The sequence below is a fragment of the Poecile atricapillus genome, chromosome 1, assembly GCF_030490865.1.
Source record: "Poecile atricapillus isolate bPoeAtr1 chromosome 1, bPoeAtr1.hap1, whole genome shotgun sequence".
In the NCBI taxonomy this organism is placed as follows: Eukaryota; Metazoa; Chordata; class Aves; order Passeriformes; family Paridae; genus Poecile; species Poecile atricapillus.
In genome coordinates, this window is record NC_081249.1 from 13,521,031 (window position 1) to 13,663,612 (window position 142,582).

At 40.2% G+C, this 142,582-nt stretch overlaps 5 protein-coding genes across 26 annotated transcripts; 3 read left to right on the forward strand and 2 right to left on the reverse strand.

The window, feature by feature from the left end:
- Positions 1 to 12,978: 12,978 nt before the first annotated feature.
- On the reverse strand, positions 12,979 to 26,544 carry EIF2S3 (eukaryotic translation initiation factor 2 subunit gamma). The gene is made up of 12 exons (XM_058837264.1): positions 26,353 to 26,544; positions 24,046 to 24,109; positions 23,448 to 23,575; positions 23,241 to 23,362; positions 21,838 to 21,932; positions 20,448 to 20,606; positions 19,384 to 19,518; positions 18,362 to 18,456; positions 17,314 to 17,458; positions 16,717 to 16,886; positions 15,596 to 15,768; positions 12,979 to 13,726 (listed from the first exon to the last, which is right to left on the reverse strand). Exons 1-12 carry the CDS (start codon positions 26,419 to 26,421, stop codon positions 13,663 to 13,665), a joined length of 1,419 nt encoding a protein of 472 aa, XP_058693247.1. The 5' UTR covers positions 26,422 to 26,544; the 3' UTR covers positions 12,979 to 13,662.
- A 116-nt stretch (positions 26,545 to 26,660) lies between these two features.
- On the forward strand, positions 26,661 to 57,021 carry KLHL15 (kelch like family member 15). 15 transcript variants are annotated; one of them, XM_058837252.1, is made up of 7 exons: positions 26,803 to 26,992; positions 27,223 to 27,306; positions 29,340 to 29,434; positions 39,068 to 39,779; positions 48,146 to 48,319; positions 48,438 to 48,576; positions 54,812 to 54,930. In XM_058837252.1, the coding sequence occupies exons 4-6, from the start codon at positions 39,075 to 39,077 to the stop codon at positions 48,567 to 48,569; spliced, it is 1,011 nt and encodes a 336-aa protein (XP_058693235.1). In that variant the 5' UTR covers positions 26,803 to 26,992; positions 27,223 to 27,306; positions 29,340 to 29,434; positions 39,068 to 39,074; the 3' UTR covers positions 48,570 to 48,576; positions 54,812 to 54,930. The 15 variants fall into 15 exon arrangements, 14 of the variants coding, with proteins under 14 accessions (XP_058693151.1, XP_058693235.1, XP_058693161.1 ...); XM_058837178.1 differs by adding exons at positions 31,126 to 31,236; positions 37,070 to 37,178 and having other exon boundaries at positions 48,146 to 54,924; XR_009277499.1 differs by having other exon boundaries at positions 48,146 to 49,479; positions 54,812 to 54,915.
- A 6,630-nt stretch (positions 57,022 to 63,651) lies between these two features.
- Positions 63,652 to 92,514, forward strand: APOO (apolipoprotein O). Of its 2 annotated transcripts, none has more exons than XM_058837338.1 (9): positions 63,652 to 63,800; positions 67,637 to 67,744; positions 70,069 to 70,188; positions 72,828 to 72,882; positions 73,954 to 74,049; positions 75,991 to 76,082; positions 81,063 to 81,170; positions 89,242 to 89,337; positions 92,194 to 92,514. In XM_058837338.1, exons 1-8 carry the CDS (start codon positions 63,792 to 63,794, stop codon positions 89,308 to 89,310), a joined length of 657 nt encoding a protein of 218 aa, XP_058693321.1. In that variant the 5' UTR covers positions 63,652 to 63,791; the 3' UTR covers positions 89,311 to 89,337; positions 92,194 to 92,514. The 2 variants fall into 2 exon arrangements, with proteins under 2 accessions (XP_058693321.1, XP_058693330.1); XM_058837347.1 differs by lacking the exon at positions 92,194 to 92,514 and adding an exon at positions 89,831 to 90,178.
- Positions 92,515 to 110,648: 18,134 nt separating this feature from the next.
- SAT1 (spermidine/spermine N1-acetyltransferase 1) lies at positions 110,649 to 113,485 on the reverse strand. 2 transcript variants are annotated; one of them, XM_058837371.1, is made up of 6 exons: positions 113,218 to 113,481; positions 113,033 to 113,084; positions 112,865 to 112,948; positions 111,596 to 111,697; positions 111,469 to 111,509; positions 110,649 to 111,249 (listed from the first exon to the last, which is right to left on the reverse strand). In XM_058837371.1, the coding sequence occupies exons 1-6, from the start codon at positions 113,281 to 113,283 to the stop codon at positions 111,079 to 111,081; spliced, it is 516 nt and encodes a 171-aa protein (XP_058693354.1). In that variant the 5' UTR covers positions 113,284 to 113,481; the 3' UTR covers positions 110,649 to 111,078. The 2 variants fall into 2 exon arrangements, with proteins under 2 accessions (XP_058693354.1, XP_058693344.1); XM_058837361.1 differs by having other exon boundaries at positions 112,865 to 113,084; positions 113,218 to 113,485.
- A 5,271-nt stretch (positions 113,486 to 118,756) lies between these two features.
- Positions 118,757 to 142,420, forward strand: ACOT9 (acyl-CoA thioesterase 9). 6 transcript variants are annotated; one of them, XM_058837276.1, is made up of 16 exons: positions 118,758 to 119,133; positions 120,461 to 120,552; positions 122,122 to 122,148; positions 125,350 to 125,395; positions 129,005 to 129,175; positions 129,268 to 129,305; positions 131,352 to 131,435; positions 132,018 to 132,121; positions 132,970 to 133,043; positions 135,072 to 135,139; positions 136,080 to 136,191; positions 137,250 to 137,340; positions 138,119 to 138,204; positions 138,981 to 139,068; positions 139,256 to 139,406; positions 139,664 to 142,420. In XM_058837276.1, exons 1-16 carry the CDS (start codon positions 119,120 to 119,122, stop codon positions 139,720 to 139,722), a joined length of 1,305 nt encoding a protein of 434 aa, XP_058693259.1. In that variant the 5' UTR covers positions 118,758 to 119,119; the 3' UTR covers positions 139,723 to 142,420. The 6 variants fall into 6 exon arrangements, with proteins under 6 accessions (XP_058693300.1, XP_058693259.1, XP_058693280.1 ...); XM_058837286.1 differs by lacking the exon at positions 118,758 to 119,133 and adding an exon at positions 119,228 to 119,468; XM_058837317.1 differs by lacking the exon at positions 131,352 to 131,435 and having other exon boundaries at positions 118,757 to 119,133.
- Positions 142,421 to 142,582: the final 162 nt, after the last annotated feature.

The following is a 142,582-nucleotide window of genomic DNA, read 5'->3' on the forward strand; positions in this document are numbered from 1 at the left end:
CTTAACACACAGGCATGAAAGTAAGTAGGGTGATGCTTGGAGTTTATTTCAATACAGTGTTTGATAAACACTCACCCTGCAAACTTTAACTGCGTGTAGTGGGTTGACCCTGGTGCCAGGCACCCACCGAAGCTGATCTGTCATTTGCCTTTTCAGCTGGACAGGGAAGAGAAAAGACAACAAAGGTTCATGAGTTTAGATAAGGACCGAGGGAGATCACTCAACAAATACCTAAGGGCAAATATTGGCTCGCATTGGGGATATGAATTTATTACCAACAAAATCAGAGGATAATGAGAAGTAAAATAAATCTTAAAAAATACATTCCCCCCACCTCTTCTTCTTCCGAAGCTCTACCTCCTTTCCCCCAGCAGTGCAGGGAGATGGGAATGGGGGTTATGATCAGTTCATCACAGGTTTTTCCTGCTGCTGCTCAGGGAGAGGAGTTCATCCCACTGACAACAGTTTTCCACAAACTGCTGCAAGGTGGGTCACGCTGTACATGGGGTGTAGTTCTTCAGGCACTACGTGCTCCAGTGTGGGTCCCCCAGAGGGTCACAAGTGCTGCCAAGAAACCTGCTCCAGCATGGGCTCCTCTTGCCATGGGTGTGCAGGTCCCTGCCAGGAGCCTGGTCCAGCATGGGCCTCCCATGGACTTGCAGCCTCCTCTCAGGCATCCACCAGCTCCACCGTGGGTCTCCTCCATGGGCTGCAGGGGAATCTTGGCTTTGGTGCCTGGAGCACCTCTTTGCCCCTCCTTCTCCACTGACCTTGGTGTCAGAATTGTTCCTCTTACATATTCTCACCCTGCTATTCTCTGACCACAATTACACCTGCACAAAAAACTTTTTTTCTTTCCTTCTCAAATATGTTGTCACTGAGGTGTTCCCACCATTCCTGATGGGTTCAGCCTTGGCCAGCAGTGGGTCTGTCCTGGAGCTGGCTGGCATTGGCTCTGCTGGACGTGGAGGAAGCTTCCAGCAGCTTCTCACAAAAGCCACTCCTGTAGCACCCCTGCTGCCAAGACCTACCTGCATAAACGCAACACACCATGATACTGAGAACAGAATGGGAACAATAATACTTCAAAAATTTATTTATTTTATTTAATTCCATGAAGGTTATAGTAAAGCTTTTGTAGATTCAGCCCAGACCTGGGTTTCAGGAAGGGGTCCTAAAATACTGACCTTCACAAGGTTTTCTGAGCTTTACCATACATGTGATATTAATGTAAAGTAGTCTTAAGTAGATATTTTTGCCAGGATGGAAGAGGCTTAGGGAAAGAACAGAGAAATATGATGGTTAGTTCATAATCAGCAGCAAGGTAACTCTTAAAAAATTGGAATTTATTTCTTTGTCGTTATGTTTGAATTTAAGACTGTGAATTTCTTTGAAACAGTGAAACATGTTTCCCATAGAGATTGTGAAGCCTCTGGATTTGGCGATACTCAAAACCTAACGGGACACAGCTTTAAGCAGTCTGCTGTAGGTGACCCTCCTCTGAGCAGGAGGGTTGGGGAAGACAATCTGTAGAACTACCTTCCAGCTTGAACAATTCTACAGCTTCTAAGCCAGTTTTCCAACAAATGTAAAGTGCATAGAAAATTCCAGTGAAGAGTACAATATCCTGTAAGGCCTTTGGTTTCAAGGACTTTTTGTTCAATTTTTTGTTCACATAGGAAATGGAAATCCAGAATTCAGGGCATGTTGCCTTCAAAGAGTCAGCATAGCCAGTTGCCATGTTATTACAAGGGAAGAGAAAACTATAATGCCATTAAAAGGCAAATGGCTGGATGTTTTGCAAGACCTGAATCCTAACTTCTTGCCTGGCTGGCCATTCATATAGCTGTATATAACTGTTTCACATTTACCCCGTGTTCTTCACCACTTGGTAGCAAGATACCAGCATATTTTTAGTCTTTTGTGTAATTTTTTTCTTGATGGAGTCGTTTACCTCAATGTTTTCCCCAGCCACTCTGGTTTCCAACAGGCCACAGACACCCTGGTGTGATCAGAAACAGGGTAACTCCCATGGGTGCAGCTGTCAGGAAGGAAGCAGTGTTTGCAGCTGATACAGCCCTTTCTGCTCCCACAGCCAACAGAGGTATCCAAGGGCAGAACACACTTGGAAACAGCAGGTACCTTAGGTGTGCTGGCACCACTTTCAGTCCAACTCTAATTTTACCTGTGATACACTGTTCCTTTGTATTTTTCCCTAGAGTTTGTTTTGGTGTCACCTGGGAGTAGGTACTGTGCTATATCTTTTTCCTCACAAAAGCAAAAGAAGTCAGTGACTTTTGCTGAGTGTCCTCTTAAAGTCATACTTGAGCTTAGCAGTCATTGAGTAAGTTCTGGAGATTCCTGCTGCTAATTTCACACTTGGACATTTATTTATCACAATGGCTATTACAATTTTGTGATCAGATTCCATCTTGGTAATCTTAAAAGGAGTTAAGTCATGAAAAATGGGTTACAGGTTCAAGTCAGTATGGGTGATGTTTTCAGTGATCTTACTGATAATTTGCTTCTCAATAAATTATAAAAATTTGTAATGAGCCATTTTCAGTCACAGTTTCTTCCTTTTTATCTTGTGTGTTAATTAGATTCTTTTCCAGGTACTGGCAACATGCGTAGCAAACACCATTGTGCCGAGTAACATTCCCAGGTTTCTGAAGGTGTAGCTCCTCTATTGCCAAGCCCCAGGTTATAAGGGAGTAACTTGAGTTTTGTCAGCTTTCTGGTGACTTGTTTGAAGGTCTTTAAGTAGACATGTGTTTGCTTCTTCATCTGTGAAACAGATGAAATAGAGCTATTTTACCATCCAGTTACCTGATCATGTTTCAGTAACCATTTTTTGACCTTGACAAACCCCTCAGCTGGCGATGAGGGTTCATTGTGAGTTGGCTATGTCACTGTACAGTAAACATCAGCCTGCTGAAGTCATCTTTTCATGTTTTTCCTATGCAACCACAGTGATGGAGGTTGGGTACGAAAGAAAGTGAAAGGGGTTTTTCTAATTTCTCCCAGAATAGTCCTCTGTTAATATATTCTCATGGAAATTCTGGAATAATTTTTCTCTCTTCTATCTTTTATTTGAAACTTGTCTATAAAAAGGAAATTCTGCCATTTTACCCAAGGATCTAATGTTCCATAATGTTCTCTTTTGATTGTTAATAATATTGCAAGTGAACCAGTAAATATTGCATATTTACCTGCAGTCATTGGACTAAAAAGGAAGAAGTAAGGAGGATAAACAAGATTCTTCTTAGTGGTTGTATAAAGGTCTACTTCATGACTGTAGTAGCTGCTGGCTTTCATGCACTGTGTATTCAGGACAGTTACACTCAAAAGGAATCCTTGTAAAAATATGTTCCAAAATGAAGGAAGTATGAGGGATAAGCAGTCTTTCTACTGATAGTTTAATCTGCAGGTCCAGATAACCACAGAGTCTTAAAATTGAGTGCAACAAAGGAGCAGCTATTTGACCAAAAGTCTGTAGGACCACATAAGGTGTTTCTAGGTGAACATAAGGTGATCATAAGGTCACTAGTCAGTAGGAAATGCCTAGGGAAATGTAGTTACGTGCTTTGAAATGCACTCCTGCCTGCCTTTGTCAGCAGAGGAGGTAGCTGGTTCATTTATAACAATAAATCTCAAAAGGCTTGGGCCACTTCAGAAAGGGTGATATCAGCCAGTGCCCATTTGTCTGAGTTGGTTAATGAGCTAGCAGTCATGTTAAAGTCAGTTCTTTCAAAATAATAGAAAATAAAACATATGATTTCTTTCATAAAGAATAAAAGGGTGGAAATGTAACTAGTACCACTAAGTGTGGCTTACGGAAAAATGATCTCGGCAGACACACAAAACTTCATTACTTGAGTAGGTGAGAAGCTTCAGCACAACATTAATTGTGTAGATGCAGCAGACTTGGGCAAGGTGCTTCGTACTACACACACCAAGTCTCCCTTACTTTCAGTATCATACATTAAATAGCTTAAAAGCTGATGGATTGACAGTTGTGAAGAAATACATAACATTGCAGAAATAACCAAACTATTGGATTGTTCAAAGAGGTGGAACCTTAGTTATGGCCCAACACTTCCATTGTGGTCTAGAAGTCATCATAGAGTCATTCCTGTTTTTATTTGTGGCTGTGACAAAGTTGCTGGAATAAGTACATACAGATGGTGAGGAAAAGATGATAATGCAGAAACATTGGACAGACTGGATTACTTTGTAAATTGAACCACTTAAATAAGTTATGTCTTAATCTGTCCAAGTGAAAAATTAAGTGTTTAGGATTAATGAATTCAAGTTATGTACCTAGAGAGTATTTCTGAATCCTGGAAAGCAGAAAAGATTCAAGGAATGCAGTCACAAGACACCTCAATAAGAGCCTCATATACATGTGGGACAAAAAGGCCTGGTGCTATTTGGGGATGTTCACAGTGGAGTAGGTAATAGAAATAAGATGAGTTTGTGTCTGCTGGGTTGTGTTTTTTAAATAGACCAAAATTTGGAGAGGCCACAAAGAATTATTAAAAGAATTTGGATGCATAAAAAGTCTTAACTGTTTAATACCAACAGGAACAAAAAAAGTAGACATGAATTATATAGTGCTTTCCTGGTAATGGGAATTCAGTCTAAAGAGAGACATAGATAGCTGGAGTTTAAACAAGATAGATTTGAACAGAAAAAAGTCTTGGCTTCCTAAATGGTAAATGGTGATCAACCACAAGCAAAACATAATGGATGGAATGGGTCTTCCTCTCTTCAATGCCTTCACCTCCAGATTGGATGGCACTTCCTGGCATTTCTGCCCAAGTCCTTTGGTTCACAAAGAAGTGAATTAATGACTTATGCCATAGAGAAATTGATATTAGGCCATCTTTTACAGTTCTTCCCTGCCCTATCACAAGTGGAAGCAGGTAGAGGTATCTAGAAGAATATTTCTTGGAGTCCTGTTTTTTAGTAGACTGATGTTTTCTGTCTAAGAATAGTTTTAAATAATTTTTTTTTGTTCTGTCAGGACATGCCCAGGCCTAGCTACTCTTAATAGACAATAGATTTTCTTGTCCATTTTGTAGTCTTTGAGGTGCTGTTTAGAATTTCTGAAAAATTGTCCAGACATTAATTTGTGTTTGTAACTTAAATTACAAAGTAATTGTCCAATAGGAACCTGTGGAGACAGTGAATTCTGCAGAGTCCTCTAGTGCCTATGCTGAGGTGCATGCTCTCAGACAGCAATGCCTGTTTCTCCCCTCTCTTTTCATTCTCAGATATTACAGAATTGATATTTCCAGATATTGCCAAGCCTTTAATGGCAACCTATTCCCAGTTGTTTTTGCTGCAGTTTAGGAAGGGGTCTTTCTATGGCTGCCAAAAGCACATATTGCCATCACTAGTCCTTCATTTTCTCTTAGCAACCATTTGGTCCTTCACAAAAAGATGTCCCAGGCTAGATGAAATGGTTTCAAGAGTTTCCATGCAAGACCAATGAAGAATGGGCTGTGACCCACAGAACGAAATGTAGCAGGAATTATTGAATCACAACCTCTGCTCCTAAAATGGCTTTGAAAATAAGGTTCCTTAACTCCCCTCATCTGGGGCAAAAATCATGGAGAGAAAAGAGTTGCTGGAACCTCCCAAAGTAGCACTGATTATTGCTGTCTGCTGTGACAGAGGCATGTGGCCATGCACAAAATCTCAGTGGATGAAGCAGAACTCCTTGAAATTCCCTACTGAAAACTGAAGACAGGCCAAGTCATCTGGAATTCACAGAGTGTTTATCTGTAATAAATGTTGCACCATGTTATGGCCAAGGAACCAACATCATGGAATTAAGCAAAATCACAACAAAGAAGAGGCACAGACCAAAAGAACATGAGGTGCTCCAAGCTGTGAAGAAATGTTTTGAGGAGTTGGGGTTTGGCATTCATGCTCGACAGGGGAACGAGAGGCCTATGGGCGTAACCTTTCTGGTGGGTAGAAAGTCCCAAGACTATAAAACTGCCCAGGTCTCAATCAGTGTATGTGATCCATAGGCACCAAGTGGCAAGTGCTTTATAACCTTTGCATTACTCTCCAAAGGCACGGTTCACAGTATGGTTTGGGTTGGAAAAACCCTTAAAGATCATCTAGATACAACCTCCTGCCAGGCAGAGAATCTTTCCCTACATGGGTAGCTTATCATTATTGGTGGCAAGCTGCTCACAAGTAGAGCTTCCCATTCCCCAGCCTTCTCTGTTAATTATCTGCCTCATTGAAGGCAGAAATCCAGGGCAGTCACCTGCCGTGTCCCCTGGCTTCAGCAACTGCCAGTTCTGGGTTTGCTGCAAGTCCTGCTCCCACCAGGCAGTATCCTCACCACAGAGCTCGAGCATGAGACTGCTGCAGCTTGGTGTGCTGCCCGTCACCTTCCCCTGGGAGCCTGTGAAGGGGCTTTGACCCATCCATCTGCACTTCTCCAATTACTGCTGGTGTTCAGGGTGCTCCCTGAGAGAGCTGAAGAAAGAACTGGCTTGGTGTTGGCAGGAAGCTTCATACAGTTTCTGGGAAGCTAGGCTTGGAAAGGGGCCCAGGCTGTCACTGTGCCTGTGTTTTGGGTAGCATCTGGCCTGATGTCTGTCAGAACAAATGGCTGGCCACTGAGACAGGCACGTTACAGCCAACACTACACATGCAGACAAAGCCACCAACTCGCTTCAGCCCATGATCCTGGGGGACAAAAGTGCCATACATGTCTCCAATTCTAAGGTGAATTTAGACAACCAGAGTTGGGACGTGCACTGAACTGCCTGTGCATACAGACAGCCACCATCCTTGGGAGTCAAAGGCTTGAGGGCCAAGAAAGATGAATGAAGCTGTAAGAAATACTTTCTTTGGTGAGAAAACTAGTTGCAGTGAATGAAGTAATGAAACAAAGATTGACCTTTACAATTGTGTGCTAGTACACAAAATTATTTTGAAGAAATTGACATTGAAAATGCTCATTAAATAAAGCAGAAAATCTTTCAAAGCAGGTTTTCATGGCTTTATAAGACAATTTTACCAAGCCTCAACACAGATATTGCTGGGATTTGTGTAGCCCTGAAAAATAAGGAACAATTCCTATTAGAGGAATATCTGTGAAACAAGTATGTTTCATACTTTTTTCACATACTTCATACTCCAGTGTTCATTTGGAGAAATTTCTTCATGATAAGGCTGACATATTGGATAGCAAAGGAGTGGAAAATACACAAACTGAACAGTGAAACATGATCAGAGAATCTTATTTGTTGCTTGGGGTCTGAAAACTGTATTTGAACTTAAACTTTCTAATGGTTCCTACCTATAAAAAAAGAGTATTTAAAGAATGTGTTCAGGTACACCAGGCTGATGACCGACTGACATGCTTTTTATTCCAATATTAGCATGTATCTTAGAGAACTGTGTCCAATGTAAAGAATCCCATGGGTTTGGGACCCAGAAGAGAAATGCAAGGCTCTTGTGTTTGGTCTGTCTGTGCTGTGCTACACAGGATAGTTGTAGAGAAAGATCAGAAAAGGGTCCAGATCCTCAGACTGTATTTTCTTGTTCAGTTATATGAAGTCAGTAGATTGGAACTGACCTAATAGGTTTAAATCAGTGAAAATATTGTAAAGCCAGTATGAAATCTCTACAGCTGCATATATCTCAGATAACCTCTCTACTTAAAAATACCAGCAATGTGCAGCATAGTGTCAATTACTTTGAAGCTGTCTAACATTTTGCATTGCACAGGTTTTCAGTTGCTCGTAAAACTTTGCCAGCTTTCACAAGTCTGAAATTTTCCCTAAGGGGTATTGGCCTCAAACTGAATTTTTTGTGAAGACTCCAGAACCATTTTTTTCAGCTGCCTCAGATCAAAATGCAGATTATTTGCCCTTGTAGAGAAAAGAAAAAGAAGAAAATAAGGAAATGAAAGAAAAATAAGAAAAAGGAAAAAGGAGAAAAGAAAACAAGGAAAAATGTAAGAGTTTTTGTTTGTTTTTTTAATTGAAAAGCTAAATAAAAAAAGTTGAAAACAGATCTTACATTTAAACAGCAGGGTGGTCCTTGTGTTGAGCAGGAGTCCCTTGCATCTTGTGGAGAACTGGTAAGTTATTTGTCTGCATTAAAATCCCCGACATGTCTTGGTTTACAAATATTCAGTATACTTAATATTTAGTTGTAGTTAGTTGTTAAAGGAAGGCTTTCACAGGCAATTTTATTTCTAGTGCTTCCTGATTAAGTGCTGTGCAAGCTTAAAGGAATTTTTAATTAGATAGGACAGTTAATTATTTATTCTGCAATTTCAAATAACATCTCTTAGTTTGACCTTTCATTGGTTGTGGGGGCAGGGAGGGGGATGGATGTAAAAAATCCATGATTTCCTCCATAATTCTGTAAGCTCACATTTAATTTGCCTTATTTGCCCATGAATCAAAGATACAGCCTAGAGTTGTTGGTGAGTACATGTAACAAAGGTAAAAGGACTGGTAAATGTTCAACCTGATACATTGTTAGAAGTCAGCACTGATGGTCTTGAAAAAGGGTAGAGAAGATTTGGAGTGTTAAAAGAGTTCCTTTTCTCCACTGATAGAATTGTAGATGGCCCTGAGGGTTATCTGCTTCCTGACTATATAAGCATAGTGTTTTGAAAGAGAAACAGCCCCTCCCTGCTTCTCTAGTAAATCGTTTAACAAGAGAGAAGGACATTACAAACCAAACCATTACACATAAATCTTCTTTTTGGGAACACTTTAATGGGACAACACTGATTTTTAGCGTTTCTAAGTTCAAAGCTGTATTATTTGGTCTCTTTCCAGCAACACTCTTCTGTAGCTACATTAACTGTACTCCCCTTGAATGGATGGGAGCTTCTACCTGGAGCAGCTTTCACCAGTCCATAAAGTGGCCAGGTTACTCTGGAATGTACCAAGAGTCTACTTTCCTGTGATGTGTCAAAACAGACACCTTCTCGTAAGGCTCAAAATGCTTTCAACGACAAAATGTCAGGTTTCAACTGCAAAAATAAATTCCCAGCATGAACACACTGGTTGGTAGAACAGCAACAGTGTGAAGTAGCAAGGAATTTAAAGGAGGAATTAAGCTTTCAGAAAAATTGAAGTAATTTAAGATCCCAGTTTCCAAAACACTTGAAGCGTAAGCTCACCTGCAAGTGCACAATGGTCCCAGCAGTGTTAACAGGACAATTTGTGTGTGTGAAGCACACAAGTACAGGGTTTGCAGGGCTGTACCAGTGTCTGCTGGCTTGGCGTGATTAATGCGTGCTAACAGACAACGAGGCAGGAGGCAAGGAGCCAAAACCATATGGAGAATATGTGAATGTGATTGCTGTAGAAGGACTAATTATACCCCCATACCTCTTTCTGGTGTGAAGTATGACTCCATGTTAGATTTTTAAAGGATTAAGTTGCATACAATTACTGCCAACACAATAAATGGGAGACAATTTAAAGAAATAAAAATAATTGTTGCTAAACTTTGTTATCAACAGCTTTTTGGCTGTAGCCAAGAAAAACTACAAAAAATTATTCTATTTCTGTATGCCCAGTGCTAGTCACCAAGGTTAAAAAAAAAGCTGCTGTAATGAAAACTTGCAAAAGCTGAGACTTAACTTGTGCGGTAGTTAGGATGATGTTGCAAATGAAGTATTTTGAGATACATAATAGATTACCTAATCAAATAGATGATTAAGCAAAACCAGGAAGAGAAATGAGTTCAGAAAACCTTAAGGCACATTTGTAGGAGAAAACACTTCGCAGGTCTTCATTGAACACCAAGTAAATGAAAATAATTGAACACAGAAAAGTGTAATGTTTGGCAAGGGAAGGGGCTTTCTAAATAACATAACTAATCCAGTCTAGTATGTTGGATTTCTTTACAAATGCCCACACAGGCAAAAAGGGGAGAACTGGTGCCCTGATTAATTTGAATCCTTAGGATTGTGTAACATGAGACTTAAGTGAATCTTGATTTTTTTGTTTCCCCAACTGTTCTGAAATATTCAAAAAAGTATACTAGGCTTTAGAAAGAAACTGTTTGAACTGGAAAGTTTGTGTTTTATAAATGTGTAGCCTGCAATTTCTTAATAAAGCCTTCCTCAACACAAGTAAATATCACATACATTAGCATTACTTCAACTAAAATATTTCAACAGTTTTCATATGTGTTTGAGCACACTGTTCTCATTCCTTTATAAAAGCTTTGTAAGAGACACTGAAGAATATATATGTTTATTTAAATATTTGAGGTAATTCCTTGAACAAAATGCCTGTTCCTTGGTAACAAAATTCTATTGCTAATTTTTTCTTTCTTCATTGCATATATAGTGTCCATGTTAGGAGACTTGTTTGGTTGCTTTATTATACTTTTGAGATAAGAAAGGAGAATTTATTTACATACTTGCATCACAGTTTTTGACTGTTACAGCTGCTATGTTATTCACCATAAATGATAAATTCTGTAAAAATGGTTATTCTGGCTGGGTTTTTAGTCTGGAAAAGTATGAAACATGCACTTTTACTACACCACTGGGATGCACTGGAGATGAATGGAACATTTGATGAGCATGTACAGATGGAGCTTTGCAGAAACAAAAGCAGCAACATGAAGCCAGAGCACATTAGTGATTTTAGGAGTATGGTAAGTGAACATCAGCCATTGAGCTAACTGTGCCAAGAGAGTTGTGGCACTGGAAGAACCGATGAATAAGGAGCAGTGCCCACAGGGTCTGGTGATGTCAGTAAAAGGCAGCTGGATGTTGTCAATGTCCATGGGCCGTGCCACGGCCAGGAGGGGACAGGAGCTGGGAACCGCCAGTCGGTGCTTTGGGGGGGTGGTTAAGGGAGGACAGGTGTTTGAAACTTTATAAATGTTTAGCCCCAGCCTGGCAGCAAGAAGTGACCCAGAACGGCAGGGGCAGTGGAGCTGGGACTTCACATGGCAGAAGCACTGATGGGAATCGGGGCCAGGACATAAGTTTAAACCTTTCCTGCAGGCAGTCTGGAGGCTCATCCACATGACTCAGCATGGCAAAACAGCAAGATCCCTTTCTGCAGCATTGAGCTAGAAGGAAGCACTTTCAGAAGTGCTACAAAACTAATGCAATAAAAACAAATTTTAAAATGTTTTTGGATTTCGTGTATACTAGGACCAAATCAGCAAAAGTGTTACCTGAAAGTTTTTTCTTCACTGTCAGAGCAAAATCTGGTATTTGGCTGGAAATGGCATTTCCCAAATACACATTGAAGTCTCAGAAATAACTACTGACACAACACTTCAAATTTGTACCACTGCACAAGATCTCTATGTATTTGTGTACCCAACCTATTTGAAATGCAAATGCACACCTCTGTTCAGGCAGCTAAATATGACATAAAAAGGGTTAAAAAATAAAATCACCCTGAAGCAAATCCTTGGTAAAGTGAGAAAGCTCACAATGAATCCGTCATTATTTTCATCCTGGCCAAGATCAAAATAATTTTCAACTTCCTTAGCTGTACATGATATTGCTTTCTCTTGTCATTCAACATCTCAGCATCACAGTTCAGTGACTGAGGAGCAGTTGGTATACACATCAGCACACAGTGTATTTGCACTTACACTCTTCACACTTGGCTCTCCAACGCTGCAGATGTTCCATGTATTCAGCAGTCTCAAAACCCCATTACTCATCATTCATGTCAGGAGTCAAAGCTTTCCATTAGAGGAGGTTTAACATTTTGGTGGCAGCAAAAGAACTCTGTATGTGATCTACCCTGCAGGCCCTCATCCTGATGTGACAGGATATAGAGCACAGTGTGAGAGCCTCACCCTGCCTGGAAAAGCCACTGGGAAATCAGGTTGATGCACAACTTTGGCAAAATTATGGCGCTGGTGTTCTTTAAATTGCAGATCAAGAGAGACACAATCTTCAGAATATCTGAATGTCTAAAAATGTCTTTGGGTGCTTAACCAGTTTCTCAGAAGCTTTTCCACATAGGTTTCATTAGACCAACAGTTGCTGTGCACTGAGAAAGGACTCTGCATGAAATTTCACCCTGGAGCTGGTCTCATCCAAACATTCTGCAGGAGCTTGCATTCTTTTTTATGCTCACCTTCACACCACCAGACTAGGTAAGGCTTAAGTTTATCCAAGTTCCTAGAATTCACAGTTACAGAAAGGAGGTGCCAAAGCACACAAGATGCAATCCTTGAAACAGACACATTTAAGAATGTGGATTAGTCAAGTACTTGGAGAGTCAGAGAGAACTACAGCTGACTCTTGCTTTTTAAATGGAAAAGCACTATTCAAAAATTAATATATTTACTCTCAACACCATGTGAGGTAGTAGTTTACAAATGGAAAAACTGAGTACAAGAATGTAGACATAAGGGAACACAATACAGTGCAAAATCAGGAACAAAATGCAAGCTGTTTCATCAAAGTCCAATCTGATGAGTGAAATTGTATTTACCTTTAGAAAGCCCTTAAAGATATTGAATAAAACCAAAACCAAGCTTTGAAAACACAGTACTTTGTACCAAAATATGTTAAGTAACATGACTTGCTAAATAGTATATAAAACAGCTAGAACTATGTATATTAGTACAAATGAAGCAGTGAAATCTAAATGGATTAAAGTATTAGCACCCTACAGTAAGTTTATTACATTACGTTTTATCCTGAGGCATGTGATTCAGAGTAGCTAAACAAAAGTGGTTTTACACCTATTTTCCTCATCCTATTCACAATTCCACCACCATTACTCTGCCCCCACCCCAAATAATTCCTTTCTCACAGCCTCTTCCCAATATTTTATATTTGCTCAAGATAATTTTGAAGTAGTTTACTCCTACTGTATAAAGAACTCCCAGGTCACCCCCACAGAGTTCCATGATGACAAAGTTATGTTCTGATTAATCACATTCTTTTCATAAATCCATACTAAAATAGGCCAAAACCAGTACTGCCAGTTCATATCCAGTTTACTTGTGGTTTTTCTTTGGGGATTTAAGAAAACATGTAGTAATATCAGAAATGACAAATTCAAGTCAGTCAATATTGCCATCCTAATTACAAAGTATAATACTTTAGAATCCTAAAATCAGAACCATAGAAACAAAGGAATAAAGTTTTTTGTTGGTAACAGTTGTCTAAACAAAACAAATTGTACAGAAAAGGTACTAGTCTTCCAAGAAGAGTTTGGTTGCTTGCTTTTAATTCTTGTACTAGAACAATCACTGCAGTCTTTTGTTACTCAAAAAAACTGTATGAATTAATGAAAATAAGCAATATTTTATTTCAATACCAGATTTATGGTTTGTGTGTTACACTGGGGCTGGTTTGACTGATATTAAACAGATATGTCTGAAACACAGAGTAACATAAATTAGACATGCCATGAGACATGTACAATTAATTTCTACTAAAACGTGGATAATGAAACCCACTTCTATGCCAATTCTTTTACACTTTTAATGGTGATAGTGACTAGTATTTTAGTAAGAGGGTAAAATTCAATAAAATGTACGAGGACAGCCATACAACTCAATGATACTGTTTGCACAGCTTCCAATTCCACTGTGAAAATACACCCCCTCCAAAATAGAAATAGGCACTTCATCTTTAAAAATGAAGCACTCTTTTGTTCTTCAGTCATCATCAACAGTTGGCTTGATTGTCACTCCTCTTCTGATCTGACCCCAACCAATTAAACTGAAAAAAAAAAAAAAAAGTTTTATATTACTTTTACTAGTAGTGAGAAATACCCTGTATAAGTCAACATCCTTCTGTCCTTCTTATGCCTTCAGTTCTCACATTTTGAATTTTCTACACTTGTCTCCCACCCAAAACATTCTACAAGAACTAAACCTGCTTAGTGGAAACATGGAATAGAGAAGGGTGAAGGACATTTGTAACCAGCTAAGGGTGTACTCCTGAAAAGAAGCTGAAAATCTGAAAATATTGTAACTTATGTTATACTGTTGGATGGTAAATCTATTCACAGCTTGATCTCTTTCATCTGTGTCTGAAATGCTGCATTGCTTTCAAAAAGAAATGAAAATTCAGTAAGAGTACAAACAGCTGTAACTCTCAATGAACAAGTAGCCTGTGATGGTAACTCAGCTCTCAGGTAAGTGCTACTATTTATATTCAGAAAAATGAAGGCCTTTATTATAGGCCACTATCGCCTCAGAAAAATATGCTTATAAAAAGAAATTCAGAATAGATCAATTTCCATAGTCAGCAGGTATTTCATATTATTAGTAAGACTGTGTTCAAAACCTTTCCAATTTCTGGTGAGAAACCACACATGCATCTCAATTTCCCTTGCTAAGCAGTAAAGCCTGTCTTGGGACACCAGAAAAGGAACTGAAGTTTATCAGAGCAGCACTTCCCACTTTTTAGTACCACACCCATAGCTCGTAACTTGACCATCTTTGAATTCACTGATCTTTGGAATCACTGGTGTATGCCATTTGCTGTTTAACCTCTCTCTATGCCTCTGTATATTTCCTTTCTATTTTATACCTTTTTTCAGTCTTGCTTTATGAACTTTCCTCTGTAATTTCAGTACTCCATTGTCTCAGGCTGCAAGTTCCTTTTCACAGTACCAACTGTACATTATCTTTACTCCAATTAGATTTTACTATGCTAGTTTTCCCAGTTTGTCTTCTTTCCCTTTCCTCAACTTTCAGTTTCCTTGCATTGTTTTTATCTTTTTAATGCAGCATAGGAGCTATCTTTTCAATAACTATCTTTAAAGCAGGTGGCCACTATTTGCCCATCTCATAATCCAGAGATAGGTGGTGGGCTTTTGGGCAAAATTTGGTCATGTTTTTTAACTGGGAAGGAATCTACAGCAGCAACAAAAGACACGTTACAATTTGCACAGGCTATCAGTCTACAGCTTAATAAAAGAAAAAAAAAAAAAAAAAAGCATAATTTCTAATATAGTTTCTCATCTTCCTTCTGCTTTACCTGACTTAATTTGGGTCCTGCCTTTTTTTTCCTCCTGTTCAAGACATGTTATCTTTTGCCTTGTGTTTTTTTTTCAGAGAATAATCTCTTCCCTAATTTGTCATCTTGCTTGCAGACAGCAAGCACTAAATTCCTGTCTATATTTTCTTGTCATCTGAAAAAGAAACATGCATCCATGGGTATTTAAAGCTTGGTTCCTTTTCCATACGGTACAGACTTCTTGTCAAAATGGCTGTGCTCTCTCATACTACAAGAGCTGTGCAGAGCCAACAAATCTAAATACTCTTATCTTCTTATCAATCTAGTCTTATGAAACATGTGACAGGTACAGTATGTGTAATCACCTAAAGAGTGGCATTGCGATAAAATGAATCATCAGCCAATTCTGTTCATCATTTTCAGCCTCCAGATGCTTTTGTGCAGTCAGATATTTTATATTTGTAATTTGAATGGGTCAATCCAGTTGATACTTTTTTCTTTCTTATGTGCTCGTAGTACATAAATCACACAAACACTTACCTATTTTAGTACAAAATCATATCCATGTATTTTTTTGTTAACAATTTAGCAACCTGGTACTCTACCAATTTCGCACCAACTTACCGCCAGTGTTTCTCAACTCTTCGACTCAGAGCAATTTTTTCTCCCACTTCTGTGCATACAGGGTTAGTTAGCACAATCTTTCCCAAATCAGCCTTTACAGCACTGACTCTCCCTCCAGTAGACAAGGATCCTATGTTTACCATTAGAACTTCATTCTTTGATAATTTTTGCACCTGCAGACAGACATACAAAACTCTGAAACATAAGCTTTAGTACTAAAAAACAAATAGCACAGAAAGTACCAAGTATCTTCTGTTACCTTCTTGCCACAAAAAAAGATACAGCTGAGAAATCCTATAAATATACACACACGAACTATGGGCAGCAGTGTCAGTAGATAAAAGTTTTATATGCAAAAGGACAAATATATAAATATGCTACACATGTAGTTCTGAGGTTCTTGGTATGATGCATGTTCTTGGGATTTATTTGCATTTTCTATAAACTATACTGATGATTTCATATAATGTATTATAAACAGTGACAGATATTGTTACAAAATGTGATGTTATACAGACTATTTACTAGGATGAAGTATTCTCATTTCCCTTATGCCTACATAAAAAAAATCAAAAATAATCTCACAGGATAAGAGAGCACTGAAGCACTTTACTCACTGTTACATGTAGCAGTTTAGATTTAAATGCTAACAGAGGAAATTATGATCTTTTAATTGATTTGTGTAAAACAGACTGTGTTACACAAGTTTGTGCTGTGCCTCAAGTTCAGGTTTTTTTCAGAGTATTTAAAAAATACTTAAAATTTAAAAAAATTCTTCAGTGAAAAAAACCTACAAAAAGCATGTCAGTAGGAAGTAGATCAGTACCACTGTAAAACTAATTGTTGCACAAACGAATAGGATGATAGCAAAAGAAAACAAGTACTAGCATGTTAGAAAAATACATAATATGACACATAAATACTTTATGCTGCTTTAAACTACTGTTATGAATTTCTACTCCTCAGAAAACCATTCTACAGCACTAAACAAGCAGATAAGTTTTGTGACAAGCTTGTATCAACACTGAGACAAAATTTCTACATATGATCAAAAAAATATATTCATTAATGAAAATTAGCACAGGAGCAAAATCAGGAAAAACAAAAGAAGGGGCACAGACCTTTGCAGCTTTCTTGTCTCCTTCAGTGCGTACACCTAAGAGTCGTCTTAGCAAGAAGTAGGAAATTTCTAGCTCTGTAAATATTTCTGGCAGTGCCCCAACTGCACCAAGAACTTGGCCCACCATGCGGTCAGCCCGGCACAAAGTGGGATCAATCTTAGTGCCAACACCTACAACACAACAAGGGAAGTTACAAAGAGTAACTGAAAGGTAGCTGTCATTTTCATGTGCTAATATATTTGATGATGATCTAAAAAAACAGAGAATGTACTGGGAATTGCTTATTACCCGGACAGTACTTTCAGAATGTCAGCAAGACTGTGAGCTCTGTCTGAACAGATGAAGAAATATTCTGCTGTTAAAGCTGGTACAATTAACAGTGCAAGCTGATTTGCCTTGGCTGGTGACATTCAGGAAAATTATTTAATTCCTAAATATCCATTTTTCACACCAACCCTTGTCTCTCTCTACATATATGAACCATCTAAAAATGCTCATGGTATTTTTGTTAATTAAACTGAAATTCATTGTTGAATGAAACCAAGTGTTTTCAATAAGCATGAAGAAATTAATCTTTTCTTAAGAGAATATTCTTACCTATAAGGCCTCCTGGAGCAGCATATTGTAGATCATTGTGCTCAGCAAAGAGTGAAACAATTTTGGAAAAGATTGGCTTGCACATGAGTTTGCCTTCACTGTCCTTGGACACAATACCAGGCCGCACCTCAATTTCCTGGCCCACCTAATGACAAAAGTGAAAAAGTGTTCAACTGGTTATTTCACAGGAACACAAAGCTGACTAGTCACAGATAAGATTTATATAACCCAACATCTACTTTTTATACAAGTCCTTGGTTCTGGGCTACTGTAGAACTTGTAGGATTTCTGTTGCACCATTTGCTGCAAATTGAACAATACTTACAGCAAATGTAACAACTGGTTTTCAATACAATTTGTAAAACTGCTTTAGCAAAGGATCTTTATCAGCAGTAATTTCAACAATTAAATTTCAGTAATTTTTAAACATGGTATTTAATTTAGGAATATTTCAGCACTCAGAAGAATTGAGTTAATTCAATCGGTGTAACTGATTGACGTCAATACACTGCAAACCAGAGAAAGTACAAGCTGTATAAATGTTCAAAGACATAGTTTGCTCTCCAGCAAGGCAACAGTTTAAAGTTTCTGTCTATTGCTGGCAAGCAAGCAAAACAAAAAAAATCAAAATATACAGAACACTTAAATGGGGAAGTGGGACCTGTAAGAACCTATTCAGACTTCCAATATGCTTTTAAAGTTCTATTGCTCTCCTCTTCCCCACAATAATTCAGCAAGTGGAAGTAGTAGAACAGGAAAAAAAATAGCTCCTTCCATTTTTGTGAGGAATTAAATCTGTTATAATTATTAGCAAAAATTAAGACTACAGTAATATATTTTAAAAAATTAAAAACAGTGCTTCTTGGTCTGGTATTTAAAAACTGTAAAGTGAAAATGAGGTACAGACAGAAAGGATAAGTGCCATGTAACTGTATTCACGTTAAAAAAAAAAAACAAACATCAATTGTATAGATACATTTTGTAGCAAGCATGGAAAAACTCTACTCATTGTCATTACAAATTTCAGTCAAGGAAGAGAAAGGGTTACCTTTAAAACACCCTTTAGAATACTCCCACCGGCAACACCTCCCTTAAGGTCATCAACTTCACAGCCAGGCTTGTTGACATCAAAAGATCTAATTACTGAAAAGATCATAACCAGGATTATATTTACTGTCAGATTTTGAAACAGTGTCTTTAGCAACTTAGACGACTTCTCTGTTCTTATGAAAGGATACACATATTTACAAATATTACAAAACCAGAACTATCAATATTTTATTCCAAATTTTTAGGCAGACAATTTTATTCTCAAAACCATTTGAACTGCTCATATATATAAATGTTTCATAAGACTTGTTCTACATAGCAGAAAGTAACTTAAAGATCTGAAAAAAAAAGCAATGATTAACCATTTTACAAAACCTCTTCAATATTCACAATGTTAATTGTGAATACCAGATCTTTGTTTTAATGTACTCATAGTTGGACACTGTAACATTGATGTAACATGGTCAATTTTTATGCATTTATGCAATGTAGGACTCCCTTGGATCATTTGATAAAGAAGGCAAGCAAATGAATTCCTTGTAGGAACTGCATTTCATAGTATGCTGGACAAGAATTGAAACTTTGACAATGATAACCAGGAAAAAGGAGATCAACACAAAAGATTTAACCCAGCTACCCAAAATATTTCCACGGAAATAATTTAGTTATCAAATTCATCAGTTTGCCAATATTTTGTTAAATCAAAACTAAATTCATAGCAACTAAAGAGATGTTTTTAAGATACAGACAAATTTCTCACTTCTATTGCATTTTAGTCATATGCCATATGTCATATGCCCAGAATATACACAAAACCAACAGCAATTACAATTGTTTATTGTGCACAACAATAAACAAACAATACAGATCTCAGAAGACATGCAAGTTTTAAAATAAGAGGGTCCTAAATACTCCTTTTAAACCCACCTCTGTTTAGGGCATTCAGCATGCACTATTCTAAGTATAAACACGTGCAGAAAATGTTTGGCCACAGACACCCAGGCCTGAACATTTACATACCAATGAGCCTTGGTTCAGAAGTGAAGTCTCGCAAAGGGACTGGGATTTTCTTCACTATGTACTCACAAACCACCTCAATGTTGTACTTCAGCTGTGCTGAGATTGGAATTATTGGAGCTCCTTCTGCAACTGTACCTAAAACAAAAGCAAGTTTAACATTAAGCCTTACTATGACCAAGTGTTCTGTCCTTGTTAAAAATATTAAAGAATTTTGTGGCATGTTCTATGCGTATTTCCCAAAGCAACATCAGAGCATCTATCCTCCCCTTCAACATTTTAGCCCACATCAGCCACACCTATTTTTTGAGGCATTTTGAAAATGTGCAAGATAATCTTAGTTTTAATATGTCTATATTCCCTGTGATAACTCCAGTTTTCAAACTCCAAATTTACAGATTGAGCCACTCTGACAGAGTTACAAACAGCTTCTGCAAGGCAACAATTATGAAAAAGAAAAACCCACTGGCAACGTCTGATGGTGACAATCTAGCTCTGCAGCTTGTCACATACCCCACCTACCACAGATAAACAGAGAAAACACTGAAAGCTCTAGGGAAAGATAAAACACTATGAAGGTGAGCAGACCTTTACAGAGTATGATAACACTGCTTAAACTGGATTTACACAGACAGATGAAAGAGCAATCTTTTGTCATTAGATAACAAAAATTAATATATTTTAAAAATTAATATATTTAAACCCACTTGTTAGGTGTCCCTAACAAGTACAGCTTCCTTCTCTCCTGCACTGCAGTAAAATCACAGCAAAAGCTCTACCAAAGCATTCCAGGAAGAAATCACAAATCCACTGAAAGCTACTACGTAAGAGCGATTGATATTAGCTTTACATCTAGAGCTCTAACCCAGTGCCATAACACTATTGCATGCAAGCAAGCTGAAACAGGAAAGAAGCACAACTCCCAGGGTCTAATTTTCATATTTACAGACCATGTACACCAGCACTGTCTAAGAGAAACTTTTCTATGAATAGACAGAAAACCACTGTGTCAATGTCTCAACACTGAATTTCTATCACTAACTGGATTTCTGCTCTTGAAAACTTACCTTGTACAAATGCAAGAATCTGTTCATACTGCTCTTTAGCCTGGCTCTCTTTCACCAAGTCAATCTTATTCTGTAGAATTAAAATGTGCTTCAGTTTCATGATTTCTATAGCAGCTAGATGTTCTGAGGTCTGAGGTTGAGGGCATGACTCGTTACCAGCTGAAAGAAGAGAAGTGACTGGAATTTAGAAACTATAAAGATAGACAAAATTCCTACAGTCAGGACATCTACTTCCATCTACTATCACTATGTAAAAAAGACAGTTTTCTCTCAGTAATCTACATGTGAAGCAACCACATCAACAAGCACCCATTCTCCCCTATAGCTGCTGGCTGTAGCCTCCACACAATGCAGGACAGATACGCGGCTGACAGAGAGGCTCCCCCATTCCACCTGCTCCCACTAGGAACATGCACCTAAAATATCCAAAGATACCAACACCTAACTTGGTTTACTCCATCCTTTAGCTCTTCAGATATCCCAGTGTTGACTGTAGCATAATCAACAAATTACCTTTCAAGAAATACCTTAACATTTTCTTATCAGTAAAGTCATAAAAATACCAAGATCCCCAAACTCTGTAATAATTCTATCAAGTATATGAATAGGGCAACCATCAGTATGGTTTAGACTTCAGCTAAGAAGCCAGCATTGGCTGATGTGCCATTATGGTGGTTAATCTTGCCTATCTCTAGAAAGTGTGATAGACCTGAAGTTTGGTCTATCACACTTTCTAGAGATAAACAGGCAGAAGAAATGATAGCTCATTGTTTATCTCAGACTTTAAATTACAATATCTGAAGCTGTTTCTAGCTTTTGTTGACATGTCCTATCATGGTAAGATAATTGCTGTGTATCACTACAGAACACTAGAATGCTCTACAGACAGAGAAAAAACAGTTTTACTCACTTTCTGTTGCTTGCAAATCAGAACAAAACTTGTCTGGATTAGATTAAAACTCCTCTACTTAATTTTTGCCTATATTTATCTGGGTTTACTGTTTATACTGTTTTTTGTGAACTCTACTGTTATGGCAAAGCCTACGTGCATATTTAAAGGCTGAACCTTCAGAGAAACTCAAAATGCAGCTAATTTGTTTCCATAAAGTGATAAAAATGTTGCAGTACTACACTATTACAAGGTTTTATATTACCTATCTTCTATCAGTGGGGCCAGCTACCAGACTAGTGAGTATGGATAGCTGTGTTTAAAGCAAACCAGCTTGTTAGAGTGCATTGCCATTGTAGCAGCACTTTAATCTCTTTAATAAATCTCAAAAGCATTCACTTGTTTAAATTGCTCACCATATCCCAGGAGGTTTTAAAGCCCATATAAAGTTGCTTCATGCTACTATAGAATGGGGCTATGCTTTTGGGTAGCAATTGTTACCTATCAACAGTAAAGCTGCATCCATTACTGCTGCACCGTTCAACATGGTAGCCATCAAAATATCGTGGCCAGGACAATCCACAAAAGAGACATGCCTGTTGTAGGAGAAGGTGAAAGAGAAATCCAAAAGCCCATTATCAACAACTCCTCTGACTGATTTATGTCAGTGATTAGGCAGACACAGAAGTTAAAAGTATCCTTAAAATAGTATTTTCAAAAAAGTTCTAAAAGAACACGAACACTACTGAACAGCTACTGAATACTTTTTCTGAGTTTTAAGATTTAATACCATATATCCACATTAAGTACCTCTTTAATATTTCACCAATTTACTCGTAAGTTAGAGTTAAATGCACCAGGATAAAAGCCTGGAATCAAACCAACTCATCACCACTAACCCAAAATGGGATTTCTCTTATCTCTTTTAAAAGGCATCTCCCATTTTTCAATTTTAGGAAAATATGCATCTTTAATTACATGATTATAACTGCACTTCAAAGATTTGTCTACAGACATGATGTTACATTTCCAACCTTACGATTTTATTGTGCAGACCAAGATACTTGATTCACTATATTCTTTCCTGAACCTATCTAGTGAAGAATCCTTGTTCTTAGTAGCAAGCCACCAAAAAGCAAGGGACTAATTTGGTGCTTTGCTGATGATAGAAATCTACTACAAGCAAATAACCAGTAGGATAGAGAATGCAAAGCTTTTAACCAGTTGTTTCACAATGGCTGCCTGAATAGAAGTTAATCTTAGTACAAGTGCTCTGCTGGGAATCTGAGAAAAGGAAAGACACACAGTTACAGCCCCACATGAATTTTATCACAAACACGAATTAAGAATCTTGTACAACAGTCTTCATGACTGCTCTCATTTGAGCAATCATTGTGCAGACCCATGTAACCACTGCATAAAGACTGTGCTATACTTTATCAGAAATCAAATAAGTAAACTCTTGGCCTCCAGTGAGAGACCTGATCTCATATGTCCTGCATCATCAGGCTTTTGTATATTCATTTTAAAAATTTTGAGAACTCTGCCCCTAGGAAGAAACTATTTAACAAAAGTCACCCTTCCGAAAGGGATTTTAGAGATGTGTTTGTGAGGTCCACATTAGTTCTCAATCTAGCTGGTTTAAAATGTACTTATATTAATAGCAGAAATATTTCACTTCAAAGTCCTGCAAGTAGCTGAGGACAGCAGACACAGCTGTGTCACAGCTGTAAGCATGAAGTGCTCATCATCAATGAATTCAGGACAGTTTAGACAATGCCTTAGCCCAGGGGTGCCCCATCTAAGAATGTGTAGTCTGCTAGAACCCATTCAGCTCACAGCTCAATCCTGTTTTCATACAAAGGGAAGTAAACACAATTTGTCCAGTAATTTAAAGTAGTTACCTGACTAGTTTAAAGTTCCCTTTGGTGCCAGGAATATCTGTTGGGAACTCATCTGGGGTGCTACTTCCACAGGATCGGTAACACTCTGGTCGAGAGCAGCTTGGGTCATCCAGCTTGTAAATCTGTGATGTTTTAAAATTGAAAAAATTACAACCCCCTCTAAAATATATTAGCAACATAGCTGCTACATTTACCGTGATGACTCACCTTTGCATTAGCATAACCCAGCTTGATTGTAATATTTCTTTCCAGTTCATTTTTAAATCTGACAGTATGAACTCCAGATATAGCTTTGACTACTGTCGACTTTCCATGGGCTACATGACCAATTGTACCTATGTTTTAAAAGGAAATATTTGTCAATAAAACACAGTTTAATTTTGTGCAATGTTCCACTACAATCAATACACAATTACCCCAAATTCCCAGCCAGTAAATCCAGAATCCCCATCAAAGGTACATATGGAATTTGTAATCATTTTTGTTTAAACAAACAAGACCTGAAATTGCACACCCAGTGGACAGATCTTTGCATTTAAATTGAATTAATGTCAATGCTTTATTTCAAGGTAAAACAAAGTTTGCTTTAGCAACTTTAGCAATTCCCCACACTATTCAATGGTGTTCCTGAAGTAAAATTGGTGCTTTTCAAGTCAAAAGGGCTTGACAAATCCCTAAAATTACTATGTAATTGTTTCTGTAAAAATTTTTTGAAAGTGTTACCACACAGGCACCACGTGCTACTGCATGCGCTCCAGAGTCACCTTAACACACCCCTCTTTTTTATAAGGATTTTTTTTTTTACCTATATTAATTGTTGCTTGTCTGCTGATGACTTCTGGTGAAAGAGGCGTCAACTTGGTAACATCCTGTATAAGGGAGATTTTAGAATTTATTCATCCTGCATACAGATGTTTAGAAAGTTAAAAATTTAGAAACTTGAAAATTAACTGATAGTTCTATTCAGCAAATCCAGGTAGATTACGTGCATTCCAGTCTTTTAAGTGTGTGAAATATTACCAAAAGTGAACCAAGTCCTGGTTGTGAATCAGTACAGGCTACAATTCAAAACCCTGACTGTAAATCAGTCTTGGCTGCAAAGTGTTAATGATGGGAGTAAAAAGAAACTTCAAAAGAAGCTTATAACAAAACACCCCAAGCCTTTACCTACCCCTGAACCTAAATTACACATAACAGGGAAATTCATTTTCACCAGTCTATATGATGAACAGCACTAACATTTTAAAAACAAAGCTTTGTCAATAAACAGTTGTTTAATTGGTGTAAGGCTCCACTACAGCCAATATGTAATTAGAACTAATACTTTTGAGTCAGTGAGTCCAGAGGTTTCATTAGCACCATGGCTTTTTATTCTTTTAATAGCTACTTTTTTCCTCAGATACTGTTATTGCTGCTTCAGGTACCAGACAAAAATTCTGCTGTCCTAAATAGTCTGTTGTGTGAACTTATTGGTAGCTACTGGCAAAACAAAAACCTCACAAATACACTCTACAGAGGTAAGGAAACAACTCTGAAAGAGTTGATTAGGTTTTTTTTAAAGCTGTTTGTCCAAATAATGGACAAATGTTGAAATCCACTGAAATGTTCCTCTATAAAGCTAATATCTACCTTGCAACAAATTCACATGGATTAGCCACTCAGTTCAAGCAAAGGTTCATGATGCCAGAGGAGTCCTCAGTGCAGGACAAAATTTAAGATACAAATAATACAAACATAAAATCACATATTGTTTATGCTGTTACATGAAGGTTCTGTGCAAAATGATCAAGCATCTGTGTAAAAACGTAAGCTCACTCATTCTGTTCTCAAGTACGACATGAAATAAAATGCTCACCTTCAATACAAATCAAGTTTTGAACACTTAAGACACACAATTACATGTATATTTCTCATACATCGAACTTAAAATGACTTCCCAGCAATGGGAATGCGACCTGCAGATGGCACCATGTGGCCAGGCGACCAGAACTTCAGCGTGATGCAATTCCTGCCACCAGAATTCTTCCTGGTGCACACAATCATGCACGCATGGAGTTTTTTCCTCAAGACTGCTATAAGGCTATTGTTCAGCAAGAAGCTCCACTCAGCTGTAAGCACTCAAGGGCCGGCAGAATAGGCCTTAAAGGTAATACCTGCTGACCTTCCAGCTAGCCTCTATATGTGCCTTTTCTGACTAGGGCATGCCATGGTCAACAATGACAGGAAGCAAAGAAACTATCTGAAATAACTGACACTCGCTGTAACACAAGGGAATTCCTGTGCTCAAGCCCGAGGAACATCAAACATTATTACTACAAAGACAAATAAGCTGTTCCAGTTTAAACATCGGGGACACAGCAACAGGACTTTTGACTATGTACATTATAATATACTTCAATTTGAAATATACATTACATATACACTTAGACTAGCATATAAACGTAATAAGTGAGGCAGCCCAGGCGAGATATTTAATAGGCAAGGCTGCCATAGCAGGAGACCACTGCAACTGGTTGCAATGGTAAGAAGAACTGGTATTCTGGTAGAGGTAGAACTGGCATATGTTAACAGTCAAGAAAATTTTCTTGGCAAACCAACAAAGACAGGGCTGGTAGCCAACCCCTCGAGCTTGTTGGAGAAACACAGTTCAAATTTATGGTTCTACTTCGAATGAGTCTTTAATACCACAGAACACGGCAAATCTTACACGAGGAAAACTGCATCCACCAGTGAGCCATTAAAGCCTCAGCCGCACCGGCGGGACACGGACCCACTGAGCCTCGCACTCATCGGGAGGAGAAGCGCCTCGCCCGGGCGCCCCACACCCACCACGACCGGCTGGACCTGCTCCCTGCGCCGCCGCTCTGCCCCGCGCCCGCGTCCCCCTGCCCCCAGCGTGCTGAGCTCAGCTCCCCGAGGCGTCACCGCCTCCTGCGCCCCCTCGGATCGCATCGGCGGCGGTGGGGCCCAGCAGAAGGCTCGGAGCCCCCTCGGGCCGCACCCCCCACCCCCTCGCCCACAACAGCCCGCCCGCACCCTCCGCTCCCAGGAAGCCCCCGCCGAGCCCCGGGAGCTCGATTTCGCTCCTGGGCGCTCCGCGGGCGGCGCTCACCAAGGTGCCGAGATCCTGCCGGCTGAGGTGCGGCTGCCCCAGAGTCACTCCCGCCTCGTCCCCCGCCATCTTGGCCCGAGTAGGAAGTGAGTAGTCCCGCGCGGCCGCCTGACCGCCGGCTTCTCCTCCCCTCGGCACCGCCGCTGCCGGCCCGCAGCCTCCGACACACAGCGCGGCACCGGCCGGCCCGGGAGACGGCACCGAGCTCAAGGAAAAACCGCGATCAGCGCCGGAGGGCTGCCGCCGGCCCCGCGGCGGGGCGGCCACGAGTCAGGCGCGCTTCCGGGCAGCCCTGTAAAGGACCCCCGGTCGCCCTCACGCCGGGTGATGCAACCGGGGCCTGCGGCGGGGCCGCGCAGCGCGCGCGGGCGGGGGAGCGTGCGCGTGCACGGGGCGGGAGCGCGTGCGGCGGGTAACGGGCGCGGGAGCGCGGGGAGAGCCCGGGGCGGGCGCGCGCAGCTCGGCCGGTGCCGGGAGCCCGCCAGGACGGACGGCCCGAGAAGCCCGCCACAGAGCGCCGGGAAGCCAGCACAGGCCGCGCTGGTGCCGTGCGGCGCGGGTGTGAAACAGCGCCGTGGCTGCGGCAGGGCACCGGGCTCGGTGAAAGACACACGGAAGGCGGGGGACTCGTGTGCTCAGGGTTGGTTGCTGTGAGGATTTATGTGGGGTGCGGAGGGGGTGCGATCCAGAAAGACAGCTGCGGGGAGGACTGAAGCACGATGTCCGTGTATGTACTGAAACGAGCACATCGGCCGCGGTGTCTGCTTGAAGATGAACGTGTCACTGTACATGTGTTATAACCTCTGCTGGCCATCGGCATGAGAATATTTTTCTAATTTCAACCTTTTTTCTTGCTACTGTCTCTTGTAGACTGGGCGCTTTTTGTTAGGGAGACCATGTGGATGTGAGAGCTGCCCCAACATAGGAACAACCTGAGTGTTCTGTACGAAACAGGTAAAAACCCCACCAAACACTTGCTATTTCCAGAGTTGGGTATGACATAATTGCGTTAAAAATTGAGTAAAATCCCTAATCCAGTGATGAGAGCCAGTTTAGAGGTTCGCCGAGAGTAAAGGTCAAACTCCCAATCCTTCCCTGTGGGGGAATCAAACTGACTTCTTCATGGGAACTTCTTAAAGGCATAGAGAATGTTGCTGATAGGATTTCCTCCGTGGTCAGGGAAACAGGTTTCAATGCAGGTAACCAGTTATCTCAAATATGTGTGTATTGTGCCAACAACAGCGGCTTTGTCTGTTAGAAAACACGTTTTTTTCTCAGACTTTGCCTGGCTTTGCAGGTCAAAAAAAAGCAGGTTTGGGGCAGACAACCCCGTGATTGAAATAATGATGATGGAAATCTGTGTGAAACTGGTATGCCTGGTTTAACAATGGTTGTAACCTCCCACTTTCCCAAATGCTACTATTTCCATGCTTTCCTGATACAAGAGCTAGGAGTGAGTTCTGCTCACTTTTTACCTAGAGCAAATACATTGCCAGTGGTCTTGATCTGAAGAAATTAACAGAAACACATTTAAGAAACTTACCAGTATCTATGATGGTGTTGCCAGTGACAAAATGTATTTTTTTTGGCAACCCAATCACGTACATTGATCTGGAAAATAAATGTTCATATCTAATCTTTTATCAGACCACATGGTGTTTTCAATTTTGTGTTAAATATCTCACTTCTGGGAAAAACAACTGAGATATATAAGGTGTAGTGGGAATATGATGCAATACTTGGTTGTAGTTGCCTCCATGTTCATGCATGTATAATTCCTCTTTTATGAAAATGAACAGAGAATACTGGACTTTGTAGTTACTTAGCTGTTTAAATTATGCAATAAATACAGTACAGTATAAAAGCATATAAATAGTTTTTGCCACATTTGAAACAGACTTTAAAAATCACTTAATCCTTGCCAAACTCTCTGTCAGGAATATGAAAAAAATACACAAACTGTTGTTTCTATTTTAACAATGAGATTGTACATTTTACATATCCGGAGGTGCTCTTGCTATTTTGATTCACATATTTAGAAATGTCTGTAGTACAGAGAAAACCCAAAAAAGTCTAAAGTCTGCAAATGTCTAATTATTGTAGGATCGTAGGGTGGTTTAGGTTGGAAGATCTCAAAGATCTTCAAAAGATCTCAAAGATCATTGAATTCAAATCTTCCTGCTGTGGGCAGAAACACCTTCCCCCAGACCAGGTTGCTCAGAGCCCCATCCAGCCTGGCCTTGAACACTTCCAGGGATGGGGCATCCACAGCTTCTCTGAGCAGCCTGTGCCAGGGCCTCACTGCCCTCCCACTAAAGAATTTCTTCCTAGTACCTAATTTAACCTGCCCTCTTTCAGTTTAAAGCCTTTCGCCCTTGTTTGGTTACTACATGCCCGTGTGAAAAGTTCATTTTCTAGCCTTCTTTTGGGCTCCCTTTAAGCACTGAAAGCTTCTGTAAGGTTTCCTCAGTCTTCTCTTGTCCAGGCTGAACAATCCCAACTAAAATGAAACTAAAATTTCTAGGAGTTGATATTATATCGTATGTCGATATACGTGTATTGTACATGTATGTATGAATAAATAAAGTTTAAAAATATTAGAACTAAATTTTAGCTAGTGTATTAATATAGCTCAAAAACTATATCCAGAATTTTATTCATTGCAATAGTCTCATTTAAGCTAGTGGTAACTACTTAGCCACTGACTTTGTACATATGCCTAAATCAGAGGGGTCAACCCAAATCTCAGTTTAAATTAATATTCAGTAGGGTAATGTTGGTACTAATGGTCATTGTCAGAGGCCTAAATTTAATTATTTAATTTTATTTAGGAGACTAGAACTGAAGCATTATTAACATATTTTGATTTTTTTGGTAGAAGCAAATTGTTCAATGTGAAGGAGAAGGGGATGGGAGGAGGTTTTTGTGCTTTGAAATGTTGAGCTGTTTTAAATGTCAAAGCTGTTGTGGTTTTATTTTGTGGCTAGGTTTGAGGTCCCCTTCTGTGACAGTGTGTAGGAGACCTGAAGATCATCTTGTGCCTCAGCTTGCCACAAACTGCAGACAGCAAAATGACAGACAGGTAAAACATAAAAGTCTTGCTTAGCTTTTTCCACCCTTGCTGACCTACAAAAGTCAAAAGTCTGAGGAGTGCAGAAGGATGCATGAAGTTTTGGTTGTGTCATTTCTGTATATTAGAAACTTAATTTCTACTCATTTTTCTTCCTTGAATTATTAGATATGGGTATACACATTCTTGCTGCAGCAGGAGATGTACCTTATGCGAAAGGGTGGGAATGTCTTTCCTTTGAGACATAGGGGGCTGGAACACCTGCTCTCTTGGCAGGGTCAGTCTGTAAAGGCCAGTTTTTTCACCATAAGCGCACAAATAACAGGTTATAAAACAGTCACTGGGGAGATGGGGCAAATTTACTGCATGGGTGAATGAGATGGAATACTAAGGAGTTGCGAAGCCAGAGGTCTGGCCATTGGGATGAAAGAGTGAATGGGAGGTTGATTGTAGTAGAGGGAGCTGTAGGTGGGCAGTTGAACAGAGTGGGAATAGCATTGGGAAGTCTTTGTGAAGCACCACATGGAATAGCTAGTTCATTATGTGGAGCTGTGGAAAGTGGGAAAGACATTCAGCTTGGGGGTGGCAGCTATAGAGAATGTAACTTGTTTTATAAATCAAGAATGGGGAGGGGGTGGTAATGAGAGATTGAAAATAGGCTGTGAAGGGGATGGGAACAGCAGTAAACAGGGAGAGGATGGCCTGCTATTTAAAGCAATAAGTGACATAGAAGGGTAGCAAATGGTTTGGGGGTGGTAGTGGCAAACCAAAGGTCCGCGTAGGTTAGTTCATCTCTCACAATAAAATCAGAGTTTGCCAGGCAAAAGCAAAATAGCGAAAGCAAAGGGGTGATGTTTGTACTAAGGCAGAGCCCTGCTCACCCCGCTCAGGGATGTGCTCCCTGTGTGCAGTTTGTTCGCTGCTCAAGGGCTGCCGGCCCTGGCCCCTGGGGCTCTGTTCTCCCGGTTCCCACGCCAGCTGGCAAGGCGGAAAGCAGGGAGCTGGGATCAGCCCGCAGCACCTGCGGCTGGCCCGTGTCCGGGAAGGAGCTCAGCTGGCACCGAGCAGGGGTTGCTGTAGCCCGGGGCAGGATGCAGCGCTACACCGGGCAGCTGCCAGAGAAAACTTGAGAGCTGCCGCAGCCTCGGAGAAATTGGCCGCAGTCTGGAGGCAGCGGGGTGGGAGAGAGCAGCGCAACATCGACCCTCCGAAAGCGGACGCGTGTGGATGCGCGTCCTTGCGGGCCGGACGCAGATGATGCTTCTCGGTGTCACTTTCTCCAGCCGTGCTTCTCGGGGCGTGCCGGGGCCCCGGGGTCCGGCTGAGCCCGCGCGGGGCGGGGGCTGGCGAGCGGGGCCGGCCCGGGGCGGTGCCGGTGCCGGAGCTGTTCCTCGCCCCGGGCCCGCCCGCGCGGCCGCAGGTGCGGCGGAAGTGACGGCCGGCGCGGTGCTGCCGGGGGAACATGGCGCCCGCGGCCGCGCGGGGCAGCGCGGAAGGTAAACAAGCGTGAGGGCGGCGGGGACCCCGGGGGCGAGGCCGGGCCGGGCCGGGAGCGCCGGTGCCCGGGCGGCGCGGCGGGGGCGGCTCCCACCTCCCCCCGAGCGCGGACGGCGGGGAGGAGGGAGCCCAGGATCCCCCCTTCTTCCTCCGCCTCCTTCTCCTCCTCCTCCCGGCTTCGCCTCAGCCATTGCCCCTCTCCGCAGCCCCCCGGCGCCTCCCTCCGCCGCCCCCGGCTGTATGGTACACGGAGCCAGGGCCCCTCTCCGCCGCTCCAGCGGGAGGAGCCGCGTCCTCAGCGCCGCCGCTGCCGAGAGGTGGGTGAAGGATCCCCCGGGCCCTCCCGCCGCCGCCCGCCCCATCGAGGGCGCCCTCCTGGCCCTCAGGGACCCTCCTCTCCGGGCTGGGGGGCGGCGGGCCGGCTGCCCGCGGGCGGCAGGCGGGGAGCAGGCGGGCTGGAGCGGGGATCGGGCACGGCCGCGCCGGGCGGGGGCAGCGAATGCCCGGCGGGTCCGGGTCGGCCGCAGCCCCGCTGGGCCCCTCGGGTTCCCGAGGCCGCACGTCGCGGATCCCGGGCCTGCCGGCCCCGCTTGCCGGGGAGCTCGGCCCGTGGGCTCCGCTCACAGCGGAGCGGGGCTGAGCGTGCGAGCAGACAGGGTGAAGTAGGTCATCTGAGTTCCTGCCCCGAAAATGGCCACTTCTCCCCTCACCTCCTCGATCGCAGCTGATCGTGAAAAAGGTATCCGTGATCTGAACGAGTAGAGCTACCCAGGGTTGGTACTAGAGCTTTGACCTATTTGGTGAATACTGGAACATCACTTAAAAATGTAAAGTTCTTGCCTTTTTATTGTTTGGGGTTTGGGGTTTTTTTCCTCCCATTTAGAACAGGAATAGGAGAATCATAAAGCTATTAGTGGATAAAAGGACAAAATTACTAAAGTCTGGCTTCCTGTGGACTTGTTATATAAACTTGCCTGTAGAATAACCCAGCACTTGCACCACCATTGCCCCAGTTCACATTCAGATCCCCTGAGCATACCACCATGCACCAACACACTTCCTGTCTTTTCCCTGCTGTCACCTAGTAAACGTGTGTAATTTCTACCACATGTCCTATAAACTTTCCCACTGACACTCATCTCCTTTCACTTTCCTTAATTATACCCTGTGTCTGGTTTGGATCTACACATGTGTTGATTTGCCTTTCAGCAATCAGAGCACAGCAGATAACTATTGAGCTCACACTGGAGACACCAGACCTTTTTCATTCATCTAGCTGCCAGTATGAGGGAAAATTAAATATGTTTGAGGATTTCTGTGTTTCTGACAAGCGAGTTTGACATTTGGCAGTGAGGTCAAAACCTGTGTGTCTTGAGCAAAGATCACAGTAAATGTTATTTTTCAGAAGGTGCTAGGAGTACTTACTAAGTTATCAATAAACATACAGATAACAAAAAGACAAATGGAGGGGGTAGTTTAGCAATCTTAATTTAGATTTAAAATATTTTTACTAATATACTTTAAATACTGCTTGTAGCTCATTTCCATCTTATGCTAGAAATTTGTGATAAGTTAAAATAGGATTTTTTTTTGTCGCTAACAGTTAGCTTGTTACTTTTCTGTATAAAATACACTATAATTTTCTTAATAAGTCTTCACAGTGAGAGAATCATACTTCATTCATACCTTTTTCTTACATTTGAGAAGATGAATAATTCTATAAGACACAAATAAATATATATATATATATATATATATACACACATATATCTGTGAGGACTGATATTCAGCATAGAGCAGTCCTGTCCACTTTGAGAGCAGTGGCAAATCTTTAATTTTCAACACTCATCATTTAACTTTTAGGTATTAGTAATAGAAGTATTTCCAGTTAAAGACAGTTCTCATTTTTGTGGATGTATCAGCTGTTTTATACAGGTCACACATTCTGACATCAGTAAATGCAATTGGAAGAGTGTTAGGCTGAACTTGCTTTGTGGTTGGGAGCAGGTTTTTTTGTGCAGGTGTTGTGATGCAGTGACCTTTCAGACAGATGGTTCAAGCTATCTTAGTGTCTGTGAAGAACAGTTACAGGTTCTGGCACACTTAGAATAGAAAAACCTGGGCTGAGGCACAATCCATGCTGAGTTTTAGTAGATTTGGTTGTAACTAGATCTGATGCTTCTGACACAGCCATAATGACTGTAATGATGAAAAGTACCACTGCTGCTAGGATCTGATTAAGATTGCTCATAGCAGCAGGGGCAGAGATTGTCAGGGGAGCTGTCCTAGTCAGCTCTGTGCCCCTAAGAAATGGAGTGTGGGCAACTTTCAAGAGTAGCCAATTTTTAATTTCTGGAGTTTTGGCAGTCTTGTTCCTCTGATTGGTGGTGATTGGTAAGCTCCTAACTTCTCCCTTCTCAAGTAATCCAGTGCTTTTGGAATTCTCAAGATGGATTGGGTGAAGTCTTCAGCATGAGCATATCAATGTGTTTAAGATAAATTGTTTCCCAAATTTAATTTACTAATTACAAAGGATTTTAGATAAAAGACATGGAAATAGGATATATTTCTTTGTTCTCTATTTTTGCAATTGTTGTAGCAATGGAAAGTGTTGATAGCCACTGGTTGTTGATCTATACCACATGACACCACTCCTTCTGTTGCTGTTAGTGGGGGATTATGATGAAAAATGGTGGACAAAATTTAATGGTTTTAGTTTTAAACCATGTAAATAAAGGTTTAATTTGGTGGATAAATTATTTATACTGTGTATGTTGTAACTGCATTCTTACTCAATACAGTACACTGCATTCAGCAGCCCAGCTTTCAGCCATGTGTGCAGTTGTGAATGTTTGGTGGTAGTGTGTTCAAATACTTGTATTGTATTTTCATACGTGTGTATAACATTTGACTATGGAGAAATGTCCTCTTCCTGCAGAAAAGCATGTTAAAAAAACTAGGGTCAAAGAATTCTGCTCTAGGCAGCCTTTACTGTGCACCTCACCAAATAAAGCATGCATAATGGCTTTGAAATTTACATTTAAATGAATGCATTTGGTGGATGGAAGAGATTATTGCATTTTAAGCTCTATTTTATGGTTCTGTGTGTCTGGTGAAGTATCTTTATGGTGTAACTCATAGATAATAGTGTTTTATTATGTGAAAACTTGTTCAGCTTGACAACAAAAGTGATTTTGTAGAATATCTATGGGATGGGTAAAATGAACAAGTACTCCATAATCAGTAAACAAAACAAATCTTGCTGGTTCTGTCTCAGCATCCTAAATGAGTTACTAAGGAACAGCAGTAAAGGAAAGCAGAAATTTTCCTTTGAGCTGCTGTGCTAGACTTGGCATTGTCAATACCTTCCTAGAACAATACATTTGTCCCTAGAAAATGCCTATAAGCTTATTACATAAAGACACATATTTGAAGGGGCCTTTTTTAGGTAGTACTGCTTTTGGAGAGATTTTTAAATCCAGGAGGGCATGATTCAAAAGCCAGTATTCTGTAACTTGCTTCTCAATAACCAGTGCATTTAGACTCCATTTCTTCTGCTTGTGACTAAGAGCCTCAGACACCCTGAGGAAAGAAGGTTCTCCTTGTTTAGCAAGAAAAAGCAGTCTGGAGTAGGGTTTTCAGACTTTTATTACAGCTGCAGAGTAAAGCTGAGAAATCAGTGTTCCAAGTAAGTGGTTTTACAGTCACAGCACTGTAGAATCTAATGCATTATGTGCTAAAAGAGATAAAAATGTAAGGAACAGCGAATAAGGTTAAATGTATTTCTCTTATGGATTTTCAGCAGTCTTACTTCCTGTGCTGCATTACCCTGATCAGCTCTAATATGTGCAGAACAATAACGAATGTCAATGCACGTTGCTCCCCACCTCGCCTTCATTGTTTATACATAGGATTTTTTTTGTTTCAGTTTTCCTATAGACCACTGCAGGCTCCATGTCTTCTTTTGGATTAAGTGTGCTGCTGTGATTTGCATGCATGAAGAAAACCTAACTGAATTTTCCATTTTTATTGAAAATATGAAAAAAAAATCGTTATGTATTGTCCTCTGGGAAATAACTGCAGCATTTGAATAGCGCTTAGAATTACATCAAAGATTGCAAGTGTGTGTGGGAGGAATGGTATAGCTATGCTTTAGAAAAATTACTTGGTTTGAGTGTATTTTGTATTGCTTTTTTAAATGTTTGAACTACCACATTGTTATTTGCTTTTGACGGAGGATGTTAGCTTTAGAAATGAAGATTTTTACCAGTTAAGCATAATATGCATTTAATTATCTACTTTCCCAGTTTTTGTACTATTTTAACCCTTTTGTGTATTTGCACTGGCAATACATTTTTTTGTTTTAAAGAAATATTTATCTGCTGATAATGTATGTGGCTTTATGCCAAGAAAAGGATATTTACTCCTTTTATTTAATGCAGGAAAACAAGTAGTCCTTTTGCTTTTCACTCATAGAATTCTGAAGCTTCTTTAGATGGCGTAAGAAGAGGTCTTACTGGTTTTGTGCCTACTCAAGTAATCCATTAAATGCTTGCTGTTGTTTAGTAGAAAAAATATGTTGATGTTGAAAGCTGTAGATTTACTAAAAGTAAAATCAGCAGGAATGTGAAAAGGATTAAGTGATTTAAACACCCACATTTTTAAAACGTTCAGAAATAATAATTTCCAAGTGTTGACCCCTTTGTTACTATTATGGAAATTTGTGGCTGACTCAGAGCTTTAAATATTTTTTATGGAATAGCCAGTTGTAGGGAGATATAATAATTGGAACCCTAAAGGCTGTTCCCAGGTGCATTTTATTTCTCAATATTTCAGTGGTTGCTGCCTTGATAGATTTAAAATTCAAAGGATAATAACGTATACATGACATTTTGTGTGTCCGTGTATTTATCTTACTGCTATTTATTCAGAATTAAAGGAAGGTCGCAAAAAAATCCCCACATCTTTGCAGTGTGTGCAAAAGCAACATGATCAGGGATTCACAGACTAGTTAAGGTTGTAAGGAACCTCTGGAGGTCATCTGGGCCACCTGCAGGGTTACCTAGAGCCAGTTGCCCAGGACTCTCTGATCCTGGTTTGGTTGGGGGTTTTTCATTTGTGTTTGTTTGGTTTGGGTTTGGGGTTTTTGTTTGGTTGTGTTGTGTACTATTTACTTGTTTTGATCCTTAAAAGCAGCATTGGAGGTGCATCTACCATGTCTCTCTGCTTAACTTCACTTCCAGCATTTCCTTTTTGCTCCTCTGAGGGTGATGAAAGAGGCCTTCCTTTTAGGGCCATCTTGTGTACAAGTTAATTCATCTCCTTTTGTTTGTAGAGTACCCATAATGTCATTACCTTTCTCAGGGTAAGGGCAGAGATCCTACTGTGTGTTTGGAGCTTGCTGCTGTGGTTTTTCAGTGTTGTTCAGGTACATAGTGATGCACATACTCTTTTGAAGAAATTCCTTCAGTAGGATTACCTGTGTGATGGGAGATCCCATTATTTCCAGATGAATATATACTGCTTCTGTGTTTTGGGGAGTGTTGCTTCGTTTTTCACTTTTTCTTCCCTTATACATTGTTGTGTTATTCTGTTCTCATTCTCGGATTTGCAAATTCCAACTGTCCTTTCCCATTTTTAACCCTGATGATGGAACTGACACTGAGCCAAGTCTTAGTTGGTCTCCTAAAGCGCTGTAACTTGCACAGTTGTACTGTGTGAGAGTCCTGGTAACCAGGGAACTTCTTGGCTGATTTCAGACAGCAGTGATAGTTGTTTTAAGTCTCTGTGTGTTTTATGAAAATGAGTGGCCCATTTAAAGGCAAGCGATCGTTAAATCTCTTGAACAGGAAGGACTGAAGTATGAGCTCAGCTATTATTAAACATCAGAGAGATGGGGATGGGAGAACAGGAGTTACAAGTGCTCTGATGAAAGAAGGGATAAGCTAATATTGGTGCTTACCTTTTTATTTGATACCAGAAATTCAGTTAGAAAAAATCCTGTAAAGTCAGGCTTTATGCTTCCTCTTCAGTTGGTTGCTTCTATTTGAGTGGTGAGAAGTAGTGAAGTGGTTCTTTCCTCGTCTGCTTTTTTGTAAGAATTGGCAACAACTAAGAAAAATGTCTGATGGTAATTTTTCTTTCTGGTAGGCATTTGATGTTGAGGAATAAGAGACTCGCAATACGTGGTTCCAGAGCAATTTGCATGTTTCTCTTTGTCTTTAGTGACATTGAAGGAAAAATGCTATCATGGATATTGGTGAGAAAGTGATTGTATTGTTATCTTTGTTCTTTTGCTCCTGCTCTTACTTTGAGGAATTTGAATTCTGTGAGAAGGCCTTAATTGTAATGAACACTCCCAGCACTGACTTTATTGTGCACAGAGCCCATCATCAGACTTCAACAGTGAGTGATGCTAATTCCATGAGGTGTGGTTACAAACACCCACTCATCAGTTTAGTTTTGCACAGACAAAGGGTATCTCCAGTTTGGTTTTCCAGGATGTGTGCCGAGGAGTGAAGGAGAGGAGATGATTAGCCATTGATGAGTCTAATAAAATGCATTTCTGTTACAATGGCAGCAGCCAGAATGTGGTGCTTGAGGAAGTGGGATAAGTGGTAACTGCTTTCTGAGGCTCTGAAACACATTGCCAGCCTAGAGTCACTTCTGAGGCCATATACTTGTGTGGAGTTTATGACCTTGAGAATCTGCAGGTTTTTCTAATCTTGTTGACATTTTTTAGCTTTTCCTGTGGATTATCAGTACCAAAACATTATTAGCTTTATTTGTTATAGAAAATGCAAAGTTAAATGCAACAAATATCTGAAGGAAAGTTGAAGTGTAATTTAAGGTGGGATGAAGTGGAACAAAAGTAGCTGAACCAATTCTAATAGTAAATGAATGCCAAATAGGGAAGTTGTTGCTCTTTCTCTCTCTTCCTGTGCAAATATGTGTCCTGCCCTCTGCATCAGGTTGGTTCTTGTGCCGAACCCCACAGTGTCAAGTCAGAAGTTGGCTCATTGGAAAGCAGAAAGATTTCTAGTTTTGAGGTTCTGTGTGTGCTGGGTAGTGGGGGTGGTCATGTTTGCATTATGTGTCTTTCTCATATTTGTCCCTCCCTGCACTTAGTTTATTTTTCGGTTGTGTTTATGAATTGAATTGACTTTCTGGAGAAGCAAAATGAACCCCAGCTCTAAGTAGGCAGCAGGAGCTCAAGTCCCAGAATGTGACAGAGGAGAATGCTGTGTGCTATGGTCCTTTGATAAATTGTTAATTGGTTCAAGCTGTGTTGTACAACTTCACCCTACCTAAACCCAAGGATATTGAGCAACATTTTGAGAAATTTACGGATTTTGATTGCTGAATTGACTTTGGCAGGGCAGGATCCTGCTACTCTTAGATTTTTTTTTTGTTTATTTGCAGTTTAATTATAGCTTGCATATAAGTAACACTATATCTGCAAATGCTTAATGAGAAATTAAGCGTCACTAAACCCACTATACAGAATATTAATTTGTGTGACCTATTATCAGTGCTTCTTGTTGCCCTGGTATTTTGCATTTCATAGATCTCATAACTTAATCACTATAGTAAGAAGTGGGGGGAACATGATGGGACTGTGTTTTTACAGGAGAAGTGAAGCACACAATCTCAAATAATAGCTCTGAAAATGTTAATTTTCCTATGAATAACTTTTTAGTAAATTGATTTAGATTTTAAAACATAATACATTTTTTTGTTTTTTTAGATCATACAATGTACAGATCTACTGAAGCTTGTTTCTGAAGTTAAGGAAGTTTGGCTTCCTTTTTGAGACCTCTGATATTCAAGAGTGGGTGTTTTATTGCTCCCCTGAGATAAATTCTTTAGAAAGATTGATGGGGGAGAGGAAAAAAAACCATGACAACCTTTTTAGTTCATTATATGACCATGAATTAACTTGGAGTAAGGAATCATTTTGGCAGTATTGCATAGTTATTTTTGTTCATTACCCTGTCTTTAAAATGAGAATATTTGGTTTGGGGAGAAATATAAGTCCTAATCAAAGCAATCTCAGTTAGGATTTATCTGGTCAAGAAGGGCTTGTAATATGTTATTAGACATTCTGATTTGGTTTTATTTTTATTTATTTTTTTTTCTTCCCCCCAGGTGATTCATGGCAGGGGACGTGGAAGGGTTTAGCTCCTCCATCCATGACACCAGTGTCTCTGCAGGATTCAGAGCACTGTATGAGGAGGGATTGCTTCTTGATGTCACACTTGTCATTGAAGACCACCAATTTCAGGCCCATAAAGCACTGCTTGCCACCCAGAGTGATTACTTCAGGATTATGTTCACAGCAGACATGCGAGAACGAGATCAGGACAAAATCCATTTGAAAGGTCTGACAGCTACAGGCTTCAGTCATGTCCTCCAATTCATGTACTATGGAACTATTGAACTGAGTATGAACACTGTTCATGAAATCCTTCAGGCTGCCATGTATGTCCAGCTTATAGAGGTGGTAAAGTTTTGCTGCTCTTTTCTCTTAGCTAAAATCTGCTTAGAAAACTGTGCAGAAATTATGAGACTACTGGATGATTTTGGTGTAAACATCGAAGGAGTCAGGGAAAAATTGGATTCCTTTCTGCTAGAGAATTTTGTGCCACTCATGTCCAGACCTGACTTTCTTTCATATCTTAGCTTTGAGAAGCTCATGTCTTACTTGGATAATGATCATCTGAGCAGGTTTCCAGAGATAGAGCTGTATGAAGCTGTTCAGGCCTGGCTACGCCATGATAGAAGACGCTGGAGACATACGGACACCATCATTCAGAACATCAGGTTTTGTTTGATGACACCATCCAGTGTTTTTGAGAAGGTTGGTGCATTTGAAAAGCAATAGGCAGGATTCATCATTTAGCTAGGGCAGCATGCCATTAAATAGGTAAGATTCTGGAAGCTATGAGAAGGAACAAAATTATAGCATTTATTTTTCTAATAAAGAAAAGCATAGAAGGCAAACAACTAGAAGCGTTGTCTTTGGTTATTAGACAATAATACCTACAGTGGCTGGAGAACAGGTATGTTTGTGGTACATGTTTATACACGACTTGGTATGGAAAAGACCTTTTGAAATAAGTCACTTGTATCTAGTTTGATTTCAAACATTCTTAACTGTTTTCCACAAGTTGCTTCTTGCTTTCCAGAGGCCTTAGACCTGCACATACTATACAGGGTGTATGTTACAATGATTTTTATCAATATAGTCAAAAATAGTGACTGTAGATCTTGTGGCTTAAGTACAGGGGAGGGTTATTTACAAATGAAAAATAGCATCTGGTCTTAAATCTGCAGTGTTGTTGTATCTTCAGTGCTTGTGCTATTACACAGCAGTTAGAAGTAGGCCGTGATCCTGCAAAGTTACACATACGCTTGGTTGTACACAAGACATAACGCAATCAAAAGTTATTGATGGTATCAAATGTAATGATTTACTTTAAATATCAGAGGACTCTTTGTAACAGGTGATCTTATAGTTAATTTTTATTGTATGTAGTCAGAGTTGAAAGAGAACTTGTCTTTTCTACTCTTCTATTGACGAACGGACAAAAAAATTGTTTTCTAGTTCTTGAGAAATTCTCTGAATATTTGTTAACAGTAAAGGATTACAATACTTTGTAAGCAGTTCTCTTACAGGCCAGTAACAGTATTCAGGTTAGGAATTACTTTATCTGTGCTGTTGTAACAATGTTAATTTTATGTTATAATATACAACTTCAACTTCTGTATTTTTCGCCTCTCAGCAAATTAATAGGAGTTCAGACACCGTGTTTTTATTGTGCTTCTTAGAAATTAATCTCCCGTATATTTTTACTTTAGTGAATATACAGACAAGGTTGCATTGGTTTTGGTGGTTTCAAGGGCCACTGGATCATCCAAGCAGTAATTCTTATACTTATTTGTATTTCAGATTATAAGAGATATGAATTGCTTCAGACTAGTGAATTTTTACACATTGGATTTTTTTTCTCTGTGTGTGAACTGAGTATAGGAAGTTATAATACAAAAAATATATTTATGATGGTATATTGGACTATAGACATAAACAAAATAAATATGTAAACATATTTCAGAACACTAATGTAATGTTTATATTGGGTTCAAACATTAGTTAGAGCTGAACTCTGCAGGATACTGTGTAGTGTCATGTTTTAAATAGCACTTCTACCATATTATTACATCATTTAAGCCCTTCAGTAATAAAACCTACAGAATTCACAACGTATTTTTTTGAGGTTAATCTAATAAGGCAGGATTTGTGTGAGTCCGCTTCAGCTGTATGGGTTTTGGGGACACAAGCATCAAGCTGTTTTCAGTTAAATTTCTGTTAGTACAAGTGAAAGTGCATATTGGTCTTCAGGATTATATTTAGGTATAACTTCTGGAGTTGGTTTTGATATATTGTTGGTATAAATCATGCATACTGTCCTTCTGGTTTATTTTAACAGCTACCAAATGGCCCAATAGGGACAACTTCAAGAGAGAAGTTGTTTTCAGCATGCCAGGTTATATACCTACATGTAAAGTTTTATCTGGTAATACCCTTTCTGTTAATTGTATGTGGGAGCAGAGAAAAGCCAGTGCAGATTATGGAGTGAGACAGCTCAGCAGAGGGAAGCAGAGCTAATTATGTCATTTGTTACTGCAGCTAGGAATGCATTTGTGTTCTGCCCTGGCTAGAGAGTATTAAGTTATCCAGCAGGACAAGTGACAAAGGACAGCTGCAGTTGGAGCCAATATCAGATTTTAGAACATTTAATTTTTTTAATAAAAGAGTGTATCTGTTCACTGTTCTGGCAGTAACTCAGGGAGAGCCTCTTTCTGTGTAGAATGGGGAAATAGTGGTAAAACTCCCTTTTTTGGAGATCCACAGTCAGAAACCACCGTTTTCCTGAACCCAGCACATACTGAATGCCTGAATGTACCAAATGCAGTCTGAGGTTGACTCTTCCAGTTCACCAAACTCTGTATTGGCTATACACTGGCCAGCTTGTCATGTACTTTTGTGTAATCTTTCTAATACACATTCCTCAGATGCCTGTCACTATAGGATATAAATAACTTATATAACTCTGCAAGTCATGGTAAGGGTACTTCTGCCCTCTTGAGCCATTCTGTTCCTTACATAATTGTTTTGGAGAGGTGTGCAATTTAAAAATTAAATCAGTGAGTCTAGATTAATACCTGGAGGCTGATGTGCATTTAGAGTGCACAAGTAAAGGTACAGCATGTTTGCTTACTGCAAACTGTCCTGGAAGAATGGCTTCTGAACTATGAGTGGGTACTCCTTTTGTTCCTCAGCCCTTAAAGTACATGCAGATGTATGGGAAAAAATTGAAAAATAAATCAAGTAAGGATTTAGGGAGTAGTTAGAAAGTAAAGGCAAAGTGTTTGGGGGAAAGCACAAGTTTCACTATCCATGTTGTGCTTTCCTTTTTTATGAAACATATCCATGGCTCTGTAAGTCTTGAGGAAGTTTGGAGATAGAAGTTGGAGTGCCTTTCACCTGCATCACTGAGTATTTCCATGGTACTGGAGGCAGCCATGTCATGATTTCCCTGAAATATACTATATAAGGTCTGTTTAGTTTCTGTGTACTAGTCAGGTTGAAATGTTTTTTCAAAATCTCTCCTTAAAACCCAGGGTTTTTTAATGTCCAGTTTGTGAGGTTTGTTATGACTAGCCCATGCTGATTTATTGATTGCTAGCTTAAGTCAGAAATTTACTAATCACTAGGTTCATTAGCTTCTGCTGTAGAGGTAGGATGAATAGCACATTATTTTCGAATATCTAATGTCCTGTTCCTAGAAAATAGTAATTTTTGCGAAGATGTCATTGTAATTTTATGTTACTGTGACTTTTCATAAATGTGTTGAATTTCTTTTTTTTCCAATTTACCTCCCTGTCTAGTAGTACATATGTATCTACTTACAGAACTTTTTTTGCTGAAGTGTAGAATAAGAGGTGTGGGTGAAGTTAGGGGCCCCTCTTATTGTAAATATGTGCTGTGCTTAATATTTTTGGGTGTTAAGATTACTGTTGATTTGAATAGATTTGCTTGCAGTATTTATTACATGCTGAGCTTCTTAATTGTGGCATATAGTTAGACTCCACTCTGATTTAAGATAATAGATTGAATTAGACTCCAGCTTGACTTTGACAATTTCTCTTTCCAGTTTTTAAAAAGGAACAGCTGAGTTATCAATTTGAGGACATTGTCCTTGCTGCACAGAGGCTCTGCCTTTCTATGGCTAGGCTGAAAAGACTTAAGTGATTTATATTCTTGCAGAATAGTCCTTCAAAGCCCTTCACTGTTACTGAGCAGTTCTCATACCAGCTTATAATTGTGATTAGACTATGTCCAGAGATAAGTAGATGTGAAAATAATAAGGATCTTTGTTAGTGGAGTTGATGGATCTTTAGTTTTGATTCAGGTCAATCTCTAGTAAAGTTTGTTGTTTTTTTTTCAAGTAAGAATTTGGTCTTCGAAGTGTGATACAGACACCATCATTGTTTGTTGGAAAGGTGGAGCATTGCTTCTGACTCCTAGTAGCTGACTTTGAGTTGCATCACATCTTCAGAATTGACAGGCTTAGAAAGCTTGAGCACAATAAGTTAGAATCTTTAGAACACTCCTCTATTTAAATTACTAGAGATGATAAAGGGACATTATGATCCATCAAGATTTTTCTGTGCTTTTGCTTTTGTTTGTCTTTGGGGTTTTTTTACCAGTTCTACAGAAGGAAGCAAGTTAGTATCCAACCCATGTAATAACATACTAAAATCTAGTTATCAGGTGCACAAATAATAGCTATTTAGTTTGGGCAGTTCAAAAGAAGCCTTTCTTTCTGATTTTGAAAGCTTTTTTTTATAAACCTAAATAACAAGAATACAAATAGAGCAGTAGCTGTAAATGGTTGTATGAGGAAATTTTTTTTAAAAAGGCTACATACTGAAGTCAAATGTGTTACAGAACATTCACCTTGCATTTCATTGCTCTTTCTGAAGCTTATAAATTAGTGTAATTGTTTTTGGGGAGGGGAAAAGTTGAACATAATGTGGGGCACAGCTGGTCTTTTGTGGGGATAACTTTTCAAATTAGAAATTTATGGCTTAATTTTTTGTTTTACTTCTTCATATAATATAAATGGAAGATTTGGAGACTTCCAAAGCTGCTACAACTAGAAAAGTATGCATTCAGTACAGCAGAAAAATAGGCAATGATTAATCACTGCATTAATTTGGAAAGCCAGCACTTTTTTTTGGAGTGTTTCACTGATTTAAAAAGAAGAGAAAAATGCATTAAAGCTCAAATTTACTGTGACTGGAGGGATGCCGTGGAGGACAAGTAGAGGGGTGGATGTTTTAATTATTTTTACATCTTTTATTATGGAATAACACATTTGATTTTGTTTATGTAGTTCTCAGTGTGCGTAGCTGGAAGTCTGACTGTGAACCAGTAGTAGCTCATACATGGAGTCAGTTCCCATTCTCCATCTCTGGAGATCTTGCAGAAACACTACATTAGGCTGTGTCCCAGCATAACCTCTTCAAGAAGGTTTTCTCCAGAAAATTAAAGAAAGAATGGAAAAAACGTGAAGAGTGTAAAATAGATCACATGAGCAAAGCTTTAGCACTTGGATGAAATTCCTTTTTTGACAGTATGACTGGCATTGATAAGGAAGTCCAACTTAAAATGCTCTTGAGACCCTTCAGCAAAATAACAGAACAGTTTAAAGAAAAACTTCAAAAATGCTTTGAAGCATTTATATATTTTTAGCAGTTCAGTTGATGATGTACTCTTTAGGAATGCACATTTGTTTTACTTCAGGGTTCATGACAGCGGTACATTTCCATCTGTTTTGCCGAAATCCATGTGTTCTGTTTGAGTGTTGGTGATTATGAACACATTCCTTCCAGAGCTTCTCCATTTGAACTTAACAGGAAAACTGGTCTGTTGATAAGCACTTTGATATTTGCTGATCTACTTCTTGTTGCTGCTTACAAGCAGTGGCAGAGGTGAGAGCTTTCCTTCTGCATGTTTTGGATGTCAGATAGAAATTCCAGCAAAAGGCCATGGGCTTTCATCTGCTGACATCCACAATTTACAGTTGTTTTAATTACCAAACTACCTAAGTTTTAATGCTTCTCTTTTTTGATTATATACAGAAGTAGAGAAAATTACTGTAAAATTATTTTGAAGTGTAGACAGAGAGTTTTTCTTCCTAGGGGCTGAACAGGGGTTTCAAATAGTTCTGGAACATTTTAAAATGTGTGACTGAAAGTGGTCCGAATGACCTACCTTTGCTTTGTTTTCATTTGCATCAAGCAAATGTGAGCAGTCTGTACTTTCCTATAGGCATATCTTAACATTCATCTTAGACCATCATTTGAGCCTCAGGAGAGGTACTGCTCCTGTATGGCAGAGGTTATGCTGGTGAAAGGTGGATGGTTAAAAACAGGAATATTTTTCCTCAACAGCCAAGTCTAGGAATGCTCCAATTACCTTTTATCTCCAGAAGTGAGGTAGTAGATTAGTTTTGTTTTGTGGGTTGTTTTTTTTCTGCACATTTTAAGAATTGTTAGTGCTTGTGTATTTTCATGTTCAGCTCTTCAAACTTGTGCTTCTTGAAGCTTCCCCATGAACTTCAGTCACAGAGGGATGTTAATAACTGGGAGTTGCATTTGTTCCTTGATGTCTTTTTCATTTACGGTAAGAGCTTGCTTGAGGCTTTGCTTTGACATGAATGCCTTTGTCAAAATAAGCAGTAGTAAACTAGTAGATTGATTCCCTGGTCTGGAGGGTCTCTCTCTGGAATTAGAGATATTCCTTGTTTCCTTTGGTGTGCTCTCACAGGGTGGGATTTAGGCTATTGAAGGAGTAGAGTGATGAGGTTGTAGGCTTATTTTAATTCTAGTTTCTGGCTGGCATTCAAATTTCTAGATCTAATAACAGAGTTGTAAATGTTGAGGGAGAAGGAAAAACATTTTCCATCTCTGCCAGGCTTTTCTGGTATTCTTCACATTGTAAGCATGTTGATCCTGTTGTCTTCCGTAATTATCCAAGAAAACCTGAACTGCATATAGGTGGAACAAAGATAATTTATATTTTTATTTAATTCCAAAGAGGATAGCTCCAATTTGGGAATACCTGAAGTAGTCCTGCTGGTTTAGAATTTATCCTTTCAAGGATAAAAAGCCATGATTCTTTGTTATTTTAACTTCCTTTTTCATTTTTTGTAACCTTTATATGTTACCATTTTTCTGTGCTGTAGTTCTCCCTGCCAGCCTGTTTTCTGTAATTTATGCTCAGTCTTTTCAGTCAGGCAAGGTATATAGTTTATTCTAACAAATACCATATGAGCAGATCTGTCTTTGTATGATATATTCTTTATTTGCAATGAGAAAATAGAGCCGTTGTTCCCAGAAAAGTTGGGCTTACTGTGGGTTTTCTGTAAGTAGCATACTTGAGTAAACCTTTTTGCTCCAAAATCACTTCTAGTAAAAACATTAAAAAGAAACTGGAGATTGCTGCAGGAATAATATATATGATCTGCATGTGACCATCCTCCTTTTTTTTTTTCAAACAAAGATAAGTTGATCTTGTCAAAATTCGAAGGGGAGGAAAGAAAAACTGTAAATACATCAAGTCACTGTCACTTTTGAGTTACACATTGCTTTACAATAGTAGGTTAGTATTGAGCTTTTTTTTTTTTTAAATCTGGTGTCTCAAACTCTCAAAACCTGCAAATTGTGTCCAATAAGAACAGTTCAAAAGATTTTTTAAAATCATTCATTGACAGCAGAATGTCTTAATTACTACACAAGGAAGAGATGATTAACAGATGGCTAACAAAATTTTAATGGTATGTATTTATGGAACAAGCAGCTATTTTATTCACAAGGTATAACGAACATTAATTTCCACATTGCCTTCCATATATGTCAAAATTCATTCCACCACCTCTGAGGCATTTGTTCTTCAGGACAGAGGCTAGGAGGAGGTGGGGTAAAAATAGTAGCTTCTGGTGTTACCTTGTGGTCACTTGAAATTTCAGAGTGGCCTCAGATTTTTTTCAGAGCATTGCTTCTTATTTAGAGCTGGTAGGTACTAAAGGCTTTCAGACTGTTTGAAAGCAGTCCAATTTTATGTGAAAGAAACTGGGATTTAGGATCAAATTGATGGAGGATTTGTGGATTTGGCAACGTCTAGCAGGTTTTATTTGTTTCAGAAGTGTGATTCAGAATGCTGTGTTACACCAGACTGTACAGGAAGAGTGAGGCCTCTGAAGAGATTCTCATGGTGAGCTGAGGACTGCCTTGAGCTAGATTAATTAGAATGTTCAAGACAGGGATGTGTTTTGGAATGGTCTCAGGACCAGCCTCAGGTACTTAAAGTGGCTTAGATAGTAGGAAGGGTCCCAGAAAGGAATTCTTCTTTTCTCCTGTGCCTCCAACGCCAATAAAACTGAGCAGGAGTGGCTCTTAGGTTATAACTCTCACCTGGGAAGTGGAAGTTCAAACCTACCTCTGCAATTTGCCAAAGAAATGCACAACCAAAGGATTATAGGTGGAGATGTTTCCTTGTTGTGTTAAAGGCATGTTTTAACATGTGGAGACTCACAGAGGGAAAACCATAATGTTGTCATCAGGATGAGTGGTTGGTTACCTTCCCTTCCCACCCCATGGCAATTTAATAGCCCTGTAAGCAGAGCCTGGCATTTGAGAGCTCAGGCTTCATTTGTGAGAATTCAGAGAAAAAACAGACTAGAGTAGACCTTGGTAACCACAGAATGGGTGTGTAGAGTGTCTTTAAAGCCCAGGAAAAGATGGAATTTTTAATTTGGGTACTTTATGGATTAAGCAGAAGATGAACAAGAGCTTTTTTCAGGAGAAGGAATAATGATTTTTAGACTTGGGGATTTTAGTTGTGCCTAATTCCAGCATAAATTCTGCATATGATTATTCTGCTGAAAATGTTAGTCACTGGTCTTAATCACTAAATTGCCTTCTGGATTTTGGATAACAATACATGAGTTTAAACCTTCATGCATAAATGCAATTGCTCTCAAGATTGCCTGAATGAAACAAAGTAAAATAATCTTCTAATGACACATAGTGATTTAGGTTTTCTGGGTTGTTTCTCTTGGTCAGAATTTTAATATCTTTTAAATGTATTCATAGGTAAAAACATCAGAGTTTTATCGATACTCCCGGCAGCTGCGACATGAGGTTGACCAAGCCATGAATTACTTTCATAGCGTTCACCAACAGCCTTTGATGGAAATGAAATCGAACAAAATTCGTTCCGCCAAACCCCAGACTGCAGTATTTAGAGGAATGATAGGACACAGTATGGTAAACAGTAAAATTCTTCTCTTGCACAAACCAAGGGTCTGGTGGGAACTAGAGGGTCCTCAAGTACCTTTACGACCAGACTGCCTTGCCATTGTAAATAACTTCGTGTTCTTATTAGGTGGGGAAGAACTGGGGCCAGATGGTGAGTTCCATGCTTCATCCAAAGTGTTTAGATATGACCCAAGACAGAACACCTGGTTACGAATGGCAGACATGTCTGTGCCACGTTCTGAGTTTGCTGTTGGAGTGATTGGCAGGTATGTTTATGCAGTGGCTGGGAGAACAAGGGATGAAACGTTTTACTCAACTGAACGGTATGATATTACTGAAGATAAATGGGAATTTGTGGATCCCTATCCAGTCAATAAGTATGGACATGAAGGGACTGTGCTTGGTAACAAGTTGTATATCACTGGTGGAATTACATCATCTTCAACTTCAAAGCAAGTGTGTGTGTTTGATCCCAGTAAAGAAGGGACGGTAGAGCAGCGAACACGGAGAACTCAAGTGGTCACTAACTGTTGGGAGAACAAATGCAAAATGAATTATGCAAGATGCTTTCACAAAATGATTTCTTACAATGGTAAGCTTTATGTCTTTGGTGGTGTCTGTGTGATCTTGAGAGCCTCCTTTGAATCTCAAGGATGTCCATCCACAGAGGTTTATGACCCTGATACCGATCAATGGACTATATTAGCTTCTATGCCAATAGGTAGGAGTGGTCATGGTGTAGCTGTTCTGGACAAACAGATAATGGTTCTTGGAGGCCTTTGTTACAATGGTCATTACAGCGATTCGATTCTCACTTTTGATCCAGAGGAAAACAAATGGAAAGAAGATGAATATCCAAGGATGCCATGCAAGCTGGATGGCTTACAGGTCTGCAGCCTGCACTTTCCTGAGTATGTTTTGGAGCATGTTAGACGTTGCAGCTAAAACAGAATGAACAACCCAATCTAATACAAAAGAGCTATACTAATTTGTTGAAATAAATTACAAACCAGTTGAATTCCTGCAGAGACATCTCCTTGTGTTTAAGAACAACGGCTAAATGCTCAAGAGAAACAGGTTGTACAGGGAGTGTACTTACCAGGTTTATTAGAAAAGGTGATAGTTGGTCTGACCTTGTGAAAGCTTTGTTGTGTTTTCTTTTAACAAACGTAAGTATGAGAAATATATTTTTGAGTCTGCTTTTTTTTATGGTAACATTTTATGTCTACAATGTGTTCTCTTTTTTTTTAATGGCCATTATATCACTATGCTCTTCAAATAAGTTGAGTTTGACAAAATATTTGTGAAAGGAAGAGAAGAAAGATGTTATTTTCATTTTTTATTGAGCATCAAAATGCAGCTCATCAACTGTACCTGGGTACAAGCAGGTATAAAGTAACAAAACCAAACTATTTCTGTATTCTATGTTGTCTTTTAGATGCTTTTCCCATTAACTGCAAAGTACTCTCAAATCTACTAGGTATTTTTGTTTTCCCTTATTTACTTTGGAGAAGAATTTTAACCCTTTTGCATGACCCTTTTCCTGGTTTTGTATAGTTGTACCAGTAAGTCTGCCAAAATGCAAATTACACATTTTCTACTAAATTGAAAACAAAACATTTTTATATTTAAAACACTATTTCTATGCTGCCTTCTATTGTCTGTGTTGTGTTTGTTGGTGAGTAAAAAATGTATACACACATGTGCATACACTGTAGAAACTGTATATAAATGCATCTTTTTATGTGCAGTTACAATATTATATTTTAACTAGTGCACAGATTCAGCCATATCTGTTGAATTTAATGTATTTCATGAGCTAAATAATTCAAAGTTCTTAAGTGAAACTGGAAGCCTCATTTGGTATCAAAATATCTTATCTTTAGTACATACTGATTGATTCAGTAACCTTAAACTCTTTATATTGTTGCAACATAATGAACTGTTGGTTATTTGTTATTTTATAAATTATTTTTTAAAAAGTAAGCTGATTTTACCTGAGTTTCTTTTTGGTTTCAATGTGCTGCCCAGTTATCTTTTTTTGTTGAAATAGAAAATGTCAATAAGCAAATGCTCAACTGCTGCAGCCCACACTTATTTTTGGAACTGAATACTGGATATGCTACAGTTTATTGTCAATACTTTGCTTATACTCGCACTTCAATATGAGTACTCATATTGAAGTGGTGTAATTTTTTAATTATTATTATTTAATTATTAACAGTTAAGAACTACTGTGTTTTGAAAATGTGGAGTTAGGTGATTGGTTTGTTATTATAATTTCTTTTATAAAAACCTACACAACTATGGCTACTGACCTTGGAGTGCCTGAATAGAGATGGCCGGTCCAAGAGGGCTTTGACTATTCCATTGTGTTAACTTGCAGGTATAAATGGCAGCAGATTGGTAAGAATTATCTGCCAAGACATTAATAATAACAGTAACTGCATTTTGACTGTCTTTGTGGATGTAAACTAGCCACATCTAGAACCCAAAGGAAAGAGCTGGGGAAGCTGAAGGCTCACATGTAGTTCAGATGCTGAAACATGAGCTGCATATTTTGTAAAATCTTGTGCTGCTGTGTTTCATTTTGAGTAATAGACTTTACTTTATATGCAGCAATGCAAAACCACTTTATTCAGCATCTTCCAGTCAGAATTCACTGTAGAAAAGGAATGTACAGTACTCAGGGAGTTCAAAAGAATGCACTTACAAAGGGACCAAAATCACCCTAAATTTTACATGTTAAAAATAACACCTACTTCTGTAAATGAAGTTTGAAATAATAGAAGTTAAAACAATGTGTAAAACTTATACTGTGTTCCGATATCTTTGTAGGAATTATGTTCTGGGTTGAAATGTGGGTATTTGGAGCTATGTGGCAAGTCAGCAGATTTTTAGGGTTTGTTTATTGTTAGAAATGATTTATTAATTGAGTATTTTCATATGTTTTAAAAGAAAGAGGGAATGTTTGCCATCATAGCTGTAGTGGTGAGTTATTTACACCAGAAGAGACTGGACCAAATATTTATATTCAGCCTTCTGATGCAGACTAGTTTGCAGCTAAGTTTGTCTTTTTTAATAAGAATTGAGTTTACTGAATTAGAAATCTCATTTACTTTCTTAGTAGCCTGACTTAAAGCAAATGTGGCTTACACTAAAACCTCAGTTTCACTGTGAGACTTGTGTGTACATCACCCTACATGGGGAGAGATAAACTGATTCTTGTAGGTGCTGGCTGTGTGCTAACTGTACATAGTTCATGGAATATTGGGGCACAAGAGAAAAAAAAAACAGGGTTGGGTGGTGGTTTTTTTTTGGTTGGTTTTTTGTTGTTGTTTTGATTTGGGTTTGTTTGTTTTTGTTATTATTTCTTTTTGTCACCAACTCATTTCTCAGTAAGTTAATGGGGCAGCAAGCTGATCCTGTGTGAGGCGGCTGTCAAGGGCACATTAGATTGAGCACTTCACTTTATGCGGGGCGCCAGTGCCAATTTAGGGAGCAGCCCTGGCTCTGGAAATCTGGTGGTCAGGAGTCAGCTATCTTACAGACATGGCCAAGACTTTATTATAGTGGTAAGGATAGGGGTGTCTCAAGTTACATTTTTAAGTCTGCATTTAAGCGCCTTCTGAAGGTCTGTGTGCTCAGCAACTGCCACTAAAGTCATTTGTGAGTGCTGACACTTGAAAAATGAAGAACCAGATCAGTTTTGGTGCTCTGCTTTTAAGCTCATATTTATCTTCAGGTGCACAGTTCTGAAAGATCTTGTTCAGGATTGTAGTAGTAATTGTTCTGTGAAATTATAATTGAACTGTTGGTTTCAGCTTCCCTGAAGTTGTGTCTCCATTGAAAGGCTGGCTGTAACCTTTCCAGCTTTAGAGATGGTTGGAATTCACTTGGGATTAGAATCATGGGGATATGTGAGAATGTGTTGTCAATTTACGTATCTGCCATGCTTTCATTGTTTCAGATCTGAAATACAAAACTTAGCTTCTGTTCTTTTTTATACTGCAATGAAACTTTTGAGACAGTTTGATTGCTTGGAGGATTTTTTTATTTTTTTTTTTTTTTTAAATGTTTGCTCTTAGTATTTAGCTCCAGATAATTTATTTCCTTAACAGGGACAAACCTAAGATGGCTAATGAGAATTGCCTATTACTATCAAAGTTAGCATTATGGTCAGATTAAGATGGGTTTTTAAAAACATTTAAATGCCTCTCATTTGTCAAGGAAAAGGTAAGTTATGATCTTTGGTTCTTAGATTTGGGGAGGTTCTCCTATTCCCATCCCATAATGGAATAAATACCAGCAAATCTAATGTTACCCACATATTTAAAATTCAACATATGACTTGCTTTGAAAAGCAAGTATGCTTGCCTTTTTCTAGAAAGGTGGACATAATGAGTTACAATCCAGGTTGTTTTTTTTTCACATCTATAGAAAAAAATATATCAGCTTCATTTCTTAATTTAGCAACCAACTTCAGGAGGAAATTTTCTTTTCAAATGAGACAATTGACAAAAGCAAAGTGTTCCTGTTAAGGAGCTGGGTACTGCCAGTTCCCATTTCACATCTCCAAGTCTGTTTTTAAGGGGCAAATTTTTTTTTTTTTATAGGTACTGCATAAGGAAAAAATAGCTTACTTTCTGCCACAAAGTGTTGGTAGTTTCATTGTGGGAGGCATCAGCTGGCAAAAATAAACTTTAGGATTTTTTTTCCCTATGAATTTAGCTGGAAGAAGGCAGACCTTGATTTTACAGAGGTCCTGCCGTTTCAGAAAGCACCGCTAGCAAGTCACAGCATATGAGCTACCTGGAAGCCTGCTTTTATATTACTTGTTTTTGAAAAATGTGGATGCCCTATTTCCTGCAGTATGATAGCAGTCCTGTTAGTCAAACCTCGGAGGGTTTGACTGCAATATTTCCCTGGTTCCTGATATTTGCACCTGTTTATTCTTGAGGCCCTCCTGCCATAGAATCCCAAGTGCTGCATTTCCTCATGCTGATAATACTTGTGTCAGGGATGAAGCTTCACTTGACACTCTGGAAATAAAGATAAAATTCAGCAGGTGCAAATTCAAACTGAACTAAAAAATCCCATTGCTTAACTCATTATGTCCATTCTTTAGCAGAGGGAGGGTAAGCATTGTGGGGAGATGCAGTTCTTTAAAATAAACTTCTAGTTTGTCAGCCTGCATATGTCAGAGTCTTTTTAGAAGTAGTCACATTTGTATAGGTATTTTGCCTTTTTAATATACTTTTTCTTAAAAAAGTAAATACTGATTTGGGCCCCAGATTCTTTTAACACTTCAGATGTGGACTTCACATATGTGAATAGTCCAATACAAAGAAACAGAAAACTGTAAGGTACTTAAAGGAGAACATGTAAGCACAGGTGTTACTAAGCCTGTGCTTAAGAGTTTACAGGTTTGGGACCATTAGAGAAAACACCCCTCCCACTCTTCTGCTAATAAATATATATATATAGGTGGTAAAGTTACTTGAATAAGCATTTGTCACATGTGGCGGGGTTTACTGAAGGAGAGTGGAAAGAACATAACTGGAAAACACATCATCTATTTAAACAGAGCTTGCTGATGTCCTGTAGCTAACATTCTGAGATTTTCATGTTTGTTAAACAACTTAAAGCTGCTTAAAATAAATACTAATGACTACTTTTGCATCTGTATTCTATTTTTGAAAGTTGGTTAGTAACTTGAAAATTTCCATTTGTGTGGGTAAACTTCATAAAACACAGTTGTATGTGGCAGGTGACAGAAAAACTAATTTGTCTTCAGCACAGCTCTCCTATGTGTCCCTGTACTAATTTTTTTACACTTCACTAAGTTCAATTTATGTAATATTTTAAAAATAACTTTCAAAAATCAATTTTAAATATCTTTGGATTAATATTAAGTTGGTAGCTAGGGGAAAATAATTTCTATTTGCAGATAGTTTTTATTTATGACTGATAGAAAAAAATCTTACTGTAAGCCTAGGAAGTGAAGTGCTCTGTAAGACTGTAAAGTTAGCTGTATTTAGGGGGGATTTTATTACCTCAGTGGGACCCACCTAACTTTTATGTCAGTGTTGGAGCAGGTGAAGGGAAGAGTGAATTATGTTTTTATTTTAAATATTTTTCCCTATATATTGTTATTTTTGTAGATCTTCTTAAAATAAATTAATTATATGCTGGAGATTGCAATTCCACTATAATATCCCACAATTGCAGTGTACAATATCAGATTGTTTGTATTGAAAAGAATGTATTTGATAAGTTAACAGGAAAAGTTATTTTCAAACTGTATTGTGTTTGTGTCTAGCTATTGGAAATGCTTTTCCTATAGAAAATTATATGTATATGACCTCATATATACATTTGGATTACCTGTCTAATGATTACCCTAGGGCTGCTATAAAGTTCTCTAAATAATTTAAGAATTGCCTCTTTTTAACTGTTTTAAAGCATTTTTCTTGTCTCTTTTTTTTTTTTTTTTGGCAGAAAGTAGTTTTACCTTGCTATGGATACAGTATGCTCCGACTTGCATATGTGCTCTGTTTGGGTTTTCAAGCTGAAAAAAATGTATAAAATGTGTATAAAGAAAAGTGTAAATAAAATATTTTTAATCTTTAAACACTCTTGTGTAAACTTTCTAATACTCAAAAATGTAGTGGACCTGCATTCTTTTCCTCAGGACTTCAGAGATGACTGAGTTAAACAGCTCTTCAAAACTGTCTTATTTCAATGTGTGTGTAAGATTTTGTTCAGGTTATCCTCTCAAGTCGGATGTGCTTATATAAGCAACTTCAAGCTCTTCTTTTTAGCTTTATTTTACAGTCTTCCCAGTCTTAATTACTGTAGTGTTTTTATCTGTATACTCTGCATTTCAAGCTTGAACAAATGTTTGGGGTTGACTTGGTTGTTCCCTTTGTCCCTGGGTGTGAAGTTATGAATTTAAACTGCCAAGGCTGAACACCAGGGTAGCCTTTGGTGTTGGTCAGCAGCCAGGAGAGATCATTCCCTGCTGTTGAATGCATGGAATCAAAGGCTCCCAGACAACGTGTGTTCACTGGCCAGAAGGCCAGGATATACTTCTTAACATTTCCTGTAACAGGAAGGGGAAACTTCATTTCAGGATTCAAGTGTCAGATCAGCATTCAATACCAGGGAGGGGGAGCAGGGTGGGAGGGCAGGTAAAACAGGTTATAATCCTATTTTCTCAAGCAGTCTGATGAAAGCCTTCCTTTTCAGTCCATTGCCACACTTTTCCTTTCTCTGTCACTGTTTTGTCAGGTCTCTCAGATCAAAGCCCCTGGTTTAAAAGTCTGCTGTCAAGAATGTTTGAAAATAACTGTGGTGACTTTATTTATTTATTTATTTTTAATATTGAGTTCTAAAATGGCATTTTAATTTTATTTTAATAATTCAAATTACTTTAAACTTCATTTGCATAAAGTAACTTTCTCCCTTCCCCCCACCCCTTCCTCTCCTTTTTTGGTAACTTCTTCATCCTACGCTATACTGTTTAATGGGAGAATGCTGTGGATGAATTAAAGGGAGGAAGGGCCACTTTAATTATTAGATGTCCCCATTTTGAGTTGAAAAGGAGACCAAATGCATTAGACTGATACAGTGGAAGAGAACACGACAATATTTTCACACTGTAAATACTACTTACATTTCTTTTTATTTGCTTTTTTAATCTCCCTTCTCAGTGAGCCAGGTTGAATTTTTGGCAATACCTTTTTTCCAAGATGTCAGGCAATGAATGCCTGACTTTACTTGTTACCACCTTTTCATCAGGCATCGCCAACAAAGTTCCTATTGTTTCACTAAGAGCTCTCATACTTTGACTGATCCATACCAAATTCTTCACTTTTTTTTTTAATATGTGGCCTTATTTTTGTCTAGTTAGTAATCTGTGTTCACTTGATTTGTACAGTATGAAATTAACATTATTTTTGCAAAGGGCTTATTTGGTGAATGCCTTCTATGTTCTTTGCTATAAATTATCCTTGACATGAAATTCTTAATTTCAACAGCCATTCCCCCTTTGTTACAGATTGGGGTTTTGTGGTTCTGGTTTTTGTGTTTGTGTTTGGTTTTTTGTTTATTTGTTTCTTTTTTGAGTCCATTAGCTTCATAATATGGAAAGGCATAGCGTTGCTTTGGGTTAGGCACAGATTCTGTATCAGCTCTGTACCTTTTGAGTTTATAACACTCATGGATACGAACCCCTACCCAACCTCTAGCCCGTCAGATCTTGCTGATGGTTCAGTGTCATCCTTTAACTGAAGTACCACCTGGCCCAAGGCAACTTTCTTGGCATGTGCAAAACTTTTATTCAAGGAAGAGGGTAGGGAATATGCATAAACGCAGCTTCAAGTTCTTGTTTTCATTAACACTTTCCACTTCTACATTCAATTCTATAGTTGTGCTGATAGATGCCTTGGGCAATGTTTACAGGTAAAAATAAACCTCATCATGATGTCTGTTTAAGCCCACAGTGACTGGTCAGTCATCTATCCATTGGAATGGACTTCAGCATTAAGCATCATATGCTGAGCACCAAACATTCTTGATTGATAGTATTGGTATTTAAAGAAACTAAAAAAATCATCTTTGCTGTGTATCTGATGTCTTCAAATGTCTCCTGGTGGTGTCACCATTGGTAGCATTTCTCCTGTATTATAAATAAATGTTGTTCAATAAGTGGTGCTGAATAAAATATCTGTTTTCTAATGAGGTAACAGGCTTTAATGGTTAACCCTTTTATTGTACTATTTAATTTTACCAGACAGCTATCTGTCTTTGGCTTAAACTGGAAGCCTCCTTTCCCACAGCATTTTCAGTATGTCCTCAGGCATGTTCTAAACATTGGTTTGTTTGGAGTTTGTTGTGTGTTTCATCTCACAAGTTTGAGTTACACCATGTAATTATTTTTTCTGTGTGAGAATCTTTTCTTTCCTGTGGTGAATTGTGCATGTGGTATGGGTCTGTTTATATGTACTTGAGTCCTATTGATGAGACTTTCTGACTTTACCATCCTTTCTTTGTCAAAGGAATTGCATAAAAAAACGGTGATAATAACTGAACTGTAGCTTTTAGTTTAATGACTTTTCATGGTCTTAAAGTTGGGAGCTGATCCAATTAACAAACTTCTTGGAAGTATTTTAGCTGTTTTCTGAAAGAGGTGGATTTTGCCGTAGTGCTGTTTTCTGAAAACAAGGTGAGTGGCACTGACCTCTATATAAGTTAAATAAACTAAATACCTTAGCCAAGGAAATCTCAGTACAAAATTGTTAACACCCAAATAATAACCAACTATACTCTGCAGAACTTATGCTCCTTAAAAAATGATCAGTCTCTCATTTCCAGTTCTGTCCTAGCTTTGCTGTGCAGAGATTTTTATTTATCCCATGGTAAAAATTAATTACAAGAATGTATTTTTTGCTAAACTTGTTAAACTGGGGTAGAAAGCCACAGTGAGATCTGCTCTCAGATCTGCAGCCTTCTTCAAAGTAGGGCAGAACACATTAAAGTGACTGGGTGGGTTAGCAATTTTCCAGTACTTTACTTTTGATGATTTATGCATCTGCTGTGGATGGAAATCATCCAATATCCTCCAGAGATAATGTCTGGAACCAGACATACAATTTACCTGTTTCATATTCCCATTTTCTTTAACAATGGATTGATCCCTCAGGCATTTCAGTTCATGAAATTGCCACTCTTGATGTTCAGCAAAGTTGTTCCTGTTTGTAACACCCAGTTTCTGGGCCCGTGTAATACCCTGCAGATAGATACATGCAGAGAGGAGTGAGAACCTGTTTGATCACACTTGAGAAATGTGACATTTTTCTCATCTATACAACAGCCAAAGCAAGCTAAGGCATTGTTTTTTTAGCTGTGCCAGCATTATATTGTACTAATTTATAAGCCTGAGGAGGTAATTTCAAATGCTGTGCTTGATGCACTTAAAAGTAAAGACACTGTCAGGCTCTGCCCCACTACCCTGTGCCCTCTGCTCATGTACACCATGAGCTGCAATCATCCAGCAATAGCCCTTCTCCAGAGGGAATGGGGGATAGACATCAATAGTGCCACATTAGGAGAAGCAGCTGGGGAGAACTGTGTTAAACAGATAAGGGATCGTTGGGGGAATCTGTCTAAATTACTGTTTTCATTCTTGATTGTGAGAGACCCCTGGAACGTGTCCTAGAGTTTCCTAAACGCACTTCAGGATTAAGCTTGTGTAAGGTTGGGCGTTGCTCCTTTGTGGCAAATGCTCCCAGAAAGGAAGCTGTACTGGAAGGTCCCAGATCTGGTGGGTTCTAATGAATATGAGGCAAAGGAATCCAAGGTGCAAACCCAGGCTGAACAAATGTGATGGTACCACAGAGCAAGGAACTGCAGAAGGACTTCCTGACTAATGAGTGCTCTGCACAGAACCTAGATTGTGTACCAAAAAGGGAATTTTGCTTCCAGAAGGAATGTGTACCCTTAATTGAACATTATTTGGTAGACCTAGAAACTCGTTTAGGTAAATAATGTACTACATTTAATGTACATGCATATTTATGAAGATATGTAAATCAATAAATTTACAGGCAAATGAAGTAAAGCTGTTCACATCACCTTCCTAAGAAAATAGGGACTACTGTGAAACTAATTTTTTAAGGTAAAAAAAAATGCACAAAATACATAAAGACTGGCAAAAGATGCAGGACCTTTCATCTTTTAATCTTAATTGATCTCCAGAATGTATCCTGTTCAGCTGAAATCTGAGGTGAATTTGAATTTTGAAAGGAGTTGGGCTTTGTTGTGATGGGTACTTAAGGGCATCAAAAAGCTGTTTTTGAGTTATCTGTGTTTGACTAGACAATCCACACATCTCTGTTGGTGGTATCAACAACTTGTTGATAGAAGAATTATTCATTTTGACTGGAAGAAGCTGAAAAATGTGGAACCAGAGCTACTGGTGGCTGCAGTGAGAAGCCAAGGATTTGAATTAGGGAAGGAACATTTGGGTTTATTAACCATGGTAGTATCAAAAGCGAAACAGATGCAGTTGAATTACACTGGAGTTTCTGCATTATATATATGTCTCTCCTACCTGTCCCTTGTCTTATATTATAGAATCTTTATTTGGAAAGCACAGAGTGTATTTTGGAGGCTGTCAAAATGTGACAAAGCTGGTGAGACAACAGGTGCTGAAATTCAAGTCCTGGTTTACCTCAGATGTGAATGCAGTAAAGACTTTGCTGCAATTAAAGGTAGGTCGGTGGGAAAGCACAAACAGCTCTGCAATGGCATCTGTTCTCGACACCCAATTTACTTTCTGAATGTGTGACTTCAGACCTCGTAGCTGCCAATAAAGTGCCTCTGACAAACGTCAAAAAACGACCCACCTTAACTATGAAAAGAAGAAGCACAAGGTAAGTTTTACTCCAAATAAGACAGTATCATTCAAACAGATCAAAAATCTGTTCAATTTCAGCTTATTTTTATTTAGGAAGTGAATAAAGTAGAAAGGATGAAGGAATATTCTTATGGACATGCAAACTACTCCCGCTTCACAAACACATTGTGAAAATCTGTCACCATGCACCCAATAAAAGCCAGTTCAATTAGCTACCTAACAAATATGTGCTAAAAGTGACAGGAACCTGAGAAATTGATCATGTGCTTTGCAGACCCGCCCAGCAAAGCTGTGTGCCTGACATGCCCCCTCCCACTATTCCTTGTGTGGGCATTTAGAGCACCAGGCTCACAGCATTGGGTGAAGCTGCTTAACAACTGAAGGTTAAGTTTACTGGAGCTCTTGTGGATGTGTATTTCATATTAACTATATATTTTTCAATGAACTTGAGGAGAGATCTGGCAAACAGCATTCTTTCCACTTAAAACACAACACAAAGCTCTAAGAGGCGGAATAGCAGTTTATTTTATAAAGACATCAAAACCTAATTCTAAATAGCTTGGCAAAACAGTAGTAACAAGTCATGGTGTTTTAAAAAATAATCTGTTTTATTGAGAAAAGGTGCATGGAAAAACATGGGGGTTGTTGGGGTTGTTTGTTTGTTTTAATATACAAGAAGATTTATCATGAAGGAGAACATCAAAGTAAAGCAGCCTTCCAGAATTACAATGTTTTCCAGTGATCAGTGTGAGTAGGTAACTTCATTGGTATTTGATGGACAGATGCTACACACTCATATTTTAACATTAATGTGGAACAAATCAATTTTTTCCTACAATTATAAATCTGTGGCAAAGAACTGTAATTTTATTAATAGTAAAGGACTGATCTTATTTTCCTGACTCAAAAATAAACTGTAAACAAGCAAACTAATACAACAGTATGAAAGCTCAGACCATAATGGCTAAGGCAGAGGATTAGAGATCAAGTTTCTTAAACTGTATTTCTGCCTGTGTTGACATAGTTTCTGAACTATGGCAGCATTTTTTCTCTGAGCTGCAGTTTTCTGAAGGAAATATGTCTTTTGCAAGTGTTTAGAAAAGCCAATTACCAAAGAAAGAGAAAAATACTGGCATGCAAAATCAAACTGAACTTTACTAGAGGTTCTTACATTAGAAACAGCCAGGAGTCAATCATGCCAAACCTCTTTATTCTGTGGCCTCAGCAACAGAAACTTCAGCTCCTTTTTAAGCCTGTCTGACAGTGTTTTGGACTGCATAATCCATTATGGCATGTATTATCCTTGTCCCAAGGAAATTTTGCAGGGATAACCTCCTCCAGCATAAAAGAAGAATACATCTACATGAAAACAAATACATTTGTATTGTTCTGTACAAAGATTTTCCCATTTATTTAAATTAGTCATATCAATAGTTTCAAAGATTAAATTCCACATTAACGAAAAAAGTCTACTGAAGATGCTTGAGCTAATAAAATTATTTGGATTAAAGTTTTTTTAAAACAACCATCTGTTCTTCAGATATTTATATCTGTGTTATGTAATTGTATTAATAATTATAATATAAAATTAATAATATATAATTAATAATAAGTATATAATTATTAATAATTGTATTAATAATTGTATAGCCACTACATATAAATTGATGACAAAAATACATATTTGTAACATTTACACCATTTTACGTCCAGAAAGAATTGGAATTTTTTTTACTGTTCATGCACCAAACTTAAAAAGACAGTCTATTCTTATGTCTGCCCCCTGCAAAAATTGAGGAACAGTTGATCCTACCCATGGCATGGGACTAGTTGAGAACTAACCAGAGCAGGTGCCATTATTCACCTTGATGCCATCACTCCTCTTGTGGCTTACCTGTAATTCTGAGCTTTGAAACATTTCCTTCCTCAAGCTCCTTGAGAATTATTACTAAAATACATCAAGAAATGCAACTGCTTTGCAAACTACACCATCACTCCACATCCTGACAAAACCTCCACAAAATGCTGCTAAATCAGTTTTCCATAAACATTTGCCTCAGTCTGGCCGCTTATATTGTGTAAATGTAACTGATTGTGCAAAGCATGGTGCAATGGAGAAAGAGGACAATTAGTGTCCCTCACTGATTGGTCATGTAGGTACATTTTAGGTTTAACTCTTCCATGCTGAAATCCTTATAACCAAATCTATAAAAGAATATCAGTATTGTCCATGGGTACTGGAGCTCATCTTGTGCCATTTGTTCATGGTATTTCTGCTGTCCTATTAATTTGCCTGTTAAGGAGCATTGCCCAGTTCTGCAATGCAATGTTTGAACTTCTTCCTGCTATAGCTGCTTCTGTTAGGTCTATAAAGAATCTGCAGTAAAGAAATGTAGGAATTTTGAGAGGGAATATCAAAAATTATCATCAGAAAGAAAATCATACAAGGGTGCATACCTTGCCTGTCTTTCCACAGTACTGTTCCTGATGAACTGTTTGCTACCGTATTCTTCAGGTGATTCCACCTTTTGCATTAAAATTCTTCTAATAAAATTTTCTCGCACTAACACGGTGCTATTAATATTCTAAAATCAATATTAGATTTTTTCAAGAAACTATGTTTCTTGAACACCTCCAGGGATGGTGACTCTACCACCTCCCTGGGCAGTCTGTTCCAAGTCAATTTTCTGACAGAAATTTAGTACTTCTCATTTCTGATATTCATCTCCCACTGAGTTACAAGTCAGTCACTGTGGGATGTACACAAGACCTTCCCTTGCTGCAGATGTGAACAGAAAAAATTTGTACCTGTCCAACTCACTCAAGTGAGCTGGGAGATGCCACAGGGGATGCAAAAAGTGTGAAGAAACTGAGAAAAGGGTGTTTAATTTTTTTTTTCTTTTTGGTAATGTAATGAGATTAGAAAGGCACAGAACCCTACCCATACATTTGCCCTATTGTGCTAGTTTTGGCTGGGGTAGAGTTAATTATCTAATTCTCTTCACATTGGCTGGTGTGGGGCTGTGTACTGGATTAATGCTGAACACAGGGTTGATAATACAGATATGTTTTTGTTATTGCTGAGCAGGGCTTACAGAGAGCCAAGGCTTTTTCTGCTTTTCATAGGGCCGTGCCCTGTATGAGGGGCTGTTAGTGTGTGGGAGGAGATACATCTGGGACAGGTAACCTCAAGTGACGAAAGGGATATTCTGTCTTCAACACGAGTAACAGAAACATTTCTGTATTATGTCATTATGCTGTATATGTTCAGCACTAGATACACAGCCCCTTACCAGCCTCTGTGAAGAGAATTAACTCTTCCCCAAGCAAAACCGGCACACCCATCCAAATTATACTGGCAGTGAGACAGAAGAGCAATGAAGCTCTTCAATGGAGCTGGTGAAGGGTCTAGGGCACAAGTCCTCTGAGGAGCAGCTGAGGGAGCTGGGGATATTCAGCCGGGTGAAAAACAGGCTCAGGAGTGACTTTATCAATCTCTACAACCCCCTGACAGGAGGGTGCAGCCAGGTGGGGCTCGGTCTCTTCTGCCAGGCAGCCTGCGACACAGTCTTAATCTGTGCCAGGGAAGTTTTAGGTTGGATATTAGGAAGAATTTCTTCACAGAAAGGGTGAGTCAACATTGAAATAGACGGCTGGTGGAGTCACCGTCACTAGAAGTGTTTAAGGAAAGACTGGACGTGGCACTCAGTGCCACGGTGTAGTTGACCAGGCGGTGTTCGGTCACAGGTTGGATTCGACCTCAGCGGTCTTTTCCAACCTAATTGATTCCGTGATCCCGTGACTGATCTCTGAACAGCCGAACCTTCTTTATAAAGGCTGCAGGGTAACACACCGAGCCATGCCGCGGTGCTGAGGGCTGGTGTGTGAGCTCAGCTCCCCGCGGCCCTGAGGCGCAGTTCCCGCATGGCGGATCACGCACGTTGGAGCCTCTCCGCCTCCCGAGCGGCGCCGGCGGCGCGCGGCCGCTGGGCGGGGCCACCCGCGTGACGTCACGGCGCGGTGACGCCATCGCTCCGTCGCCGCGCGCCCGGCGCCGCCATGTTCAAGGTGAGGAAGGGTCCCCGCGGCCGGGCCGGGCCCGCGGCGCCGGCAGCGCCCGGGGCTCCCCCGCTCCGCCCGCGCCCTTCTGCCTTCTAACTCTTCGCAGGGTCTTGGTTCTTGGTTCCACTCTCCTTGCAGCTGCTTAATCCCTCCTTTTAGCGCTTCAGAACCGCGTGCCCTCCGTATTGCATGAAAAGAGACACATTCCTTACTTAAAATTGCTTCTGGGGTACATCCGCGCAGCTGTGTTGCCGCGGAGTTTGGATTCGTGCGTGCAGATCCTATTCCTTCTTCACAGGAATTGTGAAGTTACTTCTTACTTTGAAATTGCTTCCAGCAGCGCGGAGCTGAGTTACCGCAGACTTTGGGTTCGTGCAGTTGTCGCTTGAAACTGTCAATTCGATCTTGAAAAGTCTCCCTTTTAGTGCGTGAAGGTTGTAAAGCACGGTCCGGCTCTCGCTAGCTCAAAGGTCTTTGCCTCTGATTAGAGGAGCCCCAGATCCCATCAGGCGAAAAGCAAGCGCTCTATGCCGGTCAGATCGTTGTTACCGCTGTTCGTTTAAAAAAAAAAAACCACCAAAACTTGGTGATGCTCGATTCTTGGTATTCATTTCCCTTGGTACCATTTTCTGTATGAAATATTGATAATGTATCTAGATATCATTACACTGAGTATACTAAATACTAATTTATAATTGAAGCACTAAGGAGTGCCATCTCAACATGTGGAAGAACTTCTTTATGTTGAGGGTAGCAGAGCACTGGAGCAGCTGCCCAGGTCGTGGAGTCGTTCTGGAGACATTCAAAGTCCACCTACCTGGACATGTTCCTGTGTCACCTGCTCCAGGTGACCGTGTCTTGGCAGGGGGGTTGGACTGGATGATCTCCAGAGCTCCCTTCCAACCCTGGCAGTTCTGAGAGTCTTTGATACTGATGTGCTGAGCCGTCATTTGCTCTCCTCTTGTCACAAATTCTTTTTTCTTTTTGTGCTTTCCTGTTGGAATTCTGTGCTTGGAATCATTGAGAATTCCATAATTGAGGCTGAATTGTCATTAGAGGGGTTATATGTGAACCTGTGCTTTTAGGCACTATGCGTAATATTAGTACTTCTATACAGCCATTGAGGATTTAGGTGCTTCAGGCCGACCTGATGTTATGCCTCCAAGAGCCAAAGGAGAAAGTGGCTTTTTGTACAGGATATTTGTGCTTCAGGGACAGGAGTGTTGAAGAGTTCGGATTTTGGTTTTATGTTTTTATAGTTTGGGTTGAGAAATAGGAGGAAGAATAGAAAAAGAAGGAAAAAATTACTTGGTTTCATACATTAGGACCAGTATCAGCCTTCTTAAAAGTATGCTTAAGCTTTTCCTATTTGGTGTCTAGATATTAAAGTTGGATTCTGGGCTAGAGAGGAGTAAATGTATCTTTTTTGCTTAAAATAACTGCAGAGCATTGCCAATGAAAAGAATGTCGGCTCTGCTTTTCTGATACTGAGTGGCTGTAAGTCTGGCATGCTGAAGGCACAGCTCAATCAGTCAAAATGTTTTACTAAAGCAGTTGTTTTAGTAGTATGTTGTTAGTATGGAATTCAAAAATGAGATTCTAAAGGGATTTTTGGAAACAAAAAGTACAGCAGTTGATCTTTCATATTCACAAATATTTCCATGGGTGTAAAATACAGTATTTCAGCAGCAGTTCTGTCTGTCCCATAAGGTAGCTGATGTAGGGGACCTTTGTAGTATGACTTGAACAGCACATTTAAGAAGAAATTCAACTTGCACTTTCAGAGGTTAGTTTCATTTTGTTAAAAAGTAAAACCAATGGAAAATGTCTGCAATTCAATATCTTGATAATATACACAGTTGACATTTTCAGTCTGAGTAGTTCTGTGATCACTCAGAGTGTTTTGTGAAACCCAGGTGCTTCCAGTCTTGTGCTCTGCTGTTTGTGTCTTTGTATAAAAATCTCAAATATTTAAAACTTCTGGTTTTACTGTTTCTCCTGGTGACACTTAGCACCATTTACACTGTTTGAAAACATTTCAGAATGAAAATGCATTTAGATTTTTGCCTTTTCAGTGACAGCACAATTTTGCAGTGAAAAAAGAAAAGATTGAGGAAATGAACTCTACAGCTATTAATGGTTGGTAGCGTTTGTTTTTGTCCTGGCTAACGGAAGTATGTGAAAAGTGTTTAAGCAAACACTGTTAAAGATTATCCTTGTCTTTCCTTGGCTGTGAAACAGCTCATCCAGTCATTGTGGTGTTTCATTTTTAGTGCTTTAGTAATGAGTCCATAAATTCATACAAGGAAAAACTTCCACTTTAAGCAAGTTTTTCAATACCTTTTGACCCATCAGATCCCTTACATCTTCCAGAAAAGCAATCCTGTGACCTACTTCTTGTGTGCTGTTTCTGTACACTTGAACGAACATTTTCAGGAAGTTTGACAACAAGAAATTTAAGCTGCAAATGCTTGACTTCCTACAATAAGCTGATTTGGTCTGGATAATTTTAAAGCTATTTTTAACAGTTCTGCAGCAGACAGAGCAATTGTGTCGTGGCTGGGCCAGTTACCACCATCACAGCACGAAGGACGTGTGGTTTGACCTCGGCTTCAGCCTCACAAGCAGCTAGGTCAATGCAACAAACCCTACTGCTTGTGAAAAGGAAGAGGCCTTGCTGCCTTCTCCTTCCTCATCCCCTGTCCCCTGGCCCACATAGTTCCTCTGGTGTTTGTCAAGCTGTTTCATGGAAGGGTTCAATTTGTGAAGCCCGCACAAAGCTCTCCGCTTCTCTTTCAGGATTAATCTTTTGCCAAATTGGCGAGGTGAATTGCCTCACGGTGGAAGCATCCGGCCACTAAAGCTAGGGCAAGGTGAGCAGCAGGACTTCTGGGAGCCAGTGCTGGAGAGAAGCCAGGTGTCTCCAGTTTGGTGTTAGATCCACTTGTGCACCTGATGCAGCAAAACACAGGCTGTTGTAACTGCGCGTTTCCCTGAGCAGTAACAGGACTATGAGGCACTGAAAGCTTTCCCATTTCAGCTGACATTTCTGGAGTTATGCTTTGCTGTCAATAAAGGTGTGCATTTTCTAGAAAATGCTCTCTGGACGTTCTTGATTTACTGTGCAGCTAGGATTTTTTTTCTTCTGTTTTTAAGGCAGCCTTTCCCATTAAGAGATTCAGTTTAGCATAGGTCCTGAGTATTGGAAGAATTATATCCATCTTACTTATGGTGGTTGTGTTGTGTGATTGGATTGAATTTAAAGTATTCAAAAAACAGTAAAGTAATTCATGTTTCTCACAGAAAAGTAGGAGACATTCCTAATATTCTTAGAAAGCATTGACTTTGTTCTGGTATTTATAGCTGTAGGTCTCATTGTTTTCCTAAATCTAGATGCAGATATTAAATAGAAGTAAAACACCAAGCTTCTTGGTATTAACTATGGAAAAATTGAGGTATTATGGTCATTCACAAACTTGTTCAAAGTATTATATAATCTTGATATTTAAACTGAGAAAGTTAATTCAAAAATTACTTTAAATGAGAGAAAACAATATTTTTTTTTTAGATGAAAACTGATTAGATTAGCATTTATTTCTACTACCTCCTTTAGCTTTAGGCTTTTCCAATTACCATTTGAGTGATTTAGATGTTACCATTTGAGTTTCTGAGAGCATTAGATTGTGTACTGCTGGCCCTTCTTTCTCCTAATTTCCAAGCATCCTAATATATCACTTTTTACCACGTAGAGGGACATAAACATTGTCTACCTGGATATGTTCAAACACATTGCCATTTTGTTTGCACATAATGATGTGCGTGTCTTCCTATAATATTTCCAGGTAATTCGGCTGGGGGCCACCCCTGTAAGCCTGAGCTTGCTCTCTGTCCAGGTTTATGCTGCTTCTTCAGAGAAGACTTCCAAAAAGGAGTTGCTGAAAATTGAGGAGGTAAGTGTGGTTAGAGTCTTAGTGCTCTTCTATCTAAATAATCCTGAAAACATTGTGTTTTGATGTATGAAAGCATTTAGGTACATCTTGTCACCTTTTGTATTCATGCCTTTAAATTTGCTTCTCAGTTTTCCACAACAGAGGTATCTATATCGTTTTGCTTTTACCTGGGCATTGCATTTGATGTTCTTCATTTGATAGTGCCAGGCTTGCTTGTGTGTAAGATCTTTTTCCTACATTAAAGCTTCCTATTCTTCATTCAGAAATTAGATTTTCATGTTTGTTAGATTTACTTATGGTTATATTTCAAATCCCCAGGAATATTTTCTTTGCTTTTTATCCAGATAATTCCACTTACTTTTTACTGCAAGTACTGTTGATAAATTCTAATAAAAATTCACTTATGTTCTCCAGTAAAACAGCAAATCAGAATGTTTTATTTCTAAAAGTATTTTCTTTTTTATGATCAAAATTCTTGTCTGGCAATACTTTAAATCCACCATAGTAGCCTACAGAATGTTATCAGTTTTCCTTTCTTCACAGTATTCAGACCTAAAGAACAACAAATACAATAAATAGTGGTAATAAATACCTGTTACGTTTTCATTTCTTTAAGATATTACAAATGTCTCGGTTATAAGTAGAGCCTTAAAATACTCTGGCAAACTGTAGGCTCACCAGCATTGTTGCACAGGCTTTTAAAAATCTCCAATACTAAAAAAATTACAAGAAGTAATTCATAACTAAATCTAGCTTTATGTGCATAACAGCATGCAGTTGTTTAAAAATTTTGAGTACTTCAACCCAAGCTGAAATGTTGTACCATGAGCACTGGAGCTAAATGAGACTGGTGTTTGTGCATAATTAGGTGTTGGGCTGGGCAGTTCCCATGTACAGAGTGAGAGGAGCTGTAGTTGCAGTGGGCTCCAGGTCCTCCCTGGCCCGGGAGCCTCAGCCTGGGCCATCGCGTGCCCAGCCTCCACCAGCCTGAGTCAGTCCTCAGGCAGCAGCGTGGAGTTCATGTGAGCTGAGTAATGGGCTTGCCATCAACTCCAGCACAGCAGAATGTGCAAGCCATGGAGTTTTGGCTGCCTTTCTTGCCATTCACAGGGTGTTAGTTTGGATCTCTACTGTGTCAGCTGTCTAGTTTCATTAAATATATGGGAATTTCCTTATCTCCGAGGCTTCTGTCCTTGTGCCAGGCATTGCTGTTAGGTTGTCCAGCAGGATCAAAGTTCGGCTTGTGCCTGTGATTGCCAGGGGTGACCAGGTTTCCCAGGGAAGGGAGGCTGAAAATCCTTATCTTCCAAAGTATTATGGGAAATCCAGCTCAAGTTACCAAATTATTGGATACATTTGATGTAATTTTATATTATGTTATGGCTAACATCTTTTTTGTTTATGACAGAGAGACGGTCCTTTTCCAGCTGATTGTGATAACAGAGCTAGCTACATTTTAATGCATCAATACTTGTAATCATCAGTTTATAATAAACTACTAAATGGAGTATAAATATGATGTAAAACATAAGCTCTTTATACTAAACATCTCTGTAGTATATAAACTACTAGAAATTTTAATAGGTTTTGCTTTGATCTGAACTTTGCTGTACATCTTCAACAGTACAAACTTAGGTATTTTTTTTTTTTAATGGAATACAGTTTCAAATATGCTTAGGTAGTTGTAGTAAATGTTGTGATTCTAAACCCTAAACAGGGTGGTTTAGCTTTTATTATATGAAGATGCCCGTTGCTTGTCACAGTTCCTCTTTGCTCAGTGCCAGGGTTCCATTAATGCTGTCAGTTGCTGATGTGGTTAATTACCAGAGGTTGGGATGTTGTACCATTTTCCTGCTCAGTAACAAACAGGCACATTTGTATTGGATGTTTCCTTTGCTAGAAGCTGCTTAGGCTCTTTAATGATGGCCTGTGCAAATATAGAAAATGATTGATTGTGATTTCTAGTACATTCAGTATGTTAACTGGGAACCAGAAGTGCTGATTAAGGTGAGAAACATTTTTCACAATTATGTTGTGTGTTCTTATTAAACTAGTTTAATATTAATTTATAACTTGTGACTTGGATCATATAGCAGCTATGAATGAATTGTATAGCAGTTAGAAGTCATCTTCATCATAATTATGTGCTGTGTAATTAAACTTTGCTCATAATGGTTGTCTCAGAGCTGTGTGAATTTTTATTATGCATTGTTTATGTAGTAAGCACAGTGTTAGGTGTTCTCTGCTTAGACTGTTCGTGCCCTGAACACCTACTTGCACAATTGCACCTTTGTTTTTAACATCTTGTTTGCTAATATTCACAGCTGTCACTGTACTCCTCCCCAGCTCGTGAGACTAAATATGTGGAGAATCCCAAAACTGACTTGGAAGAGGGGGTTTCCCGTTTACGGCATGTTATGGAGCCATATACAGCCTGGTGTCAGGTATAATGGTTTGTATTGCAGCAGGTGGTGGTTCAAGAATATAGCCCCGGCTGGGGTTGTGGTTTGTTTTTTCTGAGTTGGAATTAACAGGCAGCAGCAAAGTAAAAGTTGATAGCTGTACAAGCATTTTCCAAAAATGTGGCATCACTGAAGGTTTTCTGCATTGCTTAAAATTTTCCACAATTCAGGTCATAATGTTTACCCCCTTCTCACACCGAACCAGTTGTGTCTTTATACTAATTTGCTGAACTAACCCTGGATTTAGGGTTTCTCCTTCCAAAAGAATTAAAATTAACTAAAGCATAGAATTGTTTTCTGAAGTGTACTTTAGGCTTAAATATACCTACAGATATCTGGATTTGGCACTGCTCTGTGGCTGAGGAAGATAGGTATTTGCAGTTTTCATGCTCAAGGAGGCCCTAAATTATCAAGCAGTGTGTTTTGGAGCAGCAAAACCAAGTTGCCCTTGCTGCAACTGTGATAAAATACAACTTAGCAAAAATAAATCAGTATTTGCTGAACTGGAATGTTGAGGGAAGGAATGCAGCTCTCTGGAAGAAAGACAATCCCAGGCCACTAAGTAGTGGTAAACCCAATCCCCAGACTTTTCCCCCAAAACTTTCTGATACATATTGTATTAGGTAGTACGTTTAGAGTCTGTAGTCATTAAATACAAAAATAGGCTCTGGAGCAGAGAGAAAAAACAAGATTTTTGTAATCAAGGTCTAAATTGTTGGTATCAGATTGCAAAGCCCCAGGATAGCTTTCTTGCTCTTTCCTGCCCAGGAAATGTTGAGGCTTTTGGAGTGAAGGCATCCTTGCCCTGTGGTTGTCTGTTGGAAACTGTAGGCGATTCTCTGCTTTGCCCTCTGCCTGTTGTGAATCCCCTTAATCTGCTAGCTGTTAGCCCAGCTCTCCATTGAAAGCCAAGCCGTTTGGATCAGAATGTCCTTTCTGCCTGGAAGTTCTGTGTGGTGCGACCTTTAACAGGACTGAAACATTTTTCCAGAGTTACTCAGTCTAGTGTTTCTGAAGTGCCACCAGCAGGAGCACTGGCTGCAGCTTGGAAGGGAAAAGGGGGGGTTTTCCACAGGGTAGTCTGAGCTCTGGCCTCCTGAACACATGGGTGTTGTTTGGTTGCCTGTGGTAACCCTAACTGGGGAGTGAGATTGGAGAGGTTAGCCTTTAACCTTGCTTGATGTCTCACTGACCTGTTGTCATCCTATTTGTTTCATTTTTTTTTTGTCTGTCTGGTGATCATTGACATAAGATGTGCTCTTCTGCTCACACACAACAAGCCATTTCCTGGCAGTGGTTTACTGACTCATTTTATGAAGCAGGCCTGTAACCTTTATGGGTTTGGGGCAATCTTGCTTAACTGTAGTCAGAGGCAGCTTTGGTTTTTTACCCCCTGCCCATCTCTGCTATGTTGAAGAAAATAATATTTAGGTGTGTCTCAGTTGTCTTTAAAATCAAAGAGATAATCAGAATGAAATAGGTTTGTATATCCATTTTACTTTTCCAAAATTACTTAACTGTAGTGGAAATGCAGCTCAAAACTCAGATGGAGAAATGAGAAAGTTACATTTCAGTTGTGGCAGAAGATCAGACTTAGTCTCTGGGGTCTTCAGAGCAGGTTCTTCTTAAATTAGCTTTCTATAAAACCAGCATGCATTTAAAGTTATGTTGTGTGTCACATGCTAACACTTTTTTTATTTTCATGAGAGATAGATTTCTGAAGTTCTAAAGATATACCCATACAGTATCCTAAATAAGTGCTTTCACTTCTGCACAGATGCATCTCAGGTAGAATTGCAAGACTATTCTCTGCTTTAGCTTTGGGTATATATGTTTATGAATTTTCCCCCTAATTTATAGACAGCTTTACATCATCTCTCTGAAGCATTAGTAGTGTAAATAACAATTATCAGGGTTCTTTTTATTGAGATTTTTTTTTTTATTTTGATAAAAAGGCAATCTGCATTCTTTTACTTCCTGTATATTCTCAGTCTGAAAGAAATCTAGAACTGTTCTAAATGGTGTGGAGTTGATGTAGTGTCATTGATTTACTTTGGACATCTATGGACATCTAATTTTCCAAGTCACTTCAAAATGTAGTCTTGTTAGCCTAAGACAGTCTCCTGGGAAATGGAATTTATCACCTTGCAGAATGAGTCACATACCCCTGCAAAGTGTGAGGAAGGAGTTCATTGCAGTATTGTACTTCTTTGCATCACCTCAAGTGTTTTTGCAGTAGCTGCATACACTGAGAAATAAATAGATAATTCTGGAGATAATATCTGAAGATAATTCTGGGTTTCAGTAGCCTGATTTCAATAAAATACTGAGATTGACATCTGTGTTTCAAAGTATTGTCTGTATTTGTCCAAAGACTCCTTTGAGAAAAATCTGTAAGTTATGCTAAATGTAACATTGAGCAAGCATAGCCCTGTAAGTGAAGGGTGGAAGTGGGAATAAAAGTAAGTTATTTTAGGGACCCATCACTTTTTTCTTTCTTGTTTTTGGTTTTTTATTTTCTCCTTTCTTTGTCAGGTCCATTACAGTCTATTAGTCAACATTTTACTTACTTGATATCTATTTACCCTTGTTCTCTTTTTTTTTTTTTTTTTTTTTTTTAGGATCTTTATGCCAAAGCTATGCCCACGTTAGAAAAAGCTGTTGAGCATGGTAGAGGTAAATCAGCTTAGTTTTCTTAACTAGCAGTTTAAAATGCAGGACTGTACTATATCTTCAGTTTAAAAGGAATTCCATTAAGCATCATTGTATGTATAATTTCTAATGCATTTATGACTACTTTATTTCTACTGTGTATCTGTTTGAATTTCCTTTGTGGGTCACTTACGACACTACATTTCTAAACAATTGAAATCTGAGACCAGCATTTATGTTTATCAATGTCACTAAAAATTAGTTATGAAGGGAGAGAAAGGGAAAAACCCTCACAATTTATTCCCAGCTGGCAATATTTGCGTGACCTAGCTTAGTAGCTGAAACCTCCTGTAAAGTTTATTACTTTAATAAGTAAGTTGCAAGCATTAGGTGTTTTGTTTGTAATGTTTAGCTGTTTCATTTTGCTTTGCGTCTATGGATCTCCTAAGAATTTTGAATTAATCCAAAATAATTTAAATTTGTTTTCATTTTTCTGAGCATACTTTCATACTGAGGCTTGCCAGGACTGAGCATGGATTCTGTGTAGAGCTCATTTCAGATACTGCACCTCTTTTTTTTTTTTTAACTTAACGGTTTCAGTCTTTTGAACTTGTTATCATGGAAGACTTTACATAGTTTTCCATTCCCCCACCAGACTCCCATCATAGAGTAAACTTTGCTTCTGCTGTGTCTTTCCATTGTTCTGTGATTTGCTTTTTTGTACAGTATTTTACTGAAACTAGTTCTTGTTAATGTGTAACTGTAAAATTCCATTTTGCAAAGGTTTTTATCACTAACTTACAAGATATGATTGAGATGCAAAAGAACAAAACAAAACAGATGGCCCAGGAGCAAAGGCAAAGCTCCTATGAAAGTTGGTGAATACAATACAATACTCAGTTTCATTCATGTGTCACTAGAGAAGATCTCAAAGGCTTTGAATTTTTTGCCAGCATATCTAAAATGCGCATGATAGTTAAACGTGTTTTGATAACTCTTTGTGTTTTGTAACAATTGCTAGCGAGTATTGACGATTCCTTATCACAAAAACACTTTCACATTACATTAAAGCACTTTGTTCTGGCTTCTTTTCAGAGGGCTATGAATTTCTCCAAAAACCCCCTGCTGGATTTTATCCAAGACTTGGTGTGATAAGTTTTGCTGGAATTATTGGATTGTTTCTTGCTAGAGGTAAGTGGGAACCATTTGAACTGGTTATGTTATGATTTTGAATAAGTAATTTTTTTGTGGGTTTTAGGGTACTAATTTTCAATTGTGACAAGGAGATCTGAATTAACTGTACAAGCGTGTTTCCACACTGTTCCTCCAGTTATAAAGAAACTTCAGGGAAAAGATGTTTAATAATCAACAGTTATTTTTTTATCATTGCTGGATTTGTTACTAGTCTCCCATATTTCCCAGAAGTATCTTAGTAGAGCAGAAATGGCAAAGGACTGGTTTAGTATCTTTTAGCCTAAAAATACTTTTAATTACTGAAGTTCTTGATCTCTTATGTTACCGTAGAAAACAACAGAGGAATGAATTATGGTGAAATACAGATGTTCCTGAACTATGTGTCCAATTAGGTATATATTTGAGTTTTTTCAAAGTATTGTGTGTCCACGTGCAGAGCTGCTCCAGATGGTGATTCAGCAAATAGACTTGTGAACTCTGGATGTACTATAAATACCTGCACATTTTGTACTATGAAAAACAATACAGTTAATTTCATCACACTTATTGAAGAAATGTTCATACTTTCATAAAAAGAAGCATTAGTCTAAGAAATGTTAAGTGTGAAGAAGTATTTTGTGCTTAAGTTGAGATATTCTTAATGCAGTGAAATGTAGGTAACAGAACTTTAAAGTTGTACAATATAAATACCAGTAAGGACATGGTTTTGGCAAAAAATAAACCTTGATGGGGCCTGAAGGAGTTGAACTGGAAGTGTGTGCTCGGCTGTGTAGAAATAAGAAGTGCACCTCAAAATATTTAATTTTCCAGTGAAGCTGGTGAAAGCAGTACTTCACTTTTTCCTAGTGTACTTTTTTTTAATGAAATCAAGGTAACTTCCCTGTTTGAAGTTCTTTTTCTTCAAATTCCCATTTCTCAAGTAGTGTGATCATGAATGAGATCAGCTTCCATCATTTATGACTCTAGCAAAGTGAGGGGAGAAGGGGAAGTGCAATCTTGGGACTGGAATTGAAAGAGGATCCTAAGTTTAATAAAAAGGAAAATACCTCATGCTAAAAATGTTAAATTTGTGAATCTTTTAGGATGGGAACCATAATTTTAGAACTTTTTTTTTTTTTTTTCCTGGTAGTAGTTAAAAATATGACTCTAATTTACAGAAAGTATTCAAACCATAAAAAGAAGTGCCCCTTAATTTTGATGCTACCGAAAGTCCTCTTTATTTTATTCCTCCTCCCTTGATCCTTGTGGAGAAATTGCCCTCTTGGAAGGTACAAATAAAATCCTTCAGGTCTAACCATAACATTTGAATATGCACAGCTGCTCACTAAGTAGAGAATATGGTATTCTAAGTTTAATCATGTGAATATTGTGCAGTCATTCAGCTTGGTTTAAAATGTCATTAGAGATAATTAGTTTTAACTCATGTTGCAGATGAAGTGATGCACTTCACTTGTAAGAGAGCAGCAGCAATGTGTTTATTGATATAAAGCAATGATTTGAAAGGATTTGATGGGAAGGTGCACTTGATCAGTTACTGCATAGAGGACAGGGTCAGACAGACCTGTCTGGGGAGGATCCTCCTCTTCAGTCACAGGATTCAGAGACAGCCTCCTTCCTATCTAGACTCCTACTCAGAGGAGCCTAGATGTGTCCGATCCTAGGCTCCTAGGTCAGCAGTTTATGTCCAAAGGATTTTATGTGCACAGTTAATCTAAGATATGATCTTAGTGAAGCTTACAAAGTTTAGCAAACTATTAGGGGGCCCCTGCTAATCAGAGTGGTTATGTTTCTTAAGAAACTGGTAGGATGGAAGAGAAAATATACTAAAATGTATTTAAGAAAATAGTTTATAAATAAAATAGTAGGGCCATTCAGCTGACTTGGTTAACATATACTCTAACAATGGTTTGTGGTTTTTGATTTTTTGTTACAAAACAGGCTCAAAAATAAAGAAATTGGTGTATCCTGTAGCTCTGATGGGTATTGGTACCTCCATGTATTACCCTCAGCAGGCGGCTGCTATTGCAAAGGTCAGTGATGATACCTTTCTTTGGAGAAGTGTCTTTTACTTTGATTGTTGTATCCTAGCTTCATATTAACTGGTTATCTGAGTTTTAAAGCCACATCAGTGGCAATTAACAAAATTATGGTTATTTTGTCAAAGCAGATGCAGTCTGGGCTGGAAGACAATCAGACATGTTCCTTTTATTGACATTTTTTTCCTAACATCTGCAGTAGTGTCTTCAGTTACACAAACATAATTTTCAGAATCTCTAACCTCATGTAATGCTAAATTAACATAAATACGGTGAGTGTAGTTTGTGTGTTTACGTACAATACTAAGGAAACATGAAATACCTTGTGAGTAAATGAAAGCAGTATTTGCAAGAAAAAAAAAGAGTTTTTATAGACAAGTCATCATAACATTTTGAGATAAATGTTATTACATTTTCTGCTTTTTTTTTTGTTTGGGGCTTTAAGAAAGCATGCATATTCTGGAATGGGGTAAGAATTCTGCTGCAAACTTACTGGATACCTTCCCTATTTATGGGGAAGTTTGTTGTTTCAGGCACACAAGAAGCATGTTAACTTGCAGTTGCTTAAATGAGTTTCCTGTGAGAGAAAGAACTGAGGAGACCACAGAATTGCTTACTGCCCTTACTGATGTTAGATCATGTGCCTTGCTGTCCACACTTAGTGGTACTGGCAGATTCTTAGTTCTCCACCACACTGTGTTTCAAATCCAGCTTTTAACCACTCACAGTGCACATACTCGCATCTTTCAGAAATTCTTTATATTTCAGCCTTTGGTAAATTTGCTATCCAGTTACTGGCCACTTATGAATGACCCTGAGATGTCAGCATGGTAATATGATATTCTCAAGAACATAGAATGTTCTTTGAAAACTGAAAGGTCATTGACTTAGGGAAAGTGAAAACTGCTGAGCTTGAACTCTGCCAGCATGGTGGTATTCTGATTTTTGATGGAATCTTTTTTTACCGCTTCCAGGATTCAGATGCTCTGAATGCAGATAATTCTGTTGATTTATTCTCAGAGGGTGAAAATTATGCAAGTGGCAGGAAAAAAGCCCATAAAAATTTAAGAAGCTTAGACATTTCTGTTGGAAACTGTGTATTAAAATTCTACTTGCCTTCTGAACAGTGAAGTGGGAAGCGATTGAACGCCATTCAAACTGATGTTACTGTTTTTAAAGAAGCTCAGTTCAGGCTTAACTATAGATTTGGTGTTAACAGCTTCACAATACTTTGTTTATTTTATGAGAACTTTGAAGTGCATGATTGCTCTTTGATTAATTCACAGTTCTTAGTTTGACTGTAATGAAAAATCTGTCAGAAGATTGGAATGGGTTTAGCTTTGTTGACTTGGTGAGGACAGTAGACGTATGAATTTGGAAACTTCTGTGGGGAGAGTAATATCCTAGATACTGTTTTGGTTCCTCTAATCTTATCTTGTTCCTTTCTTTTCTTAAAAAAGCAAAATTTTAAGCATATCATATCTTACCATCCATAATTTTTAGGCTTTAATCTGAAATTAGAAACACTTTCCTCTCTATTAGATATTTTTAAATGCTTCATAAGCCTTTCAAAAAGTGTAGACCTGGAAAGGAATGCCTGCAGTACAAAGCTCACTTGCCAAGTTAATGAAACAATATGGAAAATATTCTGGAACATAAACTTAAATTATTTTATTTTTATATTATGTTCTTTTTATTTTTCTTCCACACTTAAGTACTTCAGCACTACTTTTTCTTTTACAGTTCTATAATTCCCTTCACTGGGTGTTGTGTTGTTTTTGTTTTTTTTAGTTTGGGGGGGGGGGGGAGGTTTGTTTCTGTCTCACTTGTATTTAAGACTTCACAATGGAGAGTTGGAAATAAACACAGCAGAATTTGTGATTGTATTTGTAGTTGAGGTCCAACATTTTATTAATCTGGAAGTAAAAATTTTTATTTCATTAAGATGTATGAATTCCTAAGTGAAGTTGTAGCAACAGAGTTAATCATTGATAGTTTTCAGACAAAAATGATCTAACTGAAGATGGAAGAAATTTATTGACTATTGTTTTTTTCCCCTGGTTTAGTAAAATAATCTAATAAATAAGAGATCACAAATTCTAATAAATCACAAATTTGTAAGGGATTTATTTCCTCACTGCTATTATTACTATACTTTTAATAACTTTCAACAGAAGGTCAGACTGTATATGTAGTAGGGGAACTGAATTTAATACTAATACTTCTTCTAGTCTGGTGGAACCCTACTTAGTGTTTGGAAATGGCATTGCTTTCCAGCTAATCATAATATACTCAAAATATATTTACTGTGGCTCATCTTCCATATGGAAAGAACTTTCCATTATGTAGTTATTTAAATCACACTAGCATTAGAATTAAATTTTGTCCTTTGTTATTAGAACCTTTCAAATTTACTAAAGTACCGTGTGTTATGCTTTCATTCTTCTTGAAAGAAAAAAAGCTTCCTGATGTGCCAGTTTTGTTGGTTTGACAGCAAATCACATTACTTCTGTCTTTTGAACCTATACCTTGTCCCTTGCTCAGTTCAGTCTGTAAGGCATAAACAGCTGTGCTGGCACAGCTGAGAGCAGGATTTCAGGAGCTGTTTGTTGGAAAGCAGGAGTCAGGGTCACTTGGTCCATGTTCACTGACGAATGCGTGTGAAATGGCACTTTGACTGCTTTGTGAATAGTGTAAATGTAGACAAACCAGTGGATTCTCAGTTTAGTTTCTAGAACGTAGATGAAGAATTGCTAATTAATATTCTATATGCGTGTAATTCTGTGTAACATCCAGTATAGTCAGTAATGTGTGCTCATGGTGCTGTGTGGTACATTAGGCCTCGGAGACCACGGGTGCACCCCAGTAGTGCCCAGTATGGGTGTTGGTGGCCCATAGTCACCTCAAACTTTCAGAATCCCTGTTGAGAGCCACTCAATCTGACTTTTAAACTTGTTAGTTCAAACTTTTGCATACAGACCTGCTTACAGTGCATTCAACAGCGATCATATTTTAGCATGGTCACCTTGTAGCTTGCACTTCCAGTCTGCCTAGAACTGTATTTTTCAGCTGTGAAAGTGTCTGTGGGTCCTGGCTCTTGGGAGGTTTGTGCTCTGGTGAAACATTGGTTTTGGCAGACTGAGCTGTCTGGGTTGCTGTACCTTGTGATGTAGCCACTTAGTCCAGCGACATGAATGACCAGTTTCTCTTGTAATGCAATTCATAGATCACTTGGTCATATGACTCCTATAATAAGAATATTTTTAAGTTTGTGCTGTTAGGCATTTAGTGTGGTTTTAAATATTTTAATGGCGTATTTTTAAGCAGAAACAAAAAAACAGCTTAAGGAAAGTTGTTTTTTCTCATGTTGATAGCCGTGTCTTCAGTAATATTGCAGTCAAAACCAGCATTTTGTTTATTGTGATTATTTTTCAGTCCTGGTAGGTTCGTACTGTTTGCACAAGGGACCTTCTCAGATGAGGTAGCTGGTTTGTTGAAGTCCTAGAGAATGAGCACTTCTGATACTGAAAAACAAAATAACTGTCTATACCTGTAATATTTAAATTGTGCAGTTTTGGAGATTTAACTGGTTCACTTGATTTGCTTTTTTCTGATGATGCTTTTCAGTTTCAGCTATAGAGAAAACTGAGTGCATCCAACAGACTTGTTTGAACCAAAGCAATTGGTCAGATATGGTGACAAAAAAGATACTTTGTATTTAAGACAGCCTACATTTTGGATTTAGTTGTGATTTGGAAGTGTAGGTCCTGATTTGGGTTTGTTTTTCTAGTTTTAATTCTAGTTATTCAATAGCCTCTTTTATAAGGTAGGAAGCACATGGTATCTGCCCAGAAGCACATCCTTGTACCATTGTGTAGTAACTGGTGTAATCAGTCTTGCTGATTACAGATCAGACAAACAAGGGGAAGTGGCTCTTCACACCATGTGTACCCCACAGTGGCACCACTTGGCACGGGGATGCTAAAAATTTGTACATCCCCTTGAACTCCATGCCAAAAATTCATAGAAGGGAAATTCCTTGGGCCTCTTTGCATGCATAAAAATCACCTCTGGCTCAGGAAATCTCTGAACAGTGAATTGATGGAGACTGGAAGAGACTTCAAGATATAGTTCAGAAACTTTTTCAGAAACACCAGAAAACTGTTTTATAAACATTTATGCTTGCCCTGTTCTCAGAGTTCGCATTTTGTGGCTTTGCCTGCTATAGAAGATAGGGAAATACCTTCTTAATTCTTGATTTCATAAGTTTTTTTAGTTTAATTGCTGTTTAGTTGGACTAATTGTCCTTTTTGGTGTTCATCATATAGAAACAGATAGTGATAATGAAAGTCAGTATAGACCTGAGCCTGGCTGTAAAAACCTAACACTCTTTAGTTTTAAAGGGTGCTATGGATATTACAATTACATGTCACATAAGGGACAAGGGATACTGTTTCATTAGACTTAGGGCCTTTTCCTGTCATAAAATAGCTGTTGGTGCAATATAGCAAGTACAGTCTTTCCTAGCTGTGTTGCATTTTGGGAGTTGACAGCTGGTTATTCATTACATTCTTCTATGAGCAAGTTCTAAAAAACACATAAGAAGAAAATCTAAAATTGCAAAATAGTGACAACCCTAAGTGGGGTCTTTGAAATAGGTATGGTCAAATTAAGAAATACTTTGCATATGTTAATTATGTTGAATGCCAAATACTAAGAAAACCAGTATTGTTTCCACACAGTGTCATTCCACTTCTGTTTGTATATTCAGGTAGTCTTCAGACAGCTTTTTAACACATTATATTTTCTTATTTCTCATGTGACATTATTTTCCAAGATGTCTATTAATGCTGTACATCGTGAGCTTGAACAGGAAGAGTTAAACATCTCGTTTTTCCACTTGAATAAGAAACAAGGCAATATTCCCCAGGTTATTTATTGAGTTCATGCTTTCTAAAAACTTATGTTTCAAAGGTTGCTGGCACACAGCTGTATGACTGGAGTCTTCAAGGATATATTGCTGTAGAAGCTCTTTGGAAGGATAATCCTAAGAAGAAGAAATCAGGGGAAAAAGATGATAAGGTAAGAACTCTGAGGAAATTGATTTCTTAATTTACCACTGCCTTTTCAGACAAAAAATGATTATGAACAGCAGTGGTTTTGTTCAACAATTTGCAATTTGGCCTTTAGTTTTGAAAAGAAATTCTTCATTCTCTCTTTCTAAGCTGTGGAAAAGCAGTAGGCTTACTTCCAGATAAACTTTCAGAAATGCTGTTTGGAAGTTTTGTTTGATATAATCGGATACAGATAAGCAAACAGAGTTCTAGTAAATATATGTAGATGGCTTAGTGAAGCATAGTGTGAGAGACTGGAGAAGCAAGTTGATTAAATGTGTGCCAGGGAAAGCCTGGAAAGTAAGGTTTTAAGGGTTTTTTTTTTTGCTGCTGCTTAAAGAAATAAAAGTTCAAGTGTGTAACATAAAGCTTAAGTGGTTTTAAATTCACTTCTAAACTCACTGTGACTGGGAGAGAGGTGTTTTGGAGACAAAATTGCGCTTGGATAGACTTTGGGGATGGGACCAAGTTCTCTTGTTAGGGCTGGGTAGTTCCAAACAAGCTGGGCTGGGGAAATGTTCATGTCCTGTCAGTTGCTGCATCTTCTGAGAGTGAAGACTTTCATCAGTGGACACTCATCCTGTATTGGCCCAAGGCACTTAAGTAAATGAACTTGAATAAACAAAGGTTAGTAAATCGTTCTCTACCTTCCTTAAAACCTAGCCTGTCAAAAAGAAACTCAAAAAAAGAGGCAATGTTAAAATATTTCAGGAAAACAAACTGATAACATTAATAAAAAATAGCTGAAGTTTTTCTTTTGTTGTATCTCAGGCTTTCAAAAGGGAACACGTGGTAGTTATTGGAAGGCAAGAACTTTCAACACTTTCATCTTATTATAAAGCTTATTCAAACCCTTGCTATCTCAGCAGAAAAACAAACAGCATGCAGAATTGCAGAGACCACTAAGTAAACACTTACTTCTTTCTCTTCCTCCTTGCAGAATCTTTAAATCACACCCCTTAGTTGCCAAAACATGTTACTTGCACAGAGGAGCAAAATGCCCATTGATGGGTGTTCTTCAAAAGTTCATCTCATTGTTCAGATACTGTCAGTGTGAACTGTTGCTGGGTAACTTGGTAGATTAGACAAGGTACAAAATCCTGGTTACTACAGTGAAGAAACAGTATTTGATCTCTTGATGAAATTGCCTTCATTGCCCATGTTCATTGATCTCTTACCACTGAGGCAAGCAGCCTTACTTTGTCCTCTGAAGTTCCTAAAGAGGGTCTTGTCTCCCTGCTGGGCAGAGAAGCTAAACAGCAGCTGTAAGAAGTCACGTGCTTTTGTCTAGAATGGGGACTGAGAAGTGATTCTAATGGAAAAAGTTTGCTTGAAGCTTCCTTTGGCCTGGATTGGTGAAACCATACAAAATACATAATTGAGAATTCCGGTGGGTAGAAATGGGTTTGTTTTAGGTTTGTTTCATATGGAAATAATCATACAGATTGTTAGTGCCACCAAATCAGTATCAGCTTTTCAAGCAGAACAATTTCTGTTAAAGTTCCATTTTTTTATTGGAGGCTTTTACTCATATAGAAGTGTCATGGAAGAAAATGCTTTTAACTATCATATACTGAAATTGGCAAAGCATTCTAGGATGGATTCTGTGACTCCTGTCTTAATTTGACAACCTTGTGAAAGAACTTGGTTGCTTTTGTATACATATTTCTTATTGTTGTTCTAGGCAGCTAGATTCCTGAACTAGTGAAGACAGGTCTAAATGTTACTCTTGAATTGTTTTTGCAGCAGATGTAACCCATTTCATGAAACTATGCCAGAGCAAAAGATGTTATTTTTGTTTTTGTGACATTTACTCCAGCATTTTCCTGTTGCTACACAAAGGATTCTTGCAAATAGTCAAACAATATATGGGTGGCTCTTCTTGGCTTCTGTTAATTTGTTACATTGCTCATAATTTGTTTGATAGTCATAGGTGCCACAGCTGTGCATAACTTCATGTTTGTGCAGCAGTAGGTCATTAAAATAAATGTGGTATGTTAATTTTCTGAAGGTTTTATGAAACAAAAACTTGTGCCAAATTGAGGTCATATCAACTGAATTCTGAGTTCTGCCAAGAAAGATGAATTCTGGAACCTTCAGTGCCTACATTTCAGAACACTGGCTGCAGCCCCTCCATACAGCAAAGTCAGTCAGATAAATGTTTTTAATATGCTGTTGAAGGATGCAGCTCTTCAGGATGTCAGGCTAAAATCCCTCTGCTAAAATTGAAGCATATAGAAAAACAATTTCCTTCTCTTAGTTCTCACTCTATTTTGTCTCTATGCCACTAAAAGACTTTTGCTGTATTTTTAACAATTTTGGGTTCTCTCTCCCAGCAACACTGAATTGGGCACCCCTCGTTTTTACTGAAGTGACCAAATTGTGTAAAACTAGAGTAGCACTACAGCTCTAAATACACTCAGCCCTTGTTCCTTTCTTCTTGTGTTTGCTCTTTCCAACTTTGCCCCAACTAGTAATGAGATCTCACAGAAAAACTAATTTCCCTCTCAACTTCAGAGTCTGAGAGAAACTTTTATGGCATATTACTTGGTTTTCATTTGTGTCTGGTGTGCTGATGGACACCACCAGTGACTTAACCATACTAATATATGATATATAGAATTTTTAAACACCTATGTTTTTATTACACATATATTATTACACCTATATATATTTTAAATATATTTTAAATCTGTCTCTATGGCAATCTCTGGGTATTATCTAAATGCTAGCTGATTACAGAAAATCTCCAGGTGCAAAGAGGGATCAGCTTTGGATGATTTTCTGTACTTGCTCAGAACAAGTGTCAAGGAAATTGTAGACCAGAACTTTCCACACCTGAAATCTCTGTTGAAAATTGTGTTGTCAGTGTTTTGACTGGGGAGCCTCACCATCAGCATCACAGATTGTGACCATAACAAACCTTAAATTGTGTTTTAAGAGAGTTCTAAAGTCACACATATTTTGGTCATCTTTTAAAATGCAGCATAAGCAGCTGAGAGAGCTTCTTTCTCTAGAAAAAACTTGTCAGGCTTGGCTTTGGTAGGTTCTGAATAGGCAGGCAAAAATTTGGTCATCTCATCTAAAAGATAAACATCTACTTCTGGCAGAAAATGCTGTTTCCTGTCACACGCTCTCCTTTTATTGTTTGGTAGTAAGAACAAAAACAGTATGAAACTTGTAAGAAATATTACTTCTTTTGGCATGGATCCTTAGTATGGGCAGTGGGGAATTTAGATGTGCTAGAAGTGGAATGGACAGAAAGAATGTACTCTGCAAAAAGTTGATCTCTCTAAGGGCAGTTTAGAGCAATATTTTTGAAAGTACTTCATATTTCTGTGAGAAGTTCAAGGTCAACTTAAAAGAATAAGAAGTTACTGATTGACTGAGGGAGGATGAATATGGTAAGACAGTGATGTCTCTTTATTCCAAGCAATACATTGCAAACAAAAGGGGACAGAAGGTAAATCATTAATATGTGAGCCCAGGTGAGCCTTTGTGTTTCTTTTGCAATTTTTTTTTTTTTCTGGTGGCCAGTCTTTCCTTTTCAAGAGTTTCCATAGCATAAAAGATACATACCTGTCTTATGTACTTTTGAAGTTATCATTTCTAAGAATAGCGTAAAAGGGTCTGGCCATCTGCAAGATTTCTGAGGCAGCAACAGAAACTTCTGCACCTGGCTTGGCTGTAACGTAAGGGAAAGAGGCACCGCACATTTGGGGGTTTGACATTTAGCTAGTTTGCTTTGGGGTGTTTTTCTTTGTATGGAAGAAAATTTCCAGGGTAATCATGGTGGGTTTTTTGCAAAGTTTGCTGTTTAAAGTTCAGGTCTCAATGTATCTCTGTTAGATACTGCATGAGCTAAGTTGGGTGGTTTTTAATCACTCATGTACTGAAACAGTACAGTTCCCTTGGTTCCTGTGCTGTTTTTAATTCCAAATAATGATTTTATTTTTTTTTTTTAATCCCAAGGAATCCCAATGTATTGAATATTTTATAATGAGACCTTTCACTTGAAACAATCAGATACTCAAGAATGCAAAGTATTTTCTCTTCTGCTATGGGATAGAGCTCTGATGTGTGAACTTTTCTGGCCACCCAGATTAGTTATGGAGTGGTTGTGTTGAGCCAGAAAGTAGAGAGACTGTCTTGAATATGTGCCTGCTTCTGATTATGAGAGGGCACCCTGGCACAAAGGAAGTCTGTCTTCTGAGTCATTGATCTAAACAGATTTTTTGCTTCTGACTTGGATTTGAGAATGCTGGAGGACTTTGGCACTTTTTTTGTCAAATTATGTGCCTGTGCTACAGGAAGTCCTTTTCTGGCTAGCTCACATTACTGCTTGAGCTGTCTTACTTGGGCTCACTATTTACACAGTGGGCATATAAAGTACATGGAGTTAAAACCTTCTTAATTGCCAGTTCAGCAAATGACTTTGTGTGAGGAATGGTAGTCTATGAGTGGATTGACTTGTATTAAGTAACTCAGGCTGAATAGTTTTCCTGAAGGCAAGCCCTGTGATGAGATCTCGTGAGCTCATAGAAACAAAGGAATTTGTCAAGACCCCTCTTCTCTTGTGTATGTGTGTGTGCTGCTTTAGATTGCTTTCCTCTTTCAGGATATTAAAAAAAAAAAAAAAAAAAGCTTACCTAGACGATAATTGCTTTTTACAAGTTAAAACAAGAAACTGGAAAAACACAGGCTTCTCTGTGAGTAGCTTATTTTTAGTTCATTTGTTCAGGATTGAGTAAACTCTGAGATGAGGCATCATTAGTCAGATTATTCATTGTAAATTTTAGTAAAATGTTGTAACTTAAAAGTTCCTGTACAGGCAAATGAGAGAGTAGATTATTATTTTGAAATGGGTGTGGTTAGTGGATTTGATTTCCTCTACTATGAAATATCCAGGGTAGTAATCAAAACAAAATGGGTTTTTGAAAGAATTACCTTTTAAAGGTCTTGCTAGCCCTTTTTTTTTAATAAGACATTTAAGAAGTGTCTTCATAATTGAATCTTGATATAATGAATCTGTATCTCCAGCACAGCATATGCAGCATCACACAGACTTGATGCCTTTATTGTGTTTAATTGATAATATATAAATTTGACCCATTCTTTGACATATTTTCCAGTCTCTCTTAGCTTCTTTTGCTACATTTTCCATTTCACATTTAGCATTATAGAATCACAGAATGATTTGGGATGGAAGGAATCTTAAAGATAATCTAGTTCCATCTCCTTGCAGGAACAACTTCCACTAGACCTGCTTGCTCCGAGCCCCATCCATCCTGGCCTTGAACACTTCCAGGGATGGGGCATCAACAACTTCTCTGGACAACCTGTGCCAGTGCCTCACTACCCTCACAGCAAAGAATTTCTTCCCAATATCTAATCTAAGTCTGCCCTCTTTCAGTCTGAAGCCATTCCTACTTGTTTTGTTGCTACAGGCCCTTCTGAAAAGTCCCTCTCCAGCTCCCTTGTAGCCTGCCTGGAAAGCTGCTAAAAGTTTTCCCAAAGCCTGCTCTTCTCCAGGCTGAACAATCCCAACTCTCTTAGCCTGTCTTTGTAGTGAATTGTTAAAAACCGATATGATCACAGACAAAGACTCTCTAATTAATTGAAGTTAGAAAGTAGTATGATTATTATTCACTGGTGGGTGGCATGAGGGTCCTCCCCAAAAGGCATGACTGCACCGAACAAGGTTCTCTTCCCTCTAGTTATTTCCCAAAATCTTACGTACAATACACATGCATAACCCCAGCACCTGCCATCCCCATTCAGTATTAAAGTGAGGATATTAGTCCTTCACGTGTGTGCAGTTCTTCTCTTGAATTGGGTCAGTCATCTTCAAAGGATGAAATCAGGAAAGTCTTCATCGGGTCTCTGTGACCCTCTGGCACAATCCAAGGCCCCCTGCTTTGTGATTGATAGAGAGTCCAAGTGCTGGCCATTGTTCTCACTGGTTTCAATCCGTTCTTATAATGCTTCACTTACTCCACGTTCTTCTGTAAACAAGCTCATAATAGCAAACAATATGACAATTAGCTCTGGCTTAAGCATCTAATAATCATTAACCTACCATTTGCTTATCTGACTGACGTCTTGATCATTATAAGTTGCTTCTGACTCTTATCTAAAATCCTAACTCTTCAAAAATCATGATTCAGTAGAAGTGGTGCTCCAGCCCTCTTCATCTCCCAGGATCATCTCCCTGGCCTCCTCTGGACTTGCTCTGACAAGTCCACATCCTTTGTGTGTCACTGGCCCTAGAGCTGGACACAGCACTCCTGGTGGGTCTTCCAAGAGCAAAGCTGACCTGCTGCCCACACTGCTTTTGAAGCAGCCCAGGATGTGGTTGGTTTCTGGGCTGCAGGGGCACATTGCTGCGTCACGTTGAGTTTTTCATCAACCAGCATCGGCAAGTCCTTCCCCCCAGGGCTGTTCTCAATCCATTCTCTGCCCAGCCTGTGTTTATGCTTGGGATTGTCCTGACCCAGGTGCAGAATTTTACACTTGGCCTTGCTGAACTTTATGAGGTTGGCATGGGCCCACCTCTCAAGCCTGTCACGGTGCCTCTGGATGACATTCCTCTCTGCAGCATGCTGACTGCACCTCACAACTTGGTGTTGTTGGCAGACTTGCTGTGGGTGCCCTCGATCCCACTGTCCTTGCTGCTGACAGAGATGTCAGTGCCGGTCCCAGCACTGAGCCCTGAGGGCACCACTCATCACTGGTCTCCACTCGGACATCAGACTGTTGACTACAACTCTGAGTGTGACCGTACAGCCAATTCCTTATCCACCAAGTGGTCTCTCCATCAGGTCAATGTCTCCAGTTTAGAGGCAAGGATGTTCTGCAGGACAGTGTCAAGTGCTTTGCACAAGCCATAGATGACATCAGTTACTCTTCCCTGTCTACCACTGCTGTAACCCTGTTGTAAAAGGCCACCAAATTTATCAGGCACACTTTGCCATTAGTGAAGCCATGTTGGCTGTCACAAATCATCTCTTTATTTAAGTCATACTGGTTAAAATAGCCTTCTAGAGTAAAGAGGAAATGACATTTAATTTCCATGTGTAGAATTTAAGAACAATTGAGGGTGGGTGCCACCTCTGATTATTTTACCCAACCCCCTGTTCAAAGCAGAGACAGTTTCAAAAGTTAAATTTGGTGGTTCAAGCCTTATGTGGTCATGTCCTGAATATTTCCAGGGTTGGAGATTTAGAAAGTTCTCTGGAAAACCTGCTCCAGCGATTCGTGGTGTGACACATTTATAATTTTTTTGGTCTTTGTTCTAAGAGAAATTTTCCATGGTCCTCTGTCCTTTTATCCCTGTCCTTTGGATGTGAACCTCCGAGAAGAACCTGGCTCTTCCAAATATGTCAGTGCCCATTAAGAAATTGTGGATAGGAATTAGGTTCCCCCTTTTTCTGGTCCTCACAAGTCTGAACAGATCCTCATCTCAGCTTGTCCTTGTGTGTGCTTCAGTCCCCAAGCCATGTGTGTGGCCCTTTAAGTATTTTTTATTTGATATCTATTTAAAGCTGTAATTAAATTCATGTTTGTTATAGCATCTTGGCGAATAGATAGACCAGACCCTGTAACAAGCTTCTCTTCATTCTTTGATTCTGTCACTGATGTTGGGGAAAGTGTGAGAACACCCTCTAAAAGGATATGTGCTAAAAGAGGCCTATTGTATAAATCCACACAGAATTCAGAGAATGCAAAATAGCAACTACTTTGTGGGTATTCATCCTCTGTTATTAATACAGGCAAAGTGATTAAATTAAAGCACTTCTGTTGGAAATACTTGCTCTTTCAAATCCTTTAATTGTTTGGCTAACTACAGGAAGCCTAAAGTTTAGAAAGAGTTTGATAGAAGATCATATTTCAGTGTATTATACTGAATTAATCTCATGAACCACTTGGTTTTGTGAGATATTTATTTTTCAGCTTTTGAAGAGGGTTTCTGTTCTGGTAAAAACATTAATCATGGATAGTCTCAATTGAAATGTTGTGCACATTTTTTCTTCCTCAAGGGTGATGCAGTGGGTGACAAGCCCCTGGAAGTCCATGCTGCTTCAAATAAAGAGCAAACCAAGAAGTAGAATGCTACATCACCTGGCATCAAACAGGTAAAGGATAAAGACTGGTAATAGTTTGTGGCTAAGCAGCAGATTAACTTGGAGGAGTGGAACATTTTCAAGTTTGACTTGTAGTTTTCTTCATAATGATTAGGAGAGTGTGGACAGACAATTTTATTTGTCCTAAAATTTGTCAAGAATATATGTACCCCCTAACACTATTTAAGTTAAGAAATCTAAACTCTTCATCTTTAGAGCATAACAAGTAAATATGTCTGCTTGAAGTGTTCTGAATTAATTGAGGAAAGCCTTGTGATTGTGGTGTTGGTCGGTTTTTGCCTTTAATTTTCTTCTCTTTAATTTCTGCCTCCCATACCAAAAACCTCTTTGCCTTCTTTGTCATGCTTGTACAAGTATTAGGGTAGGCAAAGAAACATCTTCCCTGCTGATAAGTTTTCTCTAAGGATTTGTGAGTGCCAGGGTACAGCACTGCCTTACAGGCTGTAAAAGTCCGTGATGTGCCTGACCTTTCATGTTAATGCAGCTTCCACGTGAGTCCTGTTGGGAACAAAAGATGGAGAAAATGAAGGCAGCGTTTTCTGGGCTCTCCAAGGCAGAAACTCCAGTTGAGATACCAGTTCTGGCTTGGCCTCAGGGCTGTGTTCTAAACTCCTATAGTTACAGTTTCTAGAAAAACAAAACAAAAACATCCTCTTGACTTTTTAATGATGGTTTGGTTTCATTGGATAGAAATTGCTCTGTATTTGAGGATTATTACAAATAATTATAATGTAATTTGACATAATTTAGGGCAAAATGTCAGATGTCTGCTCTGTTATCAGTTGATAAAGAATGTCTCTTCTGAACATGTTTTCTACTTGCTTCTCTTTGTCCTGTATTATTTTTGCATTATATTAAAAACTTACTTTTTATCAGAAAGTGATCCTGTCATTATGGGGACTGTCATCATTTTTGTATACAGTATTCCATTTACCGGAATTTTTTTTTTTTTTCCTTACTGCCAGTTGTGTAAATAGAGTCCAGGTCTGGCCAACTGGCATCAATTTTTTTCCACGCATCAGCATCAGTCACATATGTTTGCAGATGTGGTAGAGGGCACCCACCTGCTGGGCAGCAGCGTTCCACTGTTACATGGGCAGCTTTAAAAGAAAACCTAGTTTTTAATGCTGGCTCCCTTAAAGTGTTTTTAATTGCTATTGCTAATTCTTACAGCAGCAATGTGAGCTTGTTGACTGGCTGATGTACTGAGTACCTTAGCTTTCCCTTTAGAGCTATGAATATAGTCTTTAAGAATACATGTTTTACAAGTAGTTTGTAAGATAGTAATGTAAAATAAAAATTTAAAAAATAATAGGAGGATTTTTTAGAATTTTGGGATTTTTTTTCGGTAAAGAATCCTAAGAGAACTGAGAGGAAGAAAAGCCGCTCTGAAATTCACTTAAATATTGTTATCCTTATTGTTGACTAGGACAGAGCTACTAAATTATAAAAAAACAGGAAAACTGAACTTTTGTTTGTGACACTGTACAAATATCAAGGTTCATTACAGACAGAAATCCATAAATGGGTTATATTTTCTTTTAGAATTTCTTGCTATGAATATAATTTCTATTAGGACTTTATTCACTTTTTTAAATGTCAGCCTTTTGCTTCAGGCACATTTTCTTTGTTTGGGGAAGGTTTTAAGAGAGTGAAGATAAATTGCCCAGGAGTTTGAAGTGCCTGGGTGCTCTTGGTTTGAAACCTACGTGCTTCACCTCATGTTGTTTCTGGAGGAGGCACATGAAGGGAACTGCTGTATTTTTGACCTGGGGCAACCAGATGGTGAAAGTTCAGTTCGGTATCAAGTTCAGCTGTTCTGCGGGGGTGGCAGTTTGTTACTTGTGCTTGAAATCAAATCCAGTCATTTAACTCCATACCCAAGTCCAGATGTTATGTTGGGTTTCTGATCCCAGAGATTGGAGAACATTGCTGTGATCTTTGAAAAGACATATTTTTTAAAATTCTGGATGAGATCAGTCCTGAAAGTCTCACTGCATTTTCAGCTGTTGGTAATATTCCTAGCTGAATGTGGTTGCTAAAATAAAGACAGTCTCATTTCCTTAATGATTTGCTACAACATGGGTCTCTGAACTGTGAATGGTCAGCCAAGGACAAAATCATATTGGGTTGAAGACAACAACATATTTCTCTATTCCAAAAACCAGCAGCATTGCACCTCCTTTATTTTCGTTTGTTTGTCATCAAAAATTATATGCAAACTTCAACTCAAACCACATCCCAGTGTAGAAGAACCAAGCTTTAATTTTATCCAGCTGTTGTGTTTCGGAGTTGCATGGAAGTGACAGAGTTTTGTGTTTTTCCATGAAGGTAGCATATCTCATTTTCACTGTGTTCCAGATCTATATTTATGTAATTCCGTTTCTTTGAGTTCAACTGCCCTAGTCTTACACCAGAGTAAATAAGATTAAGAAAACATGCATTTGATGGGAATTTAAAAGATTTCTTTTTGAGAAAGTTGGTTTATTATACAAGATTCCAGTTGGCGTTTGGTTGTTTGAAGTGTTCTCTTCATCTTTCCATTTAGTTCAACTACGGGAATCGAGTTCCCTAGAACAGACATCAACATTAGTGCTCTAATGTCATTAATATTAAGAGTTAAATGTCTCTACTGCAAAATGTCAGTAATGTGAAGAGTTAAATATCTCTACTGCAAACAAATTAGTATTGAGAATGTTCCTCAAACAGATTTTGATCAACTTGCCACATCAAAGAAAAGAAGTTTTGATTGCACTTTAAAAATGAAAAGGCCTGTGATAAATTTAATTCTGCTTTCTCCCTCCTTCCCTCTCCCCCTTAATCTCTGTCCCCTTTCTTTGGTTGTAGGTGAATAAAACTATAGATATGAGCAACAATTTCCCAAGAAAAAGATGAAAACCATCTGAATCCATTTTGAATGTGACTAATCTGCCTTTGCCTCAGGACAGTCTGGTGATCTGCTGCTCGGGCTTCTGGTATGGCTTCTGTGAAAGGACACTACATGTTTTGGGTCAGTCTTGAGACTTCATCCTCTGTTCTGCAGTGGGACTCAAGTCTGTCCATGCTTGTCCCATTGCAGGATCAACATTTCAAGTAGCAAGTCTCAAAAACCCTTCGGTCTCTTTATTATTTATATATAAAATAAAATTCCAGTTGCAGAGAATGGTCCATTTTTTCCCCTCTTCCTGTCTTCTTTAAACTCACAGATGTGATGTTTGCACAATCTGAGACGTTCTTGAGGTGGTGTTGACAGTGCCTGTATTTTCCACCAGCAAGGAAAGCTGACAGTAGTAGGATGTTTTGGCTAACATGAGCTCACAGAATTGGGAATGGGAACAATTACAATGACTCTTGTGTTTTGTCTAAGTCCCCCCCCCCTCCTTTCTATACAAGTCCTCTGCCTCATCAGTGCCAGCAGGAGGTGTGTAATGAAGCATCTGTGAGTTCCTGTCTGGTGGATGGATGGGAATGGAGCTGTTAATGCTTGTTCTTGTTTTTGCTTGAATGCACAGCACAGTGGGAACCAGAACGCTACCGTGGTGGGAACCAGCTACAGAGTAATTGGCTGTTTCCTTATTCCCAGCCAGGGGAGGGGAGGAAAATGTGATGTGGAGGGAAATACAAAAGGATTTCTAGCATTTTGAAATCTTTGCACAATAAAGCCCTTTCATCATTTCTCATTTCCATGATCTCTCTTTTGGGGCTTGATGCATTACAAGTTACTGTAATCCAAGTAGCTCAGAGCATTTAAAGCTGTGTTGGTGAGCCTTAAATTGATGCTCCTTAATTAATCAGTGAATATGAGGAATTGGGGAAGGATAAGATGAAATACATTTTTGCATGATAGATTAACTTTCTAAAAAGAGCAGGAAACAAAATGCAAAGTAAATCAGATTCAAAATGCTTGTAAACATCTTTGTTATTCCATGGTTAGGTATTCCTGTTATTGCATGGTTAGGTATTCCAGCTGAGCATATTCCACAGGCTTTTTTAGAGAAAAACAAACAGACCTTGGCAGTGTGAATGCCAGTCTGTGTGGGCATTGTAAAACAGGCCAAGTCTTTTTTAGAACAGGCAATAAGGCATGTGGTTGCCTCAGGCAGAAAAACAATATCTCCCAACATGTTCAGTGCATGTTTTTATGATTTAGACTGGTAAAGATGTATGTTGATATAGGGAGCAGAGTTCTTGCATGGGGTTTGGGAGGTGTGTGTGTGAGGTTTTGTTTATACTTTAAACTTGCCAACATTGTTTAAGCAGGCTTGGGAGGATCAAAGTAATGTTTTTGTCAGTGGTGGAAAGGAAACTTGGGAAATAGAGCTGTAACTGCTCTGTTACACCACTCCTGTGGTACAAGCATAGATTTGTTTCTGCCCTTAAAAATAGGTCTTCACTTACACATTCTCATATCACGTAGAGAATAATCACCATAGAACTAGGAATGCAGCTTTAGATGCCTGGGGTTTTTTTTCAGTTTCATATTATTTCAATATTTGGCATATGTCATATTGGCATTTAAGGACATGATTACTTGTTAATTCAGTTATTTGTTTATATATACACGTGTGCATGTTTAAAAAGCCTGAGTTAAATGCTCTCCTAAATGCTATTCACTTGATCAGATCTTCATTCAGCATATTTACACTACTGCTTCAAAATGTCCCAAGTGATTGACATCAAACCGGAATGCTTTTATCTAGCAGGAAATGACGGCTTTCAAGCACCTGCATACACACATGACAAGGAGATGGTTCCAAAGTGTGAGCAAGACAGCCTTAGCTGGAATCCTTTCCTTATGTCTTCTGGTTTTTATAACTACAGGAAATAAAGAAAAAGTGTTGTGCTGGTAAGAGCCCAAGAGTTTGTAAACATTGAACTCGCTTGGCAAAGACCTTCCTAATGAGGAACAGGAGAGGAGCTGACCACTGTTGATGTCCACATATCTGTATATGTGTGTGCACACACACGGAACTAAATTGTGCATGCATGTGTTATCTTTTGCCAGATTTTGCCTGTGGGTATTACAGTGTAGGCTAAAAATGGTATATTCCCCACCCAAGCATGGTGTTTGGTCATCCTTCCACTTGAAGTTTTTGCCTTGGTAACTGGACTGCGTGCAGCTGAAACAGTGTTCTCATCTCAGCATCCTCAGCTACACTGGCTGCAGCAGGGCTTGGGGCCAGGTTGCAGTGCTCTCGTAAAAACACCATCTTTAATCTGCAGCATGTGAAAATTGTAGAACTGGAGGTCATCAGGATGGCCCTGTGTTGGGATGAGGATTCTTGTAGGCAGCATGTCACGTGTGAAGAGTGACAGTGAAGTCTCTTGTTTGCTAGAAGGAGCATCACCAGCCTGGATTAATCCAGTTAGCCTAGGTAAATGTGCCCAGTCTTGCAGCCTTCAATAAACACACAGGATTTTGCCACAAATGTCCATTGCAAAAGTCTGGTTTAGACTCAGTGCTCTGACTGCAGGAGGCCCCAGACACAGACTTCTCAGCAGTCATAATTCAAATATTTTGGAGCATTTCTTATTGCATCTGTCACTTTCAAGGAGAGCGGTAAAGACCAAGATTGATGTGGAGGGAATTGCATTTTACCCCTTGAGAAAACAGTGCCCTGGGAGTTGAAGGGACTTGTTACTGCTGTTTATTGGCAGAAAAACCTCAGTGTGAGCACATGTACTTCCAGACAAATAGAAACGGCTGCATTTGTTTCTTTTTTCCTTTTCTTTTTTTTTTTGGTTGTTTGTTTGTTATTTGTTGTTTTTATTATTTTTGTACCTTCCTATGAATTCTGAGCTAATTCTAAAGCCAGTTTCATCCCAATAAACTGCTATTCACAAAGAGCATTTGGGCTGTTCAGGCATACTGGGAAGGCCTGCATGGCTTCCCACTGAACCTTCCCGAATGCAGCCTCTCACAGCAGTGTTGGCTATTGCACCTGGGTGGCCTGGCAGCTGCCTGGGTTAACCCCCTTCCAGAGGGGTTTTGACAGTACAAAAGATTCTTGCTTATAAGGAAAACATTTGATAACACTATCTAAACCACAAAACAGGAGTTGTTTCAGAAAAAAAAAAAAAGTTTATAATTGTGCAACAACCCCCTGTCCTCGTAAGTCTGTACCATTAGCTGATTCTGGTATTTTTTGACTGGACATAGTTCTTAGGTTGACTGGAGCTGGCAGCTTTCTTAGGGTCCCTCTGGAGAAAATGGTAGTGTATTGATGCAATTTCTTGTATTTTGTGTCAGTGAAATTCATCACTGGCTATCTCTGCTTAGAGATGAAAGTCTGAGCTGGACTTGAAGTTCATGGATTCCTCCAGAGTGCCACTCTCACAGCCGTGTTTTCAAGCTATTGTTCTAGTAGCCATTGCACTGATGTTGAAAGTTGGCAAAATCAAAGGTGGGCTGAGGATGTCACAGCTGGTTACAAGTCTGCTCCCTCAGAAAGGTTTCTCCCTTCCTCTGCTCCACTGGAAATGGACCTGCAATGCCTGCACTAGACTAAGCTCTCTTGACTCCTCCTTACCCTTTTTCTTCATGTGTATGTTTGTGTTGAAGGGTCTAAGTCTACCAACACACAAAGCCAGTCAGTCACATGTGCTGTGTCCAGCTGTGGCAGTGCAGTGCTCCATCACCAGCCCCAGTTACTGAGGAATGATCCTGTTATGGGTAAGCTTTGCTGGATCTTCTGGAGAGAGGAAATCCCAGCTGACTGGCTTGCAGTGTGCCTGGGAAATAGCCATGGTACAGTCTGAGCTGTGCTCATGATCCCAGAGCCTTTGGGCCCACTGTGAAAGGGGCAGTGGGGACAGTGGGACAGCTTGGTCAGGGAACTTCTCCTTTTGTTTATAGTGCAATTATAAGCATTCACAAGACTCAAGATTTTGATAGCTAAAGGATTTAAAGCTAAAGGATGCATTTTAGTCTGTGTCCAACTCTTCCTCAGCAAAGCTAACCTTAAGTTATAAGACAGCCTATGAAGTAACAGGATGGGTCATTTGCTCCACGCTTTTTGGCTGAGGGGACTGATGCTGTGGCAGCAAGGCTGTTGGTGCAGTCCTTTACCCACTGGGGCTATGTAGACAGGAGGGCTGCTGGAGAGCACCTCATCTTTTTCCAGGGGCTTGTGCAATGTGCATTTTAAGGGAATAGTGAGCTCAGCCCCTGCATGCCCGGTTAAAAAAATAACCTCACAAGGAGAACTTAATTTCTTTCTGCTTCGGCCATTAAAGTGTGAAGCCACAGGACCCACCACGTCCCGTACCAAAATCTTTAAAAATCGGCCGTTCTGTGTCCCACTGCATCTGAATCTTCCATGTCTTTATCTGGAGTACCTTCGTCCAACTCCAGGGCGCAGCACCCGTGCCTTTGAAGAAGTTTAATGGGTTTCTTTGAGCTGAAAGTGATCCCCATGCAGCGCCTGTCTGGAGCGCTGGGCAGCCCTGCTGTGCCCCGCTGGGCGGGCAGAGGAGGGAAGGCTGCCCCGAGCAGGGCTGCTCCGCGATGCTGCCGGCTCACAGCTTCGCCCCAGGGATGCAGGAAAGCTCTCGCCGCCCCAGCGAAGGGGGCAATGCTGAAGCACGAAGCCAGAATTGTCTTCGTGGCTGTATGCACGTACCATCGAGGGATTACAGGCAGGCAGCTGGGGACGGCCCTCACCACTACAGTTTTAGCCCCTTTAATTTCTTGTTCTTGAAAACGGTGTACATGGGGAGTTTGTATATCAATCCTTAGTGAAAAGAAAAGGGATTCTTCCCTTCCCCCCACCCCCTGCCCCAGATTGAGTTCACCAGCGTCCTCTTTGCAAATTTAGCAAGCTTCAGACTCACTTCCTTTTGTCAGGAGACCTGAAAGAGCCATTTCCTGATTCGTACAGGGCTCTTGTATGCGCACACTAAGTGCTCATTCATGCTGTGAATCATAAAGGTAACCTCAGTTCAAAGCACTGCGCTGATACTTCGGCGTGGGACCAAAAAAAAAAAAAAAAAAAAGAAAGAGAGAGAGTTTTGTAATTCAGCTCAACGCGCTGAAGTCATCTTCGCATTTACTGAGCCGCGCCAGAGGAGTTTGATACTCTGTCTTAAAAGCATCGTTTACAAACTGCCCAAACCAAAACGGGCTGGTGAAAGCACCAAAGCCAGCCCCAAAGACTATGTTTACTGTCGTGTGCCAGGCTTGACACATTTTTCATATCCTGCCAGAGACGAGGAATGGCATCAGGAGCTGCCAGTGAGTCAGGCTGGGCCCCGGCGGAGCCGCGCAGGCAGCGAGCGCAGCCGCCCCGCCGGGGCCGGAGCGGGGCTCGGGCAGCGCCTCGCACCGAGCCCAGTGAAGGTGCTGGAGAAAACTCAGCTCTGCCACGAGCAGAGGACTCACTCTCCTGTCTGCGGTTCACTGGGAGGTCAGCGAGGCACGGACTGCTGTGTTTATCTCTCCTGTACTCGCCTCCGGGTTCATCTGACGATGAAAGGGATGAGCTGTTACTGGCTGAAAGAAAAAAAGAAATGTGCACTACTCGCCTCTCAATCCCTGCCAAGAGAGAGAGAGCGAGCCAATTCATACATAATACTGGAGTCTTCTGCCATTTAGCAGCTTTTGCACGGCATCCAACTGTACAAGGACACGTCCCGGGGGTCAAACAAACTTTGGCTGTACTTCTGCCTTGATGGAGTAAGATCAGTATGACCTCTCCCTGTACAAGAGAGCAAAATACACAGATGCTAAAACCAGCAACTGTGTTTTGAACAAGAAGAAAACAGTAAAGGGGAAGGAGGCTTAGCTTGTGGAAAAAAGATGTAACACAAATGTGAATGCATCCTCTTTTACTACCACAACCCTTCTTGAAATCTTAAAAAGGCCAGATATTCACCAGTCACTTTAACATTATTGCTTTTACAGTATTGTCCTATTTGCAGATGACGTTAGCCTGCTAAGGAGAGTCTCTTGTTTGAGGAATGTTAGAGGAGCAGTGGTATAAAAGCACTCTCTGCCCTGGGCTAGCTAGCCCAGCGTGACTCACACCCAAAAGTAACAGAACTATGGGAACAAAAAACATAAATTATTTTAGGCTCCCAGTGGGTGAGGTAAACTGCAACATAGATGTGCAGGTAGAACTCTACACACCTCTGGCCACAAGTCAGAACTAAGAATGTGATGTGCTGTGATCAAAGCCTGGTTTTTATCCTGGAAGGCTACTACCATGAGTAAACCCATAGCCACCATTTGTAAGTAAACTGCAATAAATAAAATCATAACTGCAAAGGAGGTGTGAGGTGGTAATGTTAATTAGTAGTCCCGTGGGACTTCCTATATGTTTGTATTTTCCTTGTGGAGTGAAATGCGTAAGAGGAGCAGTTTTATTTGCACAAGAATTCTCCACTCTCTGCCTGCAGCTGAAAGTGCTCTGCCTGCAGGAAGGCTGAGGAGCATTGTGACACCTGTCTGGTTCACCTGCCAGCTCCACAGGGATTCTCCTGGAGAACAGGAGGGTTCTGCAACATCCTTTCTGACTGGAAAAGTGGGACTCTTTCTGATCCATGCAGGATCTGAGTGGTAGGGTTCCTAGGCAGAAGATTCTGTAATGCTTTCATACTTGATTGTTGCCTTAATTCTCTGCAACAACTTGTTTTCTCTCTTTTTTGCCTTGTTGTGTTTGTGACCCCTCTCTCTGGTGGACTTTCCTGACTTTGCCCAGAGCACCTCCCTGGCCTGGGTCCTGCTGAGGTCTTCCTTACACGTCTCTCACTTCAGTAATCTTCTCGAAGAATTCCAGCACCTCATCATCCCTGTTTCCAAGGTTTCTCATATATAGATGCTTAAGCTCCTCATACATGGTATCACTAGCAGCTTTTATCACTTTGGGATTTTGAAACAGTGTTTCCTTAAAACATGGTCAATTACTGTTTTGAGACCTGGAAAACAATAGGCTCACTCTTCTTAAAAATGTAGTTTATTTTAAACATCAAGGTTTTGAGCCAGGTTAATTTTTAGTGATGATGGCTGTGCTGCCCCTGTGGCCACATCTTACCCAGTACAGGGGACTACAGCTGTGCACCAGCATGTCTGGAGCACTCCTGGCGCTCCTGAAACCCTTATTCCTTCCCAAATGGTATGTGGGGCCATGGGTGACATCCCACATCACCCAGTGCTGGCACAGGTGCCTGCAGTTTGTTTCCCCACACTGGCCCAGCAGCAGCCTCTCCCCCCTTGTGGGAGGCTGCAGATCCAGGTGGCTGTCCCTAAAATCCTGGAAACAGCAGCTTTACAGCACTTCTGGTGCCCTACACCCTGAATGGGTGTTGGTGGGCCTTGCATAACAGGGACCTATTCAAGGTTAGGAGTGTTTATGAAGAGGTTTGCATCATATTTGTTTTTCTAACATTCAGTTTCCTGCTCACGTGAAGACAGCTACAGGAGACAGCTGTCCTGGCTGGGGGAACATTGTGGTACCCTTGGCCAGGTGAGCTCCTCAAACCTGACCTTCCCTCCACAGTGAACACAGGATCATGACAAGAAAAAAAAAAAACAAAAAAAACCCACATCAAAACAAGAGTGAGCAAATGTGTGCCCTGTGATTTGAAAAGGGCACAGTGAAAACCTACAGTGGATTTTTTATGCATGCTCTCCATTGTTGATTTTCTCCCCTCTCTGGTAAGGATTATTGGATTTTTACCAATCCCTTTCTCCCTTCTACCCTTTCCTACTCCCACCTCAGCAGTACAGTTGGAGGGGGTCACTCCTTCCCAGGTTAAGGCTTAAGGGACATTTTTGTGGGGGATTTCCAGCTGTGTAAGAGGTAAACCCATTTTTCCAGGATGCACAAAGCTGGACGTGGGAAGGCACCCAGTGGTGAAGCCCTCCCAGCCCTGATTTTACTCAAGGTTCTACAGTAACGCCGAAGTCTTGTTATTGTATTTCATAATGAGTTTTATTTTAACTGCTCTAGGTGATATATTCTTTAAACATTTTGATGTTTATACATTTAAACTTCAGGAAAAGGAAATTAATGTGAGATTTTAATTCAATTTCATAGAGAACATAGAGAACAAGAACATTCTAGCAAGGCAATCAAAAGGGGTCCTTGCTTCTGGGATAGAGATTTAGGCACTGATTTATTCATCTGATCTATTTCATTTGTCCTAAAAAAGGGAAGGAAATCGACAAGCAAAATCGTGTTTATAACAAAGAAGTTATCAGGCCCTTTCCAACCATGTCTGTGCCATTACAGTGCCCTAATTCTCTTTATAGATTAACAAGCCCAAGCTCACGTTATCTTACTGAAAACAAGAGTAGACACAACCAATATGTCATATGATAATCCCAGTGCAGTGGTGGTTTTGAAGTGATAAATGTTATTAACAACTTTGCTGGAGAGGTGCATTTTTGAAGGTTACATTTGATCAGGCACAGCAGAGGCGAGGGTTTCCTGATGAGTGCCAAGTTACCTGGGCACTATTTACCTTCAGATGAGTCAGTGGGATGAGGGGTTGTCACAGGGCAGGGAAGGACAGATAAAACCAAGAGTTGCAGAGCCTCTGACTAAAGAGAAACTGGCAGGTGTTGGGTGCTCAACTGGAATTTTCAGAGTTCAGTTGCAGGAGGTGTTGTGGCAGTGCTGGTGTGAGCTCATGGGGTCTGGCTGCACCGAGCCCTCTCAGGAGGAGGTGGCTCAAGGAGGGTGGTACCAGGATGATGCTGAGCCCACACACCCACACATCAGATGACACGGGCAGCCCAGAGGACCACAGGACCTCCTGCCTTTTTCACAAAATAAAAGGCACAGGAAGAAGCCCAAATGGCACCCAGCCACTGCCCTCCAGGAAAAGAGAGGAGATGGGCTCATTGCACTGGAGGCATGGCTCAGTCATTAGTCAGCCCCACCACAGGACTCCGTGGGATTTGGGGCTCTCCTGCCATGCCAAACCCCCTGTAACACCTCCAGGGAGGCAGCCAGCAGGTACCAGCCGGGGCTGCCAGTCCTTGCTGTGGGGACCAGTCACCAGACCACCCTGCTGGGACACGGTCAGGGACACACTGGGGTTCCCGGTGGAACATGTCTTTTTCGGCTGGACAAAGGATGCAAAACATGGCACTTGGCTGCAATGGACAGCGATTTCCAAAACAGAGGGTGTGGTACACACTTGTTATTGGTGGTTGTAACAGTCTCTTATTTAAAATTCTCTAGTCATACAGTTGTCTCAAGAATATAACACTTGGCATAAATTATTTTATATAGAAATGCAGTGTTTAGTGTTTTCAACACACTTTCTGTAGACTTTCTTGTGATACAGAAGATAATAGAACTGTTTCTGTTGAAAGGACCTACAAAGAAGATCTAGTCCAACAGCCTGATCACTTCAGGGTGGTCAAAGTCAAAGCAGATTGTTAAGGGCATTGTCCAAATGCCTCTTAAACACTGACAGTCTTTGGCCATTGACCACCTCTCTAGGAAGCCTGTTCCAGTGTTTGACCACCCTCCTGCTAAAGAGGTTACTAATGTCCAGTCTAAACCTCCTCTGATGATGCAGCTTTGAACCATTCCCACACACCCCATCACTGGATCCCAGGGAGAAGAGATCATCACCTCCCTCTCCCCAGGAGAGCAATGAGATTGCCTCTCGGCCTCCTTTTATCCAAACATTGAACAGAACTGGCCCTAGAGCTGAGCCCTGAGGAGCACCACTGGTGACCAATTACATGTAGCCCCATTCACTGCAACCCTCTGACCCCTGCTTTTCAGCCACATTTTCACCTAGCCCACTGTATTCCCACTCATCCCACAGCTGGACACGAGCATTAGAAGTTCAGTGCCACACCTTTAATGGAAAATACTCAAAAAAACCCTTACCATGATCAGGTGCAACTCATGTACTGTTTATGCACAATATCACTCAGGTACTAAGTGTACTTGCTGTGAATGAAGACAAACTCCACTATATGTTTGTGGGAAAAGTCTTTTAACTATGGCTTTAACGGGGCAGAAAAGGAACTCACATACGTGCGCTCACTCACATGTGATGTGAGTCACACATAACTTTGAGACTGTGTGATTAAATAAACTACTCTGAAAAAAAGGGGATTTAGTTAATGGTGTCAGCTCTGCTGGACGCCCATGGAGGCTGGTCTCAGGTGTCACAGGGAAGGCTGATTTGAAATCAGCCCTGGACATCATGCTGGCTGTACTTGCCTGGCCTGGGGTGGTGACTGAGTTTGCAGTATTCTGGTAAAAGAGACTCTCTGGAAAATGTATTGATGTTTCATGCCAGCTGCATTGCAAAAAGCTGATTTTGGGAGCACTTGCTGCTTCACTGCAGGGCACTGTATTTCTTCACTTATAAAACTTGGTGTATGTTTTGCCCAGTGTGCTGGGACGTGGCCTGTGAGACAGGCAGCCAAGTGTGCTGCTACCCACAGCGCCATAACGCGCCCCTGGCCTGTCACATTCCACTCCAAAAGCCTCCTCAGACAAGGCACTTCCCTGTCTGAAGGAGAAGTTTGAGCCTCCTTTCCCTGTGATGCAGAGTAGCTGCTGAGGGGGCCCAGCAGCAGAGCAGACCCACTGCCAGCCCTCCTCTGCCTTTGGCATGCCCAAAAGCCTGGACAGGGATGAACCCACACTTGTTTCCCATGTCTGCCTGTGTTTACCTCAGCGGGTTTCTCCTCCATCATGCTCCCACCATGGGCCACACTGAGGCCACAGCTGTGATGCTGGCTATGGTGTCCCAGCAGCAGTAAATCCCAACTGCCCCAGCTCAGCCCCGCTGCAGAGCAGCTGCCTCACACACACACAGGCTCTCCTCAAGCACGGTTTGCCATATCATGGGACTGCTGGGCTCATCCTTCCTGGAAAAGGGCACAGTCTTGGCATTGGGTGCCATGATGTGTGTCCATGCGTGTGTGTTGGCAGGTGCTGAGCCTGCAGGTGTCCCCCACGCTGCAGCCAGGCAGGTTTTGCTGGCTGCAGTATCACCAGAAACAAGACTAGGAGGATTTGAGACTTGGAGTTGTCTGTGGTCATTTCCCCAGGCATCTGTCTCTCCTGTGGAGTGCAACCTTCAGCACAGAGCAAGTGCTTGGGCACCAAGGGGTTGAGAGCTTCCAGTGGCTCAGGGACACCTCCATGCTCCTCTGTTCTGTGCCAGCTCCCACAGAAACTCCTCTGAAACATCCTGCAGCACCTGTGATGAGCTTGGTTCTATTCAGAGCTGTGTAAAGTAAAGCCACCATGGTTGAGCTTGGAAAAGATAATGAAAGAGAAGGAGCAGCTGCAAGTGCCACTGTCCCCGTGGTGCTGGGGCTTTGCATGTCAGCCCAGCTAGCTGAGGGACCGTGTCTGCTCTCTGGCAAGGGGTGAGGGCTGGCCCAGCACAGCCTACAGCATGCTGGTGCTTCAGAACCCTTTATTGCAAGCTGCACGTGCCTGAGGTGCATTTATATTTGATTTATATTCTTTACTTCTGTGAACAGGAGTACCTAATGCTTTATAACTTCAATGAAAGGACCATCACTGCTTGGATCCAAAAGGTTCAACAGTTTCTTTAAGAACAAACAGGAGATAATGTCATATCCTCCTCTACACCTCCATTTGCTTTTAAACCTGTGAAAAAGGACCTTTCACTTTTGCAGAAAATGCCTCAGCTGAGAAGCAAGATGTAAGCCTGTGTAAGGGGAGCCCCAAAGTGCTGGAGACGCACATGGCTCTGGGTGCCTAGAAGTAAACCTGGCCCTGACTGGGAGTGATGCAGGGATGTCTGACTGTGTTGAACTGTGGGGGTGAAAAGTGCTTTGGCTTTTAACAGCAGAAAATAGCTTGCTGACATCAAGTCCAAATGGCAAGTAAAGGAGCTCTGGGGCTCTGAGTCCCTGCAGGACTTCTGTCATCAAATTTCAAATTGCGGTGATGGCAAATCCAGTATGCAAATCCAGCATAATTTCATTACTTTGTGCTGAGAAGGTAATCAACTCATGCCTATAAATCCTGAATATTTGCTTACGTAATTTATTTTTGTTTTCCTTTGGGATTCTTTAGCCTTGTGCAGTGTCATTTGGAGCAGCTGTACTTTGTAATGCAGTGGACTTTGGTTTACCACCCTGTTTTACAGTCTGGCAGCTTTACAGCTTTCAGAGATATGTGGTTACATAAAAAGGGTGTGCTTTCTTGCCTGGCTAAAGAATAGCCACTATCCCCCAAATTTTCAGCTAGTTTTGTTTTTGTTTAAAACTGGATTAATAAAGTGTTATTTCTTTGATCCTGGCACTTGTTGCTGCCTCCATCTGCCAGTTCTGCCTGTTGCTCTTCAGCAAACAAATAGTTCCTGCTCCTGCACCACCCAATTCAAAATTAGTACTTGCTAATCCATTAAGTTATGGCTAACAACATCAATGTGGGGTAAAAATAATCCAGAAATTATTAATGTATCCCAAGAATTTGCCTCTCAGACTTCTGATTTCGTGAAATAAGTCTTACAGTTTGTTATGATTACATTATTTGGAAAGGAAAAACCTGAACTATGTCCCTTGATGCTGCTTCCTCTGTTGGGTGTGTGGCTTCCTGTGGCAGGCTGTGGTCAGCCTCTGCACCTGGCCTCCTTCAGTGCTGCAGATCTCTTCTCCTGCCTCCTTTTTAATTTACATTTTCTGCTCCAGTGGCAAAGCTACACCCCTGTATGGAGGTTATGACCTCTAGGAGTGGTGGATGCAGAGTTTGATCCATTCCTCTATGTTAACTCTGAAAAAGACACGTGTACCTGCAACTGTAGCTAAAACACACTGAGGCTGTGGCTGGAAATGTTCGTGTACATTTGTGCTAGGCCATGGCAGGAAGCTGGCTGGGGGAGAAACCCAAATCCCATCATGTGAGCTGATTGCAAAAGGCACGAGACTACAGACCAAAACGACAAGTCTTGTTTCCTCCTGCACAAGGTGTGCAGTGGTGTTTGTGTGTCAGTGACTCAAGTGGGCCAAATCTGGAAGTTCAGGGAGGTCACAGAGAGCCCAGACTGGAGTTTGCTCATCATAAGAGCAATAAAATCTGTTCAAAGGTACCACCACAGTGGTATCTGGGTGTCCAATTATAGTAACCAGCTTTCCAAAGTCTCTCCCTACAGTTTTATCAGTGTGTTTTAAAAATAACACTGCAATATCCAGTTACTTGGAAACACTGATGGGCTTTCATGTGGAAAGATACTCTCTCATATTTTTTCCCTTGTGGAGGAAAGTTTCCAGTAGGAATTTCAGGGATCCATGTCCCATCCCTCCACAGTGGGTTCCTGGGAGGTGATTTGTTAGATGTAAATCTATCTCATCATGCTGTACAGCAAACTTACAGGAGAGGATGGGCACCAGGCTTTGTCTTACTAAAGCATGTTATTTTTACTCTGTTTTAGTGGAGATGGGACATAGTTCAAGAAAATGAAGGTTCCTTTTTCCTGTGAGTAGATGTGACCATCTGACACCTGCTAATATCAACAATCAAAATATGCAAAGTTTGAAATACAAATAAACAGAACTATTTACTTGAGAGCTGTTTCTGAACAGGGTGTTTGTTTTCACAATCTAATTATCCCCTGGGGCTTTTTGTCCCTTGCTTTGGCCTGGAGTTTCATTTCTGTGAAATGCAAGTGAAACTGGTTTGAAGATGGAATTTCTTCCCCCTCAGTCACTATTTTTAATTGAGGTGTGTACCTGTGCTTTATTCTGTTACCGCAGAAAAAGGCAGAGCTCAGCAGGGCAAGGCCTGAGGGTCGGGAGAGGTGCATCTCCCAGTGCCACACTGGTGTTGGGCTGTGCTCCTGCCCCAGAGCCCACATCCACCCTGGCCAGCCTCACACCCTCTCCTCCAGAGCATCCTGTGGGGACAAGTCTGAGCTCCTGATGGGTTCTGAAGACCTCCATCAAGGTTGTATTTACCAAAAAACGTCTGGACCGCAAAAAAAAGTTCGCCAGGTCTTGGTGAGAGAAGAAAGAGTCCTGAGAGGGAATCTTACCTAGGTTGATTTAGAGCCTGCTTTGAGTTTGCAGCGAGATTAAACATTAGCAGCAGGCATGGTGCTGCTTTGCTGCTCGGTTTCGGATGGCAGCTCAGGCCTCCCTTTAAACCGCAGCCACTTCTCTGAAACTTGAGTTAAAAAAAACCCAAACAATTAGGCAATCCTGCCCAGGCAAGCAGAACAACCGGGCACAGCAGAGTCCATTGCGTGAGGCGAATTATTTTAGCCGCAGCTTTGGTCCCTCGGCGCTGCCCTCGTCAGTCCGTGAGAGCTGCGGAGCCCAGCTCCTGCTCCCCGAGGGACAGCCCAGGGGGGCGAGCGCTGGGAGGAGAAGCTTGGACAAGCCGAAGGAAATAAAGCTTCTGGTGAGCTCGAAGCGAGGCACGACACACAGCCCCGGGCCGGGCTCCAGCCCGAGGCAGCGCTGCCCGGCGGGGATTTAGGCCGAGCTCTCCCGAGTCCCGCTCCGTGCGGAGCTGCCCCGAGCTGACAGCTCCGCTCCCCGCGGGCCAGGCGCCAGGACAGCGGCTCCCCCACGACAAAACACCGCGCAGGAGTGCGGTAAAGCGCCCACATGCTTTTCGGAGGAAAAGTTTGCATTGGCTTTTCGAATTACATCGACAGCGAAGTCTCTTTACAAGAAGAGGGGAGGGGGAGGGCTTGTTTTCCTCACATGTATTTTGTTTTAACTTATGTAGACAAAACAAGCCTCCCTCCATGCCGTCGCTATGGCTACGGCTCGGATCATTGTGCGGGAGCCTGTGAACAGGAAAAGCCGAGCGGAGAGGGGGCGGCGAGCCCGGCGCTCCCTCCGCTCGCAGCCGGGATGGTCCAGACGCATCCTCCGGCCGCCAGTTTGTCCAAGGCCACCCTTCTGTGCCCTCCCGGTGGGAATGTGGAAACTCTGCCATTGCGAAATGTCCCGCTGGCTGGATCAGCGTGAGAACTTCCCGGGGCATGAGTTTGAGAGGGAGAGCGAGGAGGAGCTTTGCACCTCGGCTCCCTGGAGATGTTATCAGCGCTGGTAGCACTCGCTCCCCAAGCCTTCCCCGGAGGCAGGCTCGCTGCTGCAGGGGATTGCGCAGCTCTGGCTGACCTGCAGGCCAGCCCTGTACCTCTGCTGCGATGGGCTCCCGCTGCTGGGACACCGGGGACCAGCTCAAAGGCAGCTGGTGTCGCTCAGCTCCATCATGCGCTGGCACTCGGCTTGGCGGTGTGATTTCCTGGCACCGAGGAAAGTCACACCAGCTGAGGTTTCTCCAGCACCTAGAGCTACAGAAAACGCTGTGTTGTATGTCTCAATTTTAGTTCCAGAATCACTTTGGTCTTCCCGTAGTCTGAGAAAAACTTATTGAGGGAATTTAAAATTGGTCTTAACCCACAGCATTACCACATTGCTGTTGGAGACTCTTACCAAAACTGTGAGAACACTTCTGCTGGTTTTAAAAACCCTGCCTCTTAGTAGGATCTCAGCAAAAGTAATATCTGATAGGTTGGACCTTGTGTTTCCTTTCACATGTGAATGTTTAAAATTATCCCCATTGGCTAGAAAAGGTCTTCTCTTTTAGCACTGCCTCACTTGTTTTCTGTGAATCCCTGAGAATCCATTCCATCAGAATTTGTTTAGAAAATGCAATGGTTAGCCACATTGGCAGAAGATGAACAAGATATGATAAACAATTTTAAATTGATTGAAAATTTGACTAAGCTGCTTACTTTCCTAATTATAATGCTTAATTAGTTAGCTTGTTCCATTCAGTCATGCAGCTTTGATAGCTTTATTGTGCTCCAGAAGTCTGGGGCCTGAGATTTAAGCAAGTCTGCCCTAGATATCTAATGAACTGTTAATTTCAAAATAAAAACACTCTTAAACTGCTCTACTAGCAATCACCTTCTGGTCTGATAAATGGAGCCAGAAGAATAAGTTTAAAATAACTTCAAAACAGGTTGCACTAGGACTGAGATGCAGTAGGTATGAGATGCAGGAGATGAGACTGAGATGAGATGAGATGAGATGAGATGAGATGAGATGAGATGAGATGAGATGAGATGAGATGAGATGAGATGAGATGAGATGAGATGAGATGAGATGAGATGAGATGAGGAGGTAAATATAGCTCACAGAGTAACCAGTGAAGTGAGTACATCTTCACCAAGGAGAAGATACAACACCCTGATGCTCGGTGAGAACTGCTAGAGACCATCTCCTCTTCCCCATTCTGCCTCCATCACCAGCTCTTGGGCTGGTTCCTTGGGTATGCTTGTTCTCACTTCCTCTGGCCTGCTGAATTCCAGAAGAGTACAGGCTCAGCAAGGATAGGGAGGTTTGTAGACTGGCATTTAGATTTTGGCCAAGCAAGAAACTAAGATTTCCACTGCCCTTGGGTAGGAGGGGGATTGAGCCCCAGGCTGTTGTGTGTGGTATGAATGCTGCCACAGCAGCTGTGGTGCTGCACAGACAGGGGCAGGCCTGGAAATGGACGTTTCTTATGCAGAACCTGACCTATTCAGTCAAGGTAATTTTTGTGACAGATTCCATTCTCAGTCCAGGTGGAGTTAGGCCAGATAAGCATCAGAACCATATCACAGAAACATAGGATGGTTTGGCTTAGAAGGGAACTCACAGACCGTCTCCTTCCAACCTCCTCCATGGTCAGGGATGTCACCCACTAAACCAGGTTGCTCAAAGCCTCATCCAGCCTGGCCTTGAATGCTTCCAGGGATGAGACATACACAACTCTGGGCAATCCATTCCACTGCCTCACCACCCTCACAGTAAAAATTTCTTCTTACTAGCTAGTCTAAACCTGTCCTCCTACAGCTTAAAGCCCTCTTGCCCCTGTAAAAAGTCCCTCTCCAGCTTTCTGTAGCCCCTTAGATACTGGAAAACTGCTGGGCGTCCCTGAGGCCTTTTCTTCTCCAGGCTGAGCAGCTCCAACTCTTTCAGTCTGTGTTCATGGGAGAGGTGTTCCAGCGCCCGGATCATCTTCATGGCCTCCTCTGGACTCACTCCAGCAAGCCCACATCTTTCTGATGCTGGGGACCCCAGGGCTGGATGCAGCACTCCAGGTGGGTCTTACCAGAGTGGAGCAGAGGGGCAGAGCCCCCTCCCTTGACCTGCTGCCCACAAGGCTTTGGAAGCAGCCCAGGACATGGTTGGTTTTCTGGGCTGTGAGTGCAGATCGCCAAGACCACGTTGAGCTTCTTGTCCACCAACACTCCCAAGGAAGAGCTACCTTCTGCTGTCTTCCAGGAGCTCCTGTATTTTTTATTAGTGTTCTCACTCTCAAAGCAACAGCTGACAGCCAAACCTCACACCTGGGCAGAGCTGGCACACTGCTGACTACACAGCAGCTAAAACCAAAAACAAAACAGAAAATAAGAACAGTTTCATGCACAGCTCTCTGTTTGCCCTGGCAAAATGATAGCTTATTCTTACAGCTAGTTCAGCATCTCCCATGGCTGGAGCAGTCACTACTCACTGCTCTCTAGGATGAGGAAATCTGTGACATAATTTATGCAGTGACCAACGGGTTTAAAACCTTGTTTTATTTAAACCAGTTTATGTTACAAGGCAGCTAAGTCTCTTTCCTTTCTTTGAAGTGAAAGCAGTGCTGGCCAAATAAAGCCTTTTATTGCAGGCTTACCAGAGAGCAAGAGGAAAGCAACACAAAGTTTGCATGCATGCATCCACTTTCACCAACTAATGAGAAGGGCACAGTACTGGAAATTTGTTGTTTTGTTTCAAAGACAACTAAAAATTTGATGAGCAGCATTGTTTTAATCTGCTACTATGCTAACACTTAAACAGACAGGGCTGGTTTCTTATTTCTTTACACAGCACTTACAGCTCAGCAGAAATGCTGAACCTGATCTGAAATCATGATCAGAAACACACACCACCAAATGCATTTGAGTTTGGTGGTTTAAGAATCATATAAGGGAGCTTTTTGTGTGGTTTGTAAATATACTTTCATTTCACGTGACCACTCAGAACCAACTTTTGTTACTTAGGCCTTGAAACCACACCAGAATGCATCTTTCCCTTCGAGGCTATGCCATTCCAGCTGAGGTGCTCAGCAGACAAGTGAAGGCCTAAGCTCCAGACTTTCTGGAACAGCTGTCCAGAAAGCAGCAACCTAATTTAGGGACTCCAACTGTACCTGTAGATCACAAGCTGGGATGCCCTGCACCAGCAGGGGTTGATCTTAAACCCTTTGAAGCACTCAGCTGCCACCAGGCCCCAAGGGCATGTAAGTACACTTTATCCCACTGGGATCATGGTAAATCATTTCACTTTTCACTTGCTGGAAGGTTGAAATCAATCCAGTCTTTTATTAATCTGCATGTTATTTGACGGAAAACTTCACGTGAGAATTAAAGTAAAAACTACTGCCATTAAATGAAAACACTATTTTATTTTTATAAAAGGCAATAATTAAAACAAACCCTACCAGTGTGTACATTGTACACATTTGAATGACACTTACAAGAATGAAGTTTCCATATACAAGGATTACAAGCCCACACTGGTATAGGATGCACACAAGCACATACTGAACTTCAGATGCCTCAGCTCCAGATCACAGTACCATTACTCTATGACCACACCTGCACTGTCATTATTAGCATCCACACTACTTTATTCCACTACAAACTGTACATACACAGAAAGCAAGAAGGATTTTATTCAGAGAGCACATATATTCGCAGAAAGAATTTATTTGCTGGAATAATCTCTCACTCTTCTGCTGCCATCTTCAAGAGATACTCTTTATCAATCTTGAAGAGCCTCCAGCCCTCCTCAGTGGACAGATCCGAGGCGCCCCTTCTCTTGTAGAACCTGATGGAGGGTTCGTTCCACTCTGCGACGAGGAAGTGCATGCTGCTGCAGCGGCACTTCACAGCCACCTGCAAAGCCAATGCCACATGGTCACAGTGCCCAGGGACAGCCCCAGGGACAGCTGGACAGATGACTCAGCAACAGCCTACCACCAACAAGTCATCCAGTTCATGCCAACAGTCACTGCAGCACTTCTCACAGTTTAGCAGACTCTAGCCAATGTTTTAAGCTGTCTAGAGTCCTACTGCATCCTTCAATTCTTGTTTAGACTTAGCACTTAGACATACCTGACTCAAGTTCTTCAGAATTTCTGACCCAATACCAAGTCCTAAAAAAACAAAGAAACAAGAAACTTAAGTTTTAAATCTACAGAAACCCTGCAGAAAGCAACTCATCTAATTCTGCAATAGGTACCTCTGTACTCAGCCATCACGTAAAAATCTTCAAGGTACAGCAGTTTTCCAATCCATGGATCATAAGTGAAGTAATACATGGCAAAGCCCACGACGCATGTTTCTGCAACAAAGGATGTAACTTCAGCTAGTCAGAATTTAAAAGGTAAAAATATTAAGTTTTACATGCATGTTTAAACATACAGTTTCTCTGGGACATGCAGACATTTGACTGACATTTGCAAATACTAGGTTACAATTAAAAATGAAATTTGCAAGTAAGCACACAGTTGAAAACAAGTTCTGACAAATTTGTATCAGCCTAATAAAAAAAAGATTGCCCTGTCCATACACTGAAATCCTCAAAAGCACTGCCATAGTAAGTGCTAACATGGCCTTTTTCTACAAAATAATGCACACCCTGATTAATTTCCAGTTTGGGAGAATTAAGAACCTCAGACAGCAGTTCACAATCTAGATGATTACCCCAGCTCTGCTTCCTTAGAAATAGTCTGTTAAACCCTGGAAAACACTTATCTTTCCATGCATATTCCTCAGTAACTACTGTGCCAGAAGGCCTATTTACAGGCCACCTTTACAGCAGCATTTCAAGCACTTCCACTGAGCATCACATTCTTCTTTACCTTCAGCACCAGGAAGTCAAGGTAAGTAAAAGCTGCGGCTTCAATTACAACTGTGTGGCTGAAGAGAAAAACCAACTCTTCCAACAACAGCCCACTCAAACATAAATCCTGAGTATTTTAACTACACCTGCTGTAACACTCTGCACATACTGTAAGAAGCGTGCAAACAGGTTTCTGTGATCTACTGTGTCTTTGGTAAAGGTTTGGGAACAGCACTTGCCCCTGTAGACCTTACCTCATATTATGATCATCTACTTTATTGTGTAACGGATCTTTTAGTTACCTCCCCGCCCATCCATGTACACAGAAGGGCCATGTACATGGCGAAGCTAGAGACTGTAACCTGAAGATTGGGGACAAATTAAAGAAAAAAATGTGATTCAACAGAATTACATCAAGGTAAGTCAGGGTCAAACAAGAAAAGCCATTTAATAATTGGAGTCAAGCACATTATGTTATACTTGATCTCCCATGTTTCCAGGATTAGCAACCACTTCAGCAGAGTATCACTATACATTACTGAATTTTACCAGTTAACCTAGTTCTCCTATCCCAGTCCACTGGTGGAACCTCAACCAATCGTTAATATTAAGCAAATGATGCTTCTGTGTATTTAGCGTCCAAAAATAAGTACCCGGAAGTCTCACCTTCAGACGACCACTGGTCTTTTGGCACTTCTGCAACCAGACAGTGGTAGAAAGGGTGCTCGCCAAAACCATCCTCAAGCAGCTCTAGAAAAGCAGAATACACACGCACCTGAGCCACAGGCGCTGTCACTCGGCCGCCAACCGGGTGAGCTCTTGCAGCCTCCGTACCTTTCTCAGTTAGCACCACTTGGTCCTCCATGTCCTCGTATTTCGCCAGTTCCTGGAAGAGAAGGAGGTTGTGAGCGGCCTCTCCCCGCCCCCCGCCCTTGCGCAACAGCTTGTTTTGCTCCGGCCCCGGGCAGCGCTGCCCCCCGTCCCGCCGGGGCCGCCCCGCACCCCGCACCCCGCCGCACCTTGATCAGTCGCAGCAGGTCGGGACAGTCCTCGGGACGCGCGGCGCGGATGCTGAACGAAGCCATTTTCGGCGACGCTTCCCCCTGCGGCCCCCTCGGCTGACGAGTCCCCGGTGCGTGAACAGGAGGAGCAGCTGTTTCTTCATTCGTGTCCCGGGCGCGGCGGCCACCTGCGGTCAGTCAGGCTGAGAGCATGTCCCGGCGGCGTTCGGCTGCTGGCGGTCTCGGCTCGCTACCGCTGCTTCCCCGACTCGGAGAGTAAAAAGCGCCTGCCTCGGCCGCCCTATTTAAAGACGCTCTTGCCCCGCCTTCCGCTCCCACTGACCAATAGGAGCGCCCGCGGTGCTCGCCCTCAGCCAATGGCCGCGCCCCTCCCCGGAATCTTGCCCGGGCCTGCCAGCAACAGCTGCGGCCGTCTCGTGACTCGCCCTCCCCCATCCGCGCGCGGCGCCCCCTGGCGGGGGTGGGCGGAGCTGCAGGAAGAGACCCCGGCGGCTCTCCCTGGGTGGCGGGACCGGCCTTCGGGGACCCCGGTACTGCTCTCGGGGACCCCCGGTACTGCCCTCGGGGACCCCCGGCACCGCCTGCGCCCCTTCTCCCGGCACCGGCTGCCGCGGGAGCCCAAAAACCGAGCCCGACATTGCCCTCGGCTCGGGGCTCTCCCTGCACGGGCGCCGCCCTGGCCGCAGAGCACGGGGCAGCGCTGGGGGCGCTTCGTGCTCCGCTGTGGGGAGAGACAGAAAGCAAAGCTCAGTGTTTGCGGAGCAGTGATCCGTATCCAACGCGCGGGAGCGTGTCTAGCACCAAGGTACACCCCCTGGGCAGGAGCGTCCTTACGGAGAAAGGTTCAAACCACTGAAGTTTAACCCCGGGGTTGGGACGTTTCCCGGGCTGGCACACGCACCGTAAGAAGCCTCACTGGATGGGAAGGGGTTGTGCTGGGAGAAGCACGAAGGAGTGGGTTTAAAGCAGGGGGATCTGCCAGTAATCTGCTGTAAGGGAGGCTCCGACGCCATCCTGATGGAGGTAGGGATGTCACTGAGGAGAGAGGTGGGTGTGATGAGGAAAATTCCATCTGGGTACACTCAACAATGTGACTTTGGAGTATGAAAGGATGGAATTATCCTCAGCCCTGCACTTCCTCTGGATATTACCCGGAGGTTCTTCAGTATGCTGAGCAATGAGCTGGATCATGATCTAGATAACTGTGTGGTCCATGGACCTACCAGCTGTGCCACCCAGAGAAGTGCAAATCTTTGGTTTATGTGTGGTTTTCTTTTCACCCTCTTCTATTAGCTGTGCCACTATCATGTATATTCTTGGATATTGTAAAGGAGCGTTTTATTTTACATTTAGCTTAATCTGAGTTGTTTAAAGAGTGGTTTGGGATATGGGGAGACAGTAAGTCATGCTACCGACTCTCACAACACCCCCCCCCCATTTTTTAATGTATCCAACAAGCTACAAGGTTGGCCTTCACTTGGACAGAGGGACCAGCTGTCTAAGTGAACAGAACATGATACTGCAAGAGGATTATATAAAGAAGTGTGTATAAAGTATGTGCTTGGGTGGCTGGTGTTAGCACACAGTGGAAAGTGCCTGAAGGCCTGGGAAAATAATTTAGGATTCATGAAAACACCCTAAATGGTTCAGTTTACCCTCTACTTGAGCAAGAATAGAGATGCCCAAAGAACAGAAGCATTTCCATATCACTAAGCAACTGCCAGTGGCTAGTAGCAGAAAAGTTGAAATTTATTTAATGGATTGAGAGTCTGGAAATCCCTCAGGACAGGGTATTTAGTAGGGAGATTGAATCTGAATAAACTACCAAAGAACAGACATAGCCTAACAACATACCTTTAATGAATACAGATTTTTTCATTCCCTAGAAATAGACTGGCATCAGAAATGGGGAATACTGTCTCTGTGAAAGACAACAGCCTTTGTGTTGTCTCAGCTCTCTTTGTTTTGCATTTCACAATGAGGAAGTCACACTATCAGGAAACCTACTGCTGTGTAAGAACACAAAGTGCCTGGTTTCTTTCTTCTCAAGTCAGAAAAGTCACATGATTTAGAAGTTGAAGTCTCAGCAAAAAAAGATCCAAACATTTTCTCCCTTGACTGTTTTTGAAAGTCCTGCTTTACTTTGCTCAGAAATATGCTGATATTGTGTTAATACAGTTCATTTGATTTAGCTTTCAATTTCACAAGGCAGAAAGAAAAAATACTAAAAAAAAAATTCATGAAGTGTCATAAAATGTTTCATGAAACAATAGGAAATGCAGAGAATTTAGTGAAAAAAAGGAGAATTAAAAATGACTAATTAAGATATCTAGATCTCAGAGACTATAGTACAATTATTTAGTTATGTATTATTAGGGGTATTTTTCTAGAATAAGTAAGTTTAATAAGAATGGTAAGAATATTTTATAAAAAGGTTCCAAAAGAACTCAGTTTGTGAATTAGTTAGACTGATTTGGTATATGTTTTACAGCTTCTTCCTTTTGTTTCAGGTCTGTTTGTCTTTGAGCAGGTTTCACGTCATCTTGACATAGCTGAGGCCAATGATTAAATCTCTAATGACCTGTACAGGGCTTGGATTTTGTCCTTCAGTGGTCACAGCCTGTTGATCTGCCCTTCTCTCCAAGGAATGTGTAGTGGCAAGTCTCCTGAAAAGACTCAATATTTTTTTAAATTGTGCAAATATGTGTGCTGGCAGGTGTTTAGCAAATGTGTTTAAGGTAAACCAACATTGAAATAATCTGTTATAATGAAATATGCACTGAAGTCTGGATTAGCTCACTTCTGTACGAGCCAGAAGCTTCCTCCATGTGGAACTTGCTGACTGAATCCATCTGCATTTCCATCAGGAGGGTTGGACTTTGGTGTTTGAGACGGTAAAATGGTTAGAACTACCTAAAATGTGCATAATTCCTATTAGTCTTACTGTATTTTCTCCCTAATTATTACTTGTGAGAGAAACTGAAAAATTTGTGCAAAATAGCAAGCTTCACTTTCTTTTTTAGCATGCAACAGGAGCTTTTATAAACAGCTGTTAATAAAAGCACACAGGGTGTTACATAGTGACTGAGGCAAGTTTTTCCCACATCCTGCCCAGAGGTGGAGATCTTTTCTAGTCTGAAGATACAGGAAATAGCCAAGCCAGTTCCCCCAGATCCTTTCATGGCGATGCAACTGAACAATTTATTCAGACTTATGGGACCCCATCTGCACTTGTATTAAAACCATGTTTTTATTTGCATCTAATTTTTCTAATGTTCTCTTTCCTTGGAGGATGGACAGAAAGGCTCAAAGTGGGGACCAGTTTTCTTTCTTTACTGTTCGACTAATCAAACTCTCTTCCCCTGTTCTAATTTTTTATTTCCTCCTTCACTAGAAAGATTCCTTGCATTCTTTATGAATGCCTCACTCATGCCTCAGAGGTTCTCTGTAATAAATAAGAGGAGAAGGAGAAAACCCCCTTGTTCCACATTAAAATGTAGTGAGTTAATGATTTTTGATTGTGCTAATAAATATTTCCAAGTATTTCAATCCAAACTGTATCTCCTGTCAAATCTCTGGAGCAAAATACAGAAAACACAATTAATATTCAGTATTGACCTATAATTTTTCATGATTTTGGACAGTTGGGGTTCTCTTATAATTTTCAACTAAATGTTTTCTTCCTAATCCTTAGACCTTGTGTAGTTATTTATGAGTTCACAGTTGCTTCTGATGTTTTATTCAAGCCACTTAAAATTACAGTTTATCAGCACTAGGCTGTACATAGAAAATAGATTAATCTCTGTCAGAATAGGACAAATACTAAATAAATACTGCATGAGCAATGCTCAGAATTCAGGATAAATGCAGAATAACAGTTTCATGTGATAAAGCTACATGAATTTCCATATTCTGGCAATAAAAGGACCACAATTTTTCTTTATTATATTTGAAAACATATTTTTGATCATTAGAACCCTATTCCTGTAGGCTAATACATCTTGTCTGTCATTTGTAATTATGCAGTTTAATGAATTTGGGGTTTAGACATAGCTAATTATCTTCCTGAATCCACAAATCATCTATATCATGTGTGCAAATGATTTGAGGTATAGAAGTTACAAAAATAAATGTTCGGAAAGAATCCAGCCAGGCCTTGGTTTTGGATACAGTAGAAGTATTGTATCTGGATACAGTAGAAGTCCCTTTGGCTCTGATCCTGCAGTGTGCTTAAATCAGGGTGAAATATCTCAGGCTTTAAAAAGAAACCTATGAAATGTAAATTTTTCCTTATAACTAACGAGGGTTTGCACAATGAGTAGGTGTTTTTCTTATGGTTTAAAGTCACAGTTTTATCTTTAGCACAGTCTTCTGCACTGCCCAGGTGTGATTCTTTTCATGGCATCTTGATTTTTGAACTTTCAGCATGCATGCATACCAGGTTTCCACATTTTTTTTCATGTGACCAGATAAGTGAGAAGCTTTGCAATAGCCCCCTCAGCTTTTTCATAGAATCACAGAACGGTTTCAGTTGGAAGGGACTTTAAAGACCGTCTAGTTTTCAGGTGTTACCCTTATATGTAATGAATACTCTGGTTAATGTACTTTGTGTTTGCCAGAACATGTTTTCTCATATCCTCATCCAATCTTGCTGGTGTTTTGCTAAGTCTTCAGCAAGGTGTGCTTAACAACTTCATTGCTAAGTTGTACCTCCTGTGTACACTGTTTTGCTGGTGAGCTGAAATGGCCAGTGAGAACCACAAACATTGTGGTTGGTGTGGAAGCCACCTGGACACCTGGATACCTGGACACGCGGAGGTGCAGACACAATTATGGCAAGTGCTCTGCTCCTTATGGGTTCTGTGGTGTCTTGGTGCAGAGCCAGGGCTGCCCCTCTGCCACACACCCCAGGGCAGGCCCCATGTCCTCTCTGCTCTAAGTTTCTTCAGCTCCCAGGAATAAAAAAAAAACCTATTTAATTGAACTTGTTGATTATTTGCCTGTGCAAAGCACACAGCTTATTTAACATAGCTCTATTTTCACAGAATCAATTAGGTTGGAAAAGACCCAAAATTATTGAGTCCAACCTGTGACCGAACACCAACCATGAACATGTCAACCAGACCATGGCACTGAGTACCACACCCAGTTTTTCTTTAAACACTTCTAGGGACAGTGATTCCAGCACCTCCCTGGGCAGTCCATTCCAATGTCTAAACATTAATGGGTTAATGTTAATTTCTGTGAAGAAATTGCTCTACCTAATGTCCAACCTAAACTTCCCCTGGCGCAGCTTAAGACTGTGTCCTCTCGTGCTGTCACTGATTGCCTGGGAGAAGAGGCTGACCCCCACCTGGCTAGTCTCCTCTCAGGGAGTTGTACAGAGTAATAACGTCACTCTTCAAGCTCTTAAGCCTCTTCTCTTTAGGAAATTCCAAGGCTCTCAATTACCTTCTCTAGCAGTGCCACCAAGTGACGGGCCGGGGCAGGAGGCCGTGTTCCCCACGGCCGTGTGACGGCTCGGGGCGCGCCTCAGGCTCCGGGCACAGCGCCCAGCTGAGCGCCGCCAGCCCGCCTTCCTCACGGCACAGCGAAAAAACGGAGCACTAAAAAGAAAAAATAACGAGGTTTATTAAAAGCAAGTCCCAGCAGGGCCCGCCCGACGACTAACGGTGTCCTGCCCCAACCTCCGCCCCGGGGAGCGGCCGCGCCACGGGGCCACGGGGCAGGCCGGGGCCGGGCGGTGCCGGCCGGGGATCCCGGGGTGGGCAGGGCGACGGCTCCCAGCTGCAGGCAGCCCGGAGCCTGGCGTGTGCGCGGCGAGCCCTGAGTCTCTGGTGCGGGAGGACCGTGGGGCTGGGGCAGGCGCGGCCCAGCTGTGACAGCCCCGGCGAACACCATGCTGCCCACCCGGTAAGGCGGCCCCCGCGTCTCCGGCCCGGGTGGGGAATAGGAGATATTGCCCCCCGGCGGGCCCGGGCCTGCACAGGGGAGGCCGTGAGGGGCTCGGGGCGCGGCCAGGGCGGGGCACCCCGAAACTTGAGCAGCGCCGCGGGCAGCGCGGCCTCGGGCGCGGCGCCTGGGCCGGTCTGGGGCGCCGGGCGTGAGGGGGCCCTGCGGGGTGCGGCTGCAGTGTTTGCTGGCCCGGCTGTGACACACCGAACCCGGAGGCTGCAGCAGTCGCAGAGGCGTTTCACCATCGCCATTCACGTCATTCCTGATGCATACGGGACTCCGCTGCCTTCAGAGTTTGGTTTTTTGGTTTTGTTTTTTTTTTTTTTAATTTTTTTTTTTTTTTTTGTTTCGTGTGTGTGTTTGTTTTCCCTTTTACTCTCTCAAGGTCTCCGTTTGTATCTGCAGACAGAGAAAGCTTTTGTGTTCATGATATATATGTGTAGATATACATGAAGGGAGAGAGATGTGTAAATGGCCCTGCTTTTCTCTTGGTGTGTGAGGACCTGCCACATTTCCTTTTGTGAGGTGGAATCCCAGTCCCAGAAGAGGAAAATTAAGGGACCAGCAATCCATATGCCTTGTCAGGATGATGCTGTGAACTATCACAAGTGGTTTTACATACCGTGTTTTTGTGTTACCACAGTTACGCTTGCCTAGAGGAGTAGTGCTGGCTAGTACCTTATAGAACACTTAGTGAATTGTGGGTGGATTACATCCTGTGTTTCATGGTTGTCCCTCCTTGCTTAATGGCTAAGAGGATCATATCCGGCACTTTAGGTTTTTTTGAGTTGCTGCAATACTAAGCCATAGAAGAGAAAACCAGGCTTAGCTGAATGGGACTGCTTGTGAGACCTTGTGAAATCCTTTTTGGTATATTCCTCCTTCTACTGCTGTGTACACCAGCCAAGTGCAGGAGAAGGGTACTGTTAGAGTCATGGATGATTTCCTAGAGGCACATGGACCGTATCTGTGTTAAGATGCTAGAGGGTAAAAGCTGGTGTTGAGTCTAAGTTGGTTCTCTCAGGGTATCTGAATAGTCAGTGAAGAGAACAGTTACTGCCAGTGAAACATTCTTCTTGTTTTTAGATAAAGAAAAGTGCCAGTTGGAATTTCAACTGTCTTGGAACCATTGCACTGATGGTATCTAGTTCTAAAAATCAAGCTGAAAAAAAAAATAAAAATGACTAGTGTTTCTGAAGTCACCAGCATAATTCCAAAACTAAATCCTAAATTATTTTAATGGGATTATTTTTAATGACACTAAATGTTTCTGCTCTGCCTATAGGTTGTGCATCATGAGGAAACTTCCTTCTGTTCTGGCTAGGACACTCACTTCTGGGACCAGTGCCTCCCCAGGGCTTCCCAGCATGTCTGAAGGTAGAGTAAATGGCTGTGCTCCAGAAGATTTAATGATGTTACTAAGGAGTTTATTTTTTCAGGTGGTGTCCCTTCATATATTAGTATGGTTTGGATAATGAATGTGCCCTTGTCTGTTAGCTCATGGTATAAGTGTTTAGGAAACAGCAGAAAATTGCTGTGTGTTTGGAAGTGAATGGCACAAATATGCTAAATTACTGAAATTGCAAATTTAGAGGGTCCTCTGGTTCTTCAGCCTTGGCAGACGAAGGTTCTTTTCTGGCAGGATAACTGCTGCTCAGCTTGGGTCTTGATAGAAAGTCAGTGTAGAGCAGATAGGTACAAGACTGGAGAGAATGGCCAAGAAATGGGGAATTGAGTGGAAATAATGCCTTACAGAACTTTTAATCTGTCAATCCTGCTAATTTTGCAAACTTGTAGAAATCTTTTAATCGGATCAGCAGCATTGCCTCGTGAAATTGCTCTTGTCAATAGAGCTTTGTGTTGAAAGTTTGTTTCATTTATAAACCATAATGCTCCTGTTTCAGAAGTTTTAAAAAAGATTTTCTTGCATTCTAATCCCTTGTACTGGGCAGGAGAAAAAAGGCTGGAGCCAGGTACAAATAATTCCTTAATGAAGTTCTGCTTGTTTCTGAGATCTTCTTTTTTCCTTTTTTTTTCTAAACAGAAGTCACCAATAGTTACTGGTTATCCAATAAAAGAGAAAATGAGGGTTATTTGTTGTTAGAGAAATTATTTTCATTGTTAATAAATGGCAATTTAGGAGGTTAAAGGAGAGAAGCAAGGGTACAGGATGTTGCATACTTGCAACTTGCCCTGATTGTTTATTTGAATATTTGAAAACGATGGCATTTAGAAGGCCAGTAAAAATAGTGAAACAGTGAGGTCATCCTGGCACTTCAAGGGCTACTAATATTTTGTGGACTACAATCACTGTAAACATTTGAGATTCTGTTTCATAATTGTTCAAATTAAAAGTTTTGTTGATATGTAGACTATTCTACTGTTATGTAAACTATAGTTTCAATTTGGTATCCATGCTATCACAAAACACCAAATACTTTTTCTTACTAGTTTTTCACGTGCTTCATTTTCACAATTTTGGGTTCCTGTTGGGAATGCCCTCACTTCTTCCATGGCTTTCCCAAAGGCTACACAAAGCAGGACTTTGGAATTTTCCAAAATGTCCAAAATGAGTCCAAATCAAAAAACTCTCATCCCACTTCCTGAAAAGTGCTCCAGATACTCTTTCCAAAGTTAGCACTGTTTGTCAACAGTACATGGTAGCCCCGAGTTTGAAGAACTATTTGGGATTACACTGCAAGCAGATACCTCACAGAGTCAGTGGACGTGGAACTGGAAAGCTGGCTTGAAAAGACAAACTGTGTTGAAAACAAAAAGACACTGACTATAAATCAGGCAAGGATAAATTGCCTGCAGTTACTAAAATTAAGGAACATGTGCCTAAATGGAACTGAAGCAGGTAGAACAATCAAGTAGCTCCTTATTAGATGTAAATTGCATTGTTTCTTTTCATTGTTAATGTAACTTGTGTTTTGTACTCCACAGGACAGTCACCCATTCATGTGAATAATGGTGTGTTGTGGTAATTTGTACATATTAAAATATTTGCTATAACACTAAACTTACTCAGCTACTGTTTTTCCTTACTTTAGCATTGGTGAAAAATGAAGTGTCATTATTCTTCTCTGTTGCCTTGCTTAAAGCCCCTTTGCCTTTGGTGAATGGCCCTGGTCTTAATTGTGGCAGTGTTGCACTTAATCTCTGTCTGCGGTGCTGGATAAAACATTTCTAAGAGGCTTATGGAATACAAAATTTCTTGTGGCAGTAGCTGCTGCAGTAGTTGGCTTCATTTTAGATGTTTGAATCTGCATCCTTCACCTAAGTCCAGACCAAGCTCTGTACCAAAGCTGGTGGTCTGCCTGAACCTGAATGCAGCTGGGGAGATACCAGCACGAGTGGAATGAACCTCACAGGTAGAGATGAATGCTGTGATCTTGTCCAGCTGCTCTTCTCATGTCCTTTTCCACAGCACAGTGCAAATAAACTCAGACCCTGCTGCTCTGGCATTGATGATCTAATGATCACAGGTTAGGAGATACTGAGAAATATGCTGATGTGAGCATGATGGAGAAGTCCCATTTGCTATAACTGTTTTGCACACTTAAGACATTTGCCAGATGGGAAAAGAAATAGCTTATAGTTTTTTGTGTTTTTCTTATTTAAATTTCTATTGTTACTTACATAAATTTCTAATATCTAGAAGAGCAAGATAGTCTTCACAGGAGGAAAAAGAATGGAAAAGTTAAAAAATATGTACTTATGAGCTGTAAAATGGACTAGATTTGGCTTGGCAACATTTAAAAATGCTTTACACTTTGTCCTTTTTATTGTTAAGATAAAAATTTTAATGTGTTCCTGTCGCTATTGGACACAAAATCACACGGACGCAGTTCGAGGTGTGGTGAAAGAGAGAGCTTTATTTTTCTTTTCAGTATTTATAAGTTTCTGACCACGACCAGGGATTGGATAGTCAGGTTAACATCTTCCTAACCGTGCTGGCCGTGAGAGATGTCCATCAAAAGGCATATCTTTAATGGAATGTATAAACACCTATGTTTATAGTTATTTTCCCGGGAAAGTAGCTAGAGCATGTAGAAAAACAATATTGAGGGCCTGATCCTCAGGGCGACGTGTTTCCAGCCTGGAAAACACTTATTTTTATACCTAAAGCTGAAATCAGATGTATTAAATGGGACTAACAGCTTATATACATTTTTGCAGGTTTGGACACAAGATTTTTTTCAGAGCTTTTTACCTCTATAGAGTCAAAAAGGAAGATGAATTTAGTTTAAACAAAGAGAAAGTGCTGCTTATTCCCTGTTCATCCCAGCACAGTCTACACTCTTGAAAAATTGAAGTTTTGTGTTCTAGAAGCTGTAACAGTGTTTCTGCTAACACTGTATTTATCAAATGCATGTATGGCAGTCTCACAGGTGGAGTATGAGTAACAAGAAAGTAATACCTATTCTGTAAGCAAGCATGCTGCTGCGTAAGGAAAAGGGAATCAGAACTTCCCCGTTTCCAAAAGAAATCAACTCTCAAAATTTTCAATCAGGTTCTTTCCTTGAATATTTTTTTCGCTCTTTGAATTAGTAGTAGAAGTCTTCTAATTTCAAAACACATTTTTAGCCTAATTTTGTAAAAAAAATAAGGCCTAAGCAATCTATCTTTTGTCTTTGTCTGCCTGTCTTCATGTCTTTCTCATCTTCCAGAACATTTTGTTGATGTCAGCCAAAATAGATGAGCCACAAATCTCAAAGAGATTTTTCCACAATTTTTGTGAAAATTTGCTTCCAAATCTGAGGTTTTTTAGGATGCTAGAGCTGGTGCTGGGGCCAGCCACAGACCCTGGTGTTTGCTGGCTGTTGGTGAGTCACTGGATCCATGTGCTGGCTGGCAGTCATTCCCTTGCCTGCCTCTGGCTCAGGCTGATGCTTCTGTAGCAGGCAGGCATAGCAGAAACAGGCTGGGAGTGTAGGGACAGGGACTGAGGGTGCTGCAGGGCAAGGAGCAGGGAAGGGAGGCTTGGGGAATAGCAGTAGTGGTGGTGTGGGGGGACTTGGGCAGAAGCTGGAGTGACTGAGAAGGAGGGGAGCAGAGCTGAGTAGATCTGACTGAGAGAGTGGAATGTGATTTAAATCCTAGGAATTCAGCTAGGCTTGCTCCACGGTTTATAGGCCAGCTTGCTGATCACTGTGAATACTCAGACTGGGAGTTTATCTTGAAAAATGCCAAGCCTGATAAAGGATCAACTTGTGACTCACCAGCAGCCTCTTTCAATTTCACCATGAAATTCTGAATATTTTTTGGTTGTTCTTCCCTGATGTGTCCCTAATATTTGAACTTCTTTGTATCAAAAATCTTTGCAAACAGGCAAGGAGTCCCTTCTATACAATTCTTAGCTTCTGTTCTGAGCTTGATAATTGTTGCTGCTTGTTTTCAGGTGTTTCCAAATAGCCGACATTCACCTGCCTAACAGCTGTGGAGTAGTTTGGTAGATTTGATGGGACCTTAGCACACTTAATAATCTCATCCAAGAAAGAGTAGAAAAGATGCTTATGCAGATTATTCTTGAAATTTAGGAACAACTTGTGCAGAACTAGTATTAACTCTGAGAGTGCAAACAGGGCCAGAATAATTTTCATAGGCCTGTGTTCAGTGTTTTAACACTGTGTTCTTTCAGACTGCTAAAAGTTTGGGCTAGGAAACCCTGCTGGGAAGAACCAGTCTGCTGATACTGCCTGCCTTAGCAGGTGGGATTATTTAATTGGTATTCTCCTTATTCCCTGTTTCCCAGCTGCACTGTTCCCTTTTAAGTTCTTTTTTGACTTCTGATTTGTGTTATCTCCACAGTTTGTGTTTAGGCTGTAACATTTTCACATCAAAATTCCCCAATCTAATCTTGATCCATGCTGTCTTTCAGCTGTTAATTAGCATTGGAGGTGACTTATTGAACTAACAGTCACTCTTTGTTGACTATATGCAATAAGCTATGGCACCATGTTACTCAACCCATTACTGTGATATGCCTACTAACAGCAGCAGTGAATTTGGCCAAACTTTCATTTCTGGGCTGCTCTTTGCATGAATTTGCTTAATTTTCCTGTTCTGGGATGAGGATTGTGCCTTTAACACCAGGCAACCTCATGTTTATCACTTGCAGAACTAAGCTTGATTTGCCGTTTTTTGTTTGTGTTTTTTTTTTTTTTCCAGTGCGGAGCAAATTGAGGGATATAGTGGGAGCATCTACCAACTGGAGGTACAGTGTGCATTACATGTATTTTACTTCATTTGTGAAACCAAGGTGGAGCTCAGGGTTGTGGTAGTGGAAGTTACCTATAGTTAGCTTGCTGTCAGGGGAAGAAAAAGATCCCACTAAAAAGTAATTGAAACAAACCTTCTGAATTGGTAGTTTGTGGATCACAAACTTCTAAGATTTCTCAAGATCAGGTATTTTGTTTCTCTGAAACAAAATACCTGATCTTGGTGTTTACAAGATTTAAGTAAAGCTAGTGTCCCACTAGCTTTAAATCCAATGGGAGTTAGGAGCTGTAGAGTCTGGCTGTCAATGCTGTGTTGCTGTTACCTCCTGAATTATCTCTAGGTAGATTGCCCACATGGTGGATTTATCCTGCGCTGGATTCAGAGGCAGCTGAGCTTGTTCACTGTGTAGCAGGCTGCATTCCGAATGGCACCCATGTCTCTTCGGAAAATTGTCAGCTTGGGATCAGGGTCTCCTTAATCAGGAGCATCTTGAGCATTTCCTTTATCTGTTCTAACTTAATTTTTGATTAATTTATATATACTTTAAATAATTGCTGTTTTGGCTTTATTCGAGTTACTTTCTTCCTCCCCCACCATTACATTGAATAAGCCAGAGTTGACTGTAACCCTCTGCTGTTACAGTCTGGAGAAGTCAATATAGCAGTCTGGAGGAATACACATTGCAGTTTGGTTGGGCCCATGTTTTTTGTTAATTTTGGCTGTGTTTGCCAAGCTCTTTTTTCCCACTTTGTGCAATGATAGGTAAATGAAGAGAGGCTTGCCTGGGTGAAGTGTCTGGTGTGTCCAGGCCTTTGGACTCAGTTTATCTAAACACAACTTTAGGCATTCTAATAAAAATGTCTGAATCTGGGAAGCTGATTTTTGGTGAGTAAGAGTAGTATCTAAGCATGAGGGGGCTTGAACTTTTCATCAAGTCAGTTAGAAAGGGCTCTAGAAATTGTTTATGAAAAAGCCTTTCCCACATACCAGAATGGTTGAGGAGGAACAATATGGAAATACCATTAGAAAATTGAGATTTTAGGGGGCTTTGGTCAAGTCTGATGTTCCTTTTTTTTTTTTCTCCCGCTGCTCCCATTATGGAAGAAGAGCAGACTGAGGCCAGGATCACTGCAACAGTGTTTTGCTTAGATAGGTACTTCTCTTGTGCTGTACAAAATACAGCAGAAATGTTTTGCAGAGTACTGAATCCTTCAGCTACTGTGAAGAAGGAAAACCAGGGAGACCATAGATGGGAGTGCTTGAGAATGACGGGTTTAATACAGAGAGGTTTAGTGGGCGTGGATTGTGTAGCCTTTGAGAGCCCACTTCAAAAATGGGGTGTCAAAGAGTTGATATGTGTGGAGACTGAACAGCTGGGGATAACTGAGTTAGTTAGGCCGCAGAATGACTAAAGAGGATAAATCTGAGGAACAGCTTGATAGGGGTGCTGAAAAGGGAGATAGGGAAGAACTGATGTACATTTATCTGGAATGCTGGGAGAGAGAAGGGATGCACGCTGGAGGAACATCTTTAACCATTAATTTTGCTAAAAGGAGACTTTGGTTTGTGATTTCTCTTGTGAGGGCCAGTGGCATTTTGTTTTCATTATTAAAAAGAAATATCTAGCTTAAGTGTTTATTCTAGTTTTGTACTTAAATTGCAGTTAAAACTATTAATCTGTTCATTGTTAAATATAGTCTAGATGGTGTTGGGGCTATTGCAGAAATATATAAAAATTCCTCAGAATGTTTAGGGCAGGTACTAGTTAATATTTAGATGAATTATTGTTACTGTATGACTAGTACTGTAGTGTGTAACAGTATTTGTCTGTTGAAAAATATTACTGCATTGAGTCTAATACTTCTGCATATTGAAGAGCACATTCTGAAGTGGAAGTCAAGAATTCTGCTGCTGACCTCAGAGGAGCCAGGATGGAGCTGGTGAAAACCAAATATTGTAAAATTTTTATCGTTAGGTTTCTTTATGTTCGTAGACAAATTTCTGATTTACTTTCTAATTAATTTCTTTTAAGCCTTTCACTGAAAGACCTTGGAAAAAATTTTTTTAAAAGCATGAAGATGCATCATCTTGGACCTTGCATCTTTCTTTAGTCATCCAGTAATATTCCATTTCTATGCAGTGGCATAACTTTAAACATTAACCCTCTGCAGGAAGTTATCTTTCTGTTTTCTCTGAACTCCATGGTATCATGTTGCCCAGATGAAGTAAACCACATCTCATGTTTAAAACAAACAAACAAATGAATCTAACTTAAGTTTTCAGCTTGGCTTTCACTCCCTTTGATCATGGATTATTTGTATTTCCCCAGAACTTACTAAACAGAAAAAAAGGAATATAAATATGTTGAAGCTTGACTTTTTGAAATAATACTTAAGCCAAGTAAGCCTTCATATTAAGTGGCTAACATCCAGAATTCATCCAAAGTCAAAACTTAAGAAAAGATTTCTTTTTGGTGAAAAGGTTTTCTGTTTTTTGCTTTTTTTTTTTTTTTTTTAATTGCTTTTGTTAAACATGGTGTCACTGAAACAGCAAGCACAACTTGAAGGAATGGCACACATCCAGAAATGTAACATTAAGTTTGGTTACTTAGTGTTTTGTGCATTCTCTTGCTCTATGAAATGATCCATATTTTTGCTTACTTCTTGGCTTCATACCAGAACTGTTGCATGTTTAACCTTTAGGTTTTTAATAGATGGATATTGATTCTAGGGATGTTATTAATTTCTTGCTTTATTCAGTTGGGTTGCACTTCTAAGGGGAGGGAACTTTGGAACAGGTAAGAGAGGTTGTTGGGCAAGACTGTTACATCTTGTAGATACCTGTGCAAGGAGTCAACTTGGTAGACTGGAAAGAAGTGACAGTAAGTTGCACCCTTCTCCACTGTGAGAATTGCATTCCCTCTGATTTGGTGGTGTTGGAAAAGCAGCTCTGAAGGAATTATTCTCCCTTTTCTGTGTTGTTCCTTTCTGTAACTTTCCTGTATAATTTTAAGATATCTGGGTCGGAAGAGAGAAAGAGAAGTAAGTTAGTTTTCTTTGTCTTTTAGCTTGCTGTTAGAACTGATGTTCCAAAGGGGGAACTCACCTGTGGGTGATGGCAAGTCTTAGCAGATTAGTTCTCTTATTGTTAGTGCTAGCCATCACTATACATCAACTTTACTTCTTGGGAGAGATTGCAAATTGATGGTCAGACCTTTAAAATTGGTAGTATGGGAAGATTTGTGACACTGTAGCTCTGGACAACATGAATATGCACAAAACCTCATAGATTAAATTATGTGTGATTTGTTCTTTTCAAGGGGAATGATTTTGGTAGCATTCAGAATTAGATGCATTTTGTTCATCTCATTAGTGTGAAGTATGTGCTTGCCACTTGTACACAAACTATTTCAAAGATTTCTGCAATAATTCTGCTTCACATCTCTCATTTTGTGCATTTCACTTTCTTTTCAAGGCACGCTCACTGTGTCTTGCTATTTCTACTACTTTTTGGTTTTAACTTCAATAATCATTGATGTGTTATCTTTTAGTTAGGGTTTTGGTTGTCTTGTTGTACTTCAGAATAAAGATTTTTTTCTTACCAGGGATCATGTGCAAGCAATGCAAGAAAGAAAAGCTCTTCATACTTTACTGGCAAAACGGCAGGAAGATCTCCCTCCTAGGAGAATGAAGGATAGCTACTTAGAAGTTATTCTACCTTTAGGAAGTCAGCCTGAAATAAGAGAAAAGTACCTGAATGTACACAACAGCGTAAGGTAACAAAGCAACCATGTTACACCTGCAGGAAATGGTTAACTTCTGTTTGCACTGTATGTAAGTATTTAATTGTCAAACCCCTGTATTGCAGGTTTGGAAGGATACTTGAAGATCTTGACAGTTTAGGAGGTATGTACCTATGCCCTCGTAAAGGCTGCACAAAGTGAGCTTGATTACTGCTGAGCACTGGTTGGTGTGACACAATATGACCTTGGAGGGAAACCCATAATTCTGACATCTCAGAAGGGAAGGAAAAAAAGAGGACACTGGTACTGCAAGAGAAGGAAGGATGATACAGAACAGATGGAAGCAAAATTTTTTGGCTTCCTTCTTCTGTCAGATTTTTAAAGGACCAGCTGCAAAAATAATTTACTGAAAAGTGATCCTAGATGATGAATTTGTATTGACTGTGAACTCAGAGAAAATTTGTGGAGTGCATATTGAAAATGAAAGATAAGATTTTTTTTTTTAATCTTAAAAAAATCTCAACAGAAACTGCTAAAACCACCAACAGTTAATGAGATGGAATATTTATATTTGCCATAGAAATATTTTAATCTTCCCTTTGGCGAGAAGAGAGTATAACCTGGAAAGATTGTAACATATCCATTGAGAACAAATGAAAAACCATTGTATGTTCTTGGGTTCTGCAACTTGTTGTTAAGGGTAAATCCAACTCAGTTGTTTCATGAGTTAGCATTCTTAATTTTTTCTCCTTTTTATTTATTTGTGGTCTTGAAAAGTATACAATTTTTTCTTTTGTGTTATAAGTGTCAGATTGTTAATAGAACTAGGAGATACTTTTTCTTAAAACATCACCAGGTGACTTCCTCCTTCATCTGGGTTCCATAGTTGGTTGGGAGTTTTTTGATGGAGGTTTTGACAAAGAATTAAGTGCTTATCAAGGGAAAGTTGTGAATAGAACATCTTTTTTCTGTTCCTTTGGAGAGTCCAGATGGACAGAATTGAGGAAGGCAGAGAAAGAAATGAATGCATGTCCACTGAGGATAGATGAAACAGCTGCATGACTGCTTTTTCTTCCTGGGAGGTGGAGGTTACTGGTTTCAGTATCTGTCCTGAATTAGAAAAGAAGACTTCAAACTGTTGGCTACCCTGCATTGCTAGATGAGATGAACCTGTTTTTCATTCTGTGCCTTGTTTAATTTTACCAGAAATCTGTGAAGATCTAATTTTTTTCCTGTGACAGCACAGAATGTCTCTGCCTTGTTTGCAGTAATACTGGGCTCCAGGCAGTTCCACTGGGGATGTATTGTTTTGGGTTAACCAAGATTCTGTTCCAATTAAACAATATTTGGGGTGGTCATATTGATATAATAAGTTGATAGGCTTAAAAGGTTTTAGAATTGTGACTTCAGTAAACATAAGGAAAAAAAAAACCTCTTAGATTACTTGGAAGGATAGAGATCTTCCAGATCACAAATCACAGAATATTCTGATTTGGAAGGGCCCCACAAGGATCATCAAGTCTAGCTCTGAAGTGAATGGTCCATATATGGGGATTCCTTTTCTCTTATCTCATTAAGTACCAGACAGATACTTTTGATAATGAAGGTCTGTGTTGAGTGAAAATTACACGAACACTAGAAAAAAATAGCCTTGAATTACTCCAAGGAGTCTGTTTACTTGGATGTGCTTTTGTGAACAAAGCTAATTAGTTTAAATAGTGGTTTGGCTAGTAGTAATTGCAGTGTGATAAATACCTCTGACTATGGTTTTGTGCCTGTAAGGCACTGTTTATTTAATCTCCACCTCTTTAAACGAATCAGTATTTAAAAAGTCCTCAGATAGCATGTATTCTTGGACAGCCTTCATGAAATCAAAATAGAAGATAGGAAAAGTCTGAGACAGGGGGCTGCAGAGGTAGAGTGAAGAGATTATGTGGGATTGGAAATCAAGTGATGAGCTGGTTTAAAATGCTTAGTTAAATTTATCTTTGTAGTAAGTAAATATGCATAAAACTGAGACAGCTGCTGCTGTTTTCTCTATAGCAAGCCCATGTGTTGCGTATGTGAAAATGTGGAAGTTGTGCTCTCCTATAGTAGGATACTTCAGTTTATGTTTTCCATATACCTCTTATACTTTGCAAAGATTATTTTGATCTGCTCCACTTACGTTTTTGTTAAAGAGCTGGCTCCATTTTTGATCTCTTCACAGTTCTTGTTTGCTACACTCACACCAAGCAGGAAATGCAGCAAAGGTCTCCTTTATCCATAGTTACAGCTCTGGTCGATAAAATCAGTAAGTGGCAACTTAGTAAATAAAATAGTTTCATCTGTTTTACTCTTTCATCAGCTACTGCCTTGCCATAGTTGTTATCGAGGGTACCTTTTTCACTCCTGTTTAGTTCACTTAATCTTGTTTTAGCTTTGAAGTTTTCTGGCTTTTGTTGACAAGAGGTGGGAAGAGGGTTTTGTAGATGCTTTTCAGCATTTCATATGCCATTTCCCTTCAAAATCAACTTTCATGATTTTTGCACTTTAGTGTTTAGTTTTATTTTGGCATGCAGATTCTTACCTTCATTATTGAACAGTGTTTATTCTGGCAGAGTTTGACTTTGCTTGGTTTGCCTGTTCTGCTGAACACTCCCTTGGGTCTGCTGTCTACCTTCGTGCCTGCTTCCTACTCCTGTTTTGGCTTCAGAAGTCTGCAGAGGCAGAAACTGCAGACGAGCAGCGTGGTCCCTTGCAACAACAGTCTTTTCTGCATTGTCTTTGTGTGTATTGCCACTTTCAGATCACATAAAGGTCCTGGAGAATCTGGCCTGTCTAGTATTAGTTGTGAGTGATCCATCTCCAGTAGCCCCTAATATTTGTCTTGTAGATTTGTGCCAGAAGATTATACATCCAGACTGTGACATCAAATTCACAGGCAATGTTTCTTGGGTTGGGAAGACCTCCATGGAAGTGAAGATGCACATGCTGCAGGTTAGTTCCTGTGACTTCTCTCCATCTTACGACAGGCATGAGGTGGAATTTACAAGAGCATATAGTGACAGGACAAGGGGGAATGGCTTCAAACTGAGAGAATGGATTTAGTTGAGATAGTGTGAAGAAATTATCTATTGTGAGGACAGTGAGGTACTGAAGCAGGTTTCCCAGAGAAGCAGAGATGCCTCATCCCTAGAAGTGTTCAAGGGTAGGTTGGATGGGGCTTTGAGCCATCTGATCTTGGAAGGTGTCTCTCCCCAAGAGAGTGATTGGAACTGGATGTCTTTAAGGTTCCTTCTAATTCAAATAATTCTGTGATTTCATGATTCTGTGATAATTCAGGTAAACAGGTAAATTTTTTTTATTCAATTGTTCTCCTTAAGTAAAGTCTCTAATGTAGAAGATAATGTTACACCTTTTTGTTCTGAACTCCTTACCTTTTTGTTCTTACTCCTTACCTTTTTGTTCTTACTCCTTACAGTGCTGGCATTAGTGGCAATTTGGTATATAAAAAAAGAAAACAAAGCTGTGGCATTTCTCAAAGTAAAGGTTAAGTGAGTCCTTTTACAATGACTGGGTTGATTTCCTCCCCTCCCAGCTCAGCGTTTTTAATAAGCATTCCTTGGTAAATGTTTACATTGCAGAATTCCTTAAATGAAAGTTTTAAGTAATTTAATTAACAAGTCACATCTTTGACTTGTTGTGAGAGGTGTTGGAAGCAATGACAGAATGTGAAAGTAAGCAGAATTAACAGTTGATTGAATAGTTTACGTCAACTAAATAGCTTGCTAAGCACATTTCTAATTTTAGAATTCAGTAATGTATTTTTTTCCTGTCTCTTTTAGCTTCATGGTGGTGATTACAGCCCTGTGTTAGATGCAACCTTTGTCATGGTGGCCCGAGACCCAGAGAATAAACGGTAATTTGTAGGACAGGAAAAGTTTCCTGACTTTAGGTGTGCTGAAAATGGCAAACATGGTAGCTTGCTCTGTATGTGTAGAAGCCATATAATGTAGGTGGTAAATAAACCACATAGTTGATGCTTTCTGCTGGCAAGTGTGACCTTATCTGTTACAAACTTCAGACTTATTTTAGCAGTCATGATACCAGGAATTGCTGGTAGTCTTGGGATCTGACCCTTTTTTACAACAGATTTTTCTTTGTGTTTGAGTGACTGGTCTGAGTGAACACAGAAGTGAATGAGTCTGCCAGAAATCCACCTGCATTCTAGTAGTTGTTTGAACTAATGATTGAGTTTCAGTGGTTCAATAGTCTTTGAGTGAATAATACCATTAATTCCCTAATAGACACTTAATAGGTGTCATCAGAATAATTCAAGTTAAAACTTGCTTTTGTAACTAAGATGGAACTGGTAAGTATTCCCACAGAACTTAAAAAAACCCCAGACACTTATTTTGTTATTATTCTGGTTTTACTTTCTCTATAATTCCTTAGTTATTAGAGTAAGAGGCTGTTCAGTTGCCATTTGGGTTTATGACTCCATCATCAGAAAAATTAGCTGTAATTCTTACCTTTTCCCTATATAGCCTGCCCAAGTAATAAACATTTCTCTGTTTCTAATTAGTTTAAGTAATTGCTTGTATTTAACAAAGATGTGTTTAATGAAAGGGTTTTACTTGATATAATTATGTGGTCCTGATAACATCAGAAGTAGTTTCTAGGTTTTTTTTCTTCAGACTTGTTCTAGAACCAGTGAATATATTATATATTAAGAAAACAAGTTATATTATGGTTCCCATTTTAAAGACTAATTTTTCAAAAGAATGGCATCAAATCTGATGTAATTATACAGTAGCAGATTGACTGAGAACAAGTCTACATGGACTTGTGCAGATAAATGCAAACTTCAGTGGCTGTTGTACAAGCTAGCTGGCCACAGGCCAGCTGTGTTTTGGAAGCATTCTGTCCATATAAGGAGGGTATTTATGTGAGGTCAAAACCCTTCAGACATGTACAGGATATGTTAGGTTTGCTGTAGCCCCACAGAAGCAGGGTTGTGTGGGTTTGGGACCATAGCAATCTTGCATCTCAGCAGCTTGGGGCTTGGCCAGGAGAGCTGATGTAAATGTTTGCTGATCTGAGGGGAAATGAGCTCTGTGATGGAGAAGGATCTGGTGGATTTTCAGAGGTTTAGCAAACCAGGAAAGATCAGTTTGTTTTAAAAGAAAAGCTCCTCTCTGCCTCTTGTTGCCAGCCCAAGTAAAGGCTTGGGGTAGAGGTGAATTGTTCAGCAGGTCTGTGTGTGTGTGTGTGCATATATGTATATGTATGTTGTTCTCAGCATTTGTATAAATGTTGAAAGTTGAAAATTATTAATCAGAAACTATGGGGAAGAGTAGCTCTTGAGAGTAAGTGTTTGTCTTGTGCAAATAATTAAATGCTATATAAGTTGGTTAAAGTAAACTTATCTGTGCAGTAGAATAAACATAGAAATGGTGTGCTCAAGGCATGTCATAATCTTTGATAAGTGGCACACGTGGTAAACAGCTTTTGGCTGTTGATAAGGCTGTCAAGGGAATATGTAGGTTATAAAAACACTTGCTAGATACAGCACCATGCTTCTTCTATTCCAGGAGGAATGGTACCAGTCAAGTTTTGGTTTAGACTATCCTAGATCATCATGTTTACATTTGCTGAGTTTCTGAACAGCTTTCTTTTGGAACAATCTTCATTATAATTTATGAGTACAATTTTAGCTTCTTAAGAGCCATAGATGTGTCTCTTTTCTGATTGCACTGGGTAGTGGTTGGATCACTTAACTGCCTCTTCAGAGTTAAAGCTAATGTGATATTCTGCTGGAAGCCATATTTATTTTTATCATATAACCTGAAGTATGTTATTTCATCTTGTACTTTGTATGTGAGCAAAAATGGAAGACTGTTATAATGTAAAGTTTGTAACTTAAAAAAAATCTTCCTGTCCATAGGCCAGCATTTGTTAATCCACTCATTCCTGAGAGCCCTGAGGAGGAAGAAATCTTCAAGCAAGGGGAATGTATGTCATATTTCCTGGTAGTATGTGCATCTGCCTCAGTTTCAATGTAATAGCTGGGAGGAAGCAAAGTTCAGGAGTTCTGCTACTTAGAAATGCTCCTAATTTGTTTAAAATCAGATTTTTGTTTTGTCTCATTTGTGTCAGTAGAGTAAGAGAGTTTAAAAGCCTGCTACCACATGCTTGGAAACTCTTTGGCTAAACTGACAGATGCCTCTGATGTGCTCTGCACACCTTCTGGACTTCTCCCTTGGCAGGATGCTCTCTCTGCTTTGGATCTGAGTGCAGCACAGGGGCTCCTAATACTCTGGCCAACTGATTACCCCATGGTGGGCCTGCAGGACATCACAGCTCCTCACTTGTCTGTGTGCCCATGTTCCTTTTGGAAAGAAACTCAGGAAAAGAAAAGTGGGAGACAAGGGAAGGAGCATGTAGCAGCATCCTTATTTATTTCAAGCTGGAGTTTCAAAGTAGAGAATTAGAAAAAAACTGAAGACTGAATAAACTGGACAGAAGATATTTTAAACTAAAATTTCAATCACTGCAATGAGTTCTGCCATAAACTTCCATTCTTGTACCATTGGCAAAACCTGAAGCTTATTGTTCTGTAGGGTTTCTTGTTAGATATGTTCTGTACTTTGAGGGCAGTACTCAAGTTTTCTATAGGAACACTGTGTGGGTGTCATAAAATATGTGAAGAAGTTCTTTATCACATTGGTGAGGTACTAGTGAACTTCTGCTTTATTTTTATTTTACTGCAGTTAATTATAAAATCCAGATTTCTCTTTGGGTCTCTGGGACCATGAAATTATAGCTTTTAACTTGCAGGGGAAAAGGAAAAATGGAAAGACTGTTGATTTCAGGTTAAAATCTTCAGAGCCATTATTTGTTTATTCTTTGAACTTTAATACTATGGGTTTTGTTTTTTTTTTTTAATATTCAGTGAACAAGATGAAGAGGGTTGAATTCAGCACTGCTTCCTTACTGAAAATGGCTCCTACTGCAGAAGAAAGGAACATTGTGCATGACATATTCCTTAATACACTGGACACAAGGCAAGAAGGGGAGGGGTGAAGGAGAACTGACATCTTGTGGAAGAGAAAAGTGCCTTTTGAGTGGGTGCTTGTAACAGCAGGGTAGTCTGGTATAAATGCACATTTAAATTCTGTGGCAGTTTATTTGAAATGCAGGTACAAACTTTAACATGACATCTGCAGCTCTTAGAAGAGTCTTCTGTTCTTCTAAACAAGCTGTTAGGAACAATTTTGAGGAAAAAGATTAATGATGTTTAAGCAGATAAGAGAATGGAATGGTTTTGCAGTCATGACTTGCATAATCAGTATTCTGCCATGATATCTAATTAAAAAGACTGTGAGGGCAGGAACTGGCCACCTTGTAACCAAATAACCTTGCAATGTGTTTTAAATACAATACCTGACAATATTATTTGAGGGAGCTGTTAGTATACTTATACTTGAGACTGGTGTGAAGTCATCTGATGCCAACAGTTACAGAGCAATGTGTAATTAGATTAGTGCAGTGTTGTATTTCTGATAATTTATAATTTCTTTAACTTATTAGCCCATACAATTGTTATTTTTGAAGTTGTTTACTAAAGGCAGACCTGCTTTCCCTTAAAATTAGCAGTTGTACTTTGTACACATTCCATCTGGGTTTGAAAACTTCAAAAACTGTCTGTATGTTTGGTGATGAATTACTCTATTAGCTCACTGTGTGCTTTTATTTCCTATTATGACTTAAAAAGCAGAGCAAGGCTTTTCTGAAAAAGTGTGCCCTTTGTGGTTGTGATTCATCTTTTCTTTCATGTACCTTTCTTAAACTTCTTCATTCACATGAACATTAGCAGAAGTTTTTGAAAGATCAGGAGAATAGGTTTATTGCAGTAACAAATCAAAGGACAGCTTTAGATAAGGCATCAAGGTCAGCTGGAAGAGTGTTTAGTAATACAGTTTCTGTTTTGGGTTTATTTTGGTGTTCTATGTTTTTGTAGGTTTTTTTTTTTTGTATGTGTCTGCATTTGTTATTTACGCTTTTTTGGCTTGCTGAATTCTGCTAGTTCTGTGGACTATAATGTTTATTGTCTCTTCCAAAGGACAGTGAGTTTCCAGAGTCGTAAATTACCACCCAATTCAGTGTGGATGGAAGATGCAAAGCTAAAAGGCCTGGAGATTTGTCATCCTGAGGTATTTTGAAAAATACTAATGAATTACAGAAAGTTACTTAAGAAGTAACTTTGAGAGGGAATTTTTACAGGGACACGTAGTGACAGGACAAGGGGTAATGACTTTAAACTGAAAGAGGAGAGCTTTAGAATAGGTATTAGGAAGGAATTTTTACTGTGATTGTGGTTAGGCTCTGGAGCAGGTTGCCCAGAGAATTTCTGGATTCCACATCCCTGGAAATGTTCATAGCCAGACTGGGTGGGGCTCTGAGCAGCCTGGTCTAGTGCAAGGTGTCCCAGCTCATGGCAGGGAGGTTGGAACTAGATGTCTTTAAGATCACTTCCAACCCAAACCATTCTTTGACTATGAATTTTGGCGTACGATTAGTCAAACCATTATTTTGTTTGGCTTCTGCAGTCCTTGTGATTTAGAGCCTAGTTTCTTTTGCCAGTTTTTTTGTTATTTGTATGGATTATCACTGCAACATGGGAGATTTTTAATGACCTTGTTTTCTTACTGGACTGTTCATTCTGTGTAAAGAAATTTCTTTGCAAAGTGTTTGCAAAAAGTTTGGCCTTTGGTTGCTGGTACAATTTTGAGTTGTTACATTATGCTGTCAAATTAGTCAGATGAGCTCCTATTAGGTAAAGTTGCCTTGAGCATTTTGAATTTTACATACATATTTCAGTAGTGCCTTTTATATATTCAGGTGTTGGGACTTCTCTTAAATACTATGAGCTGAAGTGCAGACTTCAACACAAGTCTTTGAAAAGAATTTAGTATTTGTTTCTATGTACAGGAACGGAACATCTTTAATAGGATCTTCGGGGGTTTTCTCATGAGAAAGGCATATGAACTGGGATGGGCAACTGCTTGCAGCTATGGGTGAGTTGTGGATCTGCAATGTTTATATAATCCAGAGCATTTTGCTCATACACAGAGGTTGGTAACCCAAGCTAACCAACCTAATGACAGTCTGAACTGAAAAAACTTAGGTGTCCAATAGAATTGTGTGCTATTAGTGCACATGCTGCTTTACTTGGAGCATCTATCATATTTACAGAGAGACTGGCATCTTGTTCCTTGGAGCCTGGGTTTTATGTATTACTTGTCAAGATAGAAAATACATTCATTTTCTGTTTTCTTTTATCTTACCAAGCTTTTGAGATGGACTTTTTAACCATATAACATATTAATTCTGTCAAATAAATATTACAACTTTGCATTTGGTACACAAGAGAAATTGGTTCTAAACTTCTATTAACTGCTTGAGCTTAGGAAGTGTGACTGAAGTTGTTACCCAGCAGAGGTCTATATGAAAGTTTAATGGGGTATGCAAAGACTGATACAAAGTTAAGTGGTTTGTGTCAGTTCTTGAAAAACTGAGGCCTGATGAATGATGATGTGAAGATTGTACAGCAAGTGTAGGTCATAAGACACCATAATGGTGCAATAACATATCCTTAGAAAGTGTGTGCTTCATTGGTGTGAGAGATTTCCTCCAGTGATGACATAACTCCTTAACACTTTCTGTAGCCTCTGTTTAAGGAAGAGATTTATTCTCTAGTAAACCTTTATCAAAATGCCGACAAGTAGGTATTTAAAATTTTTGCAAACATCTTTTTTGTTCTTGAGAAGAAATTTCTCTTTTGCTTCCTCAGGAGCTCCAGGCCCTTTATTGTATCTGTTGATGATATCATGTTTCAGAAGCCAGTTGAAGTTGGATCCTTACTACTGCTTTCTGGACAGGTAGGAGTTGATTTCCTTTTGAAAAGGAGCAGACCTTCTCTTTGCTGTCAGCAGTGTCAGTTACTGATAATGAACAATGTGTTACAAGAGTGTGTGACTTTTCTTGTTAAACGGTGTAATGAAATCTGTTACAGTTTTCAGCATTGGTTATAAATTACAAGCTCTAACTCTTGTTTTAACTGTGTAGGTCTGTTACACAGAAAAAAATTACATCCAGATTCGAGTACACAGTGAAGTTTACAATGCAAATACCAGGGAGCACCATACTACCAATACTTTCCATTTTACATTTATATCAGAAAATGAGGTCCCAAAAGTTGTACCTAAGACATACGGAGGTAATTATTCCATTAATATATTGTCATCATAACTCTATAAAAAAGATTAATTTCTTTCTCTTGGAACACTGATAATTTTAATAGATGAACTACTGGAATTTAAATAATATAACAGAATTTCATGGCAAACCACACAGATTTTATGCTTTGATGACAGTGTGGATTACTTCTTACTTTTGTCACTTTGTTTAGTTGTAGTTGCCCAGTTATTGATACTAAGGTACTAATGTGGTTCTCTTTTCTCCGCTTTATTTCAGAGTCCATGTTGTATTTAGATGGGATGCGACACTTTACTGCAGTCATGAAAGAAATGTGACAGGCACTAGGAGCTGCAGTAGCAGTGCAGCAGCATGCTGTCTTGGCAAGAGCTGTCACCACAGGTGGCTAATGGACAGGTGTTTGTAATACTCAGAAAAAGCCCAACAACCACCCAAAACCAAACCCAAGCTCCACACCAAAACCCTCCTTTTCAGTGCTCTTGTATTTGCATATATTTGGATTTTTTTATTCTTTACTAGTAGAATTTGTTGAAATCTTTTACATGCCAATGCTAGGAAAAAGAGGCTGAAAAAATAGAGTCTTAGGCTTTGGATATATTGACTCTCTTTGTCTACTTTCAGAGATCTCATTACAACCTTTGCTGTCTTGTCACCATCTGCTGCCTTTCCCTTAGTAGCTCTCCTTTTGTGTTTCCCTGATAAGGGATAGGAGTTCTGTCAGAAAAAGGTGTGCAATAAGTAGATACATACAGGTGAAGCAATTTGACCTACATTCTTGTGTAAATTAGGTTAAGGGTTATAATTCTTTTTTGAACAAGGACACATGTATCTAAGCAGCAGCAGAGGCTCAGAAATTACTGTGTGAACAATGGAAAACAGGTGTTTCCCATCACTAGGGATTTTACAAGGTTATTGCAGCTTCTGTTTGGATGGTTTCATATTCCCTTGCAAGAAAACTGATTTTTGCAATGAAACGAGGTGGCTAGATGGTATTTTCTGGCACTCTGTGTCCTTGCCTGCCTCTTCTATTTTTTTTGTTTGTTTGTTTGTTTTAATATATAACTGTGAGCTCCTTAGTGAATTATTTCTCATGGCTTGGAGAGTAGAAGTCTGATTGGTGAGACTGGTTGGGACTGAGAAATGGCTTTGTAGAACAGAACATTTTGGTTTATTAAGAACTGGGAACAAAAAAGGTAAAATGCTGCCCAAATGGTAGTGATGATGTTTGGTGCTGCAGTTAGGGGCCCTGAGAATCTGTGTTGGGCAACTCCCAGGTCAGCTGCTGAATGATGGGAGGATCTTTGTCCCACTGAGGGGTTGTGCAGCTAGAGGACAGTCTCCTCCTCAGCTGGATTATTTATCTGCTCCTTTGGTGGGCTGTAGTGCAGTGTGAGTATTGTGCAGACCTAAAGGTTGTCAGGTTTACCTGTGAAGGACAGAGAACTTCCCCAGCACGGAGAGAACATCATGGTGGTCATAACTACAGCAAATAAATAACAGGAACAGAGTACTTGATACTGAAGTGCTTCTGATGTAATGGAGAAAGTTTTAATAGCCTCCAATTTCTGGCACATAAAGCCCAATTTCTTAAAATCAGGAAGCTGAGTGGAAGGGAGGCATCAGCTTTTAGCAGTGAGTATGTCACAAGCACAAAATTGGATCTCTGGTAGGTTCACATCCTTCACATCCTAACTGATCAGGACATCCAAAGAGGAATTGAGTTCAGGGATTAAATGGATGAAATATGATATCTTACAGTACACAAGAACAGATTCTGGCTTTCCTGTGAGGTTTAAAAATATTTTGAAAAGAGGATGCAGCAAATAGGAATTATGTCAATCAGCACAGATGCTTGAAGCACGTTGATAAAATAAAGCAGCATGTTGAACTTTAATTTCTGAGTAAGAAAGCCTGAGACAGTCACAATTTGCAGGAGTAGTTTCCTTAGGCACTAGGGTGGCATGAAGTTCATGACCCCTAGCAGCTCTTTGCTATTCCTGTGAGGAATTGTAATTGAGCATTGTAATAATCAGCATGTTACACATCAGCCTTTCCTTAAAATTCAGCTGCCATGTTGGATGAGTTAGATGACTCCAGAGGGGGCACAGGGGTATGGCCTGATCCAGAACAGATTCATGCATTGCCCTGATGGTAAGCTCTTGGTTCCTTCCATTGAGTTACACTCTTCAGCCGCACTCCAGTGCGAACTCAACTCAACTTTTTCTTTTTCTTTAATGGCTATGATGGTTATGATGCTGTGGAGATATATAATATTTTCTGGGTTTTTCCTTCTTAAAACTGACACTATTAGACTGACCACACAAATAAAGAACTGAAATTGTATCTCAGCTTCTTCCCCGTTGTTGCAGGGATCAATGTTGACTGTTAAAAAAAACAAAACAGGAAGGCAGGAAATGAAAGTATCTATTTCAGAACTATGTTTTACTCCTGAGTACCTGCAGGTTTTTATCACTGACCCAGTGATCCTACCCGGATCACTTTTTTATAACACATATAAGGGGATACCAAATTCATCCTCTACTGACTTTTCAGCTGCATTTAAAGATGAATTCATAATTCTAAATTCAGCTTTTGGGAAGAGGCTGGAGAAGCAAAGAACAGGTAATAGAATATGGAAGAAGGTGTGACATCAGAATCTCTGGACACAGTGAAGAAAATTAATTCCACAAATGGAAGATATGTAGAAGAATTGGTGTGTTCTCAAAGTTCATGATAACTTAATCACAAACCACAAGGACTGTAGTTACAGAATGTATGTACAGCCATACAGAATGTGTCTGTGTGTGTATATATACATATGTAAAAGATACATGCTTTTCTGTTTATTGCTATATATCTGTACTCATGTATTTTTTACTTTGAGATGGTAACCCCAAGCTGTCACCCTCTCTGGTATCTTTGTTCAAGGGTATGCATGCTGCTTTGTGCCTCTGTGTGTGTGAGAAAAATGTTCTTTGATCTCACATTTAGAATTAAAATATTTCAACATAGTAATTCCTGTTGGGTTTATGTTGCAATTTATATCCAGCCTGCCACTGCTGTAGGTGAAACCATTACCACAGAAGCCTAAAGGAATTTCTAGAAAATATTTTTATTTATAGTAAGCTTATCTATATAATTAATTGACAATGGCTCTGTAGCAGGAAACAAATGTCT

What these genes read in the sequence shown, in the direction of transcription:
- EIF2S3 (XM_058837264.1), bottom strand. Translation starts at nt 26,421, where the DNA reads ATGGCGGGGGACGAGGCGGGAGTGACTCTGGGGCAGCCGCACCTCAGC. An exon ending in ACAAGCAACAATTAATATAG is followed by an intron (nt 23,576 to 24,045) that starts GTAAAAAAAAAA and finishes TTTAAAACATAG; the next exon opens with GTACAATTGGTCATGTAGCC. An exon ending in GAGACAAGAAAGCTGCAAAG is followed by an intron (nt 15,769 to 16,716) that starts GTCTGTGCCCCT and finishes GTCTGTCTGCAG; the next exon opens with GTGCAAAAATTATCAAAGAA.
- KLHL15 (XM_058837168.1), top strand. Translation starts at nt 39,075, where the DNA reads ATGGCAGGGGACGTGGAAGGGTTTAGCTCCTCCATCCATGACACCAGT. An exon ending in CATCCAGTGTTTTTGAGAAG is followed by an intron (nt 39,780 to 48,145) that starts GTTGGTGCATTT and finishes ATGTATTCATAG; the next exon opens with GTAAAAACATCAGAGTTTTA.
- APOO (XM_058837338.1), top strand. An exon ending in AGGCGGCTGCTATTGCAAAG is followed by an intron (nt 76,083 to 81,062) that starts GTCAGTGATGAT and finishes TATGTTTCAAAG; the next exon opens with GTTGCTGGCACACAGCTGTA. An exon ending in CAGGGGAAAAAGATGATAAG is followed by an intron (nt 81,171 to 89,241) that starts GTAAGAACTCTG and finishes TTCTTCCTCAAG; the next exon opens with GGTGATGCAGTGGGTGACAA.
- SAT1 (XM_058837361.1), bottom strand. Translation starts at nt 113,283, where the DNA reads ATGGCTTCGTTCAGCATCCGCGCCGCGCGTCCCGAGGACTGTCCCGAC. An exon ending in AGACCAGTGGTCGTCTGAAG is followed by an intron (nt 111,698 to 112,864) that starts GTGAGACTTCCG and finishes CCTTTGTTGCAG; the next exon opens with AAACATGCGTCGTGGGCTTT. An exon ending in CGTGATGGCTGAGTACAGAG is followed by an intron (nt 111,510 to 111,595) that starts GTACCTATTGCA and finishes TTGTTTTTTTAG; the next exon opens with GACTTGGTATTGGGTCAGAA.
- ACOT9 (XM_058837276.1), top strand. An exon ending in GCTTCCCAGCATGTCTGAAG is followed by an intron (nt 120,553 to 122,121) that starts GTAGAGTAAATG and finishes TGTACTCCACAG; the next exon opens with GACAGTCACCCATTCATGTG. An exon ending in TACTACTGCTTTCTGGACAG is followed by an intron (nt 139,069 to 139,255) that starts GTAGGAGTTGAT and finishes TTAACTGTGTAG; the next exon opens with GTCTGTTACACAGAAAAAAA.